Genomic DNA, 121,726 nt, shown 5'->3' with positions numbered 1-121,726 from the left:
TTTAGCAGAAATGTGCAGCTCACAACCCATAAAATTCTGTGTCTTCTTCCTGGGGTCTTTTAGCAATATCGTGTGTGTGTTATCCCAGACAAACTAGAAAAGGTGCTTGCCAAAGGGTGCACATTTCAGCATCTCATAAAAAAATGTAATCACTCCTAATCCAAATTCGAGTACAGGTTTCCAAGCTGCAGTAATTAAAGCTATTTTGTTTACAGCAGAGAGGAAAATGAGGCATTTTTCCAAGTTATTTGCTAAAAACAACTCTTGGGGCAGATTTTCACGCATATTTAGATGCCTAAAGACACCTATGGGCATTTTCCACTATTAGGTGCCAGAGGGCTATTAAAACCCGGACAACTATTTGCATTGTTGGGCAATTAAATGCCTCCAAACTCCAGCCCTCCATCCTGCAGCACATGTTAACTTGGAGAAATTCCATCACTCAAATACTTGCATATAAAAACATTCTGTAACAGCTTATGAAGAACGCCATAAAACCCACCGAAGTAGTAGCTACATGTGGCAGTAAGCTACTGAGTAGGGCTATCAGGAAGAAGGAGGCACGTATGCAGCACACGAACTGTTATGCCCAAGCACTGCACTTGCAGACAGTGTGTTTTCTCATCACTGAGAGCACTTCGGCCATGTTGAAGTACTTCAAGAACATCTTACAGAAGTATCAGCCGCATCGCTTTGTTTTGTTCTTCTGGTAATTAATTCCTCGTACTCCTGGTAAGGGCAAGAGGAGATCTGGCTCTGGTAGAAGCTGAATTAAAAATGAGCAAAGCTTTTTTTTTTTTTCTACCAGCAGAAGTTACGAGTCACATTTATCTCCAAAAGTGTGGGATATCTTTTTGGTTTTTTGCAAAGAGCTCCGAGTTTGGAATCATCCTATAGCAATCACAAACGGTATTTTTGACCACTTATGCACAAGTTTTATGCAACGTGTGTGCATAAACCCCTAACTATTTGTACATTAACAGCGGTACTGGAGTTAACCCATGGAAGCGACATGGTGAGCACAGGCCTGCTCATAGGATTGTGGTTTGGCTTCCATTTCCCCTGGTTCGCTAGTGGAAGATGAAGGTACATTGTTTTATTTATTTAGGAAAAAAGGTTTTCCATTTCTGTGAGCTCCTGTTGTTCAGATGAGAAAACTATTTTCTTCAGCAGAAGTGTCAAGCCTATAACTTGGCAGGGAGGCCTTCAAGGTACTACAAAAACAACAACCAACCAGCTTTTACTGGTTTTACAGATGCAACAGTAAGTTTTGGCCTCCTGCTTCAGCATCCCAAACATAATGTAGTGCGTAAGAATATGAAGTGAATTTAAAAAATAAATTAAAGTCATCTGTTCTATTTGTCCTATACAAGTGAGGTAAAAAAAGAGAAACAGAAGCCTAAAAAGGAAAATATTTCATTGGTAAAAAGCCTTATAGGATAATTATGATTACATTAACGAGTATAAATTTATATCCAGCCATCTAGCTAATCCTAGCTGAAGTTACTTGACATACACAAATATGTGTGCAGAGAGAACCATGTGCATGCACAGATTCGCAGCCCTGTTCAACCTGAAAAACATATTTTTAAAGTCATGACTCCTCCTTCAAGGGCAGCAGCGATCTGATGACCTTCGCTACTGTGTCAAATCTTTACCCATGCTGCAAGTCCAGGATTCATAGCAAGCAATTCCGAGCAACATACAGAAAGGCAGCCTTTGCAGAGAACCCGAGAAATATATTTTCCTGGTAAAGAGATTTTTATGATAGAAACATTGCATTGCAGCTTCATCATGTATCATGATGGGAAACACTGCAGCTCAGTGCATCAGGCAAGCTATGCTCATTTTAAATATTAAATATAAATAGACACATAGCAAGAGATTTAACCCTGCAAGTCCTCCAGTGGAGGATCCTTAAATAAACAGTTAGATAAACCTGGTCCCAAGAAGCTGTTAATCTAGGCCATTCCACTTGTACTGAATATGCATTTACAAAGCAGACTGCTGTCCATTTGTCAAAGAAGAAAAATCTTTTAAACTGGGAATCTCATAAGAAATATTTCTTTTCCCTTCAGAAATATGCTAGGCTGATAAACAGAAAAGTACATCTTAGCACAGGACAGATGACAACGGCAACTGTCAACTCTCAAACACATTTTTATTTCTTTGAGAGATTTCTGATAATTTTACATTACTATTGAGGCTACATTCAAATAAATTTATAGGTTAAACTCTGCCTCAAAAACAAACACCCACCCCTCCTTATACGTCACTTAGTGAAACCCTCACTTTCACTCACCAATGTAAGTTATAATTCATATCTGATAAACAGAACTGGGCTGTGATACTGTATCTGTAGAGGACACAGTCAAAAAATCCTAATACCCAAGGCATCACTCCCGATAACTTCTGGAAGCCAAAGCTGATATGTTATTGCAGGCCAAAACTTTGTTTTCTTCGTAAGTGCACTGCCTTGTTAGCCTAGTGTCACTGCCATAACATTTTATTTAAATAACATTCTGTATCAGGACAAATACATAGAGCACAAGAATTACATAGACAATGCAACACAAGAAACTAGGTCAAGTTTTGAGTCAAAATCTCGCTGTACAAAAGCAAGATGTCAAAGACTTGTGGATAAACCTACACAACATAACATCCTTTTGTGCCTCAATTCTGTAGCATCTCTGAAGATGTCATCCTCTTGCACAGGACTGGTTTTATGCTATTTAGGGACAGCAGAGAATTACTCAATAAAAGTTTTAGGTTCAAGCTTTTGACGTTGGTTTACATTAAGGATAGTTTTGGAGGTATAAATAAAGGACTCGGTTTTCAAAAGTGAATGGGTTGGGGGTTTTTTTGAGTACCTTGATTTTAAGATATTCTGTGTGAGAAACCTGAGACCCGATTTTCAAAGTGATACACATGGTCAACTCCAGGAAAATTACTAGGAATTACAGGTACTCAGCAACTATGAAATCAAAGCCTATGGTTTGACACAGGGTTTTTAAGAACAGAAGCACCCAATATGTCCCTTCACATTACTTTACTTTATAGACATAATTACATTAAATAACTTATTTGTGTGTGCTCTTGCCTGTACGCATACACATATGCATCCCTGACGCTGCAGCTTTTAAATCTGAGCAACTTTAGCCAAAGCTACAGAACATTTGGTGAGGTATAAAACTGAATTACCCATAGGTAAAGTTAAGCATGTCCATAAATAAGCACATAAATTGAATAAAACTGTGCCTGCAAAAAATCAGGCACTGAAGTTTCTTGCTTTTGTAAGAGTCCATTAATATATTAATAGAGGTTTTACATATTTTATACACTCAGATATATACATATATTTTATCCATAATGTGTGCCTACATACATACATATGCACACATGCAAACATATGTGTACACTTACCACACACACACTCACATTCCCTTATCTGCACACATTCAAGTTCTTAATTTTTAAAGAAAATGCCATCATTTAATAAACACTGGAACTGGTTCCAGGTTCTCTGGGATTTTAGAATTATAGAAAAAGGTAACTTAGATCAATCGTTGCATATGAAAAAAAAAATAAGGACTTTATAACCAAATTAAAATAAAAGGAAAGATCACACACCCCCCTCATGCTACCAGCTTTCCAATTAGGAATCAAGATATTGGAATGAATCTGGTATAAATGCAATAAGCAATGGCAGCTTTTTGTATGATTAGTTTTTACAATAACTGTGAATCTTTTGGAAGATAAATTAGTACCAATTTAAGGTGAGCAAAAAGTTCTTTCCTAGACAGGTCATTGCTGACCCCCCTTCTTCTTCTGCTCTAGCTCCTGCAAGCGCTCCTCCCGGCACTGAGCATGCTGCGTTCCCACTTTGTGGGCTGTCTCGGTGGCTGCAATGTCAATTTGTGCATATCGGGATGATCCACTCCCTGAAATACCAAATGAAATCATGTAAAAGACTATATCCCTCATATATTCCTGGGTAAAACTGATCCAGGGTTAAGTTATTGAGACACTTCCTCCACAGATTTCCTAGATAATCTTGGTCTGGTCTTACAGCAAGCCCTATAAAGGGAGTAAGAAGATAACCACAACTAATAAAATAAAATAAACAAAACCAACTCAAAAGTTTTGTTATCTACATATTTTAGCTATCTGCTTTTCTTCAAATAGGCAAATGAACCACTTGTATTTCTGCCCACATTTGAATCTCCACCCCTACTCCTCCCAGTAGAAGACAAAATTGAACTCAGCTCTCCCACTTCTGGGGGGGTCATCAGCAGGCTACTAGCAAGGCAATGAATAACACCTGGTATTTGAAAACACCAAAACCATCATTGGTAGGGCAGCTGGCAGGGATTCTTCTTGTCTGGATAAGGCACTCTGTGAACTTCTGCCAGATCAACTACCTTCAGCCTTAGACAGAGCGACAATTTAGTCCAATAATTGGCAATAAGGCAGATAAAAGCTGCTCAGCCTGTTCAGGAGCAGACCAGTTCTGTATGGGTGCAGACCTACAACTCCAGAGGCTGGGAACACTTCAGTATGAAAAAAATAAAACAATTATGGTCATTAAAGGCACCTTCAAAGTTCCACAAGTTGAGCTTGGGAGGGTAGCTGACATTTAGGAAAGTTTATGTCAGTTTATGGAATTAGGCTCTTCATTCTTAACACCTTCATTCACTGTCTTTAAAATGAAGATAAAACATCACTTTTACATCTCATCAGGGTGTTGTACAGAGAACTATATTAAAGCCTGGGAGAAGCTTAGAATTACTTAACAACAGCCATATAAACATCCAAAAAAATCAATGGGAAAAGTGCTACCATTTCAACGTTAATAAACTCGCTGAAATTAGAAGTATAAAAATTAAAATCTCAATAGCTGAAAACTCTACATGGAAAACTCATTAATACCAAATGTGAACAACAAAATGCCAGATCCTGATTAGGGGCTTTCTGTAAGGAGGAATGCATCTCTAAATGACAATACATGCTAGCTATAATGCATGTTTATGTGCTAATTGTCCTAAAGCATTGGATACCCGTATCCAGAAAACAGAATAAAATATTTTTTAAAAATCAAATATTTGGGCTGGCTCCCTCTCTGTAGCACTTTCACACATCTTCATGGAGAACAGATAGAAGAATGCTGTGTGCTATTTTTCAGCATTTGCTGCATGGGTCCAGTGTCAGTATCTTAAGGAGCAAACCTGGTACACCTACACCCACAGCCCTGTTTCTGAAGCCAAGCAAGAAAAATTAAGTAAGCGTAGCCCTAATATCTGCAATGAAAATCTTGAGAACACGAAGCAAATTACTGTCTGTCAAACTCCACAGACACAGAATTGTTCACTTTAGAAGGAGTGCATATACAATGCACCTGTCAGAAGTATGCAACATCTTATAGAACCTCGTTACTTAAAAATCTTTTCCAAAAGAGTTGGCAATCACAAGAAGTGCCTCACAAACATGCCAGGCTTCAACTCCTCTGTCAGAACGGGCCTATGGGTAGATGAGAAATTACGATTCCCCATGCCCCATACATTCTACACTACTGCATCCATTGCTGTTTAAATAGTATTGTAGACTTCCTTACCTCGAATGCTTGTGCTAGGTTCTTGAAGTTCCAATTCCATGTAATGAAGCTGTTTTTTGGAAGTAGGGCTGACAGGAATATTAACATAGGTGGCTGTCTCACTGTGGGGTCGATCTGATGCAGGGACATCAGCTGAATAACCCACTGCTCCTTCTAAAATAAGTAACATGTTGTTATAGACACTGTTTGCAACGACCAATGATCCGTTTCATAAAAATGCACTGTCCCATCAAATACTCTGGAACCAAACTCTCAGCAGCAGCAACTCAGCTTGCCAAAAAGCACATTCCTCAGTCATAGATGGGACATGAGAGGACTAAGGTTTCTAAGGAAAAGATCTCAGAGCCTGATCAAGTCAGGATCTGTGCAGAAGACCACAGACCACAGCCAGTGATCTCGCTGTGTTGTGACAGAAAGGCAAACACTACACAGAAATTTTCACACAGAAGCAATGTATGCAACACTGCCTCGCAAGGCTTTCAGCTCTAACTCAGGTTAGTAAAGCGTTACATGAGCAATATGTTCTAGGAAGATGTGGACTATTATCATCCACAAGAGAGCAACCAAAATCACTAGAAGTTCAGAATGTATGTCCCAAAAACAGGGACTGAAGAACTGTTTCAAGCAAGTGGAAGAGAAGCTTGAAGAGACATTAACAGCTTCCCTGTACTGAGTTGAAAAAGACAAGAATGATGCCAAGTAGGGACAGACCAGGTAATAAAATACTTCTACTGCAGGAAAAAAGTAGAAGATGAGACAGTGGGAAAGCCTTTCTAATAGTAAAGATCACAATAACGCTAGAGGAAATCCCTCAGAGGCTGAAGAATTTCTGCATCTAGAAATTTCTAAAAAAAGAACTAGACTAACAACCTACTAGGAAACAGTTTTCTATGACGTGATTCTGACTTAAAGACAACTTTTTTGTCTACTTGGTGAATTCTCATGACCTCTTCTAGCCCTACTTTCAATTGTTCTAATCTTATCAAAAGTGAAACTAAGACAGAAGGCAGCCTTCAACCCCTTCCTGACATCAGGCACCTACATCTAGTTTTTCAGTCCATGAATACCAAGGGACTTCCCAGAATTACCTGGGCTACAGGACCCAAATACAAACCTGTATTCTCTCTGTGGTTAGGCAAGGCTTTGAGGCACATTTTCATTGTCCTACTCAGCAGGCTAGTAATCACCTACCTGTCAGTCCAGTTGAAGTTCTTACCCTTAAACACCTTCTGGTGTTAAGTCAGTTTGGGACAGAGGAGTGCAGAGGAAAAATATGGTATCACTTTCAGGTTCTCCCTTCCCTGAAGTTCTCCCATTAAGACCTTCCTTGTCCCCACATAAAACTCATATCAAAACTTTGTTTGTCCAAATCACTGCTTTTATTTTCTGTCCATTCATACACTGATGAGATGTGAATGGAAAGGCAGTAGTCGATCAAGGCTTTTATAGCACAGGAGAGAATGACTTTTATATCCAACCAACAGCATATTGGACCATATTATGAATAGCAGAGATAACTCATATGAAGTCAGGCAACAGAATGAGTTGACAGAGGTAACAGCAGGTTTCAGGATAATGGAATTTCTCCAGGCTTAAGCTATGTAAATCAAAGGAGTCTACTATGCAGTCCAATATTCTAAAAGCCTGGAAAGTTTCTGACATATTTTCATACAGAAAACATAGGAACATCCATAAAGTAACAAAACATTTTTCTGACCATCAGACTTGAGGTTGTTCCAAAGGCAGGTGTTAGGAACAAAATGAAAAGAAAAAAAAATAAAAAAGAAGAAATTTCTATATCTTCATCAAACACCATTCTCAGAAATTATTCTCAATTATTCTGTCTAAAGTATTTCAAAGGAATTTGGCCTGACTGACAAAAGGGATTCAGCAGACCCATAACATTGAAAACCTACATCCCAAATAGTTAAAGTTGTAAGCAAATGACAGTCTTAAGGACTGATACAGAGTCATGCATAGCCATGAAGGAAAAGATAATTTTTAAAGTCTCTCTATACACCGTTAAAGTGATGTAGCAGGAGTTTAAGTGAAGTCTCCTCAAGGCTAGCTAGCATGGAAACTAGCAAACTTCTCTATAGAGATAAATAGTTGAAAGGTTTCAGGAAGCTGAATGCCATACCTGATGCAGACAAGCCAAGTGATTTTCCCAAGAACTAAAAAACCACACATATATTAATTGGTGGGACTTTGTGCAAGAAAGGCAAAATAAGCACACAGAACAAAGAAACGCCTGGTAACAATCAAATATTCTTGCTATAGTTTAACTCAAAGGAAAAAAAAAACAAACCAAGAACAAACTTGGGCAAACCAGAATGGAAGAAAAGGTAAAGTCTCCTGTTGTTTAGTATGTGCTGTCTTAACAGAAACTGCTTTCTTTGTAAACAGTAATACTTGGCTTTTCAGTTTTCCTTCAAATAAAAAAAAAAACCAAACCTCATTAGACACTAAAAACTGGCCTGTATTTGTTTGAAGAGAAAGGTTCATTTGAAAAGCATAAGAGAGTAAAAAGCTCCTACTAAGAAAACAAGGCACACACAGAGAGGCATGGACAAAGCCAGTGCTTTCAGCAGTCTGTTCTGGGTGGACAGAGGTAGAAGATGCTTACAAAGAGGGGTCAGGGGACCAGAATCTTACATCATTACAGAGGGGAATTTTGGGAGGAAAAAAAAGACCAAAATGCATGGTTGCAGCATTCTGAAAGAATTGTGATTGCATGAAGAGAAAGGGGGGGAAAGGTAGAAAGAAAAAAAGATAGCTAAGGAAATAACAGGAGAAGAGTAAAAGAGAAAACACAGTGGCACTGAAATGAAGGGGGAAAGAAAGGAAAAGATAGTATAATCAGTGGGAAGAAGGGAATTATATTTGAAACGTGTTTTGGCCTTTCTTTCAGCAAGTGTTAGTTATTTGTATTTTCTACCCTATGTAGGCGTCATTCTCAGAAACATGCAATAAATAATGCAGAAAGAAAACCAACACCATAAACACAGCCCCAAGATTAGTGTGTGTGTGCGTAAGCATGCATGTAAAGCTGACATGTTCAAAGGGCACCTTCTCAAAAATAAACATTTAGAAGAAATCACAACAAAAAAAGAAATGGGAAAAGAAACAGGAGATGTCAGTGTCCTCTAACACAACTGGCTCCAAAGATCGTTACTCACCAGGTTCCTCAGGGCTAGTAGGAGTTCCGGGTTCTGCAGGAAGCGGTAACATCTCATAACCACACTTAGGACCTAGAATACAGGAACACTGTCAGTGGCTTTGGATTAAGGAATTTGCACAATGAAAACAAAGCATATGATTTTCTGGTTTTGACTTGTAACCTTCTAATCTGAATAATCATACTGAATAATCTCATGAAGTAGAAACAGTGGTTAGCATTGACTTTTCTGTAGTGGTGATGTCAGCATTTTCTAATGAGCGTAACAACAAGGAAATAAACAGAACATTTTTACAAGTATTCACAAGCGAAGGCCACTGAAGTCAACAGTGTGTTTTGCTGTACATCAATGTGGGAGCAAAGCTGTGTTGAATGCATGAATCAGGGAGAAGTGCGTAGGTGATCTTGGGAGCATCTGGAAGACTCTTGTTAAAATTCCACCTCCAGCAAGATGGGTAACTTCTTGATTTCTGACAAAGCTCTGTAGAAGATGCTTAAACTAGCCCTTCCAAAGATAACTTTGCTTTCCAAGTGCAAATCATCATCTCTGCAAGAAGCCAGGTTGCTCATCATCACTGGTGCTTTCAGAGCACTAAGCTGAAAAAAGGATGCCCAGGTTCTCTCATGATCTCAGACTCCATCCCAGTTCAAACAAGGCAAGCTAAAAAGCTATGCCCATAGAATGAATATATTTGGATTAATTTTGAATGACAAACACCTATAGTTTTATATGCTGGTATTGTTTCTTTCTCTATTATTATGAAGAAGTTTCTTCAAATGCAGTGGGGGGGGGTTTTCCCCACCACATCATTGCTGGGGTAGGGGATTTCTCATGGCCTGAGGTGGAGTTTTTTTAGTGGGTGTCCTTTGTTAAAGTGCTGGCAGCATTTTACTGCTGTGAATAAGATTACTGCCTATGCTCTGACACTTATCTCATCTGTCACAGACTCTTCTAAACTTATCCCATCTGTCAATGCCTTTCTAACAAAAACCCTGCAAAGCAATAAACCCCCAAAAATATGTAAGTCTTAAATAGGGAATCAAGTAATACATTACCTTTAACATTTGTTGAAGTTTAAAATAATTTAAGTTTAAATTAATTTATATTTGCACACACACACGTACCTCATAACCACTTACACTTACCAGCCTGCAGACTGTGCCCTCTATGTACTTTCAAGGACCCAGAAGCTGCCATGACAGAAGCACCACCTGTTTTCAAAGAGAGATATTCACATTAAATCTAAATGCTTGTATTATCATTAAATATCTGCTGTGCATCAGCGTTTTTACTGGGTGATTCTGAAACATCAAGAAAAATTTCAATAAGGATTATAAGTCATTGTTCTTCATTTCAGCAATAGTCTTTTTTTTTTTTCCTAAATTCTTTATCCTGAGATTGTGGCACTATAATGTAATTTTGTTGTTTTCGTTCTTTAGAAAGAAAGGATGCCTTCTATAAAACCTCAGGGTACTGGCCTCCCTGTTTGTGGTGGGTACTACCTTACTGACAGAGAGAGTCGTCTTGAACTGAGAAGTAAAATGGCAATGAAAACTGAGTGGGAAGTTGCCTTTGCAATGCCAAAGTTTAAACTGTTCATCAAAATCTCATCAGACTGGATCTAAAACCTATTAAGTTAATGGGAAGAACTGTAACGCGCTTCAGTAGTCCACCATTCAGTTTTAGACTTGCATAAACTGGGGCAGGGTAGGCGAAGGATCTAGCTTCCATGGGGTCTGAATCCAGGTCGTAGCTGGTTCTTGTGAAGTACCGTTCCAAGTGTTACAGCCAGGAAAGCCTTCCTGAGGGCATGTGAGATGGCACAGCCCTAATCAGATCAGCAGGAAGCTGTCCCAGGTACAGTATTAGGTACTGAAGTTTGAGGAAACAGGAGCTAGCAACTCTGAAGCCTAGGGAGTGGTACGCATGCAGTGTGGTTTGTCTATGTGCACATATCCCTTTATTTAACCAGCAAACAAATCAGCATTATACCTACCCGTTTGGTTAGCGTTATCGCTATCCAGCCGTGAATGTCTTGTCTCTACTGCTGTCACTGTGGCCACCTTAATGAATATGAGTGGCATTTATGTCCTCACATAAATAATTTTGAGGGAACTTCTTGTGCAAGTAAATGGTCCTTAACAGAAACAGGGTGGGAGGCTGTGTTTATGAGTAACCCTGCCACCGGTGACAGGGCAGCGGAGCCGTGTGCTGCTGGGTGTTGGGGATCAGGTATAAAATTAACACTCTTCTAAACAGATGAGCACTGTCCGAGAAGGTGAGACACTTCTCTGCAAATTATTTTTAAAATAGTGTCCAAAAATTACTGTAAGTCTTACACAAAATGAAGAAAATCTATAAAATAAATGAAAGTCTCAAATACCTTAGACAACTGCATGACCTTGAAACCTAAAGAAAATGGCAATTTCTCCTTTTTCCCCTGTATAAAGTATACATTCATATATTTTTTCTAAATCTAATAATTACCCGTCTTATAAAATTATTCCTACACTTCTATAAAATAAGTCTAAATAAAACCCTCAGATTATTTCACTTAATGAGGACAGTGGATTAAAAAAATAATAAACACCTCTTTCAGAAGTGCACAACTAACCTAAAGCTTTTAGTTTTGTAGTCTTTCTGTACACAAAAGCATATATAGGGTAATCCAAAGCTAAAAACCCCCCACTTTTCAAGCATACCATACTGAGAAACTGATTTTGTATTTTAACAAATGAGATCAGGTTGTAGAACCTTTACACACACTGGTGAGGACTCAACCACTAAAAATGTTACTTGAAAATTTGTTTTTAACGAGACTGCTGGTAAAAAGAAATGCAAAAATACAACAGCCCTGGACTAGCTGATTTAGTTATATTTTAACTGTAATTAGTTTTCCTTTTTCTCATCTCAGAGCATCCTGCCTCTGCATTACTAAGGATATCAGAATAGGCTTTATGCAGCTGAAAGCCTTACCTTACTTTAAAGAAAGACTACAGCTTTATGCTAATTCAGCTTCATCACAAACCTAGCGTGGGGGGATTTTTTTTCTCCCTCAAAAACTTAATGTAATTCAGCAGAAACCATTCCAGAGCATACGTGGATTTTTAAGCAACATTTTTAGGATTCATGAAAAGCACACAGGACAGGAAAGGAGATTTAAAACAATAAGATATTCCAATCCATTTATGGTCAAGTTGAAGTTTTCCCATTTGGAGCTCGTTTAAAAGAACTACGTTAATGCTTCAGGATTTGACCTGTTGCATTTTCCTCATTTTCAAATCTGGCAACTAACAAATATTTACATAGCCAAATCTCTCATGGAATTTTTTTGAAGCTTTGAACTGCGTCGTATAAACACATGTCGACAGAGACCGACCTAGGTATTTTCTTCCTTCTTCTTTACAGCTACCATATAAACTGGTTTGTTTCTCATTTGTGAATCCTAGGATAAAACTTGCAGGAATGGAAAAAGCAAGTTAGCATGATAAATTTCTGAACATATAAAGCATCCAGCAGGAGACAGACACTCCCTTCCATCACTCTTTTCATCTTACAAGGGATTGTTAAGAATAACTTTTTCAGTTTCCCCTGCCATCCAGTTCTGTGTGGCTGACTCGCTCAAGTCTTTGTTAAAACTGAGTAGCTCATAAAGAGAGTTATTTCTGTTCTACTTTCCTCAATGTGCAAGAGGAAGAAGATATTAAAAATGTGACAAAATGAAAATATGCTGCAGAACATTTCACATTCCTACATACGATTAGGCTCAAATGTCTGATGTAGCTCAGTGAAGACAACCACTATTCGAAATATTTTTCTAACTTCATAGTCATTTCTTTATGCCCACTCTTCAAAAATAAGCACAGTTTACAGCACATGTGCTACAAGAAGACATGAAAAAAAATTAACAAATGAGAGGGAAGCTGGAACACATGTTATAAACTGAGCCCAGAGAGTTTACATTTTCAAATCCTGTCACCCATCATTACATGGCCGGTGAGTAGACACATGGAATACTACACTGCATTTACCAAGTCATCACTTCTTACTGCCCAGCCTCTACTTTGCCTTCACAGAGCAGGTCACAAACACTGCAGGTCTGGGCTAGTAAATTTGACTACTGGACAGAAGAAAAGACTATGTTCTACAATAAATCCTTGTTTCTTATTGAATTAAAACTACATTTATTACGAAGTACTTTGATCCACTCAGCCAAGCAACATTTCCATCTCCTCCTTTGAAAACAGATACCTTGCTTAAAAAAGAGCATCCAAAGCCTAGAGACACTGATTGACAGGAGAAATACTGCAAGTACACCAGAGGGTTTTTTCATGTAATGTAATAAAAGACTTCCTGGTGCTGTGTAATCGCCATATAACACTTCCAAGTTTGTTAGTCTTCAATTTTCAAAATTATTTTGTATATTTTCTGCTATACAAATGGCATTATCTGCAATACATAAAAGCTGATGGGGATGCTTAAAAATGCTTACTTGCTCTACAGATTTCACCGTAATCAGAAATGCCTCCTCTCTCTAACAATCAACTTCAGAAGTAGTAAAACCACTCAAAATTAGACATGCATTCAAGCACAGTGACTGTTCAAATATTGCTCCACAAAGATGCCTGCTTAGCGTGTCCGAAAGAATCACAGAGGATCTAACTACCTCATCTTCCCATGCTGTAGGACCACTCCCGCCCAGCCTCCCATCATTCAAAATGCAAAAGTGTTAAGCTAAAATCATTATCATTTTCCTGTACCAGGAAACCCAGTGTGTTTTTTTTGAAAAATATACCTTCAAAGATGCTTTACATACATTTGCTCCAAAAATCTTGATGCAGCTGAAGCTCAGGATCTACACTGGCCAAGAATGAAGTTCACATAATGAGTTTCGTTAATAAAGAAAAAAAAGCTGAAATAATCACTGTGTTTGCAAATAAGGTTTCTCACCTTTGTGTTCTAGAAGGCTGAGATATGTATTTTCCCCAGATTTCAGTTGTCAGGATAAGGCATAGGGGACAAATCAGGAATACTGAAAAGGCAGGACTATAAGGCCGCTGTGGCATGGACTTACCACTTTCTGTCACCCCTGAAGCAGGGAACAGGACCGTGCTGGACCTACTCAGCCCAGAGGATGAAGCAGCAGCATTTGGATCGTTCACTAGCATATGGTTTCACCACAGTGACTGTAGGAATTCAGAAAATCACCAAGGCCAAGGTTTAGCTTGTAAATGCAATATGTATTTTAATCAGCTTGCTTAAACCACTTTTTCTGAGCTCCTATTTTTCCTTCCTTACGGAATTATTTTGAGTGCACTTATAAAATAAAGCACAATCAAGAAGGAGCATGTCATATTATGTCAGGGGTTTATTAATCAATTTCTCATTATAATAAAGCTCTTCTATTGCAGTGTTTAGCCCTATGAGGTATGACATATTTACAGTGGACACTGTTCAGCACTCAGTCCTTTACTGGCTTAATAATATCATAACATACTTTGTCTTCCTACATCTGAAGAGCTGACAACACATTTCCTTAAAAAAAAATTGTGAATTATAAATTATTTTCAACCTAAGCAACAACAACCAACACAGTATGGCCCAGATTCTTCTTAGTTCCTTGAAAGCTGACTCCTAAGGTTGGAATAGAAGTATTGGGCTGCATAGGTTCTCAATAAAAATTTTTAAAATGCATTAAATAAAGCCTAATTTTCCATCATAAAAACTAAGCTGTCAGACAGCCGAGTTCATTTTCAGCACCCATCGCCTGTTATATACTTAATTTTATTCTTACTTTTTATGTCCCTATCTTGACTCCCTATCTACCTAAGAACAATTTTATAGAGATGCAATGTTTATAATCAGCACTCAGCTAATATTTCAGCTGAATTCCAATTCATGGCGTTGTTTTATGTTTATTCCTCAATTCATCCTCTCAGAACGTTTCCCATCAAACATTGTGTAGGCTTGGTATTACAAGCAAAGAGGCTGTCAGATAGCAAGAGTGTCTGTTGTGATGCTGATTAATTTGTTTCTATGGAAGATGGAAAAAATGGAACTGCACAGACAAAAATAAAAGACGAGAATTAAAAAGTCACAAAACTTAACAATACTAAAATATGCTGCTTCCACGAGAGGATTTTTGTTAACTTATTTTCCCATTCAGCTATTAATTTATTACAAAAATAAAAAATAATGTGCCTACAGCACAGAAGAATGGCGAGATCAGCCCTCCCAGTATAGTTGTTTAATTTGGGGGTTGAAATGCCCAAGGCTGGGTCTGGCTCCTGGGAATGCCTAGGAAATCAGCTTCCCTGTAGCTAATGTGAAGGGACAAAAGTTTCTGAAATATGGTGCACAAGGCCTGCCTGAAATGCCTTCTCTAGGGATTACAGAGGGACCCCAAGCACTTCTGCAACCCGTTCCAGCTCTCAATTTAGCTTCTCTAAATAGGAGTCTTGGAATTCAGACTGCTCAGTTCACTTGAAAGTGTTGGCAACCAAGGACAGAAGTAGTGGCACTTCCCCCCCCCCCCCCCCCCCCAAAAACAACCTCATGGTTTAAACATCACTGATAATACAGGAAAGCTGTGACTGGGTTCTACTCAACTGAGACAATCCAAATATTTTGGAGGAGACCATGAAGACTGGGCAGGAGGTTCCTACCTAAAGTGTTGCAATGAACTAGAGAGTAGCACAAGATTTAAGTAAAAGGCCTAAATTACAGTAAGAAACACCACAGCTATTAGGAAACACATTCTAAATGTAAGAATAACAAATGACTTCACATGATTTAAGGTGCATTAAGGATTCTCATTGCAGAACATGCTAAACACCTGTCAGACACACATAGAAATACACCCTAACCTCAGGGCAGAGGCTTGAGCTAGACAGCCCCTTCAGCCCTGTTTTTCCTACAATACTTTGATTTATAGTACCAAAAAGATAATCAAGATAATGACAAGCTCTTCAGCTCACCATTCTGTGAAGAAATGTGCTGTCTTTTGGTTCCACCTCTCAACACTGAACGTGCAGCTCATTCATGATCCCTTAATTCAAAACGCATAAGCAGCTCCTGAGAAAAGGACCTACATACATATCTCTGAAATTGCATTCACTAGATCATCCTACAGAATTTCTTAAGGATTCCTGAGAAACTCTGTGTAGGTCCCATGAGAACTTCTTAGACCAAATATATTAAACCTAGGTGCCTCCAGAATCCAGCAGCCTCAGAAATCAGGAAATCTGAATCACATTTTTGAACCTTTATACTGTCATGGTATTTTAAAGTCCATAATAACCAAAATGCCTGTCATTATAACTCAAGAGCAGGCATACTGACATCATACAACTCCAAAGAATGCCTTACCTTGATCTCTAGTACAAAGCTATGATAAAAAAATGCAAGCAATCTAATTCAGTCTTTCTAATCAATCTTTATGAAGTTATTTATAACAAAGGCAATCAAACTGTTTAAACCAGGATTAAATTATTCACCCCAACCTTGTTTTTTCCATCTAGTAATACAATTCAGAATTGTTGCCACTTTTACGAACACTTCAGCTTGCCAGAAGAATTAGACATATTTCTCTGAAGTTGCTGAGTCTATTGCTCAGCATATGTAACTAACAGTAGAAAGAGAATATCACCCACATCCAATATCAATAAAATGGAAAAATATTTAAACAATTGATCCTGACACTTTAATTCCATTTCTTGCTACAGAACTGAGGCATTCAAGAGCAAAAATATTGTACAGAACATGTGAGCACTGGAAGAAGTGGGTTTGCATTCACACAGTGTATTTGAATGAAAATACAATGCAATCCTTTCTGTGATAAAAAAGGAACGCGTTTATGACTAAGTGGACTAGCAAACACCATAACTGTGTGTGGGGTCATTGTACAATCATTCATGCTAGTAGAGGTCTCTTGCCATGTACATGTGCAAAACAGGTTTTCAAAGTAGTTACCTCAAATCAGTGTGCCCTTATGTTATCCTCAACAATGGATTAAAAAATCATAATAGAGGAACATAGAAAGGTTCTAATGCTGTTCCATTAGTCCAACAGAACTAACTGTTTGAGTGACTGCTCAGCACCCAGGGACCTTCAGTCAATGGCTCAGATTAAAGATCATGGAAGCAAAACATTCAAAGTACTATTTTGAAAGCTTTGTAATGCCAAGTTCAATTATACTTGAAATGTTCACTTATATTAAAGACAATACTTTAAAATGAAATTATCTGAGGATAATAAAATGCAAAGACACAGAAACATGGATTTCTTTTGTATTCAAAAAAATATTGTATTGTTGAAGAATGAAGTTCTGCAGGTATGTAATGAGAGCATTTGAGAGAGGAAGTCCCATAAAGGCAGCTAAAAACTTCAGTCACCGGTTCTAGTTGCTGTATTTGCCTAAAGCATTTATACTTATTCCGAAAAGTATTCAATTCTTTTCTTAAACCGTATTCTCCTAGTGTACCAGACATGATAACCCACCCACTCAAATTTCTTCAGTCTTGCGTCTTCCTTTTCTGTTGATCTAAAAATCTATTTCTACATTTTCAATTTTCTTAATGATAGGTTTTATCAAAACAGCTATCTGCTTCGTCTGCATGAATAGCCTGAGATTAAGTTTTGTCAGATACTGTTTGCATCCACAATTAATTTGCCACTGAAATTAATGAGAAATAGTATTGTGCCCACCACACCTACAGACCCACGTTCCCCTGTATTTACACACACTTTAATTGTAAGTGCTCTGCTTTCCTTGGGTTGATTAGAGGACTAGAAACCTGAGTACCAGCAGGAAAGACAAAATTAGAGTTAACGATCCAATTTGTGCTTCTACTTACACATTTATAAATCAAGAGTAATTCCACTGACTCGAGTGGAATAACTAGGAACAAGATCTGCTAAATGCTTCTGAATTTTCTCCTGCTAAGACAGACAAAGGAATAGAGTTACTTATGACCTTCTCCAGGCACACCTCCTGATCCTAGGTATCTTACTGGATTTGTTCACACAAGTATCAATCAGCTACACTTCTTTACATATTTGCCAGGGTTTTTAAAAGTAATATAGAAACCCAATCACAAAAAGCTGTTCTATGTCTATTGGAAGCAGGCAACCTGATAATTTAATGGATCTACTGAATTATCAGGTAAATAGTTTAAGGAATATGAAGATGTTTAAGATACTAAACAACAACTTTGCACAGATCTCTCAACGGAACAAGGTGGAGACAGTACACAAAATCAAATGCTCACAAAATGTTATCTTTGAAGGAAAATGATGATACGAAAGGTGCCAGACCAGTTTGGCTACGTCAAACAGAACTCTGGATGACCAACACATTCTACTGATAGGCAGATTTACAATGCAGACAGCCAGTGTGTTATCTGTGCCTAAATAATCTTTCCAGGCCAGATACTCAGCTTTCTCCCTTTCCTGATTTTGTCAGTCAGTCAGTAGTTCCACTGACATGAGAGAGGCATCTCCATGTTGCCTCTGGTAAGGAAGCATTCCTGTGTTTTTGTGTTATTTAGAAAACAAGGTATACTTACAGAACATATAAATCAGGTTTCCCCTTTGTGTTAATATAGCCTAAAAAGAACACTTTCTTGATATTCTTCTACCATGTAAGTAGAAAAAGCACTAAACTTTATATGGAAACTGACAACTTTGCACCTCTTTAGATTACAAAAGGAAAGGAAAAACAAACATATTAATCTTTGCAAAAATACTACAGATTTGTTTCATAATTGTCAGTCATTAACTGATCAGCAAAACCACACACAAATAGGATACCTCTCAATATAGTCTTTAGTTCTCCTTCCATAAATTTGTTTCTCTCATCACAATTTGGGAGTTAAGCATTATTCTTTAACAAAGCAAATAACTAAATGGCTTTTACCTGGTATAGCTGGTAAGACTCCAGACTGTAACATTGCTGTTCCCTAAAGAAAACAGAAAATTTCAGAATTAAAAATCTTTACAAGACATAGCAACTTTACAAAATTTTGGAAGAGTGGCAGAGAACTCACTTCACCATCACAAAAACTTAACACGTGATTTTAAAACCCAGAACAGACACAAAGGGTTCAGACCTAAAGGTGTCCAGACCATGCATAACTGGCAAAACCTTTGTGTCCCTTAGTAAAAGCTAACTAACTTGGCTTTGGGTGCTTTGCAACAACTGTAGCAGGCATGGTGAAGCTTAGCACTATTGAATCAGCCTTGAATTAAACAGCAAAAAGCAAGAAAATTTGATATTGTGAGGCAGATGAGACCAAGTTGGAGTAACATATGTAAATTAAGGCCATGCCTATATTTGCTTAAAATGGTAGGTGCTGCAAACAGATCGAAGCCTGGTGTGCTTCTGACTCAGCTCCATAAAACCAACATATTTTACCCTTGAATTCAGACTGCCTACAACTCCCACCTGTGACACCAGTCCTTCCAGAAAAGCTTTGTGCCACCTCAGATGCTTCACACTGCCCATACCATGTTGATACAATGGCAGCTAGGGCACATTAAAGCAGTCAGGCATAGAGTACCCATGCCCATCCACACTTAAGATTAAGCATTTTCCAACACATGTTTGCAGGCCAGGTTTCTCCCCAGCTATACTACGTCACCCAAAGCTCATCTGGAGGACACTGGCACTTCCATTTCCAGATGGTATCAAGGCTGCTCCTGCACTGCAACATCAAGGTAGGCTGTGAAGTCAGTCTGGTCTGTGCTACTGACCACCACTCTGCCAAAGAGATCTCTTTTATTTCTGTGACCTTGGCAAGAACAAGAATTCATCATCATGATCCATTCTTTTTGATAAATAACTGTGTATTCTGGACTTTGAAGTGGAAAACACTATCTACCTGTTAGAGCTGACCAAAACCACTGCTCAATTCCAAAGCAATAAAATTCCATTTTATATAGCACCTGACTAATCTTCTTCACCTAAATACACAGACTTGTGACCTCTGACAACTCTGTTTCCTACCCGTTCTTATAAAGTGGTGGCTTCTCAGACACACTCAAGACTTTACATGTATCTTCCCCCCTATACAGGCACTGTGTTGACTTCCCAAAATTTCTCAACAGAAAACAAAATAGATTATTTACTTATTATTCATTTAGAAGTTCAATTATACTAATTCCTGCAACATATTAAGGCAAATATGTTAAGATGTAAAGATCGTTATGTGTGACCGTCACAACAAACTGTCAGAGCTACCAACTAGATCCAACTTCAGTTAAAGTAGGTGGAAAGGCTTTTTTTGTTTGTTTGATGGACCTTGCAATGAACCAGAAAAAGATCAGAAAAGATTACACAGATTCTCTTTCAGCCAATAAAATATACATTAAAAGAGCTTAATTGGAACAACTGGGGTGGGGGAGTGGTGTAAGGATTTTTTTTAAATACAGTTTTGAAATCTGCAACACAGAACAACTTTCAACAGCGGAATAACACATGACATACAGGACATTTCTGCCTGATCCTATTGCAAGCATGGAATCTACAACTTCAGTATGTATTTGAGCTTTTATACCAGCTGAGTAGTTTGAGACACCGAATTTGGGCAACTGTTTAGAGTAGAAGTAGAAGGAAGGGGGAGGAAATCAGAAACATGGTCAAGACTTCATTTCTGAAACCGAAAAAATATCCCACACCATATCAGAAAAAGAGTATTTTATTAATTTAAACATAGTGGATCTTATCTGTTTCTATAGTTACTGTGTGCCACTACAGAAGTTGCTGCTTTCATCTGGGGAGTATGCAGAAGTATCTGCATAGATAAAGGACAGAGGACTTTGAAGTCCATTATGAGCAATATTCTGTATATCTAGGTAACACCACTTCTTAATTACAATAGAATTTCGATGAACTTTTTGTCACTGTTATTTACTGCAGACTTGAAAAATGCTTTCTTCCTGCCCCCAGTAACGTATTAGGGGTTTACTAATACAGAATACAAAAAAATAATTTCCCTGACTTTGGTTATATCTGTGGATGTGAAGCTGATTATGCTGCCTCTGAAGGCAGCATCTGCTAGCTTACTTAATAGAAAGTGGCAGACTGCAGTGTTGAAATGCATAAAAATCAAATCTTGATAATGAGAAAGGATCTCACAACTTTCTTGCTTTAAAAAATGGCAAATTAGATTAGATTATACTTAACAAAGAAAGGCAAGTATAAGTTAGATGTGTAAAATTACTTCAGATGTGGGACACTGATAAAATATTGAAATTATAGTGACTAGATGAAAGACAACAAATAACTAAAAGAATCAGAGCTGATTTGATTAAAAAAATGAGTCTGAGATAATAACAAAAATAAACCCAGCCTTTTGTTATCAAGTTATTTTTCCAGGCTATAAAGTTGTAGTCTTCATTTTCATTTCAATATATCACATTCTATTATTTCTGCTATTCTGAGGCCTCCTGCTGCAATCCTTTGTAAGAGAGAGACTTCATCAACTTACAGTGGCTACCGCTAAAGTGAGTCAGTAGCAAGAACTGTATCAGAGGCTTAAAACCTATCTTTTTTTATTTCTACAAAACTCAGGCAAAATATGCATTTGTCTGTAGGAGAACCTTTTTAAATTATTATGGCACAATGTACAAATGTAAGTGCATGGTTTTCAAATGCAAACTATAGTACATATCTCAACCTACCATACACTTAAACCAAAGAAGAAAAGGGACCTCAGTGAAACAATATGCTTTTGGTACGCCTGCTGTAATATTCAGACAATAACAAAGCAAGTGTCTTAACCTTGCATGTCTCAAAACATTGCTCATAAATATAAGTTAAATATCTTTCTAATGTAGATTCTTTTATCCGTGACCCACGAGCTGAGTGCTGAAGTATGTGATGCATGGCTGATAGTTCAAACAACCTCACCACTACAACACCCACAGTAAATGGATATGTACCACTTGTATATCACACATCATGAACTACATGTCCAGGGCTATTTTAACTCTGGTAGTGATCTGGCTTCTGTCAGATGACATTCATTTTTGATGTTCTGCTTCCAAATATCTTGGGTAGGGTTCAATGATAGATGTTAGGAGAACACACTAGTTTGATATGCTGGATCATTATTCATAGATTAGCTCTGTTGCCCAAACAGCTAAACAGAACGTAAGCCTTGGCATTTATTTCTGTGTGCAAATAATCATCAAAGTACATAAACTATTTTACAGCCAAAAAAGGATTTTTTTTTCCTTCCCTGTGTATATTTGGTATATCTTTGTCTTTCTCTTCCCTCCCCCCCCCTTTTCTTTTAAACTTTCATTGATCTTATTCTAAGTTTCGTTCACTTTAAATTTCATTAAATATATGATTTACCAGATCAGTTTTCACTGAAAAAAATTACCAGATATGAATACTGTCCCATATAAAAAACAGTATGCCTCCCTTTCCCTATATACTCAAATCACTTTCCATGGACTACTACCAAATCCTGCTCTGCTGCTGTTAAGAGGAGTTTTAGTCTTTGGGCACAAGATCAGCCCCAAAGTACAAATCTTCCAGTATAAGCTCCAAAGCAAGGAGCAAAGATGACTGTACTGCGTAATTTTCTATTGTTGGAATCAGATTGTCAGATTCATAGTGACAAGAGGCATCACAACTGCTTTGTAAGCTCATCTCTGTGGTGTGAAAAAAAGGAGCCACAATCTTATGTGTTAGATGGACAGAAAAAAATGAAGTAATATATTGTCTTAAGACTAATCCCTCCCATTACTGGCTCTAAGGGTAGGAACTGATAGAAAACTGTTTCATATAAAACATGTATTTTTAAAGAACCATTTTTATTTCATAGTTTTCCTCCTAAAAAGGAGGAAACCACACTTCCAAGAAAAAGTAGATCAGCCTCTGTAGATCGTGTTGCTGAGCTGGGCTCCATCATCACTGGCAAGAGGAATGAAATGCCATTTGCCTGATAACTGTCAACATTTCAGACACACCTCATCAGTCACAGCTTACGTCATTCCCTTTGGGTATCTTTAGAAATAAAGCTTTTCTTTCAGCTCATCTAAGTTGGGCAGCTTTTTATAGGTCCATTGTTCTGAACCTAGTAAGAGTTAAACTTCTCAGCACAGGAAACGCATGGACCTATTGGAGCAGGCCCAAAGGAGGCCACAAAAATGATCCGAGGGCTGGAGCACCTCTCCTATGAAGAATGGGTGAGAGAGTTGGGGTTGTTCAGCCTGGAGAAGAGAAGGCTGCAGGGAGACCTTATTGTGGCCTTTCAGTACTTAAAGGGGGCTTATAGGAAAGGTGGGGACAGACTTTTTAGCAGGGCCTGTTGTGATAGGACAAGGGGTAATGGTTTTAAGCTAAAAGAGGGTAGGTTTACACTAGATATAAAAAAGACATTTTTTTATGATGAGGGTCGTGAAGCTCTGGAACATGTCGCGCAGAGAGGTGGTTGATGCCCCATCCCTGGAAACATTTGAGGTCAGGCTGGGTTGGGCTCTGGGCACCTGACCTAGTTAAAGATGTCACTGCTCATTACAGGGCAGGGAGTGGGTTGGACTAAATGACCTTAAAGGTCCCTTCCAAGCCAAACCATTCTATGATTTTTAGGTGTCATTTGCTTTAGTCTAAGCACATGCATGAAGTTTTGCCCCAGTCTGGGTTCTCAGACTGGAAGAAGAAAGGCTCAACATAAATGTGAGGCTCCCAGATTGTTCTTGTTATGAAGGAAGAATTTAATATTCAACAGTAACAGAAGCAACTATTTGCACAGTGATGTTTTTATTGAGCACATACCAAAAATGCACTCATAAACAGAGAGGATACACTGCAACAATCGTCAGCTACTTAATTTTCACAGAGAATAAAATCTAGATTTTTTTTTTTCTCCTCTCCCTTCCTTTATTTTAAAGCTATTGTGCAGTATCAAGACTGTGCAAAATATCCAGTTTTTCAAGAGAAAACCATCAAAATCATGACTTAAAATCCAAAGGATGGTCCCTGAAATGCAGAAACTGTTCTCTAAAGATGAACAAACACCCTCATTCCTGCTGTATATAGCTGGTGGCCCTTCATCCTAATCTCTGTGACTGCTTCACGTAGTTTATATGTAGAGGGAGGCAACAGATTACAGTTACATTATATAGTTTATGACAATAGTATCTTGAACTGTCAGCAACTTCACAAAGGAGCAAAGGACACAAGAAGTTTTGAATGAAGATTTTGAAATTAGCGTCACAAAAACAGAGAAGTGACAATTGGTTTTAGAAAATGGAAAAGAAAAAACCTTGAACATGCCTGAAGTTCTGCAAAGCACAGATATTTCAGCAAAAAGAAGCCAGTCCCTAATGAAACTGACAGTTAAGATATTTTCCTCATGAGGATTAAAAAATGATGATTTATTCTTGGAGCAAATCAAGAGAAAACTTTAAAGCTGGAATGCTTAGGCTGCCACAGGAAAAAAATAGTTCCCAGAAAAGGTCAATAAATACAGACAAATGGAGCAACCTTTAAAGGTCATCTGCATTGATGGACTGTTTCACAATGCCCAGCAGCTGATCAGGTTCTGAACAAAAGACACAAAACTATTAAACTCTATGATCCTTCGTAACAACTCCAAATGAAACAGAAACTCCTGTCCATGGCATGCTTCAGGTGCAGGGCTCCAATTTCAGCCACAAACTTCTGATTACTCAGCTTCATCTGTCACAAGCCAACTGTTGGCTTACAGAAAGATTGCTGAAGTCAGTTCAGAAACATCTCAGTTTGCTCCGCCAAGCCCCAAACATCAGCTATTTTCTGAAGCATGAAGCTGGCAATTTCAGTGGCACTGGCAAGCCGTGCTCTGTGTCACATAAAACCTGTGGGATAACCGCAGCTCAACTCATCTACAAGTTACAGGTGTTGTTTAAACAACAAGAGATGAGCAAGAATGAAAAGTATTGTTTTGCTCTAGTCCAGATTTGTGTACCCATCTTCTCTCTCTCATGTTTTTAGAGAGGAACTCTTCAGGTGTGATTTTGATATGTTTCTGTTGAGAGGGGTCTTCTGCTTCTTGCTGTGGGCTTCCCAGCTGCCCGCAGCCACAAGCTGTTTGTCACCCAATCCAGAATACAACCACTGGCAGCAGAATATGACCACTAGCTCTGAAAACAGCATGCCTTCCCTTTAGCATACTCTGAAACTGTCACCTCAAGGCAGAGGAAGAAAAGCTGAGCTGAGTCCTCTGCCACGGCTGCCACAAAAGCTAGTACCTGGCTCCAGCTGCCCAGCCTCCACCCTGAGATAAAAGCCACCTCCAGCTGCCAGCTAGCAGCAACAGCCCTGAAATTCAGATGGTAGGAGTCTGGGTTACAAATGCTGAAGGGTCAAATTTCAAGTTCTGCTACTGATAATATATGGGCATGGGGAAGCTGACACAGCAACACAGAACATGATTTGCTCGTCTTTTGCTTTTCAAAACCAGACCAGAATTTCTACATACCAAAGAGTCACACTAGAAGTGTGCTGAACAACTGGACTGTAATGCAATTACATGGTCACACAGCATTTTTTCCATGGGACATCAACCTCATTCCCTGCATGAGAGGGACACATGTGTGGGTAAAATCAAAATGGCATGAGCAACTGTAAATCTGTCAATTCCTTAATAGTGAAGGGCTTAACTTTTCAACCTAAATAACATCCTTTTAACATCACACACATATCTCATTATGTATAAAAGTATTCAGACAGAATTCTAGAGGAAACAGCTATGCAATTCCATCCAATACATATAAAATAACTGGTATAAACACATCAGTGAAGTTTGTGTCTGTTTCCAGGCACTACTACAAGTCAACCTTGTATATATCTAGGCTAGACAAAAAACAAAGTCAAGAGAACATACAGCTGCCCCAAAGCAGTAACACTCACCCCAAGCACATAGCAAAGCCTGAAGGCATGCAACACCAAACCATCACAAACTGCCCTAACACCAATAGCTTATGGTTACAGAGAAATGCCCAAAACCACTACAGCTTAAGAAACATAAATAAAATAAAGACACTCTGCCACCTCGCTCAAATACAGATTTCAGTTCTGTCTTACTTTTTTGGACTAGTTTCATGAGGTTTGAGTTTCTCACAGTTCTTCAAAAAAATTAGTATGATGGTTCCAGATCAAACACAATTACTAAATACTTTTGTGAATTTGAGAATCTGTCCTCCTTAACCACAGGTAAAAATCAGAAGCACTGATTTCTGTACAGGTAGAAGCACTTCATTCTTTCATGAAGGTTTTGTAAGGACAGATACAGTGACAAGCTGCAGAGAGATACTGCAGTAGCAAACCCTCTAGGTACATCTATATAAGCAACTCAAATGAAAAGGTGAACACTAACGGTTATGAATATTACTGAACAGATTAACTCATCTAAGCTTCCTGACAGACCTCATACCACAAAGACATTAGAGTATGATCAGAACATTTTTCACTCCAGTTCATGGTACAGGAGGTCTTTCACAGCAGGAACCATGACTGCGCTGACGAATTCAGACAGCCAGAAGAAACAGCTAAGCCAGACATAGCAAATTGCCTCTGAGACCAATTTTAATTCAATGTATTTGATAAACATGGCCAGAATTTGTGCAGAAATCAGAAGGCAGGAACTAAAAACAATTCTTCATGAAAAATAAAACCACCATGCGCAAATGTCATAGGGTATAGTCATCAAACATGACAACTAGGGCATAGCATCTCGCGACTTCAGAGCACAGAACCCTGAACAAACACACCTGTTAACTCATGCTAGATACATAATAAAACTTATTTACATCAGCCTTCACTGCCTATCTTTCACTAGTCTATCTCATAGCAATCGTTCTACCATTCAGGCCATTAAAGACTCCTTACGCAATTGCCATTAAAATAAATAATCAAATATACTCATCTCAGAAACGATAACTTCTTTTTCTCCAACTGTGAGATTCCTCTTCAGAAATATTCAGGTCTAAGATCCAAGGCAGATATCCCTGATATCATCTGAAGTTCAGCATATCATATACTCTTAGGGCCAAAATAAAGATGGCCAATTCCTCTGGGTAATACGAATCAGCTACATTGTGCCCCCCTGACTCCTCATGATTTACAGTAGCAGAAGATCTGTTCCAGAATTTTATGAGAAGGAACTCTTTTTCATTTAAGCATAAGACACCCAGCAGATTTTCTAATTCATGATAGTGTTGTCAACTTCTTAGAGACTATTTCATAGCAACATTACACTCCCTTTTCCCCTTTTCAGAGCCTTGTTCAGCTAGGCTCCTGTTAGTTAAACCACCTCTCCTAAGGTACATACAGAAACTCCTGCTGTAATACTTCAGCAAGAGAGTTCAAACACAAATTTGTCCTGACTGTTGAAGGTTCAGCAGTGCACCCACAGCACTGCTTTAACCATTCACATTTTCGCAGGTGAACATGAGCACTGTTATTCAGCATGCAGCTGAATAATACTGCATACAGCAGCTTTAGCCATGCAAAAAGACAGGATGTGTTTCTGTTTTAGAAGTGGTAAGGCCTTTATGAATAGATAGATGTTTATATACAATGTAAATCAACATTAACTATAATAGGTTATATTTTTGTATTCTTATAGAAAGACAGTAAAATTGCAGGCATCTGTGCCTACAGCTGTATTTTAACATGAAAGGAGGTTATTTTAAACTGAATTCAGTTCTGATAACGGGGGGGGGAACATCTGTCCTGTTTACACAAAAAAATATATAATTTTCTTTTTTTTTTTTTAAATAGAGACTGGGACTTCTAAAGTCCTATCAAGTGCAATGGAAACAAAGTAATGTACACAAAGTCAGAGAGGCTTCAGTTCCATGTATTCTGGTTTATATTCCAATTTCCAACAGGGGGTAGCATTACACTACTACAAGAACATTTGATATTTAAAATACACTCAGTTTCCCCTCATTTGCTAATCTGAGCTTCCTTGTACAATAGGTCTGTTAATTTCCACTCATTCTGCACTAAGTGAAAAGCACTCAGGGCAAAGACTTCAGCAATACTCTACCACTGAAAATAAGGCTCAGGTGGGGCAAAACCAGGTATGAATAACAGCAGATTTGAGGCTGTTGTGTAGACAATAAGCAGCGTGGTGTTCTCATCTCATTCTTGCTCAGCATGTAAAAGAATCAGGAGAGGCAAGGTGCACATAGGCTGGATGCAACACCTCACATGATCTCTTGTATTTTAAAGTTCACAAGACTAACTGTGCCACCACCGAGCATCTCAGTACTGCAGAAATACCCGTGAAATTAGGAGGGCTTGAGAAACGGGAAGTGGTGTTCTACGTTTTCTTAGAGTAGCACATACCAGTAGAAACAACAGAGTTCTGCTGCAGTAGGAGCATTACCCACCTCAAGGTTTTAAGAGTCAGTACAAAAGTACTGTTTAGCAGGAAGCTTGGAGAGACTGAAAATAAATGCATATGTTAATGATTGTCCTTTGAACACATGTAGTCAACAAAGGCATTCAGATACCCTTGCTCTCTTGATTGACAAAGGAGTGATTTATGGCAATTTACACCAGAAGAGACACTTAAGACAAAAGGTCCAATAATCCATGCATTTCTTGACACTGAGACATTCCTTCTCTGATGACGAAAGGGGATGAGTTTCAGCCAACATGCATAAGAGATATTATACACTTTTCAATGAAAAATAGCTCTTATGCCACTGTACTGAGCCGTATCCTAACTTATCACAACTATTCCTGTCAAAAAAGTTTCTGATTAACAGAAAACTGACTCCACCAATTATACAAAATTGCATAAAGTATTACTTTTACTCTAGTTCTCTGCTTGCAGAAAGACTTCAAATCTAAGTCATCTACTCATGAAGAAAAGGGTTGGTTTTGGGTTGGTTTGTTTTTTTTTGCAAATAAAGGATTTAACTACAACTCTACAGCTACAGTGACAAAAGTAAATAGAGAAGGGCTGAAATGTTAAAATATTTCAAAAGCCGGTGAAGTGAAATCTCAGATGTTAGAGACAAATTAAACCTAGCTCTACGAATTCTTAGAGATGGAGAGAGTTTGTTAAGCTGTAATTACCATTTTGAAACCTTCACCTAGGGACTGCCCTAAGAAAAGTCTGTTCCTTCTACTTCCCCCAAAGAGTGTCATTCCACAGTGAGAGCTTAGTTTGTGCTTGCACTAAAAATACACTTAGGCCTGTTTTGTAGGGGAATGGATCTATGCCAATTTACATTAGACTAGTTATTTGATTCCTTCCTTCCAGCCCATTCCACATGAAGAAAAGAATCCTTGTTATAACCTGTGCATCCTGCACCACACACAGAGAGAACTAGAGTGGGCTTAATTATGAGCCTATGAAGAATAAAAATGAAAGCCTTGCAATATCGTCTTCCCATTCATTTTCCTTCTTTTTCAAATTCACATATACAGCTAAAGTTAGTCAATTTCTCCCAGAAAAAAAAAAAAATCAATAATCATCATTAGAAAGAAATGGATGGAACTAGAAGGACAAATAAGGGAGAGAAAGCTCAAAATAGTAAGATTAAGAAAAGTGTTTTCCTTTATCCTCAACCCATCACTGAAATTATGGTTTGTCAAAGGTAATGAAACTATAATTAAGCTGCACATCTTCAAAGGATACAGACACTTAACTATGCATGGGGGCTGCTCACAGGCTTCTCCTATACCAGAGAGCATTGCTATGAATTATTAGGTATAATTATTTCTGTAGTTTTCCAAAGCTTTCTATAGCAGTTATCTCCATAGCACATGTGTTCTGCTTGACTTTGTATCTCAAGGAATGAGATGAATTGGCAAACCTCATTTGGAAATGTTTTCCTAGTGCTACAGAGGATTCAAGTATACAGTTACTAGCCCTGATATAGCCCACTTAACACTTCTGTGTCCTTGTAATAAAACAGATCTGGAAAAGGTTTATATTTCCTTAATATTTTCCAGGCTCAAATTTCTTGTACATTCAAAATTGCTTCCAATCAGCATTGAATTAGCAGAAGATTCCACAGAATCCAGACTGCTGCAGAGGATGTGGCTAGGGAAGAGGGAATACAGCCAGAGTTCATGTTCAACTGATTCCCAGCTGTTGAAACAGTCATTTCAGTTGATTGACAGCTGGCTGCTGCAGTTTATACTGTGAATAGCCCAATATCCTCATGTGACAAGACTAGGAGCACAAAGCCAGCTTTAAAGCTCCTTTACCATCTCATCTTTGGACTTGTGTGGGACTGAACTGCTTCAGAGACTTGAGGACTGCTTTCTTTCATCTACCCCGCTTTAGGAGAGGAAGCATGAAAATACATAAAAGATAATGCCCAGGAAGACATACAAACTGAGCTTATATGCAGTAAAGGCACTTTACTGCAGCCTAGAATCTGTAAGACTCTGGTACTCACTCACCCCATCCTGGCTGTCATTTATCACATAGATAACTTTAACAGTCACTTGTTTTGATCTTAACAACCCCATCCCGCCTGAGGAAGCTCAGTCAACTTTTACATACACACACAAATTACATGTTGTTACAGACATATTAAAGCATCAAACTTCACTGGCACTGAAGCAGAGGGAATGGAAAAGCAACAGTAGCTCCACATAACATTTTTAACCACACATCTGCCCTACACCCATGGGTCAAGTTACTCCCTGAAGCAAGTTAGAGGTTTTCAAAGGACCCTTCAACAGTCAACAGGCTACTATGCTAGCAAGGATGACCAAAATACAGGGAGGTCCTTCCTTCCACAATTTAGGAATGGAACAGAAATACAGTTGCTGTTTGCAACTAGTAAAAAGTGGAGTAAGGAGCATTTTTTACACCATAAAAAAGATTTGCTCAGTTGCTCATGCAAGGGAACTTTAAGGTTTCATTGTGATACCGTGATTCTGACTCAGAGTTCCTACACTTTAAGCTGAGTTAGCCAGCACCAAAGAAACTTAACAGTAACTATCTACTTACTTAAGGTGGGACAACTGACTATCTGGAATACTTAATTGCAGATCCTCAGCAGCTTGAACTGCTCTAGAAGTTCACTGTCATCATCTGCTCTCACACCTCTTACTGGGGAAGAGGTCAGAGTTTTACCTAATCCCTATTCAGGCACAAGAGTTTTTGACCTTAAAAAAAAAAAATCATTGCATCAAAAAAATTTGCAAAATTAGATTTGATGCAGTATGCCTTTCCATAAGAATTTAAGAAAAGAATGCATGAAAAAACCATAATGCAAGTGTTTTTCTTTTCTTCTTCAGTTGTAACAACTTGGCTTGAATTTCAGTCATATCCTGAAGCACGTTCTTGATATCTTGGTCCTTTCTAAATGCTAATAACTTGCTCAGCCCTCTGGCTAATCCCATGCTTAGGAAGAATGGATTTTCAACTGCCGTGTCCTCAGCTGTAGACTTTCTGAGTCCACTGAGTGCACAGGTTCCTGCATTAATAACTTCTTTACAGTAACTCTGCAGTTCTTGAAAGACACCATTCTTCAAGCTCAATTTCATGCAAAAAAAAACCCAACCAAACTTATGTTGGAATAATGTATTCAGTGCCACTGCTCTGTGATCCTTCATTAAGCAGAAAGTGGCTTTGAACTGTTTGTTGAAGTTATAAAAATTAGCGAGAAACTTCCCAGCATTTAAAAAAAATAATCTTAGAGCAGCTGCTCCATCCCAGCAGGTTGATTTTCCTCTTTAGTAACTCTTATTAGTAAGTTCCTTTTCTGTCCACAGCTCTCTTAAAAGGCAAACAATTTTCTGTGTCTCTCACTGTAGCCTGGAAAACATCACATTTAATTTAATCTTTAGTACTTGGATAGAATTGTCCATATTCAAAGTACTGTAGAAACACCATCCCATCAATCCTGACAATAGCCTTGGGAAGTAAATATTACGCAGATGCAGATATTACGTAGCTAGGTAAACTGAGGTAAGCCGGGCAGAGCCACAATAATAAAAGCATAACACAAAATTCCCACATCAGTCCAAATCTCAAGCTTCTTACCTCTCTTGCATACCCTGGGATTCCCCTCCTATTTAAAGTGAGGCATTGTCCAAAACACTGTCATCTGAACTTTGCCACCACAGGCTCCTGTTAGGAGTCTGCATTAGACAACTAGCTTTATAGCACAGCATGCGGGTTTGTAAAAACACTAAGCCAGGCAGGGCAAGAACACCAAAGTTTAGTATGGATTTCTTCTGTATTTTCTGAGGTCCAGAGCAATCAACCCCACTCTTCTACTCTTCTGTGTGGACTTCTGCAGAATTGCCTTTCTCTTCTTCCCTAGATATGTTCCCTAGCATTCATAACTGCATAATAAAGCAATATCTAAAATCACAAGGTGACTTGAAAACAGTCCATTCTGAAAATTTTGGTGGGCTTTCTATACCAGAATGTCTTACCCACATTTTCTAACCCTCTTGCCTATGGGAAGCATTCATTTTGTTCTGAATATATAAATATTCTTCAGTGATTCATTCCTTCAATTGATTTCAGAGTATTTTTTTGTGGAGCAGGTAATAAACAATTTTTCTCTTTAGCGGATTTGGTGCCACACCTGCCATTTTCTAGCTAACAAATGCCAAAATCTCATCGCCTGTATGAAGATGTTGTTACTATATTATTAAACTTTGCTAAGCCAATATTAGGAAACCTTATTTGCTCTTTATGAACCAAGTAATACAGCTTAGTATAGGGTTGCACAGTTATGTTAAAAACAGTAAGAATTTGCCTATGTCACAACACCTACACGACTGATATCTTAAGGATCTAATCTGATTACAAGTCCATACAGGATAATATCAGACAGACTACCAATATTTCCATAGACATCTTGAGGTAATAAGCATATAGGGCTTCTTCAGTTATCAAAACTAATTCCTCTCATGTTCTGTCATGGGTTGTGGACAAATTTAAGCACAGTTTGTATAATTTTGTTGGAACACATTTCATCCTTCTAATTTACATACTTGGAGTCTTAAGTGGCTCTGTCAAAAAGGGTTGGTAGGAAAGGTCACACCCCTACTGAGCATCTATTTTCAGTCCTCTCATCTACTCACAATGAGCTGCTGTCAGCCCTCCAGACATCTCATCCAAATGATTGCTATCCTACTGACACTTGCCGATTCCTTCTGAGCCAGGCAGTTACTTTGATATCAGTGACTGTTAATAAAAACAGTATTTTTGACTTAGCCTTCTTTAATCCATAATTTTTAAAATATAATGTTGGTAGACATTACATTTTGCAGAAATGCAAGTCAAGGAACTGTGGGTTTTTTTAAAGTAACTTTGCTCATGATCTTGCAGAAGGAGAGGAAGCACATGGGAATGAAGCCTAGAAATCTTAATCCAGGGTTACCACTGGAGTTATTTGCTTCCCTCTGAGTTCAGCTCAGTGTAATCCATGCTTTCCTAATCTCTCTTTGTGGTGTCTTCCTCTGCAGGTGAATTCTACTTTGTCCCTTTTAGAAAATGAAGACAGAAACTGTCTACTAACACTTCATAGGATTCTGTAGGATTTTTCCAGAAATAAATGGATTTCTATTTAGAAAAAAGAAGACAGAAAATACCCCTTCCATTTTACATTAGCCATGCTCCAAGCAATCTTGTAAGTCTCTTTACAACTGGATCAAAACCAAAAACCCCACAAACTCTACATTCCAAAGGGAATAATTTTTTTTCTAGATTTTGCTGTCAGACTCTTCCTCTTACAAAACATTTCTTTCTCTCTCTTCAGAAAAGCTATTTCTCCCAACAGAGGAAGAAATAACCATCAGTTGTAGCAATAATAAAAGCTGTTACCCAGCCCGACTGTATTTAGGGGAGGAAGTAGATATTCCCTTTTGTTCATTCTGATGGGTATAGAACGTCAATACCATGGTTTATCAATATCTTTACTGGCTCTCTGACAGAAAAGCAATCCAGCAACGTCTCCATTTAGTACAGAAGAATTAATTCTGCTGAGCTATGTTGTCTACATTCCCTCATGTAGGAAAGTGCTCCTTTCTCTTGACATTATTAATATCATTTCACTTACCAGTGATTCTGTGCCAGGCATTTCTTTCCCCATTACAGACTATAGGCTCTCTGTTCCACTTAGCACCTGATCCCAAGAAGGGCCGAGAGCTTAATTCTTATTATTCTGAATTCAGATTAGAATTTTTAGTCCTAGCACAAACACTGTGGGGAATCTTTCACGATAGATGGAGAGTGTCTTCAGTATTATTTTTTAGATAAGAGGTAAGGCAGCCTACTGCAAAGCCAAAAGCAAGTCAGACCTGTGCAGTTCTGGTGGGGTTGGAATGTCTTGTATTTTACTGTGATGTCTCAAATCCGAAGTCATACACTAAGTGACCTCCTCCAAACAAAGCTTTGGAGGAGCCTCATCATTATTTGGGAGTGATGCCTATTGCCATGAAGCATTATAATATTGCACAAAATAACAGTAGGAAACTGAGAGGAAAAAAAGACTTCCTTCCCCTGTGAACTGCTGGTAAGCAACATCTCACCACAGTGCATAAGCAGGTCCAACAGTACCTTAGTAAGAGGATGGGAGTTAACACTCTGAAAGACTTGGGGTCCTGGCCAAAACTACAAAAAGGAAACAAAACAAATCAAGATCTAAGCCTGACACTACACCCACCTCTTCTATGCCCCTTTCCCCTGCGAATTTCAACCAGAGAAATACTTTTGCTCCAATCTTGGACTGCACAGTGCTGTGTGCTTTTGTCAGCACAGCCAGCTCCAGAAATGACTGCATTTCATTGTCAAGGACAGCAATGATTATGGATTTCTTCTATTTCAGAAAGATGTCATGGGGAAATTAGTGTTTTTAAAGATGCCTTTGAATCTGTGAAAAGCCCACAAAATAAGAGTACTTTATTGTATAACTTTCAGAGCCTTTTACAATCACTGTAATTAAGGAAAATGCCAGACTGCCAAATCATTGTCCAGTCACCTTGTTTAGTGGTGATACATGTTACGGAAGATGCATCTCACTGCAGGTTCATGTATCACAGTCAGAACTTAAAGAAAAACAATTGGAATTAAATCTTAAAAGAAGAGAGCACAAATTAAGTTTTCTAATTCATGCCAAAAGCCAGTAATACCCAGAATCAATGGTCATCAAAGCATTCAAGAGCCTCACAAACACACTGTCACTAGGTCAATAATACTGACAACTGACTTCCAAATTCCTTGAGGTGCAAACTGTTCCTGTCACAGCTTGGACAGTGTGTGTGTTGCCTAACTGCCCAGGAGCTCTGAGATTAGCACAGAAACAACGTTGTAGATGATGACAAATGCATCCTTCTCAGCTGAGAATTTAGACAAGCCTGTACCTTTTTAGAAAGGTGGGAGGAAGCATAAAATGTTTCAGCATCACACATCAATAACGTAATTTAAAAAAAAAAATCTTTGAAAAGAGATACAAAAAGTGTGTCATTATGAATAATCGTGTTCTTATACTTTCAGAGAAAGCAGGGAAATAAACATATTACTCAAGATAAACACCTGAGGTGTTCAGTCTCATGGGGAAAGAGGTAATAGTGGCAACAGAAAAAAAAACACTACATTCAAGTTGCATATAACAATATATTGTTATTTCTTCAGTATATATTTTAATACACATTATAAAAGTACCTGATTCAAAACAAAACAAAAAAAAACCCAACGAAAACCCAAAAACATTCTCCATTACATGGGTGTGGCTATGTAGTCTGCAGCTGCTATTTCTTGAATCTCACTACACAAGTTTACCCCTTATAGGCCTTCTCTTTTACCACTTTCAAAAGCACCGTCTACAATTGAAGGAGACACACCACCTAAATCCAGGGTTAAGGGTTTTGTACAGGATTTGGAAGACCAAGGTTATATTCCCAACCTAGTTACAGGCTGTTCATGACCTTCGTTAAATCAGTCCAGGCAAGACCACAAAACAGGCCTCAGCGCAAGATGTTCTTTAGAGTTCAAGCCGCTTCTCTCTAGGCTTAGTCTCCCCCTGTTCTACAATGCACAATGGAAACACGGATACTCACAGTAGCTCCAGATCTACCCAGAGACTCTGCACTCACAAAAGGCTGCATGTGATTAACAAGCCCTGCAGGGACATGGTACTGCATGATTAAATACACTGAGCAAAGTATATTTAATGATGGATCACAGTACAGACATGCACACGCCTTCCCTTAAAGTTGTAATGCAAAATAAAGCAGTTTCTACAGAACAGACTAAAAAAGGTGGATTTCCTATCAGCTAATCAAAGCAACTCCTCACTTAAACCAAGATCCACATCACCCCAAGGCAGGTACCAGATCTCCCTATATTGTGTAAGGAAGGATTCTTAGCCACTCCGCACTGTGGATCCTGCTACCTGACAAAACCCCTGTACCCTTTTGTGCATTGTGCCCACAGCGTTCCCATATTTCCACTTACTACAGATATGCTGGGAGATTCAAATTTTGAGACATACAGTTACTGTGGTAGCAGGAACTATACAAATACCTCACAGAGGATTTGGGTACACCAGCTGCTAATCTGGGACCATTGCCTCCAAGGTGGTTTTGGTATTTTTAAATGATCAACTAAAGTAGGTGGCTGAATACAAATACAGGGTTGATAACAACCGCATGCAAACGGACACTTTCTTCAGTGTAATGGCAAGCTAGCAATGTAGCAGTAATCAAGCCTATATTTCTACATACGCAGGAACTCACACTGACATAAATATGAGTTTAAGGTGAGCTAGACATATATAAAAGTCATTCCTACTAATAAGCACATTTTGAGCTGTCCACAGCGATTTGAGTATAACACTAAGTAATGGGAAGAGACAGCCATAACCATTCCATACGAATTCAACTTGCAGTAAGATGAAGGTCAGGGTACAAAAAGCAAAGCAAAACTAAAACCAGTACTTGTCAGATGGAAAAGGACAAAACCAGTTGGAAAATAATTTTATTTTTCAGACTTCTAAGAAAATTTACAAACAACGGTGGTGTAAAAAAAAGAAAGACACCCTATAAAAAAGATTGACATAATTTCTCAAACTATAGCATCAAATGAAGTTACAGAGCAACAAGTGTACAGTGAAATTCTATTCATCAAATTAGTATTAGCTAAGTAGCTGAAAATGAAATAAGTCTAATAATAAATCTCTACAGCTTACTCAGAAATCCCATAACAATCCAACATTCTGAGCTTCAAATATACTTACAATACACAAAGAATTCATCTCTGCAATCATCTATAGGACTGAAGGCACCTAGGCAAAAATTACATAGCAAAGGCACGCCTTGTGAGGTTTGTAAAGGACATCTTTGAGCACACTACAACATACAACAGAAAGCAAAACACCCTGCATGCTTGCTTATTAATCCCCAATGTCTAATATGAAATACAATATAGAAATAATAAAAGCAATATTTAGTGACTTTCTTCATGCTGGTTCTATTCTTCATCCAGTGAAACAGCAAGGCTTCCTTGCCCTATTTTCTGTTTGAACCTTGGCACTTTCCCAGGGTATGTTCTCCCTATGTTCATCATCATCCTTGTCATTAGTGGAGCAGGTGGTTCTTAACCAAGTCAATCCCAATCCTGAACACCACCATGCCTTCCACATATGCGTGTCTTCATCCTGCAACCTGTCTCCAACTCTTCACATGCTGAACTCCAACACACACAGACAACATGCCCAAATCTAACCTCAATTTGCCGAAGATTACATACAGGGCAGAAAATAAACCAGTGCTTACATCCTTTATTACTGCTGTAGACGTTCTTCTACTCAGGTCACTCACTCACTTTAAATAGTAGATATTTAAAAACCATCAACACAATTTAATTAATAGCTTAACTTGAAATTGCAAAGGAACTCCAAACACCAGCACACTAACACCTTTTGAACATGAATTTGAAAAAAACGTTAAAACCTGGTGTCTTCATGAATCCATAAATCAACTCCTCTTGGCCCTAACTGCATCTTAAACATATTCTGTTCAGAGCACAAGGAATAAGAAGTATTTCTTAGTTACAGCATACGGATTTGTGCTTTCACTGTATTCATCATGAGAAAAGACAAAGATGGTGTCCATTAAATACTGTTGAAATAACTCATCTTGACCATTCAGGACAAACTATGAAAAGTTATTTTTTCTTTCAAAAGTGAAAACAAGCCCATGAATCATTCCATTTGATGAGACTTCTTTCCCAAACACTTACAAATGAGTAGAGGAAAAAAAAAAAGATAAGAAGCAGATGTGCATACTTCATGCTAAAACAGGAGTTAGTAAGAGTGTTGCATCAGGGTTTCTCTCACTAAGTTTGTTTAAATAGTGACAATTCCTGAAGTTCTTGCCAACTGATATTAATATTATTAGGGCAACTAGAAACACCATGAAACCTGACAGCACTTTGCAATAAAAGATGTGGCTGTGTATGTTGTTGGGGTCAACAGGCTGTTAAAGAGGAGAATCATAATTTAGCCTTTAATAGCTTGAAAGACGTACAATAGAATACTCACTTTCAGCTTCTTGTCTGTCACTGATGTCCAGGGTAAACTGTGATAAGTTCATGTCTAAACTGACAATCCAGATCACCCAGAAACATTCAGACCGTGTGAACTTAACTAATTCTACTTCGTTGCCTGTAACAAAGCCATCCTGGAGCTTTCTTATCCCAGAGCAGAGCCCTTCTAGGAGTCAGTCTCGTGCATTTTTCCCAGCTGCTCTCTAACTAGAGGCAGCAAACACAGGAAGCCAGCCGCAGATACACTGCTGTGCGCCCCACTGCCTGCACTGCAGAAGGAACAGAAGTGGGAGGCTGAATCTCAGGCCCTTGCATTCGGCCACAGTTCCAGAATTAGGCTAGAGGGCTAGCGAGGGCCTTTGGTGCCGATCAGTCTTGGAGGAACACTGATCCTAATCATCATTGTAAACACAGCCTTAGCCTGTCACACTAGTGCCTCCCTACCTCCCAAATGCTGCAAGTACGTGACAAAGAAACATCCGAGGTGCTGTTACAGAGGCTATACAGGCGCCTCAGGCAGATAGCATTTTCTAGTTTTCACATGTGAAGGCAGCCGGTGCAAATGCATGAAATACCTTGTGAGAAGGAAATAATCCCTCAAGTTTATAATATTTTAATTTTTCTTTCATAACTTACTATACACTCAAGCCCTTTTCACAGCAGTTATTTATGTAATCCAACGTGCTCAACTGAAATGTACACACTTCAGTGGCAATACTGAATTCCTCAAACAAAAGTCTCTCTTGCTGAATCCCTACTTCACACATTCCTTAGTGTGAGCACTTTAACCTTCTAACCTTCCCAGCCTTTCGACAGCTCACCAACAAACAGCTTTACCTTCCCTTAGTTTATCAAACACATTCACCAAAAAGGTCTTCTGCAGAATAAGTAAAAGCAGAAATATTTTCTCCATGCAATGTACAACTAATGTATAAAGCTTACTGCCATAAAAAGCCAAGGATATAGCAGTGTTCAAAAAGAATTTATGGGAATATCAGTCATTGTAACAGATACTGGCAAATGTGTTTAGAAATGTGTATGAATCTCCATGTTTCAGGTTTTAAGTCTTTATGTGACCGGTGATTGAAAATACTTTTTCCTGCATACACACTGTCCTGGTAGTACGCCACTAATGAGTGTTTGTACACCTCTTCTAAAGTATCTGGCACTGCCCATTTATAAATATAATACTGGATTAGTTGATCTGCTATGGATTGCCATGCTATCTTGACTATCTTCTCTTTCCCCAGTGAGAAGCTTCTCTATTTGGCTTCTTGTGCAAGACATGCTCAAACTACAATGACAAAGAAAAGAAAAATGTCAATCAAATAAAAAACATGTACTGTGGTCATCTAAAGAGCAGCATGTACTGTTCAGCCTCCCTTCTTTCTGCTTTTGAAATACCAGCAGTAACACAGATTGATGTCCTTCATGCTAGATTACTATTATATGACAAACTCAGCCCTCTCATGTGCCTGTAAGGCTTCTGTCTCTGTCACTGTAAGTCACTCACATACACCCAAAACCAAAACTGGCCACTTTAAAAGTAATGATTGATGGTCTCTATTATTCAGTGTTTTCTTGATCAGGCACAGAATTTGAGGAAACTGTGTGCTAAGCCTCTCACCTTGAGCATAAACAATACAAAAGTTATTACCAATTCAAATTATAAAGGAAATAAAAGTATTTATGACTTGCAACTTAAGTCATTTTAAATTAATCATGCTATATTAAGTAAGGCTCATTAGCATCTGCTCAGTGTTAGGTATTTACCTTTAGTCCACCACAGATTGGACAAGCTGAAAAAAGAGCTCTTGTCATCCCAAGGTGGGGGCTACATGTGTCATAGGGGTCAGCTGAGGCCCCACTAGGTGGTGACAGCTCACTACTCTTGGAGTCTGACACCTGTCCTTGTGGTTTTGTGTCTGACCACCTCGAAACAAAATCCACATATGTCTCATCACTTGAGTCCTTGCTGCTTTCTGCGAGTAAGGATGAAGGCCTCCCTCTGTCCTGGCTGTGCTCAGGTACCCTGCGTGCTTCCAAGTGTGGTAGTAGCAGTTTTGGGTCACCAGCACCGTGAGGTGACAGGGCCTGGTCCTTGGGTAGCGTGCAATCTGCACTCTTCGGTTGCACATCTTTAGAAGCTGCCTGTAACAAACTCCTGGGTATATCATAAATATGTCTGAGAGAGCTGGGAACCTGATACTCTGACCCCACACCTCTCTGGGGCTCACTGTGAGGACAAGTACATAAATTCTGATCCGAAGGGAAGTTCAATGGCAAGCTTAGCAATGATCCAAACTCATCACCATGGCAAATGTCCAAGCTCCCAGCATAGGAAGAGAAGCTTCCAGAGTAAGAAGAGTGACTACCAGTAGCAATTCCACTGTCAGAAGAACTCTGACGACCTATTTCCTGTAGCTGCCTGGATCGGAGGGGCTTTGGAGGTGGTTTTGTGGTGCCACGTGCCCCTTCTGGAACGGTCTTTTCTTCCCCAAGATGAATGCCCTTTGCAGCCGCCAGTCCGTGACTCTCTTGAGAGGTGCTGGCTGAAGATTGTTCAGGCCAAATTGTCAGTCTGCTCCCAACACTAACATCCGAGTGGCTGGTATCTGAAGACGAGCTTGAAAGACTCCTATCATCTCCTAGAAGAAAAACACATCAACCTATGTTTAAAACACAATCGACAGGCTGAAGCATGTCAAGTACATACAAACAGAAAGGAACCTGTAATTCCATCTGTTTTTTGTAAGGGGAACTTCTGTCAGAAAGCCAGAAATCCTGCAATAATTCCTAAGCCCATGGGAAAAATAAAAGGCAAATAGTATGTTACCTTGCCATAACCCTACCACATTATGGAACATAATGCATTCAGGGCTAAATTTTTAGAGTTTATGGGCCAAGTTCTCCCCTGTTCAACCATATTTTACTTCCATAGAGTTTATTAGTTTTATTGTAGATACTCCTGTCTTACACCACAGGGAACAGTCAAAGTCCCATGCTCAGAATAGCTGAGGATGCTCAGAAGAAAACCTTGTTACTGTAACCTAAAGCCAAATAAAACATCTCAATGTTTCTATTTGATCTGAATCAACCAAATTATTATCTCATTTGTACTTTTTTTCTCTATTTAAATCATATCTGAATGACATCAAAGTGAATGTTAGAGACTCCAAAAATAAAATCAAACTTAGGACAGTCCACTCCTCTGAGCTCTTCTGCACTGTACTCCAAAATATCCATACCAAAATGCAACCATACATCACTGTAACAAACAAAAATGAGAATACTAGTATTATAAAAATGTTTACATATCCATATACAAAGAGATCTTCCATGATTCATTTATGCACATATTGCAAGACTGGTTTTTTTCCCCCTCTCGCTGATACTTCCAAGGAGGACAGTTTTACAGGTAACTACTGCTATCCAGGACAGAAGATGGAAGAAAAAAATTAAACATTGGCATGAACAGGCATAAGAACAAAACACAAATATCACAGACATGCACAAAAGCAAACAAAAAAAAACCCAAACCCAGTTTCTTGTAGTGGCACACAGAGTCCACAATATTATTTCCTTTCTTTTTAATAAACCAATGTGAAAACAAAGGCTGACAGCTGGATCATTTTGCAGTAATTAATTTTAATTAATTTTATTCATTTTAACCCTTGGGCAATAAGTTGCCAGGTGGGGTAGAAAGAGAAAGGGTCCACTGCAAATTGTGATCTGAGCTTCTGGTGTTACTAGGCTATTTCTACTCTCAGGTGTTGAGGAAAAAGTTTAGAGCAATTCTCTTGCTCTTTATGGACTAATTCTTGATATATACTATCACAAAATACCAATGTTTATCCCATAAAACCTAATCCTTTCTTTTCCCTCAGTGCTCATTGCATGACACTGGCCTGTGACCCCTGCCTATGTGTAACTCCTGAGATTAAATTATACAGCTGTCTAGACAGAAGACATGAATTACAAAACTATTAGTGTAGTTCTCAGCAACACACCCAGAAGAAGAAATATACTTGTTAAATAAAAGGTATTGTGCTTACAAAAACATTTATTTTTATTGAAAAAAAAATAAGATTGTTGACTTTATTTGAAATCTCTTTGCCAAATGAATTAGACACCTTAGAACTATGGAAGGGAAGCCCTCCCACAGTCCTGAAGAAAATGCTAACTATGTAGAACTACATGTTTTCCAAGGCAGTGGCAGAACCTAGATCTCTAGATTCAAGCAAGTGTCCTCCCACCAAAGCTGCAGGAACAGTCTTGTTGTTATGATATTTTCCATAAACACAAATATTTAATTTTCTTATGCAAAACTCAAATAACAGAATATTAAAATCTTACTCTAGTATTCCTCATTCTCTGATGATTATAACATTCTTAGGAGAATCAGGTCATAAATTCAAGTAATCTCAAGCAGAGAATATATACAAAGTTCAGCCACATGTTTTCTAACCTGAGTGACCAGATTAAAAAAAAAACAAAACAAAAAAAAAAAAAAACAGGCATGCTTCTCTATCAAGTCGCATTCATTTTCCATCAGGCTAGTCAAGTCTAGTAGTTACATGCTAACTAAGAAAAACCCCAGGAAGTCTCAGTGAAATTTAGTCACAAACCACATTGCTCAGCAGTGTCAAGACTAAAGTAGCCATGGACATGTATAGAAGCACATAATTAAGCTCCTGAGGATCTTCACAGGGCCATTTTTTAGGCTTTAAAGTCAAGAGCAAAGCAGATGTTTTGAAGATCTAACTTCCGTTATTAAGAAACTTCAAATGGCAGTTCAGGGCATAGGCCCTTTTACAAATCCAGTGCTAGACACTAATTTTAGTTTGACACATAAACAACTCCAGAATGGACATGCACAGATACCACCATGAAAGGCAAGAATAACAACACTTGGAACCAAAGCACAGGAGTCCTAAATTTCACTACAAAAATCTGCTGCAAGCCTGATATGTGAACTATACAAGTTAGTTCATCTCACAGGCTGGAGTGAGTCAAGTACGTAAGCAGATATCAAACTTGACGCAGACCATTCTTTTGAAGTTGCACATGCACAAATTCAGTAAGATTCAGCACACTAAAGGATTTTCCTGGGTTAATAGTGCTTGATGCAAAACTCTCTCTGCTCAGCTGAAAATCTCCAATCCACGTCAATGGACTTTAGACAATGCTGTTAAAGAACTACCCCACAGCAACAACAGCCAAAACAAGTATCTTGACCATTTATCTTATTTTTCTTTTCACTTCAGCATCTTATATTATATATATATATATATATATATATATGCACATTTCTAAAGCCTGGGAAGGAAGAAACAGCATTTATTTTTATTTAATTAAAGATATTTCTTACCTCCACTGCCCTGGCGACTTGTATGGGAAAGCAAACTCAAGCGCTTTTCTAATTGCAAAGCTTCATGAGCCAATCTTTCTTCTGAATAGGCTGGATTTGTACTTGGATCTTTAAAAATGAACAGAAAATAAGTAAACAAAAAAAGAAGAAACATGGAAAGTATATAAAAGGGTGGGGGAAAGACATAGTCATGTGTTAGATACTCTGTTCTTATGTTTGATCTGCTACATGGGAGGAAAAAAGTTGATTGGAAAAATGTGTGGGACAATCTGCTGTCACGCACATCCTGGATAAATGTTACATAATAAGTTAAAATTTTAAGTGTCAAAAATTTTCAGAGATTATACCCAATATCTGTAAGAGTTACCACCAGGGACAGAACCCTGAAAAGCACAGCACCTAAGATAACAGCTACAGAGATAATTAGCATCCACCAGGTCTAGAGGAGTTGAGAATTAATATGTGGCCTGTAAAATATGTCCTGACTTCACTGGGAATTTTGTCATTGATGAAGACCAGATTTTTCAACCTACAAAATTTACAAATCTACATTATAAAGTCACAGTGATTAAATTATCTGATACCTTCCAATCCAGATCACCTATTTCCAAAGACATTGCTTTCAAGTTTGATGTTCAGAAGATTATTAAGTTCAGAAGTCAGAGATGAAATTAGCAACCTGGTGGCTCCCCATGTTTAATACCAGATGAGTTAGAATGGCAAAAACCATGACTAAAATATACTATAGGGGATTTTCCCCATACGTTTTAGTGAGTTTGCCATTCCAGCAGATATTACTTCAGTGAAGACTCCTTCTATTCCAATTAAAAGAGATAGACCGAAAGTTATACAGAATGTGGAAGGACTTTCATCAGAAATATAGGCCAGTTTCCTCTAAACCATTTTGTTTGCAAATAGGCACAACAATAAAACCAGATGTTGGAAATAATCACAACCATTATCCCAAGATAAATCATAGATTTCTTCAAACAGCACCAAGAAGTGTGTCATGTTCAGCAGTTGCAAAAGATATGGTCTGCTAACTTTTTCATCATCAGAAGTTTCAGTAGCTCTTACTAATTATATAGGGAAAGGAATTAATGACAGATAAACCAGATTAACTTCCTCACAACTGCTGCTCTTGTATATCTGATCAACTGGGTAGTAGTAGCACACCACAAAAACATTTAATCACTGAATCATTTAATAAGAGGCTAAAAAGGATGAAAAGGGCTACATGTTGCTGTGGTTGAGTTAGTAAAATAAAAACAGTTGAAATGATGAAAGAAAAGTTTCATTTTTATCCCAGGTCTTTCAGTTTTAAAAGACTTGGGTTTGATGTTGTCAACACAGCAGTCAAAGCAAGCTCACAATCAGAGGAAGGAGCATTTCCAGGTGAGGTGAAGCTCCCTGGAGTCCCTACATAATTAACCACCTGAGAAACAAACCTCTACATCTCTCGTCCCTAACTGCATTCACGTTCTGACCTGCCCTGGACAGATCCAAGTGCATCACAGGAGCAGAAGTGACAATGCTGAACTTTCTTTCCTGTGTAGAGGGTGTTTCATCTTTAGCAGTCTGCAATCTGGACAAGATTAGCAGAACAAGCCTGACACACGCAGAATCCTTCTGTAACAGCACATGTTGGAATTCAAAGATATTCTAACAGGAACAAGGCAACAATGCCTGTGATGAACAGGCTCTGTGACCTCTGTGTCTCCCAGCTCAAACAGTGCTTGACGTCAGCGTCTGACACTTTCCAAACTTTAGGAACAGAAAAGAGGACTGTTTGATATGGATTGTTTTCTTAGGTCTCCATTCCTATTTCCCCTGCAACACAACTCATATTAAGCACTGACTAGTTCAAACCTGTGTAACCGCTTACTCAGACGAAACCCCCAATGCTTCCATATGGATCTCTGCCAAAGGAAAACACAAGATTTGGCCGCCAGCACCTATGGTGCAACCCAGACAGGTCTATGCAAGGATCTGCTCAGTAGCATACAGTGTTACAGGCTGCTGCTTGAATCTATTTTTGAATGTCCTCTGCTCCAGTTACTCTGCTGTATCCAGTTAAATGCCCTTATGTCCAGAAAGGTTCAACAAAGACGTTCCACAAGCACTTTGAGTATAAAGTTGAGATAACAGATCAGCAAATTAATCAAACCAAGATGCAACAGACACTAACCCTTCCCACAGCAAAAAACTGTCAGGAGAAAAGATCTTTCCACTTTCCTCAGAATACAATTACATGATAAATACAGATTTTCATAATGTTACTAGGGCACATAACTATTAGTTTTTTAGTAACTGATATTCCTATTACAGACAGCAAAAGATATCATTAAAAAAAAAAAAAAGTCAAGCAACCGGTCTTGCAGAAATGGCCTATAATAAAATACAAGATGGGGAGGTTGCAGGGAAGTTGAAGCAAATGAGTAAGTTTGCATTTCACATGTTCAGTTGCTTCTAGAAGCCAAATTCCCTACCAGCTACATAGCTACAGAACACAACAGGTTTCACCCAACATCATGAAATCTCTAGGTATACTGTCTGTCCGACAGGACTGATAATTTTTTGGTTAAACTTCCCCTTAAGAATTGCCTATTTATAAAAGGTGTGTGTATAAAATCAGTTTCATAGTTTTATGCTGTGACCTCTCATTGCCCAGTTTTGTGGAAGACTGATTAGAAGAATCCTTTCTCAGTAAGTACTGGGAAGTATCTAGAGAAACAACTTCAAAACCTGCCAAACATATATAGACTTAAAGTCTTAGGCAGATATTAAAAATAATTGTCCATCGGTCTTACTGAAATCTTTGGTTTGCCTTTAATCTCTGCTAATAAGCAAGACTTCTATGGAAAAAACACACAATGCTATCCTCCAGAAGCAGCAGATTCTTACACCGGTATTTCTGGTAACAGACTACCAAGCACTAATCAGAAGGTTTTGCAACAAGATCACACTGAGGACTGAAGTCACTGGCAGCCACCTTTTAGAGACCAGTCCTTACTGGAGGGCATAACCTAGAACCTCCAGTTTATGAGTGTAGAAATAGGCCCTAAAAATGGTAAAAAAAAGGTTTTTTTCAATGGTAAAGTTGGATGTGTTGGCATCATCCTACACCTCATGCATGCACAATACAAAGCCTCTAAATAACTGTGTAGTAATTTGCCATATTACTAACTCAGCAGGACAGGAGCAGCATGACCGGTACTGAGACAGCTATCCAAGGAAGTTTAGACAGCTTCTGCCCACACAACATCCCACAGTAGCTCCAACAACTCTAAGAGCAATTGGTACCTTTACTTCCCAAACTCTAAACAAATGTATCTTATGTGATTTACTCCCATGGAATCTAGACAGTTAGATTCACTCAAGCCCTTCAATTAAGAAAGTGTTTTATCATTTTCCAAACAAAAATGGATCCCTTGCTATGAAGAAAAATCTTTTGTGTGGGGCAATCATTGGAATCTTAGACACTGCTTTGGGGCAAAGGGGAAGGATTACACCAAATTTGGCGAGACTGAAAATGCCTCTGATAGAGATTTTATTTTTATATTACGTTGGTGGATATTCATTAAAGCCACATCAGCTGCTCATCGTGGGAGATTTTGAATGCTTTGGTAACATACAAATAAAGTGCCACAGTAATTCAAAGCTCCAGGGTTGTTCAGAAAGCACCTGTCAGGAAAAAAGGTATTGTATCAAGTTAAGTCAGCAGCTACCTAAGATATGCTTTATTATATGCATCTTTAAAATGCAACATTGGTTAATTACTTCATTAAACAAAGTTAGATAAGTTAGGCTGAACATCTCTCCTTTCTTTCTTCCTTTGTAACTGTAGGCACATTTGCAAATCAGGCCTGGCCCCTCACCTTCATGCTAACATCTCCACACCTTGTAAGATGTCTGGAGGAATGAAAAGATGTCCTAAAAGTTTGAGGAGGATCCACTTGGTACAGATACTGCAGAAGGCAGCCACAGAGCTGTCTTGCAATGGCCAAAGGTGTATCAAGCTTCAACAAAAAGAAAGAGCATCAGATAGATCCTCAGCAAGCAGCACTGCACACTCTCCAGTCAGTCACAAAGCAGCCTGAAAAAGCTTCCAAAATTAAGAGAGAGCATCAAGACTATCAACATTACACTTGGGGTCTTTCCAGCCTGCAGGACTAGACTGTCCTGTAGCCTTAGCCAGATTTAGAGAGTACTGATCTGTCCACTGATCAAAGATATCACTGATCGGCTGTTGGGCCTTTGCTGTGTTCACATTTGGCATTCAAGATGAATTTTGCTAGTGAAAAGAAGGAATTCAACACACACCTGATAAACAAACATTTCTCAGATAATATGCATGCAAATTCAGTATAGATTACAAACCATGCAATCAGTGATTCATTACTCTGTCAATACCTAGACTTCTGCCCAGACAAGAACATAAAATTCTCCGGTCTGTTTTCTAAATATCTTCTCAAGAGAAAAAGTAGCAAGTTACAAATAGCCAATTACAGCAATTACCTTCCAACTAGTAGCAGGGGAAAACAAGCCATCCAAAGACATCCTGTCACTCATTTGAGTCCTGTATTTAAAATGCTACATTGCCTAAAAACATCTACAGATATCTATGCTACCTTTGCATTCCCACTCAATGCCATATGTCTTAAATTTGAGACGTGATCATGCAGCCTTCAACAAATCAAAACCTCCAATCTGCTAATGGAGCTACCAACAGGGGTATTTTGGTACAATTTTGCAGATTTAATGGACTCCCAAAACAAGTACCACGCAGTAGTGAACTGTACAACATCTAATGTTCTTTTCATTTTCCACTTCATTTTGGATGTACACATAATAGAATTATTTTTATCATGAGAAATTCACATTCAATACCCATTTCCAATACGTCACAGAATAATTCAGGTTGGAAGGGATCTCAGGAGTTCTCTAGTCTAACCTGCTGCGCAAAGCAGGTCAGCTATGAGAAGAGATTAGACCAGATTTTGATACTTTGCAATGGTCAGTCAAGTTTACAAATTCCACTTTTTCATTACGTATTTTATAGATGACATAATAAAATACGTACAGTAATCATATGTCTATGTTATAAGAACACCAAGCTTTTAAGGAAGGTATATTTTTTACAACGGCAATCCTGAAAAGCAGATGTGACTATCGTACTTGAGCAAATATCCCTTGCATGTGCAGTTTACAAACTCCTTTTGGATACTGGGCAGTTTTCATTTTTTAAAGAACCACTATGGGAAGTAAGAAAACTGGTCATTTTCCAGTCCTCTTCAAACCAGCCCCTATAATTTCCTATTAATTTCATGCTAACATTTAAATATTTCAGGATTCCATTTAACCATATGGTTGAGCTGTTCGTACATGAAGCCACTGGCTTCATTCATCACCCTTCTTCCAAAGACAGACTAAGCAAAGGCTGACTGCATAATGTCTCTAGATTATATTTGTTCCATGGGCACTGGTGTACTGAAACACTGTCAATGTGACTTTTTTTTCCACCACATTACATTCTTTTTTTCTGTACAGCTGCCCTTTGTGTTTTCCTTTTTTGAAAAAAACCTAATCGTTCAAGCATATTTCATGTTTAAGTTGGAAAAGTCCAGGCAACAGCAAGAAGCCAAACGCAAACAGCAAACTGTGGAGAGAAGGCCGCTTCCTATAAAGGCTTTTAAATTACACAAAAGCAGAACATGGCATATATACAACACAGTTGAGGCTGTGTAGCATTCTGCGCTGCAGTAAATATGAATAACATAACATCTAGTCAATGTTTCTTGGTGGAATCCCAAATCTGACAGTTTTGATCTAGTTACTTGAGGAGTACAGATAATTAATCTATTTTAAAACTAACCCTTTCAAAAGATTGGGTGAATTTCAATACTGCTGCCAGAAGCCATGTGCAGCTGGTAAAGACTTGACCTTTTCAAACAATACAGTGCATCCTGTGTAACAGCATACTTGATAAGAAAAATCAGTTTATGGATGAATCACTAGTATTGTATGTGTGCATGTGCCTTAAACAAGTCTATGTAAGCTTCTGCATCAGATAATGAATGAAGGAGAACATTAAAAAATTTTTTATGAAGGGACATGTACATAGGGGGTGACAACAAACTGGAAGAGGTAAGCGTAAAGATACAGGGGAAATATAAGTTACAGGGGTCAAAGTAGCTTGGGAAAGGGCTGCAGAGGACTCTGCAAGAACATGAGTACAGTTCCCCACATAAGACTGCTCCTGTTCAGAGAAACAAGGTGAAATTGAGTGTCTGAGTCCATCTTCACCTCATTTTAGTGGCAAGTCCATCAAGCACAGAAGACAAATGAAAAATACCTCAGAAAAGAGGTCTTCCCTTACAAAAATCACCAAATTATCCCCAGGATACGTCCACATTTGTGACAACCCACAAATGCCAGCGTTGATAACTAAGATACTAAAGTTGATTTATTCCTACATGCCTCTAAAAAAATATTTTCCAAAGAATGTTCTAATATTTTTAAAATAATAATTTAAAAACCCCAACGGAATAGTTGCTTGTAGGCTTATTTTGTCTGCACATAAATTTTTGTTAAATGCAAGACTTAAGAGTTGTATACATGTAATAAAGTTTTAGATATGCAGAAAAATACGCATTCAATAGTAAAACGTTTATATTGGCACTGTTTTGGGGGTTTCTGTTGTTGGCTTTTTGTTGTTTGTTCTTTTTTTAACACTCCACTAAGTTGAATGCAAACACATATCATATAAGAAGAATGAGGTTTTATTGCCCACTATTTTGCTTGATTGTTTTATTTACTTTGATGTTACAACTATGGGAAAGGAAAGATGAACCGAGCCTTGTGTCTACTGCATTTACTTTAACTAACCTCTTGTAAGTTACTTTCACAAGTTTCACATCCAGTTCTATTCTTTTCCATCACATTTCCTTCCTGCAATTATCTTAGTCGTATAACAGCAATAAAACCCTGTCAAACAGGTATTAACTGCCTAACACTTGAACAGAAACTCCAAGTATTTCCCAGAAATCCTGCCTCATCCTTCATCATTCTTACAGCCTACTCCCACTATGTCCCACTGCCAAATCACAGATATTTTTCTGCAATCTCATTTCCACACTCTTGCCCTGTTTGACCCAGTCATTCCAGAAATATTATATTTCTTCATTTGCTAAAGTCAAAAGGCAACTACGATGCCATCTAATTTCCTCTCTGAACATTACAGCGCATGCAGCATTTACCATGAAATAGGAAAAGGAATTTAATCCTTGCACATCAGAAAAGAAGCTCAAGCTGCAAAAATGAAATGCGATGTGGAGGCCTGACAAAGTTTTCTAAGGTTGGCAAGACCTAGTTCTAATTGTTTTGGATGAACTCAAAATGCCCTACAAGTTAGTTTTCCATTAAGCTATCAAAATAGTAATGCAGACTTGGATCCAAGTTTAACTGTGTAAGTTTAAAACTAAAGGTTAGGGTTCCTTTCAATTCAAATTGCCATATTTTAGTACTGTTAAATAAGAGAAGGCTAAAGTTAGCAGTATCACCAGAAATATGAATGAGCCAGAGCAGCAGGGGGAAACTGGGTACATTCAGCTGATAAATCTGTACTGTGACATTTCAGAACGAAAACCACTGTGCACAGACACAGACAACCCCTAGTGTCTGCAAGCTGTTCTTATAATCACAGCAATAAGTGCTAGACATAGCAAGTTCCTACTTTGCTCAGTTACTCTATACTTCCTATATTAACCTGGTAGGACTGGACGCAAACCAAAAGGGCCTTTCGTCGGGGAGATGCCACGGACGATACAGTCAAACAGAAAGCTGATCTGCTCTCCTTCAGCACAAGAAAGGAAAAAAACTCCAGCCCCTGCAAGAAAGCACAACATAAATAGGTGTTTTTCACCTGCATACATTAGAAATATATTTAGCTGAAGCCATTTAAAATTTAGCAATCAAAAGGGTATTAAGTGCAAGCCATGAAAATAAATCAACAAGGCGTGTTCTCCAGAGAAAAGAAGTAAAAAGAAAAAATTCAGGTCAGCGCACACTCACACTATATCACAAATATACACAAAAATTCAATAGCTACCTAATAATTTATGCTAATTTTCTGAGACTCAGGCAATTAGAGCAATGCCAAAATACAAGCCATATGCTCAACAGCTGTCTGGGTCTTTTATTCTTATTTACCCCTAAAATTTTGTAGATCAAATCTTAGCTATGCAAGTATCAGGGATACTTAAAGTCCCTTCATGAAAATAAACCAAGTTAATTCTACTTTTACCCCAATTTTAACCAAAGGCAGCTTTTTATATCCCAATGAATTACAATTTGGTTATATTGCTGGATTATGTTATACATTTTCCTAGACTAAGTCCTATGTGTCTATTATTAACGGAATGTAACACGACTCCACAGGTTGTCATCAGATCTTTACCCTTTGCTCTATTCTGATATTTTGCTTTCCATTCATTAAGAATAGCCCCAGGCAAAAATTAGCATGAGAATCACTAAATAAACAAGTCCTGAGATGCATGATACATTCCTACATGGACAACACACCAGACTAGAAGTGCTCCACAGAATGTTTTATTTGAGAATTGTCAGTCCAAATATTACTCACATCAGGAAAAAAAAAGTCTAGGTAACATTTTTTATAATCTGAAAACATCAGGCAAAAGATCACCCCAGTAAACAGTGACTGCAGAAAAAAAAATACAATAAGCAGATACAAAAGGAAATTAAATTAGTAGATAGTTCTTGAAGAAGTGCTGCCAGTTCACCAGAGCCATGCACACTAGAAAACCACAATACCAAATCTTAGACATGCAGTAGAGTTTTGCATATTACTTTCCTAGGGACTTGAGCCCCCAATCTGGCCGTAAATTTGACTTCTGCACGTCACTAGCTGATTCTGAGTTGTATACATATTTTTGCCAATTATACTTAAAGCAGCAGAGCTGGTCTTGACCAGAATGTCTGCATCCCCATCACTTTCCACACATATGCCCTGTCACATCCAACAGGGCATTCAGATTTCACTTAAGCAATGGATACACTTTTGACTGCTTGACAAAGGGTTATAGGATTCAAACAAAAAGGATAATGAAGAGTCGACCACAAACCAAATTAACTATTTTAGTAGATTAGAGATAGCCAGCAAGCAGTAAATTGACACTCTAGGAAAAGCATATTCTAGTCCACACTCAGTTGTCATTCTCAACTTATGTCACATCTAAGTCTCCACCTGATCTGTTTAAATCTATCCAAGACAACATTGTTAGCAGCATCTTCGTAACTTGATTGTTACTCCAGCACCTTTGTTCCTTTTCAGATCTTACTGATCAAAACTTCTCCAGCTAAAGAAACAGAAACCCTGTTTCTGGTAAAGTTTATTTCGTTTGGTGAACTGCTATAAATTCAACTGCAATTAGAATTCACTCTCTGGTAGAAGTTAAATTTATACTTAAGGGCTGGCTTGCCAATCATTTCTAGAGACAAGGTCCCAGACATATTACTTGAGACTGAGGATAGCCAAATACTAAAACACTAAGCTATGTTTAAGCAATTGAAAAGATGAACACACACTAGCTTATGAAACATAAGCTTACTCCTTACTCCGCATTTCTCCAGCATTGTTTTATTACTGTTTTTAAAACCAAGTTTGTCCCACATTTCCTCATAGCACATATACACACCCTGGCTTCAGTATGAAAGACCATCTAGGTGATTACAACACTAATCGTGCAGTCTGACAGGTATGAAATTTTCTGGTGGTGACTCAGAGTCTTATCCCATTTCCCCTCCCCAAGAGATGCCAAAGAGTCAGAGCACTCTGTATTAGAAAGAGCTGGGTACAAAGAATATATTCAGGAATTATTTGAAATTTAGCTCTTCCTTTGAGCTGCCTCTCCTTCCTCCATAGAGTAGAGGGAGCCTAGGGAAGTCAGTTTGCCCAGTCTTAAATGGTGTGACTCTTCCCCCATGAACCACACTGATGCCAGAAGACATGTCTTTCTTGAGGGAGCAGGGCAGCACAAGAATTCGCTGGACGCTGAACACATGACCTTCCCATCCCAAGCAGGATACAGAGGCAACATAACAGAGGACATTCATACCTCAAGCATAGTATATCACTGTATAGCTTCACAATTCAGGAGGATCTTACACATCTGTGTTGCCATTCAGGAAAAGAAGATTCCTCAGATATTTCTGTACATAAGGAGTACATCTGGACCACTTCATTCTTTTATTGATTGTCAAGAAGCTTACCTAAACTCCTAAGCAGCTCAACAAGCCTTTGACTTTAATGGAAACAAAAAAGTAAATGTGTGCATGTGAGCTGGCTGCTTTACTCAAAGGATGGTTTCTGCAAAGAACTATCACACATTTGGAAATCCCCAAAACAAATGTGATGGCCATTATATAACTAGTGCGAGCAGTATATGCACATGTGCATGTGGATATAAATCCACTATATACATATGCATAAAATATTTCTTTGTAGGTTCTATCATTCACATGATCACCGTAATCACTGATTGACCCTCACAGGAAACGTTTTCTTTCTTGTTTTGCTAGGTAGAAGTAGATTGCAAGGGATGGAAAAAGTCTGAGGATCCTTGCAAAAGACATCAGGAGAGATGAATGTATAGGTAAGGCTTAACTAAGTTATGTTTTAAAAGCATACATAAAAGCCAGCAATTACATTTCTTTCCTGCTTTCTGGAGAAAGTTGAGAAATTCACTACTAGAAATCACACATCTCAGTCAAGTGTGGGAAAAGATTTGGTGCACAAGCATTTGGAAGCTGAGGAGTATGTGGTATTCATCACTGTAATACCATGCAGCTGTTTACTAGACTGAAGAGCTCACTCACTAACTCTCTCCATGGGGTAAGAGACTTGGTGAAAAGCAGCCTGCAACCACTTGCACAAGGCTGAAACACTACGCCAGTCCTCTGTGGCAGTTAGGCGTAAAGCGTAAAGCGTTGTACAGTCTCCCAAACGTTCAAGAGAAGTTGCCAATTTCATAAAACTTCCAAGTATTATTAAATCTTGCTAATGTTTGTTTTTAATTCATCATATTAAAAAAGCAAATCCATGGGCAAACACACCCTGAAAACACACAATAACCAAAAATTACCTAAACCTGTACTGTGTGTGAAAGCAGGGAGGAAGAGTCAGTCCCTTCCCATGAATTATTACTCCTCACAGGTGGCAGACAATGCTAAGGCCTGACATCTTTTAGCTACTGGGCAGCTATGAACCATGGCAGTTCAGTTCATGGCAATCATCATGTTGTCCAACCAGAATGTCTCAGTCCTGGCCTTGAACAAAACCCTTTAGAAGGAATCTCAGGCTGCATGGCTCAGGCTGCTCTTCTGTCTGGTAAAAATGACACTAAGACATGGGCATGACTACTAAAAACAAGATAAGAGTGTTTGTTGCCTGCAGTAGGCCTAAGAAGGTGACAGCAACAGAACAATAGCTGCACACAGTTTTAATCTACACAGTCCAGAATGTTTCAGGAAATTCCAGATGTTGCCCCAGTTCAACCTCTACTGCTTCTAATTTTCAAATAAATTCTAATTTGTCTTGGGGCTCCTCCTCTTCTCCTTTGGCCTTTCCAGATACACTGGTAGCCACTTCCACTATTTCAGAATGATTTTAAGAGCCACTTGTAGAAGTCTTAGAAAGAAAGGGAGAATCACCTCATTTCATCAAAACATCAAAAAGATCACAGAAATACTCCTGCTTATCCTGCAACTAGCAGCAGCAGTATCATTTGTTCCTTCAAAGGGCACCAAGGGTCTTATAGTTTCCTCTCTTCTAATAGACACTGTTAGAAAACATGAGGCAGCTTCAGACTAGGCTCTGGACCTAATCCTGAAGTACTTGAACATTGGAGAGACTGAATTTGCACAGCATTAACATGTCCTTTTATTACCCTACTTGAATTTTTTTCACACTGACCTCCAAGTTAAGATTCTCCTGGCAACTGGTCCTTTTAATCAGTGCACACTAATTGAGCTAGCAATTTAGGAAAGTGAGAGGCTCCTATTTTTCAGCCTGTTCCTCTAACTAAACCTCTCAATTGACTCCTAGGCCCAGATGCCTTTTTTTTTTTTTTTTGCAAATGGTGTATGTGATTAAGCTTAGGCAGAGGGAGCCAAATTTTGTCCCAGAGATGAACTTATTTGCAGCTGCCCAAGGCAGAAGAAAGGATTTTCTAATTTGTAGCAGTGAAATTCTGGTGTTAAGAGCAAGAGAAGTTCAAAATGTAAATGCTTTTTTTCCTATTTAAGAATAAACTGGAGTTACTCATCTTGAATATACACCTACAATTAATGTTTAAAATCTCAGCATTATCTCAGATGGTTTCTCTCTACCTGGATTGAGCACCAAAGCATTCAGAGTTGAACAAAACCTGTACTGAGCAACTAATTAAAAAACATAATTAAGTATTTTTTATATAAGAGAAATTTTCTGAGGAAGCAAGGAACAGAAAGCTCATACAGATTCAGATCCTTTTAGACCTCAGTTCTACTACAGAAATATCCAAGAATAAGCTTTGCTTCTGTTTGGGGCTTCAAGGTTTTTTTATTGAGAGAAAAGGCAATCTAACCACAAGATCATCAGTTCCTTTTAGTAATGTATTTATTACAGTGGTATTTAAAACTTAAATGCATTAATCCTCTGCATTCAGAGCTTCACAGGAAGAATGGGAGCATAGATATGGTTTAACCTATAGGAAAGTAACATTAATAATACAGTCTGAATAATATCATATGATATTTCTATGACAGGGTAATGGAGAGTGGTTTTGGTTATGAATTAAAACTCTAATAATATATCTTTTTTTTTCCTGGACACTACATGTTTGTCCAATTCCTCAAGAATTTCACAGGAATCAGGTAAAAGTGTCAGATACCTGAAGAAAGATGGTCTTCCCCTTTACTAACACTTTTCTGTTAAGAATAACTAGAGTTAAGTCCTACTTACAAAAAGCATTTTCTTCTGGTGGCAGTATTAAATCAAATCTTTAGACTAAACACATTTAAATGTTGTTATGCTTACAGATGTCTCTAAGTGCTCAGTTAAGGGCATAAGCTCCTTTAACAAGATAAGGTTGAACTTAATATGCAAAGAATTTCCAACTGTGGCAGGCTATTTTGTACCAAAATGAATTTGCTTTTCTTCCCTTTGAACACACACAAGCAAGGGAACAGGCAAAAACACCCTTCTTTGGCAAATGAAGGTTCTCAGCTATCAAGCCAGATATTTCTTAAGATAAAAGAAACATCAATATAATGCTCAGCAATGTCATGGGACCCTTTCCAAAGTACTTGTCTGTAATTCTAGTCTCCTGTAACCCAAAAAACCCTAATTCATACTTAAACAGGTACACGGGAGAGCTACTGATAAGCTCCTGTACCTTACAGGGAAGATTAACAGCTGAGTTTATTTAAGTAGCAAAAGTGACAGAGAAACTAAATAAATGCTCTATAAATATTTAGGAAGGTAAACATCAGAGAGAGGGAGAGAGAAAGACAGCATTACACTAAAGGACAATGTTAGTACAAAAACAAACTAAGATAATACATAAATTTAGGCTGGAAGTGTTAAAAATATTAAAGATCAGAGATACAAAAAGGATTTACAAAACTCAAGACCACATTTGAAGCCTAATTCACACTTTGGTTCCTTTTAAAGGATTAGAGTCATGACAACACCAGCGTTCAGAACAGTGTTGGACCTTCAGAAACAGTTGACAGTCATTCAGAAGTGAGATTATTTGTGTACACCTCACAACAACTTCAAAGACCACTTTAATTAATCGTACCTCAAGAAATGCAGAATATCTTCCTGGAACCAGAAAAGTTCCCTTGAAAGATAAAGGATCATATTTGTTCCTTTTTACACCTGTATCATTTTGCACCAGAAATTAGTGTAAGCTTAAGGAGGGGAAGGGACAGGAAGCCTAACATAGGTAATTCAAGTCCTCCAAGCTCCATCACCTACAGTTTCACATTTGTATCACCCATGTACATTTCACGACTTATATCTTCCAGAAGGACAAGAACAATTCAAGGAACCACAGACCAGGGAAGGTGGTAGTGCAAATAATCCTAGAAGCCATTTCCAAGATGCTGACTGGGAGCAGTCAGTATGGATTTACAGAGAGAAATAATGCCTAACCAATCTGATAGTCTTTGATAAAATGACTAGCTGGGTGGATGAAGCAGTAGATATTGTTTGTTTTGACTTTAGCAAGGATTTCAGCACCATATTCACTGACAAACTGGTCATGTACAGGCTATACAAGTGAACAGTGAGGTGCACTGAAAACTGGCTGAACTGCCAGGTTGAATGGGTTATTATCAGCAGCGTAAAGTCCAGCTGGAGGCCAGTCACTACTGGTATATACAAGGGGTTAACACTGGGGCTAATGTTGTTTAACATCTTCATTAATGACCTGGATGATGTGACAGAGTGTACCCCCAGCAAGTTTGCAGATGATACAAAATTGGGAGGAATGGCTGACACACCAGAATATGGGAAGAAGTGGCTCACAGAGGTTGTGGAGTGCCCATTCTTGGACATATTCAAAACCTGACTGGATATAGTCCTGGACAAACTGCTCTAGCTGACCCTGCTTTGAGCAGGTGAGTTGGACAAGGTAACCTCCAGAAGTGCCTCCCAGCCTCAAGCATTCTGTGATATTTAGACATGTGTGACATCCAAACTGGAACTTCAATACATAGAACTGTAAGGTGATATACTAGTAATCTAATATAATCCATTCCAATCATAAATACAGATCATAAGAGTACATAGTCAATAATATAGACCCATTTCAGTACCAAACCAAAGGAAGAAAATAGATAGGTTTTATTAAACACAACAATTTAGGACTGAGTGTGTTAGCTAGAGCCTACTGAAACATACCTTCATTCTTTATGCTTCTATCTTGCGTGCCTCGTTGCTGAACACTTGGAAGTTAGGTGACCTCAAAAGAGTGTCTGTGGAGATGCTATTTCAGATTTCTGGTCACAGGCAATCCTCTAACAGCAAATATTAAATGGATGTTTAGGCAAGCCATGCAAATGAGGAGCATATATTGCATGCCTCAAAGCAAGGCTCTACAGGGCCTCTTAGGAAGCAGTGGTAGCAATGCCTTCAAGCAGACAAGAATCCATCAGGAAGGAGACTGGCTCAGCTATCAGGTTTATTGCCACTTATCTCCTGCAGACCCCCTTCTCTGCTCATCTGCAGAGCTCATAAGGCCACACAAACTACTAGAGTAATATCAGTAGTCCCTACATCCTTGGGGAATCTTTCCAGGGAACAAGGCCTTGTACTAAACACTTCTTTATTCATCCATCATTCCTGACAGCATTGTGTTTACAAATCCAGCCTCAATCCCGTGCACCTCCTTACAGCCATGTTACACACTGAGGTGACTTGATTATGACAGTAACCACACCACAGCAGAAATTTACTGGCTTGTTTCTAGTTGTCTACAACCACCTGAAAGGAGGTTGTAGCGAGGTGGGTGTTGGTCTCTTCCCACAGGTAAGAAGTGATAGGACAATAGGAGATGGCCTCGAGTTGCACCAGGGGAGGTTTACACTGGATATTGGAAAAAATTTATCCACCAAAAGTGTTATGAAGCATTGGAACAGGCTGCCCAGCAAAGTGGTGGAATCACCATCCCTGGAGGTATTTAAAAGATGTGTAGATGTGGTGTGTAGGGACATGGTTTAGTGGTGGGTTTGGTAATGTTAGGCTAATGGTTGGACTTGATGATCTTAAAGGTCTTTTCCAACCTAAATACTTTTATGACTATAATCAGCACAAATAAGCAAGCAAAGTACTCGTTCTAGTAGTGAACCAGGCATTTTCTATTTTCTTTGGTTCAGGCAGCCACTAAAGAAGGATCATTCCACACAGAATGGGTGATAAATAAGTCACCACGTTTCATTCTGATCTGCAAATACCCCTTACTTTTATGCTTTCAAAAATGAAAACCAGAATGGAAGTCATATCCATTCATCAACATTATCATAACAATCACATTTAGTAAGGAGTCCTAAATGTCTGTTCTTTATACCCTATCACAATGTCCCTCAAAACTGCAGTATACCTAAGAAATGGATGCTTCAGACAATGTGTTGTGCAAATGCATTGTCAGTCAGTGCTGAACAGTCGTTCTAGAATGAAAGAAAAAAAATAAAGTTGGGGGTTTTTTTGGTTTGTTTTTTTTTTTTTTTTTTTTAGGAGGAACATAAGTCCTGGCATCCATCATTATCTTCTGCTAGTCATTTCCACATTTGGATTGCCCTCAGAATGTAATTTTGTCTCCTTCCATATTTTAATGAAAGTCTCTATAAAACACATCCTTGGAATTCACAGCTACTCCATTTGTAATCAGCTATATACCCCAAAAATCAAGCCCTTATTTGAAGCCCCTACTAGTATGAAATTACTGTCTTCTTCCTTTGAGGCATGCACATTAAGATTCATAGGAAAAAGCAAATCCAACATATCACAGTGCTGCTGCACCTCTTACTCAATAAAAATTATAGATGCTCTGCTTCCCTAGAGAGTCTCAGGGCTACCAATTACTCAAATAGTTAAGTCCTGTACTCTCTCATTTGAAGAATTATATTGATATTTTGTATAATCTATGTAACCTATCTACCTAATTGCTGCTAATCTTAAAGATTGCTTAGCATTTCTGTGTCAGCTACCTGTAATTTTTTAAGCATGTAAGTTTCCCATAGTTAAATTATTTCAGATTTCATTAGTTTAAAAACTGTTACTCTATACAAGCTTCCCAGAAAGAGAAGCAGCTTTTTAAAAGAGAAAAAAAAACAAAACAAAACAAAACAACACACTGTGGTTCAACTTCAGAAAATTCTCAACTGTAAGAATTCTGAAGTGTTTAGTTCAAAATTAAGTTTTCTGTTTTCAGTTATAATTCAAAAAGCAGACCCAACTTACATCAGTATAGCAGTGCACACATTTACTAGAAGTCCAATGTGCATTTAAAGTGGCACATGCATACAGGGACAGGAATGAACAATTGCTTTATTCTGCGTGGTAAAAAACCTGTTCAAACCAAAACTGTAGGCGTTGGCAGACCCACACTAAGCTGCTGATTCAAGTTTAGCCTGTGTCAATAGCACTATCTCCAAGAGAGGGAGAAAAGGTGACTGTGGTGCCTCCCCTTTATCCTCTACAACCAGTTATCTACATCACAGTCTAAACCGCACCACAAGGAAACAAGACACTTGTGTTTCAAGTTAAAAACTGGTATGGGAACAGCAACACAATAACCTGAAAAGTTTCCTCACAGGCTATACCGATAAGCCATTCTTGCAGATGGTGGAAACCCTTCTTTTACCCCAACCTCTGAATTAGGCAGGGAAAAATGCAAACCAGAATCTTCCAACATTGAAAACAAGTGTCTTAAATCAGTAATTAGGATACAACAGTTTAGTCCATACTTACCATCTTTGTAACTCAGCTCTGTATTTTCCAACAGACAAAACAAAAACCCCTCACTAGAGTAAAGAGAGTCACAATAATTTCTTTCCGCTTCCTCCCCAGATTTTGTCAAGACTCCCAAGGAAGAATATCTTTGCATTTGGATCCAGTTTGGTAACTGAAAATATCCATTACTTTCACATTTCAGCATACAAGACAAACAACTTCACATCCAAACTGGCAATCTGCATACCCACTTGCACTCACAGATCATCAATTCAGCACAGCTTCAAACTTATGTCTTCTAATTATATATATGATATTACATCAGTACATTAATTATCTTTCCTTTTCAGATCTTGCATAGGAGCTTTGCATTTTAGCTGAAGTGAGAATGTGAGCAGTCCTAAACTGGACATTGGAACAAAAGATTTCTCCTCCCCTAAAGCGGTATCTTAGCTATTAGGCTGCAGAAACTAGCTTCAGCCAGCTCGCTTGCTTTCATTTTGACCCCACAAACCTCATTGTCTCATAAAGTGACTAAGCTACTAACAGGGACGAGAACAGACAGAAGTTCCTAACTTTAAGGAACTAGAAGTTCTCTACAGGACTTAGACATTAACATTTATGCAACGAGAGCCTTGATGCTGCCTGTAACCTCAAAGCTCTGTATTGTTTCTTCTCTGCAAACAACAAAATAATTAATCATAATTTAATAATCTGAGCATTAAAGCATTTAGCCTTATCTCTTGCATGACACAAGCCATAAAATTTCATTACCTTATTTTTGCTCTGTGTCCAACAGCAACACTTGACTAAACATCTTCTGGAGAGCCACAGGGCAATGTTCAGTCAGGACTCCACATAGTCACATTTTTACTGAACACCAGGGTTGAAGCCTGCAGAAATTTACTCAGTAGGACAGACCCTCTGATATGAGGCTGCCTGTATGACAAAGCAGCACAGCTGGTTCTGCAAACTCCACTTTGATTGAGACTCACATTTACATTTCTACAAAAGGTTTCAAACAACTTTTAGAAGACAGGTTCCATTTGTACTTACAGAAGCCGCACCTGGTACCCCCTTCAAAGATGAATCCATTTGGGACAGCTCCGTATCGACGCAGATCTGAGAGCTTCCATTGCCCCATGACACTAGGAGGAAGGTCTTTTACAAGGACGAGAATGTCATTGCAGAAATGCAGGGTAGCAGGCCCGCTCTCTAGTTTAGTGCCAGGTGCTACAAAAACTTGAAATCTATGAACTATCAGATAAGGAAGAAAAAAAATTACTATAGAAAATAGAAGTAATGTAACGTAAGTCATGATACTTAAGTCATTCTGTTCAGCTGTGGCCCGTGGACCGACCCCTGCCCACACCACGAGGCTCTCCCATAAAGATTCTAAGTAGAGCCCAGACAGACCCATGTGAGTAGCTGTAGGATCATTACTCCCTATTATGCCAGTATAGGATTGGAAAAAAAAAAAAAAACATAGCTTAATGCAACAAATTATTAAATTGTAAAGCTACATTAATTTATCCTATGTCTTCCAGGCAACTCCCTATCTCAAATTAGTCAGTTATCCAGCCCACACTTCAGTTACCTCTTCCATCCTTGCATCACTACATGGGTTTCTTTCTGTCTCCTCCTCTAAACAGCCCAGGCCTCTCCCTTCCTACGTGCACGCACGCACACACATAACACAGTGCCCAAGGAGTCCAAAAGCCAAGACTCAAAGAATCAGGCAAGTTCTAACCAGAGCTCTGTCACTGACTCATTTGCAACCTTTACTAAACTGCTTTACTCCTTCCCTAGCAGTAAAATGGGGAAAATTACATTTTCCCACATTTGTGAATCTTTTTGGAGTTGGTGATGGCAGATGCCCAGACATTTAAAATGACTAGGAAATTAAGTCATTCATAGGTAATAAACGCTCTTAGATGTCAGTTAACTCTTCATATTTCACAGTCTAATCTTCAAAGGGGGGAGGGGCGGGGGGCAGGAAACGCCTGTCTCACTCAACTTTACAAAATTCAGGTTCAAATCCCAACTCCAGCATCTCCTATATTGCAAGGGCCCTTACCTAAAGTAGCAGCTGTTCTAGGCTAATCTCCCATCTTCTCCTCCATAGCTGTTGCATGCTGAATAAGAAGCTGTTGGGAGCACTTCAAGGGCTCAAATCTCAGTGAGCAAGCACCTAGTCCTCAAACAACTCTTTTGACCTCCACTACTCCTCTAGTTTCTTTCATCTTATGATTAAACAAAAATCTCTCTTGGCACAGGGAAACACCAGGACTGTTATATTTCCAGCCTGAGGTTTTCGGTGGAGCGTTTATCAAGAAGCACATAGATTTAGCTTTTGGTTATCCATCAAAGATCATACAAACAGCTACCTGCCTACAAAATCTACAGGGTAATTTCCAGATATAGTGTCACATCTTACAACCACTCTTCCCTGTTTCTTGCCTATGCTGCTTCAAGCATCATGAATTTCAGCTAGGTCTGAGTCTTGCTTCTCATCTAAATACTTGCTATATTCTTAGTTACCATCTTAGCTGTAAGTCAACTCCTCATCTATGACGTGCATTTGGTAAGTTCCCCAAGGCTCCAGCAGAATTAGCCACAAAGTCATTCAAGTGAAATGTGCAAGGAGACAGAGATAGATCTAACTAACCACAGCTCTACTTACAGCTTTGCCAGTAGTACTGCTAGGGAGCAAATCAATAGTCACACCATGTCCCCTTTTGGGCATGCAGTTGTTACACAAGCTGCTTAAACATAAATTATGAAAAAGATCCAAAACCATCTTGATGAATAATGTCCAACAAGGAGTGTTTAATATCATTTGGAGCCCTCTGCCCAGTTAACTCTGCCTAGTACTTTGCTGCCAATTAAACCACAGGAGCAGAAGCATCAGGGTCCTTTCTGCCTTATAAATGAGGAATGGAGCGCACTTTTCACACAATCCATTGCAAGTTACAACAGCTGCTGAAAACAAAGAGCTGCAGCTCAGATTGTAGACCACAGTTAGAAAAAACCCAGCATATCCAAATCTGAACAATGCCATTGTATAGGAGAGAACAGATCTGGACATGAAGCTTTTTCCGTGTGCTGCTTTCTTGGTAAATTGTAGATTTTTTTCCAAATGCCTCCCAAGCAATCTACTTCTCCTACTCTGAAAAAAAAATTAATAAGATACATAGCTGAATACACTCATGAACAAAAGGTAGAATCATAGAATCATTTAGGTTGGAAAAGACCTTTAACATCACCAAGTCCAACTGTTAACCTAACACTACCAAGTCCACCACTAAACCATGTCCCTAAGCACCACGTCTACACATCTTTTAATACCTCCAGGGGTGGTGACTCCACCACTTCCCTGGGCAGCCTGTTCCAAACCTGACAACCCTTTTGGTAAAGAAATCTTTCCTAATATCTAGTCTACACCTCCCTTGGTACACCCTGAGGCCATCTCCTCTTGTCCTGTCTCTTGTTACCTGGGAGAAGAAACTGACACCTGCCTCTCCACAACCTCCTTTCAGGTGGTTGTACAGAGCGATAAGGTCTCACCTCAGCCTCCTCTTCTCCAGGCTATAACCCCAATTCCCTCAGCCACTCCCCATCAGACCTGTTCTGCAGACCCTTCACCAGTTTCGTTGTCTTTCTCTGGAGAAGCTCCAGCACCTTCATGCCCTTCTTGTACTAAGGGGCCCAAAACTAAACCCAGTATTTGAGGTGCGGCCTCACCAGTGCTGAGTACAGGGGGACAATCACTTCCCTAGTCCTGCTGGCCATGCTATTTCAGATACAAAATAGTACCATTTAAGTTCCTCATTTCCTTTAGCTAATCTTTTGCTCTACACAGCTGTTCACTGACCTGCAGTATGCTAACTTCCTCAGAATGAGCTGCGGGCTCAAGCACTCTTCTCACACCAGACTTACACCTTACCTTACTTAATTCCATTGTTTTCTTTAATCCTGGTTCTTTTATTCCAGGAATCACATCCACCTCATCTTCTAAACTCTGAGAGAAGACACTGGGAACTCCAGTGCAAACACCTCCATTCTGTGGACCTCATTGAAGAACAGCTTTAACTCCTTTCACTTCCCTCCCCCCTCCTTCCCAGACTCTGAGATCATCTGTCCTTAGCCTATTTTTATCATCCAGCCACCTTACTTCCAAGGCACACAAAGGCATCCTTACTACCCTTTAAGAAAAAACACCAGTCTCCATCCTCTCTTCATATAAGTCTTCACTCTTTTCTGTTTAGTCAAACCAGATTCACTTTAATTTGGCTTCTTCCTCCTAACTGAACCTGCACCAAAAGATAAAACCCTGAAGAAATTTTCTATACTCCGGTCTATCTTCCTTCCCCTGAGCATTTTTGCAGTTAAAATTCTACAAATTTTTGCCAGTTCAATCAATTATACTTGTTGTCTTACTTCTTCATTTCTTCACCTGCACACACACACTCTCTCCCACTCCATCTTTACTCCATGGCTGCATGTCTCTTCATCCAATAGGCTCTATTCCTAGCTCACTCACAGCTTTCCCTTAAAAAAAAACTCTGCTGCTTCTGCACTTCCTCCTTTCTCAACCATAACCCTCACACTCAGACTGAGATTAAATACCCTCCATCCCAGCACCGCACCACAGTGCAAGATCATGCAAACCAGATCTGCCCTGCCAAATCCAAACTCTCCTTCAGGTTTTAGGACAAGTCTATGCTGTACATAGATCCCAAACCTAGTAAAGAAATAGAACCAGAACACAATGCAGCTACATCAAAATGTACCAACTACTCCAGCTACTCGTACCTCTACTGTTCAGAAACCCCCTCTAACCTTTCTCCTTATGCAAGGCTTCACAGCTTGACAGATGTACGGATATATCACTCGGAGCTCTCTTCTGATACTTCTACATTTTATTACTGTAAAATTCCCAGGCCATCTTTCTATGTATGTACTGCAAAGGAACGAGTCCACAAACGCAACAGATGGCAAAGCATATGTAACAAATGATTAAGATGGCTAATGTGTGTCTCCCTCACACCTACCCTCCTTCCCTAGTTATGACTAAACAAACATAAGACAGATACCATGGATTACCAATATCATCACTCCTTGTTCACCACTGTACATTTTAGCGCTGCTAACCAAGAAAATCAAATAAAAAGATATTAAGTCTAAAGTTAGCTGGAAAGACTGTGTCTGATGACACTCCTTATTGCAAGATGTCTCTTCCTGAAAGGGGACACTAGCAGCTAAGCATTATCAATGCAACTCTTCGCAGGCAGCTCAGAAAACTGGGGTTGAACTAGCCAGGTCCTACTCAGGGCTCTGCTTCCCTTAATTCAGGCTCCCTCTGAATCCTATTGTCAAAACCCCCAGGTAAATTGCAGGGCTAGAGGAAGTCTGATCACTTTGCTTCAAAGCTACACACTTGCAGTGCCAAAATCAAAAACTAAGAGCTCTCATAGTTAGCCATCAGTACTGGGCAGTACGGTAATCAAAACCTATCATAAGGGACACCTGCTTTAAGATGTAAGGGCAAGACCGGTCTCTCCAGTCTCAAGTGAGTGACAGTCTTTTCCTTAACTGTAGTTTGTTATTTGCATTTTAGCTATGCTTTTCTTTGCCTTTTTTTTTTTTCCCCGGGTAGTCAAAAAAAAAAAAAAGTGTGAGAAGACAAAGGTTACCTTCCCCCAAACTGTAGCGGATTCGTACATCCCACGCATACATTGTTTCCTTGTTCTCAAATCCCAGCATCACAACTTGAGAGAGACAGATGATGGCAAGCGTGTGATTCAAGCCCTCATAGGAGAGCCCAGGATCCAAGCCACAGATGTCTTCTAAGGTCATGCTGCTCCTCTCCTTGTGCCCTTTTGCTCGTTCAGATTTATCCTTGTAGACCAGCATGAGCAAACAGTCTAAAAGAAGCAAAACTGTCAGAGATGATGAGGCAGAACACAGAATATAACGTTTCTCAGTACTCTGCTTCAATACAAAGGTGCTTTAGACAACTGCAGGGTCAGTCTGATCAAGTCACTGTAAGAACTCAGTTTCTTTTCCCACCCCACCCCCAAGTACCGTGCAGCCTTGTTTTCAGGGAGCAAACACTGAAGGCATGTTTCAAGGGCAATCTGCAGTCTCAGGAATAAGGAGGCAAGCAAAAAGTCTTCCCTATTTTACTCTTTAAAAATCCAGTGTTTTTTCAGATACTCTCCCAAGTCTGGAAGGGTCTGACTCATTAATTCTCGATGTTATGAGTTACAAATGCTAAAGACCGAGAGGCTATTGTCTTCTATATTTCCATCAGAACATACTGAACCACAAATGAAATTCTTACAGTAGTTCACAGATTACTCAACTACTAAATGGCGAGCAGACTGCACTGCCAGATTGTTAGCGTCAGCTCAGGTTTCCTACTTAAATGTTACACAGTAGCCATTACTAAATAATCGTTATGTGCCACACCCTTTTTTTTTTTTAATATTTGCTTGTGTCACCATTTGTTTTTAACCCCTTCCTAGAGGTGTTTATTACACAGTAACTAGGCAATGGAAGAAAGTAATTCAAGTGCCTTGGTCCCATGGGAAAAATCACATTTCACAGGCAAACCCAAAAGACCAGAAAAAGGGGAGAGACCTCTCCCACCTTTTGCATTTATTTGCACTTTTAACAAGGGCACTCCTCCCACAGGTCCCCTTCTTATCCCATAGCACTCAGTTGTAAATGAAATTAATGGTCAATAGCAAAGCTGCAACATCCACAGCTTAAGCTGACCTACATACCACAAAGGAGAAAGCCCCCTGTGCACCATTTTATGAATGTTGGGGTGTGGTGCTGAGCCCTGGCAAGGTGCCCTGCGGCTCTCAGCTGGGCAAAGGACTGGCAAATCTCCAAAGAGGTGAAAAATGACTGAAAGACCGAACCGTCTGCTAACGAAAGCAGAGCTTTGCATGGACTCCCAATTGTTTTCGTGCACCTGTTAGCAAAAACAGCTGCAACTACGATATTTAAGCATTCCGCAGTACAGTTGTGGTGACTGAAGAAAGAAGAGCTATGGTTTACAGAAAAGCAGCAAACCACTGGGGGCTTTTTCTGGTAAACCTAGCTAAGTTTGGTCGAATGAAAATACCTTTTTTTGAGGTATGAGCTACATTACCGGCCAGTAAGTTTTCAAGGCAGGCTACCTCATTTTCCCCTTCAGACTTGTCTCACTCATGTTAAAAATCCAGGCCTATATTCACAGGTCTAAACACTAGCTCTAGGATCAACAGACGCCCATTCACACAGAGACATTTAAAATATTCAGCCCAGATACAGGCATCTGAGACACTAATACTTAACTGTAACAACTCAAGTAACAAAGAGGTCTGAAGAGCTTCAATTTCTAAGAAGCCTTCAGTCTATCAGCAACGAGAAGACGCCCCAATCCATTCTGCAGCAATGCAGATTCACAGTTTCTAGGCATAGGCAACATTAAGCCCTGGAAAGATATACTTTGGGGCCCAAATGCTTTCCCTGTTAAGAAACGATGGGGAAACCTGAAACCTACATTTCCCTCTCTGGCAGTAAAACATCAACTCTGAATAACGTTTTCAATTTCCCCTTCAGAAGCATGGAAGTGATTTTTTTTTTTTTTAATTCAAAATGTCATTTTATTTTTAAATTGAAGTGATATTTTATGTCAAAACACTGATCAAGAATAACTACCGAGCTTACAATGCCAGCTTTTTTTTAACAGCCACCAATCACCCTGAAGAAATAATAATAATTTAAAAAAAAAAAAAAAAAAAAAAAGACATTGTGTTTTAAACGGGAACCACAACCAAAGAGCTGTGCCTTGAGAAGTCGCCCTTCCCAATGCCTTTAGGCAGTGCCTTGTATTAAGCTACTCCGAACCCTGGCTCCGAGGCGGGGGCAGCGCCGGGCACGGACGGACCCGACGGACGGACCCCTACCCCGGGTGGGGAGCGGCCGCAGGGCTTCGGCGTTACAGCCCCGGCGGGTCCGTAACGGGTCCGTAACGGGGGACAAGCGGCCCCGGCCCGCCACGGGCCCCAGCCCGGGGCCGTGAGGGGACGCCCGGCGCCGCGGCTCCTCTCCCCGCTCTCGCCTCCGCGCTCTTCACACGTCCTGGCGGGGCGGGGGGGCTCCGGCTATAGCCGCCTCCTATTTTTGGCCGCCTGGTCTGTTGCCAGATAACTTATTCCCCCCCTCCCCTGATTAAAAAGTTAAAAGCAAAGAGGAAAGTGCAGCGACGGCCTGAGGAAGCCCCACCGCGGGCGGTCTCCGGCCGCAGCTAACCTCGAGGGGAGCGCTGTAAACCCCCGGCGCCCCAAGCCCTGTCCCCCACCGCCCGGGCGGAGGAGGGAGGGACGCCCCGTCGCCTGTCCCCCCCCGTCCCGTCCCCCCCCCGAACGGGCCCCCCTCTTACCTGCCACCGGGGAGGGCTTGCGCAGCACCAGCCACCTACTCTTCCACTGCAACGAGAGGCAAAAGGAGAGGGTTAGCCAGGGCCGGAGGAGGGAAGAGCGGGCTCTCCCCCCTCCTGGGGAGGGGGGCGTCGGTCGGGACCCCCAGCCCCGGCCCGCTGCGGGGCCGGGCCGAAGGGGCGCCGGGAGCGGGGACCTTTTTTCCATCTCTCAACTTGACGTGACCCTCCACCACCACGGAATCCGTCATCTTCAGTCATGATTCCGGACAGCTGCGCCCGGCTCGCTGCTCCCTCCCCGCGCTCTGGCCGAGGGGTCACTTTCAAAATAGCTTTATTAGGTCCCCGCACAGGCACAGGGACCAACGCGGGCGAGCGGCCAGCGCGGCCCGGCCCTCCCCGGCGCCCCCCGCCCCGCCGGGCAGGGGGACAGCTAGGGGCCGGCGGGGCTCCGGCTGGGGGGAAAGGGGGTCCCGGGAAGCTTCTCGCTCGTTCTTGACTCATGTATTTTATTGTGCTGTTGGGTTTTGTTTTGTTTGTTTTTTTTTTTATTCTTTTTAATTATGATTATTTTTTCTCCAGGGTTTCGGTAGCGGGAGGTGCGAGCCGGAGAGCGACAGCGGGTCTCCTCCGGCCGCGACCCCCGCCCCGATACCGCTCCGGGTTTTGCGACTGACCGCTGAGGCCCGCGGCTGGGGGCGGCGGGAAAGCCCGGACCGGAGGCCCTTCGCCCTCAGCCCCCGCGGAGCGGGGCCTGGCGCCGGCGGGCCACACGGCCCCTTCCCCGCGCCCGCAAACCGACGGCTTCCTCATAACGCCCAAATTTCTCTTCCAAAAACTGTAATTACTGCTCCCCTTGGCTCCCAGAAGACGTAGAGCCAAGTACCCCAGATAAAAATACCCTTTCCCCCCCCCCCCCCCCCCTTCTTTGCAATGCAACTGTCACGAGGTAACGGCCCACTTACACCAAACCCAGGGCAGCTACAATTAGTAGAATAAGATGTGTTAATGATGTCCTCAGATTTATTTCAACGAACAACGGACTAATTAGAGTCCATTATTCTAAAAATACTCCTACTGCATCTTATTTGATGGTAATTAGTTCTTCAGCTTTTTTTAAACAGCACCACAGCATATTTTTCTTTCAATAGCATAATAGAAGGGTTTTTTAGATGTTTGCGTTTATTTCTTCCCTTGAATTGGTCAGTTTGCATGGAATAACATATAATTTAATAAAACCATCTTTAAGTGTGTTTCATAATTAATTAGGAACGTGTTTGTTCAAGTGGCTTTGCATTTTAATTCAATTTCAATATAAAAATTAGGAAAAATATCAGATAAAATTTCACTGGTAAATTTAAGCTGGATTTTCATTTTAACCAAAGCAATAAGCATTTAAAGGGAGGAGAAAAAGATGGCGATGAGTTTCCATGGGGCAATGCTTAACAGAAAGGCAGGAGGCAGAAGGTGCTGGAGCACCCCATAAGAATGTGATCGATGTCAGAGGGTGAGAGGTCAGGCAAGGACCTCTCACTCGACCTGAACATTTCCTTGCCACCCCTCGTCTGGGTTTGTGGATTTAATACAGTACTAGTCACCATACATCAGATGCTCAAATGAAGAAGTTTAGTTCCACCAAATCAGTGCAGTAACAGTGGACAAACAGGCTGCTTTGAAAGCCAGAGATTAAATTTAATGCACTCAGAGGATGACATTATCAACTGAAGATTTGTCATTTAGATCTCTGAGGGCACAAAACAGATTGTTTCACTTGTGAACATTCAATACATTGCTAAAAAATGTTTCATTGATTGTACTGGTGTTGCTGTATACTGATATAAGCAGCACAGATTTTGAAAACAGGACAGCTAGAAAGCTCTACAAAAATTGTCAGACACACCCATCCAACACCTTTCCTATCAAACAACCACCTTCTTCACAGCAAGAGAAGACTGAGAGAATACGTATAACATAAAACTACCAGATTAAAAGAATGCAGAGTGTGAATGGATATTAATTTCAAAGTGAAACTGAAGTCACAGAACAGATATGGATGTCCAGAATGGCATAAGCTTTGTGTGGAAACCTGTTCCAAATGAATCCCTTGCAAAGAAGGGTAAATAGCTCCTTGATGCTGATTTAGTACTTGTCTTTCAGCAGCAGGTAACGTTAGTCTTGTTACACAGTCGCATTCATCCGATGGAGTTAAGCAAGCCAGACTCATAATGCAAACAGCCAGGAAGGCAGACCCAGGCGACAAGAGTCTTCAGCTTGTTTTGGAGTCAAGACCCCAGAGGTGGCTCTCAATTTTTCAAGCCAGTGTTTAGTGCTTCAGAAAAACAAACTAAAGACTGATCTTAGTGTTCACAGTATTCATAGCTGAAATTTTTATCTGAGCTCTTACATCTGTCTACTGGAAATTTTGTGTGACACGTATAAATCTGGGAGCACCACCAGCTGAAACTGATCCTTATGCAGAGATTTTCAGATGCATTCCAGCTCAGAGAAGTGTTATTTCATTTTTCTACCCGCTGTCAACCTGTTGAAGAACCTCGAGAGGGTTTCACAGATTTAACTGTAACTTTATACATAACAGACTAAGTCCGAGAAACAGAGGGTAAACATTTTTATTAAACAGTTTATATCATTTATCTAGATTAGCATCGTTATATATTTGTGCTTACACAAATTCAGGTTTTGGTTATTTTTTGTTACAAAGTTTCTTTTAATTGCCGAAATCATTCACCACAACTAAGAAACCCATAAAGACGCTGCCAATACTATAAAACAAAACACATATCTGAGTATCCAGGCACCACTTCAAAATTCTGTATCTTAAAGCACAGCTTTGCTCGGAACGCTTAAGAGAATTCAAAAATGTTCATTATTGGAATGTCACATCAACACTTCCAAATGTACACATCTGACATGGTTAACGGTTCCCTTACTAAAAAAAAAGTAGTCATTTTCCATTCTTATTTATCAGACTAGATTTTTTGTTGAATCATTTTCTGCCTTTTTTGGTTACACAGCTGAGTCCACAGCCTCTAAACAGCTATATATTGTAATAATTTCTTTGATTGTTCCCATAAAAATTCCATAGACCTTGACAGCAAAGCCTGTGGTTTATGGCATCACCAAACTCCCAAGGAAAATGTCAAGCTGCTCCCCAAGCCATCCAGTTTAAAAATCTGTTAACAGAAACCTCCCTTCTGAATTATCTAAACAGTTGAACAACTTGTTAATACAAAATCTAAGACATCTTCAAAACACTGTCAAATTTAAGAAATGTTTAGGCATTTATCATCAAGGTGAAGTATTTCCACTGCTATCCTCAGGGTGAGGAGCAGCTCACAGTCTGCAAAAGGTCCTAACTGCATCAGCCTGAAGTGAGGTGTGCTGACTTCCAACACTTTTCAGCAAGAAACTTTGTTCTCAAGAGCTTTTGCATTAACCTTGCTGGAAAATTTCACACCAGATTCAGCAGAGCTCTGAAATATGTTCCTAATTTTATGTCAGGGGAACACAAAATTGTGCTTACATGTTTGGTTGAATGAAAACCTGAACCCTCTGGTTTTTACCCAGAACTGGTTTGTTGCAGTTAGCCAAGGAGCAGCTTCACCCACCTTGCTCTACTGGTGTCTCTCGACCTGAATTGCAAGAGATGGCTTCTGAGGGGGAGGGAATTTCAGTTTTGGTGCTCCTCTTGTTTATTTTTTTACTTCATCTGAGAATAGGAGGACAATGTTGTTACAGGTTGGTTTTGGGGGATGACCACTCCACTAGAAACTGCACAAACACCTTCAAATAACTTTAAGTAATCTACCAAGCAGACAAATATTTGTAGATTTGGTGCATTGCCTGAACATGTTTGTTTTATTAAGCCAAATAAAGACAGTCTCATATATTGAGCAATCCACAGCCCTAAAATTCTAGATTGAGAATGTTGACATCAGATGGAGTAGACCTACTTTTGGTGGTCTGGTTTGGAATTGGTAAGAATTACCATGACAGTTTTCATACTAGCTTATAATAAAATATTTATGCCATTTTAATGAAACAAAAGGACCTGAACCCTGCTTCAAATGTTAGGATATTTAACTGCTCAACTAGTTTTTTTGGGGGCTATCTTCTCATTAATCCAGTTCACATAGTTTGTAATTCGTGTATATACTCCAGGTTTATTGGCTCTGCCACAGCCATCTCCCCAGCTGATAACTCCATAAAGGTAAGCGATCTCATTTTTCTCACACGCCAGAGGTCCACCAGAATCTCCCTGTGTTAAAAGTAAGGAAAGATTATCCAATTTAATAGAAAGCAGTCAGAAAAAGACCAGTTTGAGAAAGTCTTAAATTAAGAATGATTACATGTGAGTTTTAAACTAAAAAAAAAAAAAAAATGAATATGGAAGCAGTGGTCTACTGAAGTTTCTTTGTAGAAACTTTTTTTTAAATCATACTCACCTCTAATATGATGGTCTCTTGTTTTTTAATTCCACATTGAATAGAAATATTAAAATACCAGATTTTGTTTAAAATAATTGAAATTATTTTAGATGTAGACATCTACTGAGGAGCATGGATGATTTGAGTCACTTTCAATGGAGATAAGCAAGGTTTTGAGGCTTAGACTATGTTGTCACATGGGCTTTGAATGGTTGGATATTTGAGAGTCTCTCAATGCAGTTTATAGCAAATGTCAGAGATCATTAAAGTTTTCAGAGAAAGGTGTTGTTTACATACATGCTTTTCCATGTGGCTGTGGGATGCTATAATTTTATGTGGCATATGGGTTTTTTGCATCTGTTGAATTTGGTGTTACTGAGAATTTACCTTGTCATTAAAATCATAAGCCAAAAATAAGACCAAAATGGTGTTTGATGACACACTACAGCCAGGATCAATTTGGAACACTTCTGCTTACTTAGAAGCTTGCAAGCATTCAGGAAAAGGATTTATTATTGTTGTTATTATTATTACTCTGAGATTGACTTTGTACAGAAATGAAAATATTATAAATTAAGAGAGAAACACAAACTAGCAAACAGTACTGGTGAAAGGAGCCACCCCTGTAGTTACTTGAGACTAAGGAGAAATATATTTTTTCATATTTAAAAATAAAATCCCTTGAGAGCGAAGTAGGTAGGAAAATTGTGTTGCCTTTATACTAGAAGATTTCTGTGATAAATGAGGGACATCAGATGAAGTCTTGTATCTGAGATCAATTTACTCCTCAGAACTTTGGTATCAGTGCACTGATCAAAAAAAAAAAGTTCCAAGAAAATCTTTATAAAATAATCAGGCAGAACACATTATCTACTTGACATTTCTTGGTCCTGAAATATTTTTATCTATAACAGATGGTTTATAGTGTAATTTCCTAAGCGTACATTAAGAAAACTCAGAGGTCAGCTGCATTTGTTGTGACATTAAGAGGTCTACACCATTTCTCCTTAGACTACACAACAAGTCTGCCAAATGGAAAAAAAATAGATTATTGATTCACTAATAATGATTTTATGTCATGAGCACTGTTCTTCAGCGACATCTGTGACTTTAAACCACTCTAAAACACACTTTCTCAGACTTTGCAACTCTCTCCAGACCACTTGTCTTTGTGCATCTCCTCTGTCCTTCCCTCCGCTTTCTTCTTTCTCCCTCTCATTCCTGACCAGCTCTGTTTTCCCAGGGCAGGGAGAAAGAACCAGCTATAATGCTGTGTCTTGCATTTGTATGTCCTGGGTAAGGCAAGGAAAACTGAGCAAGCAAGGTAGTTTCTAGTTCTGTGACTAGTACGACCACTTGCAACCAATAACTACAATCAGTTCTCAGCCCTGACCTGGAAACCTTGAGCTGCTACTGGCTGCTGCCATTTCACTCTCTACACCTTTCTTTGGACACTTTTATGATGTCTACAGGGCTTCCATCACAGAGTACACATTATATTCTTTGCTTTACTTAACCTCACTGCCAACTATTAGCTATGTGCTCCCTGTTCCCAAATTTATGCTAATAGAACATAAACCTCCTCCTTCAAAATGAACTGAAGAGAAAATCTGAAGGTTTATGTAAGGAATAATCTGATCCTTCTTTTAAAAAAATAGTTTCATCTATGACCGCGACAATTCTGTATCCTTATTTAGAGCCAAGGTGTGACATAATTCAAAAAGGGATGCAAAGTAGTAACAGTGTGAGGTCATTCCACAAAGGACAGAAGTCATGAAACAGTTTCCAATTGACTGATATTCTACACCGTTAAGTCCCATCCACTATAATAACCTTAGCTCCTTCCTTCTCCAAACCTCACGTCTGTTCCCCACCTCCTATCCAGGTATCCTCATTTCCATTAGGCAAGAGGCAGCAGCTTGGGGATTTGGCTCCACACAGGTACCTGCTGGTTGGCCTGCCAGCAAACATTTGCCATCATGCTGAAAGCTCAACCAGAGCTTGCAAGAAAGAGCTAAAGTAACCCACCCTCCAGTGCATAGCCACGGCCTTTTATGAAGGTAGGAAGAGTATAACACCCTGGAGGTTTTTTTGCCCTTCTGTAGAACTTACTTGACATTGAACAGGTTAAAAAATGAAGGTGGAAGCAAACTCTACAGTCACATAAGTTTCTTTACTTTAGGAACACTGTAACGTCAAAAGTGAGCACTGTAACACTGCAACATTTCTGGCAACAAGATACATTTATATTCTCTGCCTAGAGATGACTCACAGCATTACCTGACAAGCATCAGATTTGCTATCGAAGTAGCCAGCACAGAACATATTTTCAGTGATTTCTCTTCCATAGATTTCAGGGCTTCTGCACTTCTCTTCAGGAATAATTGGAATCAGTGTTTCTTGTAGGACATTTGAATAGCCAGATATATCTTTTAAAAAATTCCCAGAGAGGAAAACAAGATCATTTTTTATAGAATAAGAAGAGCGTAACATGGAAACACAATGCACAATACAACTTATAAACACACTTAACACTTCTCAGTCATTCGTGTTGTGAATCTCTGTAAAAGATAATTTCTTCTGGTGATTAGATGACTTTCTGTTCCTCCAGTCAGACTCCATGCCCTTTAAAATAATAGTATACCATGTCCAGATATTAATCCACTTTGGGTTCTCTCATCTCCTAGAGACTCAGGAACACTCCCCCAGTGCTCCTGTCCTCTCCTCTTTCCAAATGTGATATTAAATCATCAATTTGTCAAAGGCTCCGTTACCTCTTTTTGCCTTTAGACTACACATTTAGACCAGGACAACATTTGCTTATACTAACTCTCTTACCAAAATGAGACAGCCAGCTCCCCCATCCTTCTCATCTATCTATGGAGGCCAAGCTCATCATCCTGAAATTCCTCGTCTGAAAGGATGGGATGGATTTTTCCACCTTTCTCAAGCTGGCTGTAAGCACTTAGCCCAAAGCCTATCGGGCCCTCTCCTGTAGATATTTCCAAAGTTTCTTGCTGGTGAAGGTAAAGATCTCCTCCATCACAGTAAGCCAATTGTGTTTGGTCTGCAGTCTTTGACATCCAACCAAATCAATGATGAAACCATGGATAGGATTCACTTAACTAAGGTGTTAAGTTGTTGGCACCTATAACTAAGCTACTTGCTCCCCTCTCTGTCCACAGAGATCTAGCTAGCTCATAGCTATCTCATCCTAAAATAGACACAAACATTTGGTCAAGGGAAACACACTCCTAATTCCAAGGACTATAAGGGAAGTTCAGGATGACTGTTTCAGGTGTAAGTGTTGTAAACATCTAAAGGTAGATAAAAAGAATCCCACTAGAAATCCCTTGGAAAATATTTTACCAAACTATCAGTTGTATAAGGTATACTTGAGCATTATGTTTTAATTATTGCCAGTTTTTTCTACAGACACCAACTCTCATTATACTCACTCTCATGCTTGTGTCCCCATCCAGAAATCTGACATTTGAACTGAGCAGGGAAAACAGTGTTACTTTCCGGCAAGCAGATGGGCTGAACAAACTGGGACTTGACGGCACAACGTTGGCCATTCTTCTTCAGCTTAATCAAAGCTGCAGAACAGAAAATACAGGAGGAATAAAGTGACTGTTCCCTTTCTTTAATAGGATTGGCAGCAATGTGTCTCAGATACAACTTTAATTATCCCCTAAGCCTCTCTTAATTAAGATATTTCAATCAAAGACAGACAGCCTCATCTCAACAGCACCTGATTTCACAGCAAATTGAAGGCTGAAACATTCAGCTACTCCCCTTGTGGGAATATTTATTTTATGCTGCGCTCACTGAGCAGATTTTGCTTCACTGCCTTTGTAGAGAAAGGGGAAGATAGAAAATACATATGTCTCCTCCCACCTTAAAGTTAAATAACAGTGACATATCCACAACTTTTAGCTGAAATAAGTGGGATGAACAAGTGCTCGCTTCTTCTGGAAGTCTGGCCACCTGCCTAATTCCAATTTGAATTAAAAAATTAATTACTGCAAAGGCTGGTGTATTTTGTGCTCTGTGTTATCACTGAGTTCAGCAAAATTCAAGATCTTGGAAATTAAGGAATTAAAAAATTGGGATATTTCAAAACCAAGCTTCTGAAAGCTACAAAGAATTACACAACCTACACAATCTGTACTATCCCCTCATGGGGCTGAAAACAGTGTAAATATGGAGCTGTGGAGCATTGTGAGCTTGATACCAAAAGATGTCAAAAGTAGCAGAAACATTGGTTCCCCTGTAGCAACCCCACCCCCGCTCCATATTTGGCTGTAGACCAACAGACAGGGCTTTGTGCTTGGTGTAACGAGGGCAGCATGTTGGGTTTGGGCACGCTACTCAAAGAGGAGAGAGCTGAGGCAACATGCACACACCTATTAAAGCTTCACATCACACCTTTTGGAGGCTCCAGGTTTTCCGAGCACAGCAGTGTGAAAAGCAAGAGATGCTATTGGATAGTCTTTTTCCTCTACTGACTAAAATTTTGGCCTTTGTGGAACATGTAACGAGTATCTCTCAGGCTGAGAAGCCCACATAAACCGCGCTCTAACATTCAGTCAGAGCAGGTTGCCCTTCCTTGCCTTCCTCCTCTTCCTTACCAACTCTGCCTCCTTCTGAATCCCCTGAACTTCCCAGCAAACACTCGTGTGGTAGTTTGTTTCCTTTAGAAAAACATTTTCAGCATGAAATAACTCTTCTGCTGCATCAGTAGGCGTCACCAACAGGGCAGAATGTGCCTCCACATCTTCCCCCCCGCAGTTTCTGCCTGTTTGTTTGCAGTGGGGCATATTTAGGAACTCCGTGTTCAGCTGACCCTAGATTTGGACACCGCACATCGGTGAGGTGTGCCGAATTTCAGAGTAATTTAAAAAGTTAGGAGATCTCAAAGTCCCAACGTTGGTTTACACCAGGATATTTCAGAGCAGAGTAATACTCCAAATCCAGTTTGTCCCCTGGTAAGCTGTGACAGAGCTTCCACCAACACAGAATCTGAATGCTTTTTGCTACATAGTGGAAAATACTCACCATCTGGAAACAAAAAAGTCAGTACATGCCTGACCTAAAATATCCCCGATGCCAGGCTACTAGTCTCATACACAAAGTGCTCACACAGCTTGATACCCTGGGTGGCGTGCCACCTTCCACAGGAGCAGATCAGAAAATAAGGAGTTGCTGTTCCATTGTCATTCTGACTCATAAGGTCAGTCAGAAGGGCATTTAACTTTTGACTGATAAGACAGCTGATTTTTAAATCTATCTCAGGGTAAAAAAATGATTCTTAGTAACACGGATTTTTGGAGCAGATGGGGCTATTATATTCATCTAGTCAGATCCTCTATACAATACAGACAATAGAATTTTACCAAGTAATTCCTGCATCAAGCCCACAGTTTCTGCTTCAGTTGAAAAAATGCCTAATTCCACAAAGACTTGAAGTGATGATGAATCTGCTATACCTCTAGGTAAATTGCTCCAAAGGTTAATTATCATAATTATTTAAAATTTGCAATTTATTTCTCATCTGAATTTGTCTAGCTTTCAGATGCTGTTATAACTCTAGTAGAACTAAGAACCCTGTGCGCTCAAAAGCCTCTCCTAATGCCTACAATTTTTCCACTATAAAGGCAGTTTTTGACATATCAACTAAACTTGAAACTAAGTTGAGCAAACAGAGAATAAAACTGTAAGAGCAAAAATACTCACCAATATCATGTTCAGTAGGGTCGAACACAGAATACTGAGGATGCAAAATGTATTTTTCTATTTCAAATGTTTGTGTTACATCAGTTGTTCTATTAAATATATGCTGGCCCAGAACTACCGTAATAGTGGATTTTAGTGGACTGAAATACAAAAGAGAGAACAAGCAATTCTGTGATTAGCAGGTCAAATGAAACCTAATTTCCCATGGCTGTGTGTCCCATGAACTGTAATAACCTCAGCTCCTCATCGTGTCCATTATTTACCTTCTCATAATGCCTTGACCTGTTTACCAGGCTTCCTACCTACTGTGGGCCAGGAAAAAGATGACTAATGTTATGGTGAGTCGCAGGTTCTGTGGGTCCTGATTAGACTAATTAAAGGCTGCTGCTTCTTAACAGAAGTAAAAGGCAAGCACATGTACTGCTACCCAGCTGCTGTCTGGCTAATAAGCATCTTCAGGGGCTGCAAGCACTTCTCATTCTAGAAACCTGAGTCAACTTTGACCAGACTTTGTCAATGAGTACAAAAATTACTGAGGAAGAAATGAGGGGCCAAAGGATGAGTCAGTGGTGATATCTCATTTCTCTGGAAAACCAGGCTCTTAAAAATATTACAGGTGTGGATGAAGATTTTAAAGGTGCTGGCAAACTGATGGCTCAGGCAGTTTCCACCTAAGAGCTATCCCCACTTCTGCTCTGAGATTAGATTGCTTTATGTTAAATCTGTTATCTAGAATCAAATTCAACTTGGTGGAGGAAGGTCCCAACAGCACATTGATCTAATGGGAAAAACCACACCCAGAGAACAGAGTTTTTGTAATTCACACCATCGTATGTTTACTTTAGTTTACATTGTATGTTTACTTTAAAAAGACCACAGTCCTCTCATATCCAGTGTCCTAGGACAGACAACTACTGAGAGCCAGTACCACAGCTGGGAAGCAAGGGACATCTAGGAATAATCACAAAGTGTTTGGAAAGACAGTAAATTATCTAGCTTTGGAAGCAGTGGAATTCAAATTTCACTCTTGCTTTAAAACCAATTCAATCTGCATGTGCATCTCTACCATGAATTTAGTTAGCAAGTGTCTTCAACATCAGAGCATTCGTATGTTTTGTTATCCAGTGCAGGAGCAGAAAATATCTGCTGTCATGCATCATGCACAGATGAAGAGTGGCCAACATCACTGCAGTTTCCCTAGTAGTGTTTCTGTGCATCAGTAGCACCCGTCAGACACAAAAGCACTGTGGAGTCTCCTCCAGTACTGAGCATGAAGGAATGATCAACAGTAATGTACTTAGAGGAAAGAGGTTCTGGCTAATTGCAGGGCAGAGAGCCGGCAGCTACCCTGCAACAATAACCATGATTATATTAAACTAGGGAAAGTGCAAAGTTTATTTTTTTGTGGCTGGAAAACAAGAAGACAATAAAATATTCTTTGATCACTATGCAAGGGCATATTCTCACTGTTCTTGCACTGGTAAACCAATTCCCTTGAAAAGCAGATTTTCGGCCTGTGAAACAGAGTGGAAGTTTGCTTCCTGGCATAGTATTTAGAATAGATTTTAAAGGCACTGAATGATTCTACTATGACATACAGGTGGTTCATTCAGAAAAAGAAATAAAACAGGAGGGGTTACAGAAAAGGAAAAAAACCCACCAAGTTATCTGCACAGGTATCTATTGTCGCCTAGCGGAAAACCGTTGAAATTGTGGCTAACTCAGAGGTACTAAACAAACAGAAGAGTGCAAATTACAATGCAGCAATTATGGAAAATCTGTATGTACCGAACCACCAGCTGGAAGTGGGTGGAAATGTCCTGAATAGCTGCCAAAGTTAGTAGCTATTTCACAACATTTGAAAAACAAATGCGTTGTGGCTCAAGCTCCAAATGCTTCAGTACAGCATTCACAATGGTATTATTAGCTCTACAAGCTATCAGTGTATGCATTCTGGCATGAGGTTTTCTGTTTCTCTTGGCTTCTTTACTATGCAAAGGAACAATGGGCATGAAATGATGTAATATTTTTCCCATCAATGTGATCAAACTGAAATCAGGGAAAGTGTTCAGCATTTGTGGAAAAAGAAATATTTAGAATGAAATAAGAGCATCCTATAGTCAGTATCCTCTCCAGTGTTCCACAGCTGGAGGACAAAAAAAATCCCCAAATCCCAAAATACCTCTCAAGGAAAGCAGCCTCAAAAATTTAACAGTTCAGTTCTTCCCTTTGGCTTTCTGTAAAGCTCAGCCCACTCTATTTGTGTCAACCAACAGTAATTTATTGTCTGTAATAAATCATTGCTTGGCAGTCTTGGCCTCTTTGAACAAAACACAGCAGTCAGCATAGTCATCTGTGTAACACCTCAAAGCAGGCATAAATGTTAAAAAAGGTAACTGAGAAGAAAACAAATACTTATATTCCCTCGCAGATGCCTGCACATGCAAGTTTCCACTCTATGTCCGGCTCAGTACTACCTTATTCCTTCAGTTGGATCATTTAGCTTCATTGAGACTCCCTAAGGAAGAAGATAAGGGCTGGGAGACAACAGGACTTCAAGCTATTTGTTAACCTTTGAACGGCACCCAGATTACCAGAAACTCCTTTTGAAGTATCAGCCTTTTAAAGTCTCTTCTTCTTGCTCACTTGTTTCAGTTCAGGTTTGTTGTGAGTCACAAACAGATGGTGACTATGAGGAGGAGAGGACCTACTGTCAAACAGGTGAGTTTACCTGTTGGCAAAGCAGTGTGCTGCTGACACAACCCAGCAAGTCTGAATAAGGCTTCCACCGCAGAAACTATCTCCAATATAGATAGCTGCTGTCCAGGGGTGAGACCCAGGCAAAGATGAAGATCCCCCGACAATCCTAGGTCTCACAAAACTTCTTTTTTTGTGTCTTCTCCCACATGGTCTTCTGGTAACTGCAAAACTCTCTACATTGTCTGGAACAGGTGGCCTCCTTTCCCTGCTTGCTGAGATATAAAGGGATATGGCATCAGACTATAAATCCTTGTGATTTCCAAGGACTGGAACTTTTATAGGAGTTTTTAAAAGAAAGTTTTATTAAATTATCATTAAATGTTCACATACAACAGAATCTCCTTCAGTTCCTCAGGAGACTTGCAAGACTGAAAGCTCTGCCTGTTCCCCACACTGGCTGCACATGTACTAGTGTAAATTAAATGTATCTGTGAACATTCCCAGATACGGTTTCATTTACCAGTACAAATATAATCTTCAATGCTGTAGGAAGCAAAACAGAATGCATGATACATCACATCTTTATTTTCGGATTCTGGACTGAGCTTTGTCATTGTAATACCGAGGACTAGGACATTTGTGTTAATATCATCTATCAAATGCATTAGAACCATAAAAGGGAAATAAAAGGACCACTTTATAAACTGACTTTTCAGATTACAGCTCCATTCTAAAGGTCAGCTTCAACATCAACATCAGTTATATATTAATTTAGGGGAAGGGCAGAATCCTTAGTTTTTGGAATTAAATACTACATCTCATACATCTTCAGGATCCCATCCTCCATTTGCTCAAAGAGGCTCATTCAACACCTCGGGGCCTGTAATTTCCTGAGCAATGACAATTTGCACCAAAGCATCAATAATTTCTGACATGTTGCATGTTCTAGCAGAAAATTTGGTGATACTGGGATGGTTTTGATTGAAAGCAGTAGTGGTGACACCACTGTTATACAGTTTTTCAGGACAAAGATCGTGGACTGTATCACAACTCGAAAAAATGCAAAAAGAAACTTCTTGTCATTTGATTTACTGCAAACGGTAAAATATTTAACAGTCCTGGGAATGGTAGAACATTCAAAGTTGTACAGTGAAAGCTTGTTCTAGTATCATGGATTTTAAGAGAGCCTTTACATACCACAAAATGGAACGTCACAATACTCCCAAGACAAACTGTTGTCCTTCATGATGTAACACCACGGCTTCTCATCATCATCTGGATTTCTAATTAATTCAGGGGGAGAGTGAATTGCAAGCATTAACCACATTTTTGTTCCAAGCTTCCCAGAGGTTCTCTTCTTTTTCCTCTGCACCATGCAGAGGACTGATAGGGTTCTTGGGTTTTGAGCCATCTGACAAAGCGCTGAAGCACCTGCTAACCACTAAACGGGGAGCAACGTTTCAGTAGTGTTCTTCATGCCTAAAGCTAACCAAGTCTAAGGTTCTCTAGGACCTGAAATACAGACACATGACTAAACACCTGTAAAATTTGCCTACAAGTATTTGGATGCATGAGCATGTTCACATGGTTTAAATACAGCCTACACTGAACTGCTTTAACAGATATCAGCTAAGCTATTTTCAGGACTAAATCCCATGGGAGAGATTCCTTTTTTAGATTATTTTTCTAAGCAAGGAAATTCCAACAGAGGTAGATTCATAGAGAATCCATAACAAGAATAGCTAGCAAAAATTAATTTGAGAAGCTAGGTTCACATTCCCTGGAGAGTTTGAGGAAATGAAAGACTACCTCAAGAAAATATTTTATCCTTCAAAAAGGGGAAAAAAGATTATCAGAAACAGTTTAGCCCTTTGCTGCCTTGGTGTTAGACAGGTTTTGGTTTGATTCCATCAGGGTTTCTCCATGGTACAGCCTAATTGTCTTTATTGATGCCATTTAAGTAACCAGAAATTTGCCCAGTTTACTCCCCCAAGAATATAGGGAAACTTTGAAGACCCAGAAAGATCTTCAGTAGGCCAAGAAAAATAGACAAGATAATTCAGGGCTCCAGATAAACAGTAATTCTAATTTCAGTTGAATTTATCAAAAGCACTACCTATTGTTGTAAGGGTCTTCAATATTTTTTCTTTTTAATCTGACTGCTGTTCAGAAAAATATTAAGGCACTTCCAAATTCTCAGAACTGAAGAAGCAACACAGGTTGAGTCATCTTCCGCCAACAACATTTCTAAATTAGACTATTTGAAGAAGAAGATATCTGCAGGATTATATAGTGTAGCAGAGATATCCCCAGAAATTGTAACAAGCTGACAAAAAAGTGAAAAGCTTTTTTCTCAACTCTACAGAACATGAACACATCAGCTCCTACACTGTTTTATTCTTCGCATTTCAAATCTGCAAGTGAATATTGTGCTTAAATGATGCAAATCGAAGGGATCAAGTTTTATCAAAGCATAAAATATGTGCCTGATAAATTGGCATGCTGGGACACCATAAATCTCACACTGAAGTGCTTGAATCAGGACCAAGCCTTGAAAAGCAAGCTGATCTGGGTAAGGGTGGGTGTAGGAACTGTTTATTAGTTTGTGTTAGATAGAGATGAAGAACTACTTTTAGCATGCGTGCATGCTTTTTATCACCAAACAAAGTAGGAAGTGCAGTACATTCTGATCTTCCTGAAATACTGGTCTATCTTCCATGCAAAAAAAACCACCCAAAACCAAAAAACCCCCAAAACCAAAACCAAGACATCACTCAGTAATTTATGGGGAAGCATCTGAAGTTTGCAGTTTCAAGCATTTGCTCATCTCCAGGATCCTCTCTAAGTGGAATAATTTCCTTTGTTTGTGGATATCCATTGATCTCACTAAGACCTCAGAGACAGGGGAAACAAAGTGACTGAAGAGAAAGCACAAACCTATTACCACAAGCTATTATGGGTGGTTCAATCAAAATTGAAACACAGTGAAATCCTGTTTTGCACTAATTTTGCTTTGGAAGAAATCCAGGAAAGAAATCTGACATTTTATGTCAACATTATTGAAGTATATTGCTTTGATTTTTCATTTTCAAATAACTTTTCACTTTTGAAAATATTTTCCTTTATGTTACATATTTCACAATTTAAGAATCAGAAATCAAAAAGTCACCATTTCATTTTGGCTAGTCCATTTCATTCTCCTTTTGCTAGTCATTTATGGAGTCATTATGGTCTCATTTGAAAAAAAAAAAAATCCCAGAAAAAAAATTACCTGGAATTTCCACATTATTTTGTGTCTAAGCTTCACTTGGCAGACTATCTATTGATCTATGCCATCTACCAGATCTTGTCTTCTGTACACTTACACCCCTTGTGTCAGGCTGTTAAAGTCAGTCTAGCTTTTCCAAGACAGGGATAATACCTGCTTTGAGATTCCTGGCCTTCTCCCTTCCACAACACATCCATCTCTTGATTTACAAATACAGGGCAAACAAGAACTTTTCTCACCTGCAGTAAGAGAATGACCCCAAGCCAAGCTGTACTGCTTTCTCCACGCTGTCAACATGAAGTTCTTGGTAAAGCAAGTCTGAATTCCAAGGCAAGCAGTTGTATCCAGAAATGGTTGTCTTTGCTGTACCTCTGTACTGGGTGCCATTGCCAACATAGCACCGATGGCTAGGAACTGGCAAAGCATATGACACTGGTCAGGAATTAATGCCAATTGCATCTTAAATATTTACCTCATAGCTGAGGTCCCAAATGAGAGCCAGTGGGCCCAATTCTGCGTAGTGCCTTTTTATCATTCACAGGAATTTAATTCATCAAACAACAATTTTTTGTTAATAAAAGAACCCAAGCAGTTAAAAATTCTTTTTAAAATTAGTAGTGAGTTAGCTTCATTTTACATATGCACAAAAAACTATTCAACAGGCAGTACGGCAGAAAATTAGACCAAAAATTTGTACTGTGTATGGAAGATTTTAGTCAGCAATCTGCAGCAAAGTCAGCAATATGGCTGGGATTCCTCCTGTCTAATTTTAGACACAACTGAGCTCGTCACTGGAGACTCCCTTTTTAGTCAATTAAGAGAAACAGGCATTTTTAGTGCCAAACTGATCCAGTCTATTTGAGGTGACTTTTTTAAGATGAGATTAATCTTGCCATACACTCTTGACTGCATTGACTGAATCTCTACTGACAGCAAAGGGAGCTTAAGTCAACCCTCTCAGACAAAGATATGTGTGTTGTAAAGTAGTGAAAACAATCCTGCCCTGCCAGCAAGTGCTTAAAAGGCCTGATTTTGGAAAATACTTCTTTTTATGGCCTCATACATACCCATATATATACACTGTACCCATGTATATTATATATATGTAGCTACATATTGCAAATATATCAATTTTGCAAAAATTTAACCAGTAGGTTGAATTTTCTTATTCAAAACCCATTTCTTTGTCACCTGCACATGGGTATCTCTTCAGCTAGGTCTGACACATACATATTCTATGACCTGTATAGTCAGCTGCCAAGATCTATCAACAGCACATACCAGCGTTGTGGCTGAAAAACATATGGGGATGCATTTGTATACAAATAGCTTCACTGAGCAGAAAGTCTACACCTCAAAACACAGCTCAGAGTATCCCAAAGGAAACACAAAACCATCTAATGTACAAAGAGGATTAATTGTGACCAAGCCTCAGAGGGTTTCTTATCCCAGCCATCTCAGCGTGACTTACCCTTGACATCTGCAAGACTAGTGGAATCTTCTTCTAAACTTATAAACATACTTAAATAAATAACATCATGATGTTCCTTTACTGTTGAAAAACACACTGAGGATGATCTAGCACTCCACACAGTGTGGACAGTTATTGCCAAAGATTTATTTATTTTAATAGAACAAGGTGACACATGAACCAGGGAATATAACCAGCACTGAAATAGTGAGTTGCAGCAATGAACTGCTGATGTCAATTATCCTTCCAAGTCATCAGTGCAGCAACAGACCTCAAAACCACAAGCAAGCATATGGCATAAATTTGGGAGCTGGAGGTCAAGAAGTTTGGTGCAAGAACTTCAGTGTGAGTTAGCATACAAATACTTAGCAAAATCTGTTCTCTAGCTTGGCCTGGCAGACACTTCTGAGATGGTGAGACAGTATTTTCTCCCACCCGCTCTCTGAATCAAATTCCCTTTATTTCAATAACTATTAATATAACATTAAATCAAACTCATATTGTAACAACCATAATCTAGGAGCTCACAGAAAGTAATTTGTCTATCATTTGTGTTGCTAGCAATAGTAACCATTTCTTGGCATCCCTGCTATTTATTTTCTGGGCAAGATGCAAGTTATGTTGCTTTGTTTGCCTGAAACGGTGTCAAGAAAATACCACCATCATGCTGTATGCTGAATTCTTTGATTTATCCAGGGAAGTGCCAGGTGCTGTTTGTATTTGTACTGTACTTATTACATAAAGAAATTATTTATACTACTTTTATGAGGATGAAACAAGATACTCTGTTTCAGTGCAGAATCAGGGACATATTCTGCAATACCAATGGTTTGGACATCTTGCAGATGGTGTTTACAAGTTGTGCTCATCCTTGTCAGGCTTAAAATCCAGTGCATCTCTGATTCGTCGGTCTGCCAGTCATTGCTAAAGCTGCCAGAAGATTATAACTGGAAGAACTTGGCCCCTTTCTAAATCATCCCTCATGTTCTCCTCCTGTAACTAAGAAGTTTGAATTACATATTGCACTTGTTGAGAAGAACAGTAATATCTCTCAGGCGGTTTTTTGTTTCTTTTTGGTTTTATAAGGGGTAATTTGGGCACAGGAGTAAAGTCACTTCTCGTATCTCGTGGAGAAGCATCTACATTAACACCGTTGTTTCATTAGTAACTTTCCATCCGTCTATTCTCCACTCCAGCAACCTTTATTTGACTGGCTTGCAGTACCACCACAGTATTCACATCACAGCTCATTAAAGGGCACTTCATTATGTATCTAAGGCCATTAAGAAGTGTATGCAAAACCTAAAACATTTTTTCACCTATCATTCAAGACAAACAGTTGTCAAAAAAATCTCTGAAACTATTGCAGTCATACAGACCTTTTGCTTCTAATACTTTTTTTTGAACTGTTGCAGCACTGAAAAAAAAAATCTTTTTCCGTCTCTGTCAGAAAGGGTGTGTAGGTGGTCTGCGTTCAGAAGTTCTTAATGGATTGCTCTGACTGGGAATTGTTTGTTCTCAATTCTTTATAGCTTCTCGTAACTCTGAAACATATTTATTTTCTTATGTGGAAGAAAGTAACGGAGGACATAATATATATATTTTTCTTGTTCATTCACTTCCCCACAGTACTGCCAATCACTGTATTAAGTGTAGAAATGGCCTAAATGTTCAGATGATGAAAGTTTTTATGCAAATGCAGATCCAAGTTACTCTGCAGACCTATGCCACTATCATCACTGTTCATTTCTTTTCAGAAAAAAAAATCATTAAAATTTAGAACTAGAAATAATTTCCTGTTATGATTTATTTTTAAAATCCATGAGTTTTACGTAGCTCACATAAAACATTCTAGTTGTGTTAGGATGGCCTATTTTATCAGCATGTCACACCAATTCTTTGCCTTCTAATTTTTCACTAAAAGGCAGTTTCAAGTCTTAAAATTAAAAGCAACCTGAAATAGCAGTTATCCAAACAGTTCTAATTGTTAACTTCCCAAAAATGTTTCACAAGATGTTTTGTCACCAGATCTTGTTTCAGGGTCTGTAGTTACATGCGTGAATGGTTTTATGAGTTTCCTTTGGAGGCAGAAAAAAATGTACCTTTTAGATTTTCTTTTCCCCCAAACATCTCATCAGCAATTTGCCTAATGATTTTGAGCTTTCACCAAATTTTCCTTCCAGATATGTAATCTGGAATGCTGTAATGCTTTTATTAAATACACTGTTATAAATTTCTATATTAGCTGATGGCAGGAAGGGAGAGGAGGGAAGCGGAGAAGGACAAAAGTCTCTTTTCCACTTACAATTGCCTTTACAAGAGGCCTTCTCCAGTGTCTTAATTATCAGTTGTCCAGATGGAAGAGTTCTTTAGAAAATCATAAGCTAAAGAAAAACATTGCTGGAATTAAGAGAACATCCTCCATCCAGACCTTCCCTGGAGCACATGTCCACTCCTGTTGCAGTGCCTCTGAAAGCTCCAGAGCCAAAGGCTTGATGCTTGCCCTATGTCCCTTGCATTTCTCAGAGAGAGCACTTCAGCACTCACTAGATAGGAGCTGGTCTGCAAGGCAGTGCATTCATATCTCTCTGAAGCCTTTCTAATACGTCTATGAATGTACATTTCCACCTGATCCTGTTTAATCTATTAACAATGAAGACAACTAGGAATGAACAATGACATTCTATGCCTCTGCATAAGCTTATTCCTCACACTGCCTCAGCATTGCAGGATGTGGTGCTCCCCAAGGCATCCTTTACAAGGGTATAAGTCAAGTTTCCTTCCTGCATGAGCTCAGACGTATTGGATGCCTGCAGAGGGTCCATCTTTTCTTGATTGACCTAGAAGTTCCCTGATCTCCTTTTCTGGGTAGCCCTGAGATCCCCTCAGAGATGAAAGGTGTGAAGTCTTTGATTGCAGGGAGCTGCACTTCCCCCATGGAAAGTGCAGCTAACCACTAGTCTGAGCTGGCAATATATATTTTTGCCATATTTTAAATAATATTTATATTTTATTAATAATTTTCTTATTATTTAATAAATAAATCAATTTATTCTTATATATAATTATACTTATGTCTTATGTATCATGAAAAACACATTAATAATAATTAATAAATTATTGATTAATATAAAATCAAATGTTTGTTTTAATTTTAATAAAATTAAAAATAAAGCATATTTATTTACATTCATAAAAATTAAATGTGTGACAGTAAGGAGTCTCCAATATTCACAGACATTGCTCTTACAGGCATCTCATTTTGTCAGATAAAGCACTGAAAAACCCTCAGATATTCTGAAAGCAATAAGGCAAATATTCCTGTGCAAAATGAACCAACCACACAGAGAGCGTTGAAGCATGTCCACATTAACCTAGCACAGCTCCCAAAGGAAGATTTGGCTTATCTTTCAGTGGCTCCCTGTGCCACTGAAAATCTCAGTAAATATCTAGGAAGGTGGCCAGCTGACATATTTTTCACTCTTTAATGGTGAGAATGGGAAGTCTAATGCATATGGGCAGGAGATTGCATGGTGGCAGCATCCCCACGACTGGACTGTTCCTGGCTCGAAGCAAATTGCTTCACATTTTCGTATACCGATACCTGACGGTGAATGTGAGAACAACAGCACCCGCTGTAGCTTTCCGAGTTTGCAAATTAATGAACCCAAACCACAACTGAAGTACAAGGGAAGCTGTATACCTATATAGCTATATTTCTATATAATTCAATTACACATTTATAATTTTATCTAGATTTCAGTATTTATGTTTGGGCTTATGATTTAATAAAACAGGAGATAATGCATCTCACTAATTTGTAACAAATAATTGATTCAAATAGTTGGGCTGCTTTCTGGTTTATAAACCTCTGGACTGAGAGCACTTAATGCTGAAATACATCCCTGCTGAAACCATAGCCTGATTATGAAACAATCTGTCTGAGACAAAAACTAGGCAGAAATGTGGGAAAATTAGCATAATTTTGTGGTGTATTAAATCTAATAAAAACCATGTAAAACAAGGATGGACTGAAAACTGGGAAAACAAAGTGATTTCTATAGCACAAAAGATATCTTTAAGTTACATCCTAACATAAGGTCAGCACATCCCTTTTACTGAAACTAGGCTTATTTTTTAATATATTTCTTCTTCAAAGTATATTTGTACCTTCTTACTTGCAAATACTTAGACCAGCTGAGCTAAAAATGAAGAGATTTATGTTTGTTGTAAAAGCTAATGTACAAATCTACCTTCTGAGTAAGTTGAATTCTTTCATATAAAGGTTTAAATCTACAAAGCTATAAAATCTGCCAGTATTTTCTTATAACTTAGAAAAGTAATATCCTAGATAAGAGAAAGGACTAGCTCTTTTTCTGTTTCATTTCTCTATTTATTGTCTTCAATTCTAGCACAATAGCTATGATTTACAAAGTCATAAGTGCAATCAAATAGGTAAGTATATAGAGCTAAAAGGAGCAACATATTTAGGAAATAAGTTGTCAATAGGTAGGGGAAAGAAATTCCAGCAGCAACAAGCAAATCTCAGTGTTTATATTACTTTGACAGGGAATTGACCTGTTGCATGGACTACCTTACAGGATTTTCAAGAGTATCTGAGTGCCTAATTCATAGTGAAAGCTGTCATTCTTCTGAATATACCTGTAGGCCCTAATGTGTTAAGAGTATGACACAAGATAAGTCTGTGGATAGGAAAAGAGACAGACTGTACAGCAATTAATGACAGCCAGGGGATGAGCAGTTGCTCTGTAGAGAGCCAGTAATGACAGGGGGTCTCTGGAGCACCTGAAGCACTCAGCATGGGCTGGTGGGAGAAAGCAGGCAACGGGAGAGACAATGCAATGGAGATTTCTGCAGTAATCTAAGGGCTGAGCTGAAAGCCTGTGAGCTCTGAACCACGTCTACTGCCTCTTCCCTTCAACCACCTTCCTAACTGGCAATTATACAGCAAAACAGATTGCATGGATTAAAAGATGTCAGTCCTTTCACATTTCAAGAGATGTGCCCTCTATAAAACATAATTAACTGATACCACTGTCATGTCTCAGATAACTCAAAAATAGGATTAAAAACACCTTTATAGCCTTGAATTAACCAGCACCCAAAAATTAACACTGCTGCCAAGCCTGGCACCCTGTCATAAGAGTAAGGACTAAGCAACTGCTTCATATTAGCAGCTCCTAATATTAATCATATTAGTTAATACTAGGATTATAACAGAGACATGTAATCTAAAAGGGCACCACTGTAGGAACACAGAAGACACCGCAGAAACCTTAGTGCCCACCAACATCTGGAAAAAAAAAAGCATTTTTTGGTAACACTTAAGTCCTTTTGATCTCCACATACTCTATCTTTGACTGGAGAAATTTTTGCTTATTCCTTGGGATTTGTCTTATCACTCAATCCTTACAGAGTTAATCCTTGCGATATGCTATACTGCTGACAGTAGAGCTCGTTAGCTTTCTCCTCTCTAACCCACATTTGCCAGGATGTTAAGCACAAAGGACTAATCCAAACCTCCATGCATAGAGTGCTCCCTTCTTCATTTGTGTTTTTCTCTATATCAGCCAAAATCTTTTTAATAATTCCTAACTCTATAAAGAAACCTGGGAGATCAGAGTAGCATCTCTGTTATTGCTCACATCTATCACCTCCATGAACAACACCTTTTTTTTTGTGAAGCCATAGTTACCGCTAGTCTCCTGTCCACCATCCCCTATAGTGGCACTTAGTGCAATGAATCAGAGGTGGGTTCTTAGTTGATAACACCATGCTTACCCACTTCTTCATCTTCCAGTTTCTCCCACCATTTATCACTGCAGGTGATAGCCTACTAGACCTAGTTTTCCCTCCATGGAACTCCAGCATTATTTGAATTATTTGAAATAATTCAAAATCTGATAAATATCCAACTATTTCTGACTATTTCTGCAACAGTGCCCTAAGCTTTTTCTTCATTAACCTTACCTTACTAACACTTGCCATGCCCTCATGCAACCTCACAGGGGACCCATAAAACTTGACCCCTGCAAACCATGTAGCCACCTCCCTAAGCCATATCAAACCACAATGATGCTTTTTTATCTGCTATTCCATCCATTCTTCCACAATCATGGAGGAATACTAACCATATTCTTTTCCATCCTAGTTTTATTACTAATGTCAATGCTCTATACATGCAAACAAGCAGCATCTCAGCCCAACATACAAATCCTCTTCAACTATTAGTAGCAGCCTTACTTATCCAAGCTCAGTGGGGGACTGACTGGTTGAATACTCACTCATCATTGTCAGCCAACTGACCTTCTTATTATATTTCATCTTATTTCCTTTTTTTCCCCCTAGGTTCCTAGAAAATAAAAAAGTATACACTGGTCCAAAAGCATTCTAGTAGATTATAGAATAACATTGGTAAACATAAACCAAAAAGTTAAGACTTTTCTCACTGTCGTCTTCAGAAGAGAAAGATTTAAAACTTTCCTTCCAGCCTCCAGAGCTGAATTTTCTTTACTAAAGTACTTTTTTTAGTAGAAAACTGCAAGCACCCTATTTCAGTAAAGCAACCACTAAAGAGTGGGTTTGCTGTCTTTTTTACTTCAGACACCCCCAGGTTAACCCCCAAAGATGTGGCCAAGAGGTTCTTTTGCTGTATGTAATTATATATTCAGCTATTCTGTCATTTTCCTTTTCTAAGAATCTTCAGCCTACTTCTGACATACAACAACACATCTCCTTATATAACCATAAACCTTCCACAATTAGCATTCCAACTCATACTTTCTTTAAAGCTATGGTATCATAGCTAATTCCGTTACCCACTGCATGACTAGGAAAAAAAAACCACTATAAAACATAAAGAGTTTTTGAAAATACCTTCAACAACTTCATACTTCATCATGACCAATAGTAGCAAAAACATTATTGCTACCTAAACCTTAATCCAAAGAACCCTCAAACTATATAATTCCTGGTCCTCCCAATACTCTTAAACCTACCATGCCCTGTAACCCACAATGACAGTGACACAAATCCAAACAGGCTTTCCATGTGCCTGCTTTCTACCTCTTCATTTAATCATGAAAAGCACCAAAATCTGCCACAACTCATCCATCGCACTGATGTACTGTATTCGATGGCTACCCTATTTTTACAAATAGTTCCACAGGAACAGACCCTGAGTTGTTGCTGAGTCCTAACAGAACAAAGGGGCCAGAAATAAACCCCAGATAGCCATCAAGAACGTTGTACCACCCAATGATTAAAGTAATTCTACACCCTAAAAATCCAGTTAAAAGCTGACAAACCATTGAAATACATAGTGTTAAACCCATTCAATTATCCATTTATGACTACCGGTTATTCCTCTCCTCCAGAGATCAACAGTAACACAACAAAGTGACCAATATAGTCTAAATATTTCAGGAAAAGGCTTGGCAGCTAATTAAACAGAATAAAGATACCTCACTAATATACCCTCCAATATATCAAGAATAAACTTAAAACAAATGAGACCCCCAAATTTACCAACAACCCACACCCAAAACCAGTGCCAAAGCAATGGTAAGGAGAAGGAAGTGCTTTTGCCCAGGAAATGGGGCAAAATATATATTAGCTCCTGCTTGCATGTCAACTAAGGCCAGTAGTGCGAATGCAATGGTGGATGTTCACAGAAACCTGAAGGCACCCATCCCTTTAAAAAAAGTTTTACATCTCCTTCCTTCACTCTCCAACTCCCTTTAACATTTGCATAAATGTTTATTATAATGAATTATCTGTCCTCTAGCCAAATAGCTCCTCCTCTTTCTTGAGCTGTGTATCCCTCTGTATTCACCCAACACCTTTACCACGGCTCCTATCTGTTCAAAGAAACATGTCAAAGTAATTTTATGGTTGCATATTTATAACTGTTTGTCATAAGTTATGACCTCCAATAAAACTAAATATTTCTGAAGTTAAACATCTCCAAAAAATTCCCTCTGCACTCCCTATACCAACTTGGGCCAGAGATAACACCTGCATCTTTCTCAGGTTTGACTGCTTCCTCACATATGTCACTGCCAAAGTGGTTGGGTCTGGACCCTTTTTGTAACTTTCTCTGTACAATAAGACAACTATTGCTACTCAGGGTTCGATCACTAATTCTGAACTGTAACTTGAAACCTGGATTCAGAGCTCTCTCAGCAAGAACTCTGTCTCCAAAGTGAATACAGTTACTCTCTTAATACAAAATCCTTATTTCTAAAAATAAATGCATATTGAAGTGCAATTATTACAAATTAAACTTAATTAAAAATGGATGCTTAAATAATTTTAAACAGCATCTGTTTGGGGAGGAATCTGTCGGTGGTATATCTATTTTCCTTTGAAATTAAACTTCACTGAAATCTTATGCATATAAACTGTGTTAGACCATTTTTTAAAATGGTAGTTATTTCTTTAGTACTGAAAGTTTCGTCTTTAAGGACTAGAAAATAATGTATTACCACAAAGAGTAGAAACCTATATTAGAAACTGTCTTTTGTATATTGATCTCCTTTGTTATAGATATCTCCTGTGTTACATTTATCACCTCCCATATGTTTTTTTTTTAAGTCAGCTCATAATTTGCCAGTAACTGCATGGCCCTTATGATAAAGGCTTGGCAATATATATGATATATATAATGATTGTTTGTAAGAGAATTTTAACAGTGAAAAGATGACTTTTGAGTACTGACAGGGACCCCATAGTCCAAAAAAAAAGAAACAACTAATGGACAGATAAATACATATCTGTAAAATCACAAAAATTATTATTCTCTGTTATGCATGGTTCAAAGAGGGGGGAATGAAATTATCAGGCAGTAGGTTTTAAGCTAACAATAGAAAATACTGTTTCTCATCATATCTATTTAAATTCTGGAACTTCTTGACACAGCATAGTGTGAAAAGCAAAAGCATAAAGGAGAGCTAAAGAGTTTAGACAAATTCACAGAAAACAGGTAAAGGTCTGTTAAATATGATGGCCCTGCCATCCGCTGAGAAAATCCTCAACTAGAATTATTTCTCAGTAACTTCCTGCTACTTACATTACTCCTCAGTCATCCCCTACTTTGCCGATGCTCAACTCACAATAGTACTTAGACTCGTGATCTAACCCAAGGTGGCACTCGGTTTATTAATATTTGTGAGTGTGACATCAAGATAAATTAGCTGGTTTTCCATCAGAAACATATGAAAATTTGTTATTCTTTGTAGAAGTCAAGGACAGAGGACATCAGCAGAGACCTCAAACTTATCACAAACCAGTAACATTGTGGGGTACCTACTGATTATTGGATTTTTTTTATTTTTTTTTTTTAGAAGAAGATATTTTTGCACCACAACTCGGGTTTAAGGTTGCCTCTATAAATGACCTTTGGAGACACTGTAACTTTTTCTGAATGAAGCATTTTAACCGTCAGCTGTTCAGACTAAGCAGTAACTTCACAATTCAGTCCTGTTAGACAAGGGAAACTATACAAGACAGTAAAAAGGAAAACAAAGAAAAAAGTCAGCTGTGCTCACAGCATCAGATTGAAACATTGAAGAAAAAACTAATCCAATCTATATTTAAAAATCAGTTCTATGTGCTCTGAGAGCACAAGCTCCTAGTGCTTTCACCAGAATGCCGTTGCCATTGTGTGATGATAGTACCAGGTCTATAGACCCCCAGCACTAATTTATTTGCATTAATTTAGAATGACTAAATACTGGCGAAGAGTTTTTTCATTTTTAAACTTGTTTGCAAGGCCTTGACACATAAACACAAACCTTCAGTTCCCATTTGCGTGGGGGTGTTAGGCAGCTGAATGCAGATGGATTATAAGCATCTAAAGCCATTTGTTTAGCAAACCAAATGTTTGCTTTATTATTTTCAAGTAATCAAAGAGCACCTGCTTATTTCTTGTTCTAAGCTAGTCAGACAGAAACCAGTATTACAGCTACAACACTGTCATCCTGATACTTATAATCCAGGCTGTGCTGGGTGGATGTTTATGCACAGCATTGCTGCTTTGGGCAGGGGAAGCTGATAATAAAATCAGAATCTGAAAAGCAGTTTTATTTGAAGACGAGCAGCGTGCAGTTTTCCCTGGGATGCCAGATTGCACGTGTGTTGTGCACATGCAGCCCCTCACCCAAATCATTGCAGCAGCTTTTGCAAAGCCTGGGACAAATCTCACTAGGGCAGCTAAAGGACAAAAACAAACAAAAAAACCAGCTAAAATATCTCTGCTTAGGAGGGACTTAAAAGAGCCACAAGCCCATTTTGCACAATTCATTGGATACCTAGTGAAGGTGCAGGATCAGTTCATATGTCATTCAATTTGCCAATTCACTCCTGCTATTTATTATTCTATCCACACTGCTGGTCTCCCAAGTGGATGTGTTTTTTTCAGGTTGAATAGATGGCTGCACCATTTGTTAACAATCAGAATAACAAAAAAGAATAACAGATGCCAATTCATATACTAGTGTTCATTACCATTTTTCTTTACCCCAGCACCCATTAGGACAAACTAGATCTCCATCATAGATGCCACGAGTCTTGTCTTCCATTTTGATGGGGCTTAGGTACTCAGAAAGATGTAGTCAGTGAGTTGTTGGGATCACAGGCTGGTATAACTGAAGGTCTATTATAATTTATGCCTAACAGTAACTGTATATTTGAAAAGTAGCCACTGATATAATTTGAAGATTTAGTGTGCAGGTAACATGTACAAGCAGATTTAACCCCTGCAGTGAGAAATGTTAAATCTTCTAGAGGAAAGTTATATCAAAAACTATGTGGCGCCTAGTAAGAAGTAACACAGAACAAATATGTGGGCATCAAAAGACAGATGTCTCTGCCCTGACCACCAGTGAAAGTAAGGATTTTTACGTAAGCTCTACTGGGCTAAACATGCTGTTAATTTAATGTAAGAGGTAACCCAAACAAAGGTTGTGCATTTTATTTTTATCTACTTCCCACAACAATCTAGTGCTACCAAATACAGCCAGCTGCTAGATTTTGTCAGAGCATAAATCCCTACTTTATGAGGGTACAGGGTAAGATGCATGGATCTGTGGGGAAGCGTTTGCACTAGAGTTCAACTGTGCAACTGAGCCTGCAAAATGAAAGCATGCATTTAGTTTTATGGGCATGAGTAACTGGATTACAATTTCTGTGTTTAATTTTCCATAGAGTTAAGTACATGAAGAAATATTTTTAGAATTAGGGTCTCGGTGAAGAAGAGTGTGTTATGCTTTACACTGAAGGAATACATTAAACACTTGACAGTGAAGTTTTGTGTGACTCTTCAGTTATCAAAAGAAATGTCTGCAAAGGCAGAATACAACCGAGAGGCAAAACCACCAGCTTCACACCTAGATGAAAACTCCAAATTCCCTGTCCACTGGTAGGTTGTTCTACTTACCAATATTGCAATACCTTCCTGCATAATTTTCTTTGCAGTCACATACTATTTTCCCACTGAAGGTCACTAGTTTACATTCTCCACCATTCATGCAAGGATCATGAACACAACCTACAAGTTGAAACCAAAGATCAAACCAAAGGTACAAATTGTTCAAGAGAATCAGTCCATTTTAACTTATTTTGGTATACCTTCTCCCTGCACATACATTTTCGGGAAGTTTTTCCTTTTTTACTCATCTCAGACCTATACTTGGTATAAATTGAAGAAAAGTATACTGCTGATTTCTACCTACTGAGGTCTCTCTCATAATTTTTACTTTTATCAGATAATGTCTGCATAGCTATTGAAAAATATTACCAATGAACAATAGGTAAAATGGGAGTGGTGATTATTATTACTAGTGGTGATGGGGCAGCATTACCACTTCTTCCTGTACAGAGGGTTCTGCCAATTCCCAGTTTGCCCCTGAGCTGCATTAAAATTTATAACAGCATATCTAGCACGGAGTTCAATTAACTATTTAGAATCTGTGGCTGGGAAGTATTAAGTGCTATCAAATTTCCCAACTGTCCCATGGACTCCCAACGTCCTAGAGAGCCACCAACTCTTTCCATGTTTTAGTTCCCATGTGTGTAACGTGGGAATAGAAGCACCTACCTATTTCAAAGGGCAGGCTAAAAGTCAGCCAGACTGAATAACAGAATAGCTGTACCGGAGCACATATATAGGTGAGGCATACCAGTTCATTTCCCACCATCTCTCCTTCCAAAAGGGAGATGCTGTGCCTGCTTAATCAGGTAAGTGCCGACCCAAAGCACATGCCCTGCAGCTAGCTGGCCAGCATGTCGGGTGCCTGGGAGCCTCAAAACAAGGATGAGGCTTCATAACATAAGTATCTGCTATATCCTGGCCAGGATTGGGTATTTCGGGGCAAAACTCACGGGGACTCTTTGGTTGATACAGGGCAAATGGGATCCTGGAGGTGGGCAGAGTTTACATGCTGGCAACTCTAGAGAGGGATAGGCTTGGGAAAAAAATCGCAGAGGTGAAACAGCAATATGAAGCAATTGTGTGTGCAAGGGAAGAGTAGAGGAGGGTGTGCCTCTCAGGCATGTCACAGCTTTGAAAGAGAGCTCAGAAAGTCAGATATTTTACCACTTCTGCTGTATAATCTGCTGTACATTCTTATATTCTGCAGTTTGGGATTGCCTCCCTGGTAAAGAAAGCACTGAGCTGTGCCCCTAAAATTCAGCTTAATGCATATAATCACTTCTTCGAACAAGGATGGACGTGTTGAAGTGATTTCTTGGGTCAGCACACATGGAAAGGTAAGCTAAAATGTTCTATTTTGGGGAGCATACCTGTGCTGCAAGAGCAGCATTACTGTATATAACATTGCTCAGGCTTTGGTATCCTTACTGTCCTTTATCCCCATGCCATGCAGGCCAATAGATGTAATGCAAAATAGTGCCTTACTTTTGTGTTCAACACTCTTGCACTCAATCCGGCCGTTCACACACATGCACTGCTCCACAGCTCCTTGTTGGGCTCTTGACCAGCTCATGCCCACATCAAAGAACTCATAGAGACTGTTGTCAAAACATTTCTCTGAAACAGTTTAAAAAACCAACACAAGCTTTCTGAGGTTATTTCTTAGAAGGAATGGCAGCACAATCTCCATCATCCCCTGTGAAACCCTTTTCTCCTTTTGAGCAGACACATGCTTGTTGATAGTGCTTCTCAAACAAGCCAGCCTCCAGAGTGTGGAGGGAGGCACTAAGCCACTATAGCAGCAGCTCCACAGACCTTGAGGCAGAGTTGGCTTTCTCCTAAAGCCCTATAAGCATGACAGCATCACCATTATATAAGCCCTTCCAAAAGTTCATTCAGCAAACACAAAAAATCAAATCAGTGCTATATACTTGTATCTGTCCCACTTTACTGCATCATCTGTGGATGATGGGCTGTGTTAGAGACAGTGGAGCACCAGGTCTGAAACAGGCTGCTTTGCTTGCATCAAGAGAGAAGTCTAGAGCTACAGGCAAAATCCTTCATTAAACAAAACAAGTACAACTGAAAATCCTCAGTGTAAAATACTGCACTTCATGTGCAGTAATTTGGGAGTGACACCTCTGTAAAACTGGAAAAATAACCCAAGCAAAGCCTTTTGGCCTGACTCTCCTCCTTTGGAAGTGACTACCCTGAAGGTGTCCAGGTGTAAAGCTGACATCACAGGAAAAGTCATAATAGACCCATGTGTGCATATACATAAGGGATAAGGCGTCACCTGAAATGTTGGTTTTTTCATGTCTCCCTGCCCTACATACTGGATGATATTATTAGTCATTTCCAACCATGTAAGAGATATTTAAATCTTAAAAACAGCAAAGGGAGGGGAAGAGGCTCTTTGTGTTTTCCATAGCTTAATCTCTCACTGGCTCAGATCATGCTTGGATTTATAACTGTATAATTGAGCTATTTTCAGCTGTCCTGTCAGTAATGGATTGTCTGTCATAACCATTTGGAAATCTGCCTACAGAAACATTCATGCTGCAGTGGTCTCTCCCATCACAACAGCACTACCTTTTCATTAAGCAAACATTAATGAGCTCTACTTACTGCTCGTATTTAATGTTGTAACGCTCATAGAAAAAGATACTTACTCATCTGACAGTCGTCGCCCGTGAATTCCTCGGGACAGGTACAGTGGTACATCCTATGGCTATGAGTGAGAGAACAGGTCCCTCCATTTTGGCAAGGGTTGTTTGCGCAGTGATCTAGACAGGCCACATAAGAAGTTGTTAATAGGTGCCAGATAAGCCATGCTTTGTTGTGTTAGGTGTCAGCTTGGTTACATGAACCATTTTGGTTCAATGCACAGTGGTTTCAATAACACCTATTAATCTGAAAAAATGTTTATCCAACCAGTTTACACTGGTTTTGTTCCCAGCTGTATAGCAGATATATTTATCCAGCTTTCAAAAACCGTATAAGAAATCACTGAGCTGAACCTTCTCCCGCAGCGTAACTTGATGGAAAGTGGTAGGTCCAGGTACGCATGAAGTTGCCAGAGCTGCCACAGAGGAGAAGAAGATGGGACAAATGCCCACAAGATGGAGCTGTGCCTTTACACTGGGGAGGGAAGCCTCCAGCTCTGCCTCTGCCGGGATTACTGCCCTGCATGCTTCGCATTTCAACATCAATGACTGGGATTATGCATCTCTCTTGCAAATTACACAAAGGACAACCGTCGACAGAAGAATTTGCTATGGATTTTTGGATTATGTCTAAAACTAATGGACAGCTGGAACAAAGGAAAAAATTTTGAAGCCAAACAAGGGCACATCCAAGTAAATCAGGTCAAACCAGATTAAACTGGACCAGTCTCATGTATCTCTGTTTTTTAAGGAATTTTCGAAATCATATGAAAATAGGGTGGGAGAGGACAGGGTGTGCCAGGACAACACTCTAACTCCTCCGATGGAAGCTTCACTTGGCAATGTGCAATGCAAAAGTTGCGCTTGTCGGCCAACCAACGTTCCTGATTTCAGACAGTGTCAAGGGGTATATCTCCCCTGAACTCAACCAACAACACGTTTTACACCTGCTGCAGAGCTGACACAAGACCTCGTCTGCATTCAAATCCTCTTTTTTTAATCCTAGTCAAACTCTATGAGGGCAACTGTAGAGTTACTCAATCCAGGTGCTCCTTCAGCTAGCGTGTGTGGTCCTAAGCATGGGATGCAACACATAGAAACAGGCACACACATACAGGGCTGAAGTGAAGCACAAAAGGCACATCTTGAGCTTTGCTACAGTGTTGTAAATGTGAAGGTTCCCCTACACAGATCAAAATATTTACTTCAGAATAGAGTGGTGTAATTGATATCAGATAGCAGGCCTGGGTGTATTCACTGATACTTTCACTCCAGGATAACATCAAGGGAAAGCAAGTAAAGGCAGTGATGGTCCTGCTATTCCTGCTGTTTGACAGTTATGAAACTTTTAGTGGTGTAATGTTTCCTCAAATGAAAATCCTGTATTTCCTATTCCCATCACATCCAAGCCATGACTTGATCTCCAGGCCATATTCTGTTACAGTGGTGCTCAAGGGTTGGGGTTTTTTTTGTACCCTCATCAAACCTGGAAAGAGCACTTCCAGTTTTCCATTTCTTTTCCACTTGGAGTCACGCACTGCATCCCACCTGCCACTCCAGCCTGACTTCCCTGGAGTATTCTGCATCCCTCCCCACCTTCCATGGAGTCCAGGAACAACTTCTACTCATAAGTACATGGACATATCACAGTTCCCTGCAAGGAATCCTGCCCACCATTAACTAGCCATTAAATGGGGAGTGCCAAGTCCCCACAAGCTCAGCCAACATCTAAAGCCACTCAGCAGTATCTCTCCACCTTCACAGGAAAAACACTTGTGCTTGCTAGCAATCACCTTGACTTCAGCTACACCTCTCTGAGGCTCTGCTGAATGAGCAGTAGCTTTGTCTCTCCTTTCTAAGCATACCTTCCCACAAAAACTTCCTGTTTCTGCCACCCACCTTTCCTAGAACTGGGACTGCTCTTTCCCAGAGCCCCTCCTGGGATGATGCCTCTTCCTCTTGTCTGCTCAGCCCACACCACCCTACTTCTTCTTTCCATATAAGTCCAAACATCTCTTAAAAAAACTCAGGCTGGCACTTTTCTTTGAAGTCTGGGTCTCCCTGGGCTTTTGGCCATTTGTTCAGTATTACCAGGCATTCAGAACAGGATCTGGAATTCCCACATATAGGGACATTGCACTTTTATGCATATATATGTACTTATATACAAAGCCCTGTTGTCCCATGTGTATGAAGGGGATCATATCGGGCAGATACTACACATGGTCTCCACAGAGACCTCCTGGGCAGGAGTGAAGTATGCTCTGGAAACCTGAAGGCAGTGGTAAAGCTCCCACTGATTTCAGGAGGGGTTTGAACAAGTGCCTCGGGTGTTGTTACAATGAGATCTGGCTGTGTACAGTGCAGTATTAACATCTCCCTCCAGCAGAGCCTTCACACCTGTGCTTCACTTCATCCTGAAGCTAAACACTTGTCAGTCAAACTTTCTCTTGAAGTTGCCAGATGTATTTTTCGGGTTCAAATCCTCCAACACTTGCTTAATGGTAAATTGTAAGCAGCTCCAGTGGTTTCAGGTTGACTCCCCGTGTACACATGGTATCCTTGTCCTGGAGAGAATTGATGCTTTAGCCTTTGCTTTCAAGCCACTCCTTCCCCATCCCAGTTCACACACTCCTTACCAATCTCTCATGGACAAAGGATACTCTCCAGAGTATCTTTCTGGAGAAAAACCATCAACCAGGGCAAGACCTCACTGGCGCTACGGTATATTGACAAAGATACCCCTCAGTAGGGGGCAGGCAGACAGGGTGGCTTTCTTGTTGCAAACCACCCTATCCATTGCCTGTGGTAGGTAACAGGCAAAAGTAAGCCAGAAAACCCAAAAAGGCTTGCGGGCAGCCAGCTCGCTATGGAGATGGCTGCATGTGGGGCTGGCAGGGCCACAACAGTGGGCTGAGGGAGGGACACGGGTGGCACAAGACACCCCCAGAAATGCAATGCTAGGCTTGGAGAGCTCCTTCTTCAGCTCCTGGAAAAGCCTCCTTGGGTCAGTCAGCCACCACCGTGACAGTGTTTCAATGGAGGATTAAAGCAGTCATGAGTTACGGCTTCCAACATTTTAAGCTCTGGGAGGGCACTCATGAATAAGTAATTGCAGCCTCATAACCTGACTCTTGGAAGCACGAACTGTCTATAAAGTCTACATTCATGTCTGATGTACTTGCATTACAAAGGCACATGCATTGCTGCTTGTTTTGGGGTTAGGTCATTTGTCTCTGATCTACTGTTAATCTGTTCTAAAGCCTGGCTGGAAAATAATTTAAAGTTGTTAAATTTAAAATTAAGGTGCTGTGCGCTGCTTAATTTTAGACTGTCAACATGATTCAGCTCATGTTGGCTTTTCAAGCGCTCTGGTAGATTGTAATCAGCTTGGCAATGAGTCTCCTGACATGATGGAGAACTCCCTGCAAGGGGATGGTGGAAAATGCCCTTTGCTGGAAAGTGGGAAGTGAACATCTAAGGGCATCTGGTCATATCCTGCAGACTAAACAAGACTAGTCACATTTGAATGTAGTGCGAAGAATAGAGGAACACGATCAGCATTTAGACAGAGATACAAAAAAAACCTCAGAGGCACCAAGTCTGATCAGTGCGACACCTCACTTTTCTGTGCTGGTCTGTCACTGTATAAATTGAGAATTAGATATACATGTTACTTATAAAATAAGATTCCCCAGCATCCAGCTGATGAAACATAAAGCTGGGGAGACAGACACAAGCAAGGGCCAGCCATCAAGGTACTGCTGAGGACAGGGATGCATGTTTCCCACTGAACTGCTTGGGACATGATGCTTTCACCCACTGTGTAAAATAGAGTGACTTATATAGAAAAGAGAGTTTGCCACAGACCTTGGCTTCCCGTTTTAGAGAGACTTTCACAATGAGGTAATTGTAGCACTAGTGTGGCGACCACATGAAGCCGTAGCACTGCTCAGCTAAGTAACCCTTTTGTTGTCCCTCAGTGCTCCTGCAATGAATGCATCTGCCCTCTTATCTTCTCTGACACAGCCCAAAGCCCAAGGAATTCTGCTTTTGAAGGTCTGCTCTACCCTGAGACCTTGAGGAAGGACAGCTGGAAGTGATGGCTGTGTGTTGTACAGGATGTGAAATGTTTCTCTACCTTGAAAAAAATTAACTGGTCAAAGAGACAGAAAATGTAGCTGATTAAATGAGGGGAAAACTAAAAGGCACATCCAAGCCGTGAGGGAGGAGAAGACAATCACCTCCGTGCTCAGCTCCAGCAGGAGTTCGTATTTCCAAGTTGGCATTACCATAATTTCTCTCCATGACTTCAAGTTAGGCAACAGAAAGTGAATTAAAGACTGTGTGATATTCACAGTCCAATCCTATGGTTATGCAGAGTCACAGAGAGATCCCAGAAACAGCTAATGTGAAGGCTTGTTCTGTGTACAGCAAATAAAAGTAGCACTGAAGGCACCATCCCTCCTTACTGCAGGTGGCAAAGTAAGGAGCCAGGTATCCAGAGCAACTCAGCAATGGCTTGCCTTACCTGAGTGGTCTTTTGGCAACAAAACGCAGTGTCCCCATCTCCTGTCCCGGTCATAATTATGTGTTGTTGAACACCTGAAAAGAGTTAAAGGTGCAGTTTAATGAGCTTTAAACAACCCGGGTGTTTGCACTGAAACTATATGGCCTTCATTCTTCAGCAACCCAGAAAGCCATACTTATTTTCCTAATTAGCATCTGTTTCATTCAAAATCTCTTAATACCAGAGGAAAAGAAAAACATGCTTTTTTTTCTTTTTTTTTTTTTTTTTTTTTTTTGTCAAAGATGCTCTGTCCCGTTTCTCTCAAACAAAATACAGGTTAAGAATGAGATGTGGAAGTAGGACCTGAGACTTCCAATGAATCCTCCAGAAAAACCCAACCTTCTTTCTATTTCTAAGATTAGAAAACAAAAGACAGAAATAAAAACCAAAACCAAAGCAAATAAATTTTGTCCCTTTATTCGTTACAAAACAAGCAAAACAGGACCCAAAGCAGTTTTTATGCCTTTCAATTTCTTTAATAATATGCAGAGGCAGGAGACTGTCTACAGAGGGACTTTTTCCTGACGTTCAGTGGCAAACATATTTTGTGCTCAGTTCCTTTAAAGTATTTCTATTTTTTAACTTGCCAGACAAAATGAGGAAATAACTGACACAGGGGTGGTTTCCAAATGCACAGATAAAACCTCTCTTTTATGCAGAGCAGAGGAGTGAATTGTCCATACCACGCTGCCCATGGGAATTTTTCCGAGACAAACTTTGACAACTATTTATCTGCACACTTTCCTTGCCCTCATCAGTCTCTTATCTCCAAGGCTCATAACACTCCAAGGAGCATTAACTGCTATTCTCCATTTGCAGAGGTAGACTTAACAGGCTTCCCCGAGGCCACACAGGGAGCATGTGACTGAACCAAGGCTGAACCTGTCCACTTTGTGTCCCAATGAACCATCCACCAAAGCATCCTCCCTAACCAGTTCTAATGCAGCATAATAAATATCAGCTGGCACTACACAGGAAAATGAGTGGCTACATGGCACTGGAAGAAATAGGAGTTTGCTTTATTTAACATGCCTGATAATCTATTTCTATTGTGTGTGTTTTTAATCATACCTTGAACAGTTGTGTTATCAAATATTTTTCCACCCTAGGATGTCACAAGATATATTGAAATTTTATTATAGAGCATGTCTACCATTTGAATGCCCTACTTTGCTTCTTAATTAGATGCTATGTGGTATTTAAAATGCTTTCATTCCTATGGAGCACCTGAATAGGCCACACATATTAAGTTTGGTGACCTCAATTATATAAGGTGCACAAAAAGAAAGGTGCTTGGTAGTGTACTGCAGATTAACTTGGCATGTTCTTAAAGAGGCTGTTTTCTCACAGGCATTAAGGCCCGTGCAACTCTGCTGGGAGTCAATGGAAATTTCTCTGTGCTCCTTCAGTGGGAAGTGGATCATGGTTTTTTAAAGGATGGTCTATTATGCGTGAGGATTAAGGTGAGGAGTAAGTTAAAAGTGGTTGTCGGCAGTGCCCTGTTTGTGTCATTGTTGGCAAAACCATCCTTGACTGAACACTTCACCTGTGCAAGCCATGATGGAGAAGGAGAATCCAAACTTTTCTGAATTTATTGATTTAGCAGAGTGATGTTACACTAAGCAGCATGGGAAAAGCAAATGGAAAAGGCCCTGTATACATCTAAAGAATTCAGGCAAACTCTAATCATTAGGGAAAAAAATAATTTAGACACAAGTTAATATTCTCTGAAGTCTATCCAGTAGTAGCCAAGCAAATGGACAATTCAGTTTTTCCCCTCTTAAACGTATTTTGTCATCGAAGACCCTGACAGAGGCCCACTGGTCCTCCCATACAATGCTCTTCACAACCAGTCCCCTCCTTCCCTATCACCTCACAGTGTCTATGAAGAGGTTGGTCCTCCCCTCAGTGCCAGGCTTCTTGCACATCCACACAATCCTTTTATATCTTCCACCACATATGCCTCACTGTTTGGAGGAAGCTCAGAGCATCCTCAGAGCTACTTCGCTAGTCTCTCTCCTTCTCTTATTAAAATCTTTTCTTTGTTGGGAGGCTTACCAAAAATGTGATGACATTTTGGTCTCATGGGATGTTACCTCCAGCAGCCACACCAACTAAACGGGCTTATTACTTCTTTGTGGTACTTGTAAATGGGCCCACTCTTTAAATTTATGAGATAACAAATGTCTTTGTACCAGCCTGTCACATAAAATCATTAATAAAACAGTGAAAACCTAAAGACACAGACACTGAATTAATTGCACCTGAAAAGTCCAGTGCTAGGGATTGATTTAAACAACATTTTAAACACATGCGTGGTAACCAACATGGGAATGGATGGACAAAATGGTGTACCACAGATGAGGCCTAACTGGTAGGCAGGATAAATGGAAAGATGGCTATTTCACCCATCAGGAGCATTGGGAGCCTTAATAATAGGGCATTTTGGAGAGGAAGCAAAGCCTTGGGCCAGAGCTAGACTGGTGGAAGGAAAGAGCTCTGCTGTCACACCTGGTGCTGTCACCATGTTCGAGGCCTGGAGGTTCAGTCAGGCCTTTTTAGGTATTGTCCTGACCACGAAAGATGACCAGGCTTCACCTGATGACACCAGAGGCAACCACCACCAGTACCAGCAATATCCAGAGCCTGTGATGCTTGGTGTCTCTTGGCTCACCCCACATGTTCATCTTCTTTCCAGGACTGGCATAAACTCTCCAGTTTGTAGTTCAGCTGGCTAAAAAGCCCTCCTTTGCACTGTTTTCAGACTGTAGCCAAAGTATCAGACCTTCCTGCTTCCAGAGAACATGGTAAGATCCCTTGTCGTACAGACCTAAGCCCATCCTTGCAACCTGGCACAACAGGAACCCACACATCCAGTACTCGAGCACAGAATAAGGATCCTCCAGGGTACGAGTCAAAATCTGCTCCCGTCATTCCCCTTGAGCAGGATCTCAAGGGAACCCATCCTTCCATGGGACACAGGGGCAGGGCTCTGGCAGCATCCCTGCAGCCACAGCTTGGCTGCGGTTCAGACCGCCCTCCCCATTTGCTCTCATGGGTGTCCATTGCACGCTCATTTTGTCTGTCCCCACACTATTTCGTCTTTCTGGAGGTACCAACAAACTTTAGCCACAGTTCCAGCTATTTTTTTGTCTTCCAAACAAAAGTCAAATTTACGTGACATCTTTAATACCTGGTAAGAGGATTCTAAGTAGGAATTTATCTGTGAAAACAGATAATAATTAAAGGGAAATGCAATACAGGATGCTGTTAAAGGAAGTTTGTTCTTTGAAAACTGCAATTATTTTGTCTTCTTTCCTGTGTTTTTGATAAATATTTATAAAGATACAACATGTTTGTTGCTCTTGGAGTGAGTAAGGAGAGGTTTCTGCGGTCAGGACTCTGATTTATGTTGAAACATTTAACATTACAAACGGACAAGGTCATGTCTGATTGCCTTCCTCATTTAGCCTTGTGAATCAACAGAGTAGCTTTCATAAATGAGATACCCAGCTTTGTATTAAGATAGATACTGCTCTTAAATGCTTTCTGCAGGAGAACTATCTGTTATTGAACTTAATATGATGGGCTAGCACACAATATGTGTGTCATATGTATTACAAGAAAACATATAATAAAATTAAAGACAATTAGAGCAGGCTTTGGCTCCCACTATAGAGTCCTGCCTGTAATCCTGCCTTAAAGTATGACTTGAGGACTAGGGACATGGACTTATTAAGTGGGTAATCCAGCACTCTCCTGGCCTGGTCTTCCTGCATTTGCCCCCGAGGAAGCAGATTGCATCCAGCCTCCCATCATCTCCATCCTTACTAGCAGCTTGCAGGCAGGCAGGAGCAGGAAGGACACAAGCCTTGCTCTTGCCTGCTGCCTGCCAGGTCCCCTGGGATCAGTTACTCGGCATCAGTCCAGCATGGGCTAGTGCCAAGTCACACAAAAATGCACAGAGCAGGTTTCCCGACTGCTGTTCAGGGCTCTTTTCCCGGCATCTCTGTGCCTGAAGTCACACATTAGGTTGCTTTTAGCTTATGAAAGAAGAGTAAACACTGGCCAGAAGGTCAGCCATGGGGTGAAATGGCCTGTCAAAACCAAACAGCTCCAGCTGTCCTCCTCCTCCTCTCCCTACTTGTAAATGGCTTTTAAAAACAGAATCATAAGAGCAAGTTGTCCAAGGTCAGCTCTAAAGTGTGCTCTAACCTTGGATCCCATCCATTCACGGGTTCCTCCATTTTTTTTCCATTTCTGTGGCCTAACTGGCTAAAAACAAATACACAGTGTGTCATGAATTATCAAGATCCATCTTAAGCATTGCATGAAATTAAGTGGGTCCAAAGGTCAAAATTTTTGTGGCTACAGTTCATCAAAGACAGCGTTCAAACTGGAAAATTATTCCAGATCCCTTCCTTTAGTTGAGATATTCTTGATTTCTTGTTTCCTTGAGGCTTCTCTTATCTGGATTGTATCTATGGATGTTGGGAAAATTCAGAAGTGGTCTCCTAGCTTGAAGGTCTATGTCTATTTTTGTAAGAAGGTATGATGTGTTGTGTCGTTTACATTACACGAGCACTTAGAACACATGTGCCATCAGAAAGATGACACAGATTATGAAAAAAAAAATTAGAGTTCTGCCCTGCATGGGTGAGTAAACTCTATAAAATATTATTTCCACCCCAAAAATATGCAAGTATATGCCTTTCACATAGCTCATCTGTGTGTGTATATATTTTCACATTACGGGTACCCATATATTCCCTGCTTTGTTGCCTTTGATTTCTGTTAATATATGCCCATTAGATAGGTTCATCTGCAAAGTTAGTCTTGTTATTCAGTGCTTGCTGCAGTAGGGTTCCCACCTGACTGCCCCTACTCCAAAATGAATAATGAATACTTTTAACAAGTTCTACATATGTAAAAGAATAATCTTTGCCCAAAATAAGGAGTCCTGACCTTAAACACATTAGTAGAATAAATCATTACCCAACAAGCAGGAGTAATACCTCACCTCCTGGTACCGCACTGTCCAAAAGGGGCCTGGTGCCAGTCTGGATAGAGATATGGGGGAAAAAAAACCCAGATTTCCTCAAAAATCAGATGGTCTCTGCTACAGTACAATTATGGCCCACACAAATCGAACAATTCCTTAACTGAGTGTCATGTCTCACACGTGTCTGGATCTCTCCTTTCTCCCCCAGCAGAGGTTTTCTATCAGGTTGTTTCATGGGTCCTGCCCTTTCTGTACAAGCTCTTGCCACTCATGTAAGTTGCAATTCCAATATGAAGGCCAAGGAGGAAAAATTTCTGCAGTTCTTGAGATTTCTGTGGCCCTGGAGACCCCAAGCCTGGGCTCGCTCCACTCTGAGCATGAGTCTTGACCTGAGGGCCATAACTATAATCAGGAGAACTGCATGGATCAACTTGGGCACAACATCAAGCTCAAGTTAATTATTTTAAAAACAAGATTAAAGCACTAAAAGGATGACATTTTCATTTGAATGCTATCTTCCTTTATAAGCAATGTTAACTTACCATTTCTTCCAGGAAAATAGGTTTGATAAACACGAGTGATAAAACCTTCCACCGTACCGGAAAGGAAATTTGCATAAATTTCCATCCTCTGTAAACACTGAAATACAAGAATAAAAATCTCATCATGTAGCTGAAATCCAACCCACTGGTACATATTATATGTTATTATATGAAATTACAAAGACAGGTATCCTTAAATTTTTCAGCTGTACTTTGGACTCTGTCCCTCTGCTACTTCTAGTGCATAAGACAAGGCTTAACATCCTCCATAATGACCAAATCAACAAAGATTAAGAGTCTGTGGTAGAATAAAGATCTCAGATCATTTCAGCTCAAAATATATTGCAATTTCTGGTACAGCAAATGCCAATTATACTCATTAATCGCAATTATCATTTCCAATTATGTAGTATTGTAATAGCATATGAAATTTATTTCTGAAGTAGTATCCTTTCAGACTCCATATCACATTGTAATATCTGTTTAAAACAATTAAGACATGAGACAGTACAAACTGAAATAGAAACAGTCAGGAAAAATAAAGTTTTAAAGGTTGGGGGAAGACAGATAATTTTGATCATACTACCTTCCCTTTGTGATACGCAGATTCCTTACAAGTGGGGAGAAATTGATGGGACCAGTGTCTAAAAAGGACAAGTTTTATGTGCATGTCAGTGATGGCAGTCTAAGGAAGGGTGGTGGGAGTCTAGCAGAAAAGATCCTTTAAGATGAGTCTTGAGAATGAGAGAGACTGAAGATAAAAAAGACAATGAAAAACTGTCAGAGCTTATTTAACCATTAAGCTAAAAGCAAACAGTTCTGAGATCCAGGAGCATGAATGGGAAGCCAACCATTGCTGTAGGAGAGAAATGGGGCATACAACTGAGCTGGCAGCACAGCGGATTTCCATTTCTCAGTGACGATGTATGATGTATGACTGCTCCTTGTCCTGAGCTTACCCCTTGAGGCTGGGGGTCCTGCACACCCTTGCAATATCTGTTAACCCTCACAAGCCCAGACTCATCATCTCAAAGAGCTTCTGAGGCCAGTTATTAGCATTATGGAAAAAATAATCCCTCCCTGTGACCCCAACCCTTCCTAACTGGTTGGAATTACGGTCACTCTATCTGCCTTAACTGTCCCCCTATCTGTCAATGCGAAATAGCTACTGCCAGCCCCTCTGCTATCCCTTTTTCAAGTCTGGTTTTCATTGTCTGAACTAATTAAGCAAATGTTCAGATATTTATGTTCTCTGCCTGATACCTTCTGTTATAAGCAGTTAGGAGAGTTGTAAAAAATACTTCTCCATTCAGAAGACATTGCATCCCGAAGGACTTAAAGACTGTTCTAAGCTATAAAGGCACCACTAATGGCCCAATTCATGTAATCCATAACAGCAAAAGCACAGGACAACAAAAGCTTTAAAAACAGAGGTCTGCAATACCCACACACAGCCAGGATGTCTGACTGTATAGATGCCATCAAAACAAATGCAACCCAGCAAATCACATGGGGCTCAAACCCTTCTCCCACAGAGAGATCAAGGGCTGTGGCAGAAATTTAACCTGTACATACAAAGAGTTTATGTACTTTAAAGTCACAGGGTGGACGCGGCTCATTAAAATAAAGGGAGTTGCACATCTACAGCCGCAGTATGTTATGAGTGAATATAAGCCACACCAGCTCAGACAAACTAAAACCCATCAGCACCTTCCCATTAATCCACACCTGAAAGGAAATTACCTGAGATTCCTGAGCTAATCCCAAATTCCCCTCTACACAGAAATTAATAATGGCATTACCATTCCATAATCCTTATTCATGTTGAAACAAAGACAGGCTTACTACTGACTTGCACAGCATGGATACAGGCAGGCAGATCATTCTTACTGTCATGAAACCTACTGGATTTGACTTTGTACCTTGTGGGTGAGTGAACTCATGTTTTGAGCCTCTTCCTGCCCCAGATTTGTAGTGCTACAAAGAGAAAAAAAGAATGTGGATTGGAGACACAAATTCATTCTGGGAACTATCCTACAGAGACAAATGTGCTTTCCAGGGTGCCTGAAATTGTGTTTTTCCCAGTGCTGCTGCAATGATCTCATCTTTTGTGTGTGATTTTTGCTGGGGCACAGTCTGGTGAAAAAATATAGATAAACAATGGCTCATGAAAGGTCTCTGTTAAACCAGGAAAACCCAGCACAGCACAAAAACAGGCCAAAGCTCTGCTCCATCATATCTTTCTATTGCCAAGGGACACATCTCCTGTTTCTCTCAGCAGGAAGCATATATGCATTCTGGGGGCAGTTCACAGTTACAGATAATATCCCAGCATTTGACTTTTCCTGCCATTTAGCTCTATCCCCCAGGGCATTAGTTAAAAAAGCAACCTCTACTTTATTTGGGTTCGCTGATCAGCAAGTAAAGAGCACCAGGCTGAGCTGATTTTAAGCCACAGGAAATAATTAAAAAATGGTGATACACCTAAAGTGCTGCTGCCACCAAAGGCGCTGACATCTAAACTCTAGCAAAATAAAAACATCACAAAAGTAGTCAAGGAAGCAACACATCATGAACACAGAATTGGATAGGGGACATAACAAGTAAGGGATAAAACAAAGCTGTTGCTAAGATACATATGGAGGGCCTGAACAGTTCTGAGAAAGTTTTTGCACTCTACACTGACTGTGCCAGCACTGAGCAGTCTCCAATGGCTTCAGCCAGGGCCTATCTTTTCCTAGGCCCCATGAATACTCTTCTCTGCTCCCACCTGCAATGTTTAAGGAGATACTTCCTTACTTCACTGGGATAGTTAGGATTATATCATCACTTAAGTAAAGCTGAGCTAGTTTTAAATTAGCTAGTGAAATAAGGCTAATCAGAAAGCCACATAGCTGGGCGTCCAGGATATTAGCTGTGCTCCTACTCCTTGGTGGATGCCAGGCCATGGTGGGGTTTACACAAAATAACAAAGTCACACCATGCTCAGCAGTGCTGTAGCTGCCTTGCAGACATACTCCCAAAAAAAGGACACAAAGCACACAATGAAAACACTGAAGGGCATGGCATGAAAATGGGGAGAGGCTTGAAAGGAAGGAGTCGGTTACCTAAGCTGGCACGTTCAGTTACCAGGCAGCAGTAAAGTCTGGTCGGGTAGCACTCTCCTTCCATGCTACTGCAGGTAACCTGCCTGTGTCAACACATTTCTGATACGCATTTTCAAAGTATTTCAGGTTTTTTGTTCCTTCCTCCCCTCCCATTCTTCCTCACAGCAGGGCATGGATGTAAGCAATTTCTTTAAATGCAGATACATATGGGACCAGCTATTCTACAGGCCCCATGCTTGGTCAGCATTGCTGTGAGCCTTCATCTAGCAAATCCCTTGGTTTTCATTTGAAGCACTCTTCCCTTCAGTCTGGTCTGCAGCTTTACTCATCCAACCCCAAAGCAACATTGTCTTGCCAGCCAGAACGTAGATGATCCACCACTCCAAAACAGAAGAATCAGACTTACCATCCTTGCACAGTCACTGCTCAGAATCAGAGCCAAGGCAACAGTGAAAAGAGCACAGACTTTCATCTTTGCTCTCCTCTCACAAAGGTTTTTGTCTGGCAGAGGGAGACTTCTAGAGCTGGGCTGAAGCAGGAGGGTGAATCAGCAATAAGCTTTCACAAGGGACTGCGATTTACTTGACTTTAGGGTATTTTAGCTTTCTAAGTAAGCAGAGCTGTTATCACTGTTAATCATTAATGTCTTTGTGGGTAGATGGGAATGCCATGTAGCAAGATACTCCCCAACCACAGGGAGTGAAGAGTTTACAAAGTGCCTAAGCCTCGGAGATGATCGCCGGTGTACTCAGCAAACGTTTAAGAGCACTTTCAGAGGAGCTGATCCAATGTTGCTTGTAATCAGAACAAAAATCAGTTTACCATCCAGACGTTTCCCATCTCTTTCCCTTCAGGAGATAATTAAAAGCATGATCTAGCAATAACAAGGAGTTCCAAGCAAGCCCACTCAGGAGATGACATTACATTGCAAAATATGGACCAGATCAATGCCAATATCAGACACAAGAATTACTCATTAACAGATGGTTACCTGCCCAGCCATGACTTACAAAAGCAGCCTTTCAGCAACAGACTGGGAAAATTAAAAAGAAATAAAATAGACATTACCCTGAAAAAACGTGGCTCCCTTCTGCAGCCACCTGACGAAAGCCATCTCTGTCTTGTAAGTGCTTAGCTGAGATAGCTGCACTGCAGAAGCATTTCTAATAGGGATGCAGAGGGTATTGCTAAAACTGAGGTTTCACCAGTGGAGTCTGTTTCAGCCCCACCTTGCCTCACAACCAAAATCCACAGGTTCAGCTGGTACAACTGTGTCTACGCTAGAGGCTTTTGCCAGCCATGTCCTGCCAGTCAGGGACTGCACCTCTTCACACCCAAAATCCCTACAGCCACAACAACAGATAGAATACCATAGTCCTTGATTAAGCTGTGCTCTACACATTGAAGTTTCATCAGCACAGCTATAGAAGAGATGTGATTTTTTCTGTTGTTTTTTAACCCAAGGCCATGGCAGTAGAGCCCAGCGGTGCAGTGGAGCTACCCCCAGCACAATTTTGACATGATGGTTTATAATGTTGAAGGGCATTTCCATTGGCTGTGCTATCACACTGCTGTGTCTGCCATCACAGCAACAGCTCCTGTTAGTACAATTATGCATATATAGGTTTATGGACAAACTTGCTCCTGTCAACAAGGCTTTTAACAGGAGGAACCAAGCAAATTTGGAATTTTCTTCCCAAAATCCAGCAAAGAGCAAAGGAGCAGAAAAAAAGTCTTTGCCCCTCTGTTGTTTGTTGTCTGAAGGTTTGAAGTAAATAAAGCTTCAGAATAGACTTGTGGAATAGATCTGTCTTGTTTCCGCTCATTTCAAACATGAAAATAGGATGTACAGACAGTCTGATCTGCCTGGGGACATCTGGCAAAGACGGAACATAGATTTCCACTTCCTACCCTCATTCTTGACTTTGGCCATCAAACTAGTAATGCCTATACAACAGCTTGTAGACATCTTCTTACCATCCAGGCTACTGAAATGGAGCAAAAAAGCCATTAGCTGCTATTCCATCCAGAGTTCCCAAAAGCTCTACAGAAATAGAGGAGCAGGGGAGCAAGGACTGGACAGCGAGGGGAGGAGGAAGATATTTCTTTAAAGCTGCAGAAATACCCTCTTCTACCCATTTCCAAGATAAAAACCATCTAATTCCAGGACCAGAAACCTTGTATTTCTGTGGTGACCAAGTTGTAGGAAAGCATTTTCCCATAACTAAAAGTAAGAAAGAAGAAAAGCAAGGACACATTCAGTGTGTGTGTGTCTGCTCCTGCTTGCTGTAGTTCATAGGTATTGAACTACAAGCAAGCATTGAAGAGTGTCTTTCTGGGGAGTCACAACTCTAAGCTTTTAGCTCAAACTGTTTCTTCAACATCAGAAAAAGGACGAAGCACCGACACCAGGAGCTGCTTCAGCTGATAGGATGGTGCTGGCACAAAGCAAAAGGAAAAGATGTCAAAGCCAGGAATTGCAACAGCTGCCAGAGAAGCACCACCATATAATGGGAATTACCCCTGAGTAAAGTCTGAATAATGACTGAACAGTGATTTCAGGGTTCAGACAGATATGAATCATCAAAAAACCCTGACTACTACATGTGTGCTGCCTGCATTCATTCAGCAGAGAGGTGTCTGAACAGGTCTTAGGGCCATAGAGAAAGGCAGAATTTACGGTGTGGTATTTTGTAAACTATGTTAAATGATCAGTGATTCTTTCAGCTATTTATAACCAGAAGCCTTCACCAGGCTTTTCTTAGAACTACTAAAAATTAAGTATGTCACGTATTTTTTTGAGAAACATTGTATCTCATTGGCAAGAAACTACTCAGAAAACTGAAAGTTCAGTTTTGATGCTGAATTCTTATAAACCTCACAGGGCTTTGGGCACTTGGGAGTTTATAAGGGTGAAGAATAAGGTCTTGGCTGCAGATATCTGTGTGTCATCATGTGAAGTTCTTGGCCCTGAGCAGCACAAGAACTCTGTATGGAGGGACAGTTGGGGAACAAACCTGGGGAAAGAGAGCTGAGACACATGAATCCCTTACACTGCTCCAGTTTTATGCCATTCCAGACAAAGCCATCCAGCAGCACGGTCCTGGGCGAGCTGACAATGACCGCAAAGGCAGAGAGACACCAAGCAGGGAGGCCATCCCTTCCCCTAATACATGTTCACATCTGACTCAGCAGCCTCTTCATTAAGAATCCAGCTGCACAGCACTTCCAAGGGGAAGATAATAAAAATGGGGAAAAAATAAGCAGCACAGAGCTTAGGGAGTTTCAGCAAGTGTAACCGTTTTATTTACTCATGTACACCAGTGCCGCAATTGCTGGTGCTCAGACAGTTTACAGGAATCCCACCTGACCTCAGAAACAGACTGGGCAGAGCCGAAGGCAGAACTGGTGCATGCAGCCAGCCACTCCTCAGTTCGCACAGCATCGAATGGTCCATGCCCGCAGCAGACCTCTGCCTCTGCCAAAGACCAAAGACCCACCCTTACTTTCAGATATCACCAGATTACACATTGTTAAGACCTCTAGGCTGCCTACCATGAGAAAAATGTCTTCTGCTGTAGGGAAGAGATGCTGTCTGGTTTGTATCACTACAGCTGGGATCCCACCAGCCTGCAAGACCTGGGGCACCATGCCAAAACCATTGGCCCTTAGGTCAGGCTGACAAGCCCACAGAGCTGCTCTCCTTAACCTTCTGAAATCAGTTAATCTGTGACTCGTTATTTCCAGCACACTGAAGAAAATTTTCCATACAGGGAGAAACCAGTCAGGTGTGTATGGAGCGAGTACCATAACAACAATGAGAAAAACAATTAAGATATGGAAACAATACACATGGCATTCAAGGTAAAGACCCTAGCATTAGATTTTAGACTTTATTTAGCACCCATTCCAAATGAGGTTCTGTAAAACACTAAAAGAGATATATAAACATAAATATAAATGTAAATGCAAATATATATGTGTGTATGTGTATTTAAATATAAAAGAAAGGAAATACGGAAATAGGAGCTTGAAGAAAGACCTGGCTTTGCGGTGACAGAATATTTGGCAGTTCTAAGGCCTGGAGCCTGTATTGCAGCTCATCCCACCAGTGAAACTGCAGCTACAATCTGGTTCTTGTTTTCTAAGAAAATTCCATTTTCCTTTTAAAGAAAGGCACATTCTGATTCTTAACTTTGCTGCACATAATATTGAACATTTCCTGTGGAGTACACATAATCCAAATGCATTTTGAGCCAGATTCTGCTACTGCTGAAGTCAATGAAAGGTTTCAAAACAAGACTAGGAACTCTTTATTGTGTTTGCAGGCTGTAATCCTTCTGTATCAAAGGCTAAAATCCCTCAGTTTCAGCATTTTTCCCTTAATATTGACATCATCATGGGAAAATGATAAGGCAAATAAACACACAATAAATGAGCAGAAAGAGACACAAATCCTTGCTGTAGGGGTTATAGCACATACTGATAATGATGCATCATACATCTGCCTTTTCTTCACTTTCCACACTGTTTTTTATTTCTTTAAATTTAACAATTAATAAAACCCCAGACCCTCAACTACTTAGCAATAACGAAACAATATTAACAACCATCCTAAATCATTAAATACCAATAAAAAGTAAATTGAGTCAGACACCAATATGAAATAATAAAATTTCTTTTTTTTAATCAATTAGTTCACTAGACATAAGTGGAAAAGACAAGTTTAAACACACACACACATCTGTTTGCATTCATTTCTGTGTAACAGCTACCAAGCAGACTAGGGGAGGGTTATCCCATGACTGCAAGTTCATCAGTGGTCCCCATTTTTACATTATTTCTAGACCATTTGTGCTGGTTTTGGCTGGGATAGGGTTATTTTCTTCACAGTAGCTAGTATGGGGCTGTTTTGGATTTGTGCAGGGAACAGTGTTGATAATACAGGGATGTTTTCACTACTGCTGAGCAGGGCTTACACAGAGCCAAGACCTTTTCTGCTCCTCACCCCACCCCACCAGCGAGTGGGCTGGGGGTGCACAAGGAGCTGGGAGGGGGCACAGCTGGGACAGCTGAGCCCAGCTGACCAAAGGGGTATTCCATGCCATATGACATCATGGTCAGCATGTTAAGCTGGGGGGAGAAGAAGGAAGAGTAGGACATTTGGAGTGATGGCATTTCTATTCCAAGTAACTGTTAGGCATGATGGAGCCCTGCTTTCCTGGGGAGGGCTGAACACTTGCCTGCCCATGGGAAGGAGTGAATGAATTCCCTGGTTTGCTTTGCTTGTGTGCATGGCTTTTGCTTTACCTGTTAAACTGTCTTTATCTCAGTCCATGGGTTTTCTTTCTTTTACTCCTCTGATTCTCTCTCCCATCCCACCGGGGGGAGTGAGCAAGCAGCTGTGTGGGTCTTAGTTGCTGGCTGGGGTTAAACCATGACACCATTGTAACTGTTTCTGAGAAAGCTACCACTCAGCTACTGAAGAAAAAATATAATCTTTTCTAATAACTGATTCCCTTTTTATTTTTGCAAAATTCTATGCTTTTCCATAGTAATAAAGTAATAAGGTTTTTGCCTTTCAAAGCCAGGTTCTTCAGCTCTTTTGAAGGTAATATATGGCAGTCAGCTAAGGGGACAGTGGTGCCTCCCAAGATGATCTGGTGTCCAGGCTTTAGCTGATGTTATTGTTACAAAGCCCAAGGCTAACTTCCTGGGTAAGGAGACAGTTGCAGGCTACAGCATTGCTGGCACAATGAACTAGTGGTAGATCTGAAGTCTCTGCAAGTGTGCTGTGTCTGAGACATTTATACAACCTAATGAGTGCATGTGAATTGGAAGTAATTAGATTTATTTCTAGCATGAAAAATACAACTTTATATTCATCTTTTCAGGAGGGTAGATTGCAAGCAATTGTGTGCAATTTTGCAAGTCTGCTCCTGCAGTACTAACAAGGGGCTCAGTGCTGACATGAGACTGACATACAAAGCCTGCTGACTCTTTGCAGGACCCCTGGGGGACCTGCAAACCATGCTGCAGACCTTAGTGTCACTGTCAGGTGGGATTCCCTTCATCTCTGTTGGTTGAGATCATTCCCATGCTCTGGTCCTGAGAGCCGTTACCAAAACTCAGCTGTCCCCCTTACTTAATGAACATCCCAATCACCAGAACTGAGGCTAATACTCATGAGCTCCAAGTCTAGTGACTTTTTAAAGATTTTAAAATAAGGCAATGCAGGAACACTGGGAGTGCATGAGGGAACCTACAGCTCAGGGCTTCTCTGACACAGGAGGGCATAGGTCAGACCTGTCTTGGGAAATGGTGCACCTCAGTCTGGTCACTCACATCCAAAACCAATGTCTTCACAGCTGGGCAAGAAGTGAGCCTCCACCTCCTCTTCTCTGTTCTGGAGTGGTGCCTAGAGAAAAGCCATTGCACTCCTCTTGCTACCGCTGCATGCAAAGGAAGAAAGCTGAAATCATTTCACTTGTTTGTTTATTTCAGCAAGAAAAAAGAAAAGCTTTGGCTCAAATCAAACTGAAAAGTTGAGTTATTCACATGGATCTTAAACAGTGTAGCACCCAGCTTTCCACACAGCCACACTGCAACAGCAAACACCTCTGGGTGTCACCGCCTCCACTCTCTAGAAGCCACAGAAATCCCGGGGAAAAAAATCATCACAGTTTTGGCTTTCAGAGAGAACTGGAGTCCCAGTCCATCCTCTCCTGCACCAGACTTTGCTGCGAATATTCGCAGTCCCTAAGCTGTGCGTAACCTCTGCCACACTGTAACAGAGCAAACAAGTCCTTTTATAAGAAGCAGCAAGGCTGGTAAAAGCGCAGCTGCAAAAGGCTGGTTGCTGGGCAGCTGGGATCCAGCAAACAGATTTGGCGCTGCTGCGCTTTAGCAGATAATCCTGGGACAGAAAGCTACGCCTTCACCCAAATGTTTACTCCTCCTCACTCCTCTCACCTCCCACACTCCTCCAGCACCCCTAGCAGCTCTCCTGGCTTCCCTCACCCACGAGCTCACAGTTCTGGGGTTTTCTGCACCAATTTCCTGTCTCTTCTCTCCAGGGACTGAAGCCGTTCTCAGATCTATCATA

At 39.8% G+C, this 121,726-nt stretch overlaps 2 protein-coding genes across 2 annotated transcripts; both read right to left on the bottom strand.

Moving 5' to 3' along the window:
* Positions 1-2,234: 2,234 nt before the first annotated feature.
* Positions 2,235-70,542, bottom strand: DOK7 (docking protein 7). Its single transcript, XM_064449046.1, has 12 exons — positions 69,857-70,542; positions 69,663-69,708; positions 66,919-67,149; positions 62,279-62,479; positions 51,470-51,589; positions 43,702-43,809; positions 40,104-40,978; positions 18,707-18,749; positions 9,936-10,001; positions 8,791-8,862; positions 5,612-5,764; positions 2,235-3,941 (listed from the first exon to the last, which is right to left on the bottom strand). The coding sequence occupies exons 1-12, from the start codon at positions 69,908-69,910 to the stop codon at positions 3,805-3,807; spliced, it is 2,106 nt and encodes a 701-aa protein (XP_064305116.1). The 5' UTR covers positions 69,911-70,542; the 3' UTR covers positions 2,235-3,804.
* A 1,726-nt stretch (positions 70,543-72,268) lies between these two features.
* Positions 72,269-115,208, bottom strand: HGFAC (HGF activator). The gene is made up of 14 exons (XM_064449045.1): positions 115,028-115,208; positions 113,437-113,491; positions 111,515-111,611; positions 105,932-106,005; positions 101,407-101,520; positions 100,220-100,351; positions 98,741-98,851; positions 86,051-86,225; positions 83,741-83,826; positions 82,575-82,815; positions 79,844-79,983; positions 77,563-77,703; positions 76,385-76,533; positions 72,269-73,935 (listed from the first exon to the last, which is right to left on the bottom strand). The coding sequence occupies exons 1-14, from the start codon at positions 115,091-115,093 to the stop codon at positions 73,765-73,767; spliced, it is 1,752 nt and encodes a 583-aa protein (XP_064305115.1). The 5' UTR covers positions 115,094-115,208; the 3' UTR covers positions 72,269-73,764.
* Between the last annotated feature and the right edge of the window lie 6,518 nt (positions 115,209-121,726).

This window comes from Phalacrocorax carbo, chromosome 4 (assembly GCF_963921805.1).
Source record: "Phalacrocorax carbo chromosome 4, bPhaCar2.1, whole genome shotgun sequence".
Classification (NCBI taxonomy): Eukaryota; Metazoa; Chordata; class Aves; order Suliformes; family Phalacrocoracidae; genus Phalacrocorax; species Phalacrocorax carbo.
This window is presented reverse-complemented; position numbering and strand designations above follow the sequence as displayed.

Excerpts from the sequence above, each read along its gene's own strand:
- DOK7 (XM_064449046.1), bottom strand. The coding sequence starts at position 69,910 with ATGACGGATTCCGTGGTGGTGGAGGGTCACGTCAAGTTGAGAGATGGA. Across the intron at positions 67,150-69,662 it reads CAAGCCCTCCCCGGTGGCAG|ACTGTTTGCTCATGCTGGTC; the intron begins GTAAGAGGGGGG and ends TGCTTCTTTTAG. Across the intron at positions 8,863-9,935 it reads AGGGCACAGTCTGCAGGCTG|GTCCTAAGTGTGGTTATGAG; the intron begins GTAAGTGTAAGT and ends CCTGTATTCTAG.
- HGFAC (XM_064449045.1), bottom strand. The coding sequence starts at position 115,093 with ATGAAAGTCTGTGCTCTTTTCACTGTTGCCTTGGCTCTGATTCTGAGC. Across the intron at positions 106,006-111,514 it reads CTATTTTCCTGGAAGAAATG|GTGTTCAACAACACATAATT; the intron begins GTAAGTTAACAT and ends AACTCTTTTCAG. Across the intron at positions 79,984-82,574 it reads GCACACTGCTTTGCCAACAG|TCCACTAAAATCCACTATTA; the intron begins GTAAACTCACCT and ends TTTGTATTTCAG.